Source organism: Vitis riparia, chromosome 16 (assembly GCF_004353265.1).
Source record: "Vitis riparia cultivar Riparia Gloire de Montpellier isolate 1030 chromosome 16, EGFV_Vit.rip_1.0, whole genome shotgun sequence".
NCBI lineage: Eukaryota > Viridiplantae > Streptophyta > Magnoliopsida > Vitales > Vitaceae > Vitis > Vitis riparia.
In genome coordinates this window covers 11,911,547-12,055,725 of record NC_048446.1, presented here as the reverse complement: position 1 = coordinate 12,055,725, position 144,179 = coordinate 11,911,547, and the positions used below count along the sequence as shown (strand labels likewise).

The 144,179-nt window shown below is 32.2% G+C and overlaps 7 protein-coding genes and 3 pseudogenes across 8 annotated transcripts; 4 read left to right on the top strand and 6 right to left on the bottom strand.

Moving 5' to 3' along the window:
• Positions 1 to 1,941: 1,941 nt before the first annotated feature.
• Positions 1,942 to 2,705, bottom strand: LOC117934045. 2 transcript variants are annotated; one of them, XM_034855636.1, is made up of 4 exons: positions 2,617 to 2,705; positions 2,474 to 2,543; positions 2,222 to 2,314; positions 1,942 to 2,120 (listed from the first exon to the last, which is right to left on the bottom strand). In XM_034855636.1, the coding sequence occupies exons 1-4, from the start codon at positions 2,691 to 2,693 to the stop codon at positions 2,025 to 2,027; spliced, it is 336 nt and encodes a 111-aa protein (XP_034711527.1). In that variant the 5' UTR covers positions 2,694 to 2,705; the 3' UTR covers positions 1,942 to 2,024. The 2 variants fall into 2 exon arrangements, 1 of the variants encoding a protein (XP_034711527.1); XR_004654414.1 differs by lacking the exon at positions 2,474 to 2,543 and having other exon boundaries at positions 1,947 to 2,120.
• Positions 2,706 to 2,918: 213 nt separating this feature from the next.
• Positions 2,919 to 4,145, bottom strand: LOC117934044. Its single transcript, XM_034855635.1, has 4 exons — positions 4,032 to 4,145; positions 3,468 to 3,692; positions 3,112 to 3,359; positions 2,919 to 3,000 (listed from the first exon to the last, which is right to left on the bottom strand). Exons 1-4 carry the CDS (start codon positions 4,128 to 4,130, stop codon positions 2,967 to 2,969), a joined length of 606 nt encoding a protein of 201 aa, XP_034711526.1. The 5' UTR covers positions 4,131 to 4,145; the 3' UTR covers positions 2,919 to 2,966.
• A 42,352-nt stretch (positions 4,146 to 46,497) lies between these two features.
• Positions 46,498 to 48,602, top strand: LOC117934068 (structural maintenance of chromosomes protein 2-1-like). Its single transcript, XM_034855666.1, has 2 exons — positions 46,498 to 46,815; positions 48,087 to 48,602. The coding sequence occupies exons 1-2, from the start codon at positions 46,498 to 46,500 to the stop codon at positions 48,408 to 48,410; spliced, it is 642 nt and encodes a 213-aa protein (XP_034711557.1). The 3' UTR covers positions 48,411 to 48,602.
• An 8,333-nt stretch (positions 48,603 to 56,935) lies between these two features.
• On the top strand, positions 56,936 to 58,569 carry LOC117933259 (annotated as a pseudogene).
• An 8,098-nt stretch (positions 58,570 to 66,667) lies between these two features.
• LOC117933134 (receptor-like protein EIX2) lies at positions 66,668 to 68,826 on the bottom strand. The gene is made up of 2 exons (XM_034854528.1): positions 67,039 to 68,826; positions 66,668 to 66,834 (listed from the first exon to the last, which is right to left on the bottom strand). The coding sequence occupies exon 1, from the start codon at positions 68,626 to 68,628 to the stop codon at positions 67,042 to 67,044; it is 1,587 nt and encodes a 528-aa protein (XP_034710419.1). The 5' UTR covers positions 68,629 to 68,826; the 3' UTR covers positions 66,668 to 66,834; positions 67,039 to 67,041.
• LOC117933258 (receptor-like protein EIX1) lies at positions 68,658 to 70,515 on the bottom strand. Its single transcript, XM_034854643.1, has 3 exons — positions 69,746 to 70,515; positions 68,810 to 69,595; positions 68,658 to 68,670 (listed from the first exon to the last, which is right to left on the bottom strand). The coding sequence occupies exons 1-3, from the start codon at positions 70,486 to 70,488 to the stop codon at positions 68,658 to 68,660; spliced, it is 1,542 nt and encodes a 513-aa protein (XP_034710534.1). The 5' UTR covers positions 70,489 to 70,515.
• A 10,325-nt stretch (positions 70,516 to 80,840) lies between these two features.
• LOC117933051 lies at positions 80,841 to 99,464 on the top strand (annotated as a pseudogene).
• Positions 99,465 to 107,547: 8,083 nt separating this feature from the next.
• LOC117933257 (receptor-like protein EIX2) lies at positions 107,548 to 108,417 on the bottom strand. Its single transcript, XM_034854642.1, has 2 exons — positions 107,935 to 108,417; positions 107,548 to 107,784 (listed from the first exon to the last, which is right to left on the bottom strand). Exons 1-2 carry the CDS (start codon positions 108,415 to 108,417, stop codon positions 107,548 to 107,550), a joined length of 720 nt encoding a protein of 239 aa, XP_034710533.1.
• A 640-nt stretch (positions 108,418 to 109,057) lies between these two features.
• On the bottom strand, positions 109,058 to 113,086 carry LOC117933256 (receptor-like protein EIX2). Its single transcript, XM_034854641.1, has 2 exons — positions 109,427 to 113,086; positions 109,058 to 109,222 (listed from the first exon to the last, which is right to left on the bottom strand). Exon 1 carries the CDS (start codon positions 113,084 to 113,086, stop codon positions 109,430 to 109,432), a length of 3,657 nt encoding a protein of 1,218 aa, XP_034710532.1. The 3' UTR covers positions 109,058 to 109,222; positions 109,427 to 109,429.
• Positions 113,087 to 139,297: 26,211 nt separating this feature from the next.
• LOC117933255 lies at positions 139,298 to 140,255 on the top strand (annotated as a pseudogene).
• Positions 140,256 to 144,179: the final 3,924 nt, after the last annotated feature.

Here is a 144,179-nt window from a genome sequence, read left to right as displayed (position 1 = left end):
GAAGCGTCATCTTCTTTGCACGTCAACCATGACGCTCATAGTAAGTGTCATTATTTGAAACATTGACGCTTTATAAGTGTCATCATATGTTAATAATTTCATTCATATCAATATTGACACTCAATGAAGCGTCATTATATAGGTAGAAGCAACATTGACACTCAATATAAGTGTCATCTTATAACTTTTTATTTGTAGGAGCAACGTTGACACTTAATAAAGCGTCATTGTATAAGTAGAAGCAACATTGACACTCAATGTAAGTGTCATCTTATAGCTTTTTTATTTGTAGGAGCAACATTGACACTCATAATAAGTGTCATCGTATAGCATTTTATACCTTGACACTTAAAAAAAATGCCATGTTTTTTTAACATCAACCTTGACGCTTTTGAGAAGTGTCATCTTCTGTTTATTCAAGTAAAGCATGACGCTTTAAAAAAGCGTCATCTTATCTCATATAAAATTTTAATAGCCCAGAAATTAAAATGTCCTAATTATGCCCTGTTTTATAATTTTCTATCAACAATTAAATTAATAATGAAAACTTAATTTAAGAATCTCCATTGACAAAAAGTATCAAATATGGTCTTCCTTTTTCACTATTACAATTTATCCATAAACATCATACATAATCAACAACTAAAACCAACAATTTTACAACTTCTTCTTCAACTTTGAATTGTTCATAACCTTCACTACATCTAGTTTTACATCATTTTTCTTCCAAGTGCAAAAGGATGGTTGTAACTCACTTTCTAGATGCTCAATCTACAAAATAATTGAGAGGGTTACATATTTATTAGTATTAACAAATAGTTAAGAAGCAACTTTGTAAATGAAATGTGTATATGCCAATTTTTAAATTTCCAAAATATCTTTCTTCCATTGCAATAAATTTCAAAATATCAAAAGAACTCAACAAACTCCAATAATTTTATTACACCAAATTTCTAAATATTTTAGAACTCTTATTCTATTTTTTTTTAAAAACAGAAAAAAAAAAAAAAAGTTTTTATCTCATTGACTATTTTGGTATGATTTTTATCTTATTTATGAAACTTCAACCATTAACATCTTCTCATTCTTCTTATAGGTTGTACAAGACATTAGATGTTTTGCATGAGAAGGAACTAAGGAATGAAAAAAAAAAAAAAAAACTAGAAGTCCGAAAAATTATAAAATTGTAAATTAACATATTTATGTAAAATTATAAAATTGTGTTAAAATATCTATGTTCTTCTTATTGTATTAGTATATCAACATTTAATAATATGAGGATATCTATTATCTAAATATGGAACTTGCATGAAATGATCTCTAAACATGGAATTGATTCATAAAACTTACAATAACCACAACATGTTACCTCAAAATTCCATAGGCTTATTTTGTACAACCTGAAGAATATATAATAAACAATTTAACAACCAATTAGTAAGAGGTGCTATTTCCTTCCATAGGCTTATTTGTGAGAAGTCTTAAACTAACTTCCTATTTTTTATGTAAAAGAAAATGGAAGTACAAGATATTATAGACTTTAAGCCCATTAGTATAGTAGGAGACCTTTATAAATTTAGATTAAAGAAGTTTATAAAGCTAGTAATCTTAAAGACCAAAAATGCTTTTGTAGAGAATAGACAAATTCCTAATTCATGCACATGTAATGAAACTAAAGGCTCTATGAAAATGAGCTTGGACATGCAGGAATTTTTGTAGCTATGCTATTGTAGGATTTCTCCAAATCTAACTGATAATAATTTGTAGAGGAAATATACAAAAGTTGTTACACCTACCATGTCTACTTGGCTTCACCTCTCAATATGCCAACTATACATCAATCATAATAGAGCAACCCCCAAAATGATTCATATTGAAAACACTACCAACTAGGAGTACAAAGATATACATTAACAAATTATCATTGTGAATAAATCCATTATAAAATTAACATTAACAAAATATTGACTACATCTTCAAAAGAATATGAAGTTGTATTAGACTATAAGTTATAAGAGGTACCTTCAAACATGAGTAATGATTAACTGAGTCACTAACATAACCCAATCTGATCTAACTTCATTAATTTCCATTTCACTATATGATTTCTTCCCGCAAAACTAAATTGGAGTGACATATACAATTCACTAAGTTCAATTAACCAAAAAAAAAAAATGCTATAGTAAAATGACCAACCATATGAATTGAATTGAGTGCAAACCTTTGATGTTAGTTGGTTTGGATTAGCAATGATTTCCTTCATATATCTCATCACGTAATACCCACATTCCACACTACCTGGTTGTCTTGGGCACTATGGGAAAAGTATCAACAATTGCAATAAACACTAGAATGATGTTCTTACTTCTTTAGCATCTTATTGATGATCATATTAATAACCATCCATTTTCTAATTTTGTCATAAATTAAGTGGTGAAGCAATATATTTTAATCTAAACAAATAAGTACTTACAACCACTTTCACCCAAGTTGGCTCCCTCTTTGATGTTTTCTGTTTTTCCGGTGGGTTGATTCTCATTGCCCTACAAAAAGAATTAAAAAGATGTTATTTAGACACTATCAATTGTATTAAAATAGGAGAAAATATATACTTACATGTTAACTATGTCCTTAAGATCATCACATGGTTGACAGGCCATTGGATCAAGGTAATATGCAATCATTTTCTTCATCTCCAATGCCACTAACACCTAATGGAAACTAAAGAAAAGAAATGAAAATTGTAATATAGTATCCACAAATTCAAACATCACAAACTAACTTACAAACACCATATTGATATTTAGGATAAAAGGTTACTCTGGGTTGTATGGAATAAGCATATATTCAGCATGCTTTGTATTCTTTAGTCGATCTGCAATAACCCTTGACTTGTTTTCCTTGCTTCCCTCTCCTATTCCAGCTTTTGAGACCAATGCTGGATTGACAAAAACATATCGTTCGGCCTACTTTGCATCAATCAACTTTCTATGCAAATGCCTGATTATAACCCACATGACAAGTTATCAACAATCATTATAGGTCATTAGAAAATAACCTTCTATCTCATAATCTTGTGAAAAGTCACTCAAAAATTATAAAATCCCTTACCAGATGTAGTATAAAATACAATTGGATGACACTTCTTTTGATGATATTATCATTTCCATATCTTCTTTCATCATGAAGGTCTTGAAATTCTCACCAAAAACATCATCTGGGAAGTTTATAGGGTGTGTTCTTGATGTACTCAGCATGAGGCCAACCAATGTCTCAAAATTTTTCATATCTTGTGGTTTTTCACCCTTGGATTTGACTTCAACTTCATTTACTTTTTGTTTCTTTGCTTTCTTAGATGCCTGTACAATTAAGAACCATGGTACAAATCAAATTAACTAGTTTATATATATATATATATATATATATATATGAAGTCACTATAAAGTTTGGTAATTAAATTTACTTACTAAGATGGGAGTACGGATGATGACCAAATTAGTTGGCCACAAAACTTGGTAACCAATTGCAGCCCCAACAGTAGTAGTTTGTCCAGGAATAGGAATGGGAAGGGGTGCACTTGAATCATAAGGAGCATCAACAACTACTAAATAGTTGGGACCACATTCAAGTATAATTGTTCCACCTGCCACTATATTTTCCTTGGTGCCTATGGCCAGCTCACATTTTCTAACCTACAAAACTCAAGTCACAATAATCACTTCAATATTAGTGGGTTTATACAAAACTAACATAAATGCATTATCATCATCAATCACCTTATAGCTCCTATTACAATGATAAATGCAATTTCATTTACATTCAATTGCAACAAACTTGCATGATAACATTTCAGTCCATTGCATATAACTCAACCCATAATTTAGACATATTCTATTATATGTTGCCACATCAAAGAAGACCATATATGTTGCCACCAACATTTGAAGTCAATTCAAACAACAAAATTAAATTAAATTATTTCTCGTATTAGAGGAAACTTTGTCATCAAATTAGCTTAACTGAATAAATACCTTCTTCTGTGGTTCTATTCCTTCTGGTAGGGTCACATCTTCAACTTTACGGATTGGCTTATCCACTGCTTCTGGTAGGAGAAGTTGTTTTTGCTTCATGTTTGAACTGTTAACATCAGATTGGGGAGTAACAGCTCCTACTTGAGACAGTTTTGCTAGCACTTCTGCCTAAAATATTCTTTGTTCTTCTTTAGATGCTGCTATGAAATCCCTGACAGCACGATCTGCAGCACTATTGAAATATTGGCGAGGTGTGTAGTGCTTCCCTTTGGCCCTAACTTGACCACTATACTTAGGAGTACCCAATGCTTCCACAAGTATATCATTACTTCCACTAACACTTCTACCATTCTCTTGAGACTCATTCAATAGCTTGTCCTTAAAAAATATTAATTATAAAGTTAAATTGCAAATTTGTTATTGTAAATAACTTATTATAAATATATGTAATTAAAATTGAAAAATATTCACTTACTATTTTCTCAATTACTGGTATGGCCACTTCATCAAAGGTGCCATCCTTTTTTTCCCGTGCTTTCTTCCACAATATGCTTCGATCAATAGTTTCAGTTGATCCACTTACAACCATCTTTTAAAATAGGACAATGTATAATATAATTACCATATAACCCTATTATGTATTATGCATAAAATAAATAAAAAACAATTAATAGGCTTACACTTACCATCTCTTCCTCAAGACCGGCATATCCTTTCCTACTTAGATGGTGATTATAAATGTTTCTCTTTCTTCTTTCTTTTTGAATTTCTCGATATTCCTATAAATTAAAATTTTATAATTAATGAATGTGAATAAGATTGTCAGAGAGATCAAGATGTGAAAGTAAAACCATCTTCCCAACTATATCGAATTGAGCCCTGCAGTTGATTGCCAGAGAGATCAAGATGTGAAAGTAAAACCATCTTCCCAACTGTAAGTGGAATTGAGCCCTGCAGTTGATTGCCAGAGAGATCAAGATGTGAAAGTAAAACCATCTTCTGGCTAAGAAAGCATAAGAAAACTAAGAAGGTGTTGAAAGGACTGTCCTGCCATGGTCTGCAAGTAATAGAAGAGAGGCTTTGCAACTGCTGGCTTTTTCTTATGAATTCCGAGGAGACCAAGCACTCACATATATATAGTATCTGTTTTTGCCTGGAAAGTTTGACTCTACCATATGAACGCAATACCTAGATTCCTTCCACTTTAAAAAATAAGCATAATTTTAATATTTTAAGAATCATGATTAAATAAAAATGGTCTCCTGCATGACATTTTCGGATTCTACTTTTTTCTTAATGTGGGTAAATCATATAGAAAAGTGTGGTGGCGTCTTCCTAGCGAAACCTCCATTGCTGTGTCGCCGAAGCTCTAATATGCGGTTTGGTTATGTACAGTACGAGCAGTTAGGGTTTCTGTATCGAGCGTGAAGCTCGGTACCGAAAAGCTTAGAGCCGCCACACAGGAGGGAAAGGGGAAAAAAAAAAAAGGACGAAAGAGATTATTATTATTAATGTAAGTAATAATAATATGTTTAATAACATATTATATAATAAATGAAGTGATTTTGAAAATAAATAATTATGAGCGTTACCTAATTTTTACCCTTAAAAAAGGGGGCAAAGTGGCTCCAAATTTAAGAGAGATTGATGAAGGCAAAGCTCCCTGCATGTATTCTTTTTAGGGCATTGTTTGGGTAGTTGGTTTATTTATTGAAGAGTCAAATTCATAATTTTTATTTTATTTATTTATTTATTTATGGTTAAGAAGTTGTAGCTTTTATTTATTGAAGAGTCAAATTCATAATTTTTACATAACAGTTTTTGTATTAGAAAAGTATATAACCCAATATTAAACTGTTTTTTCTTTTAAATGTTATAAATTCTTATAAAAATTCTCTTAACCAATTATATAAATTCTTATATTATTAGTATATTTTCAAATCACTTTTGTTAAGTTAATTGAAATTCTAGCAAATCTCCAATTTTATTAATTACAAATGTTTGATTTTCCTATGTATGATGGCTTTAACACATCTTGATCCAAAATCAAATTTAATTATTAATTAATGACAAATGAGGAAGAATTGAAAGATGTTCTATCAATTGACAAATCTTTGACCTCTTATTTTAAGTTATATCAACCTATTGAAACTTCATTACAAAGAAAAACACATTAATCAAGACATCTTCACAAACTTAGGAAAAAAAAGAAGTTGATTACATCATTACTTTAGTTTCCAACTAACTTATGACCTGATTATTAATTTTTTTTCATAGGAAATGAAAGAAATATGGTAAGAAATTGATTCATTCAATGTGGTAAGAAATTGTGAGCTACAACGTCTCATCCACCAAGGCTGCTACTCTTGAAGGGAATAAAGTAAGGCCTCTCCCTAATAACTAAATTCAAGAATAAGTAAGGCCTCTCCCTAATAACCAAAGTCTGCTATTCCGCTAGGAATAGAGTAAGGACCTCACTTATTATTCTTACCCCCATAAAAGTGATAAATAATAACATCGTTGTGTTTAAATGATACCCATCTCAATGGCATAGTTCAAAAGGATTATGGCTTCATTTTGAAAAATAAAAATGAGACTTAGAATTAGTTATGAAATAATATTAGACTTATCTAATTAAAACAAAAACTTCGATTAAGAATATTTATATTTTATTGATTATAAATAATTAATCAATGTATGATATTCTTAATCTTTTTTATGACCTTTTAACTTGGTAAATGGTTATTAAAATTTAGATGAATAAAATAAATTGAATATAAAAATATTATTCATTAATTTAGGTGTTGTTTGGATATATTTTTTATTTTCTGTTTTTTAAAAAATAAAAAATAATAGTAAATTTTACATAAAACTTTTAAAAGTAAACTTTCAGTAGGTTCATTTTTTATATAAAAGTTACTATACTTATCTAAGGTACTATATCTATCCAAGGAATATACTAAAGTACATAAGTACCTATTGGAGTCCACATTGGGTCATTGAATGTGTGTGATAAAATTTACACTGTTGGATAACGGTACAAACAAATGAGACCAAACTACAAAGTATACACAAATGAGACTATGATATAAATAAATATGATTTAAAAGTGCTAGTGGGTGTAAATGTTCAGATAACCAATTAATGAAAATAGGATAATAAAAGAGAACCAACATCATAAATAAATAAATTTATTAATGAATACATCATGTCATGCATACTTTCTAGGGTTCTATCCCAACAACAATGACATAGTAAATTGAGATGCATGATAGATTTAGGATTAATGTCCTATTTTCTTGGAATTGAGGTCCAACAAACAAATGATGATATTTTCATCTCACAAGAGAAGTATGTTATAGACATTCAAAAATTATTCGAGATGAAATAATTATCAACAATTTAGTCTCCTATTACAAAGCAATTAAAGATGAAAAAGGAAGACACTAGAGAATTATTAAATTTCACATATTTCAAGGGCATAGTGGAAAGTTTTTGTTGTTTGATTTATATTGGACAAATATTGTTTGTGGAGTGGGAATTATCAATCAATTTATGGAAAAACCATAGACACATTAGCAAGAAACAAAGGGAATTTTATGTATATCAATGGTACTCTTGATCATGGAATTTTTTACTCTTACTAAGCAATTTTAATTTAGTGGGTTACATTGATAGTGACTAAGGAGGTGATGTAAAGACTAGAAAGAGGACTATTAGATATGTTTTTTTATCTTGGAACAGGAGCATTCTCACGATCATCAAAGAATTAGCAAGTTGTAGCATTATCACTACAAAAGCTAAATACATGGTAGTGAATTTGATAGCATGTCAAGTAGCTTAGCTTCATAGGATTCTTAGTGAGTTAAAGCATAAATTAAAATGTACTACAAAGATTTTGTGTGATAATAAGTTTGCTATACCAATAACAAAGAATCAACTATTTCATTGTAGAAACATATAAGAATCAAGTTTCATCATATTAGAGAACTTGCAAAATGGTAAGATAAAGCTTGGGTTTGGCAAATCACAAGATGAAATTGTAGTTATCTTTTACAAACCCATTAAAGGCGAATATGTCCAAAAGATGAAGATGTTATTTTGTATGATTGACTTTAAAGCTTGACTTAAGGAGGGCTATTGAAATTAGTTATCTAACTTCAATTGAAATTAAAAGTATTTTAAGAGTTTGAAAAATATTAGAAATTTTTTATTTATTTAGGATTATTATGTTAATTAAGACTCTTAGTGTAATTATGAAATAAGGTCATAGTACAATGATGATTTGTTTAGTATAAATATAAGTTTGTTATTATATTGATGCAACGAGAGCAAAATAAAATAAAATACTTATATTAAATTATTATTAATACCAAATCATGTATTCCAACACAAAGCCTTTTAAACCTTAAATTCCAAGATGATGTATCTATAATTTTATTTTTATTTTTTTAATTCCAAGGTGGCTTACAAGTCACAATAAATTGGCTTTCCACCAAGCTACAAGTTAAAGATAAAATAAATAAAAAAAATCTAAGATATAAAAGGTGGAAACTAACAACATGAGAGATAAAAATGAAGAGTCTCTATCCTTGCCAATTAAAGGACATAGAAAAATTTATGGACTAGGACACATCATGTGCGAAAGAGAAAAAAGTAATAATCTAAGGTCATGTTTGTTAGTTTGTGTTTTTCCTCCACCCACTAATCTATTGACTTGACCCAAAAAACTAAAAAAGAAAAGGTGGTGTATACTTTGTAAAGACTTAGAAATATCAATGTATGCCTCTACCATGTGTGAAAGAGAAGAAAAAGAAATAATGGTCCAATATCTATATTTTCAATGTCAATTGACTCAACTTGACAATATCTCTACTTACTAAAGAAAATGGAAAAATTTATGTGTGTTTATCATTACCATGTTTAAAAGAAGAAAATGAGATAATTATCCAAAGTCTATGTTTCCAATGCTTATTAATTAGTCTCTCCCTTCCCACACGTCTATCTAAAGCTTTAAGTCATAAATAATTAATTGAAACATCTCATGAACTCAATGGCATATAAAGCACAAATTATATTAAAGAGGAGACCATTACATATAAAGCAAGACTTATATATTACTTCTTTTCAACTTTTCTTGTTAGTCTTTTCCCTAATTTTACATTTATTTTATCTTGTAAGATAATATGCATGCCACTATAATGAAAAAAAAAATGAAAATTAATATATATATATATATATATATATATTATATATATATAATATTATTTAATTGCTATTTGTCACTTAAAAACACAAGAGACAATCATTTTTCCTTCATTTTCCCATGGTACTTAGTGTTTTATTTGCATTATCAAGTCTAATTATCATATCTCATAAGATTACCACTAATAAAATTTTTTACCAAATTGTTACAACATGTATTGTCAAGTATAAAGTTTTTCATCAAATTTTCACTACTTAAATTGTCAAGCGTAACATATGAAGTGGTAATTCTATCTGATTAATAGAAGTTGCAAGACGATACATTTGTAGATTCTTTTGGTGAAAGTGCTAGCTTCAATGATTTTTTTTACGTGCAAAAATGTTTGTAAATACTTCTTATTTTTATAATAAAAAAAAAAATCAATGTTTGGTTTTACTTTTTTACAAGAAAAGAAAATTTGTGTGATTCCATTAAAAAATCAATAAAGTATAGAGGACACAATCATATAATCATAATCATTAAACTTTTTATTAATTTATGTACATCTTCACCTTCTTTTAAGCTCGTGTCTTCAGTATTTACTTCTTATATACCCTCTTGATTTGTATTATATGATTGCATACATGCAAATGCAATTTTTCTTCAACATTAAAAAAAATACTTTTTAAATTTATTGTGTTATGTTGTAAAGCAACATTATTTATAAAATAAGATATTGAAATTAAAATTTTTTTTTCTTTTAATATAAAAAACAACGCATCATTTGAAAAAATAAATAAATAAATAAATCCTACACATAGATACACTTAATATGAAACTACATTAATTCTTAAGAGTCAATTTTGTATCCTTGCAAGAAGATATATTTTGGAAATAAAATTTTAGAACTACAGTCGTATTGGCTTTTATAGTTACATTCATAATTTTACTTCTTCTTTTTTTTTTTTGTGCAAAATCATTATATTATAAGTTCTTTTGTAATATGGTTCAAAGTTAAGCCAATCAACTAGGACATATCCCCCAAGCAAAGAATAAGTAAGAAATATTACAATATCTTTTGGTTTTTTTTCTTTTTCCTTTTCAACGGTCATAAAACCATATTAGTCTACCTAATTCCTTAATTCATAAGTAATAAATTAAACCATCTTATGATTTCACACACATAAAGCAACATTACATCTTCACTTTTGAAGTCAAGCTAGTGGATTGAGACATCCACAATTCAACTTTACTTTCTAATAAAGCAAGACTTTATTACTTTTTGTTCAACCTTTCTAGTTGTCTTTCCCCTATTTTTATATTTATTTATTTTCATTTAATCGCTATTTATCACTTAGTAACATGAGAGATTCCTTTTTTATTTTTCTTTTTATTTTTTGTTTATTTTCACATACCATACCTAGTCTTTGCATTATTAAGTTTATTATCATAACTTAAAAGATTACCACTCAAGTATAATCATCATAACCCATTACATCTTCACTTCTGAAGTCCGACTAGTGAGTTGAGACATCCACAATTCAACTTTACTTTCTAATAAAGCAAGACTTTATTACTTTTTGTTCAACATTTGTAGTTGTCTTTCCCCTATTTTTATATTTATTTATTTTCATTTAATCGCTATTTATCACTTGGTAACATGAGAGATTCCTTTTTATTTTTCTTTTTCTTTTTATTTTATTTTTTGTTTATTTTCACATACCATACCTAGTCTTTGTATTATTAAGTTTAATTATCATAACTTAAAGGATTACCACTCAAGTATAATCATCATAACCCATTACATCTTCGCTTTGGAAGTCAAGCTAATGGATTGATACATCCACAATTCAACTTTACTTTCTAATAGAGAAAAACTTTATTACTTTTTGTTCAACATTTTTTGTTGTCTTTCCCCCATTTTTATATTTGTTAATTTTCATTTAATCACTATTTATCACTTATTAACATGAGAGTTTCCTTTTTTTATATTTTTTAAATTTTATTTTCACATATCATACATAGTCTTTGTATTATTAAGTTTAATTTCCATAACTTAAAAGATTACTACTCAAGTATAATTATCATAACCCATTACATCCTCCCTTTTGAAGTCAAGCTAGTAGATTGAGACATCCACAATTCAAGTTTACTTTATAATAAAGCAAGACTGTATTACTTTTTGTTCAACCTTTCATGTTGTCTTTCCCTAATTTTATATTTATTTGTTTTCATTTAACCACTATTTATCACCTAGTAACATGAGAGATTCTTTCTTTATTTTAATTTTTTTTGTTTATTTTCACATACCAAACATAGTCTTTGTATTATTAAGTTTAATTATCATAACTTAAAAGATTACCATTCAAGTATAATCTTCATAACCCATTACTTCTTCACTTTTGAAGTCAAGCTAGTGGATTGAGACATCCACAATTCAACTTTACTTTCTAATAAAGCAAGACTTTCTTACTTTTTTTCAACCTTGCTTGTTGTTTTTCCCCTATTTTAATATTTATTTATTTTCATTTAATCACTATTTATCACTTAGTAACATGAGAGATTCCTTATTTCTTTTTATTTTTTTTGTTTATTTTCACATAACATACCTATTCTTTGTATTATTAAGTTTAATTATCATAACTTAAAAGATTACCAAACCAGTATAATCATCATAACCCATTATATCTTTGTTTTTTAAGTCAAGCTAGTGGATTGAGACATCCACAATTCAACTCTACTTTCTAATAAAGCAAGACTTTATTACTTTTTGTTCAACCTTTCTAGTTGACTTTTCCCTATATTTATATTTATTTATTTTCATTGAATCGCAATTTATCACTTAGTAACATGAGAGATTCCTTTTTTATTTCTTTTTTGTTTAATTTCACATACTATACCTAGTCTTTGTATTATTAAGTTTAATTATCATAACTTAAAAGATTACCACTCAAGTATAATCATCATAATCCATTACTTCTTCGCTTTTGAAGTCAAGCTAGTGGATTGAGACATCCACAATTCAACTTTACTTTCTAAGAAAGCAAGACGTTATTATTTTTTGTTCAACATTTCTTCTTGACTTTCCTCTTTTTTTTTTCTTTTTTTTTATTTACTCGCCATTTATCACTTAGTAACATAAGAGATTCTTTTTTTTTTTCTTTTTTTTTGTTTATTTTAAGATACCATACCTAGTCTTTGTATTATTAAGTTTAATTATCATAACTTAAAATATTATCACTCGAGTATAGTCATCATAACCCATTACATCTTCGCTTTTGAAGTCAAGCTAGTGGATTGAGAAATCCACAATTCAACTTTACTTTCTAATAAAACAAGACTTTATTACTTTTTGTTTAACCTTCTTGTTGTCTTTCCCCTAATTTTATATTGATTTGTTTCCATTTAATCACTATTCATCACCAAGTAACATGAGAGATTCTTTTTTTTTTTTTTTTCACATACCATACATAGTCTTTGTATTATTAAGTTTAATTATCATATGTTAAAAGATTACCATCCAAGTATAATCATCATAACCCATTACTTCTTCGCTTTTGAAAACTTTACTTTCTAATAAAGCAAGACTTTATTACTTTTTGTTTAACTTTTCTTACTGTTTTTCCCCTATTTTTATATTTATTTATTTTCATTTGATCACTATTTATCACTTAGTAACATGAAAGATTCTTTTTTTTTTTCTTTTTCTTTTCACATACCATACCTATTCTTTGTATTATTAAGTTTACTTATCATAACTTAAAATATTACCACGCAAGTATAATCATCATAACCCATTATATCTTCGCTTTGGAAGTCAAGCTAGTGGATTGAGACATCCACAATTCAACTTTACTTTCTAATAAAGCAAGACTTTATTAATTTTTGTTCAACCTTTCTTGTTGTCTTTCTCCTATTTTTATATTTATTTATTTTCATTTAATCTCTATTTATCACTTAGTGAGATGAGAGATTCCTTTTTTATTTTTATTTTTTTGTTTATTTTCACATACCATACCTAGTCTTTGTATTATTAAGTTTAATTATCATAACTTAAAAGATTACCACTCAAGTATAATCATTATAACCCATTATATCTCCGCTTTTGAAGTCAAGCTAGTGGATTGAGACATCCACAATTCAACTTTACTTTCTAATAAAGCAAGACTTTATTTCTTTTTGTTCAACATTTTTTGTTGTCTTTCCCCTATTTTTATATTTATTTATTTTCATTTAATCACTATTTATCACTTGGTAACATGAGAGATTCCTTTTTTATTTTTATTTTTATTTTTATTTTTATTTATTTTTTTATTTTCACATACCATACCTAGTCTTTGTATTATTACGTTTAATTATCATAACTTTAAAGATTGCCACTCAAGTGTAATCATCATAAGCCATTACATCTTCGCTTTTGAAGTCAAGCTAGTGGATTGAGACATCCACAATTCAACTTTACTTTCTGATAAAGCAAGACTTTATTACTTTTTGTTCAACATTTTTTGTTGTCTTTCCCCTATTTTTATATTTATTTATTTTTATTTAATCACTATTTATCACTTAGTAACATGAGAGATTTCTTTTTTATTTATTTACTTTTTATTTTCACATACCATACATAGTCTTTGTATTATTAAGTTTAATTATCATAACTTAAAAGATTACCACTCAAGTATAATCATCAGAACCCATTACATCTTTGCTTTTGAAGTCAAGCTAGTGGATTGAGACATCCACAATTCAACTTTACTTTCTAATAAAGCAAGACTTTATTACTTTTGGTCAACCTTTCTTGTTGTCTTTCCCCTATTTTTATATTTATTTGTTTTCATGTAATCACTATTTATCACCTTGTAACATGAGAGATTCCTTTTTTTTTTTTTTTTGTTTATTTTCACATACTATACATATTCTTTGTATTATTAAGTTTAATTATCATAATTTAAAAGATTACCACACAAGTATAATCATCATAACCCATTATATCTTCGCTTTGGAAGTCAAGCTAGTGGATTGAGACATCCACAATTCAACTATATTTTCTAATAAAGCAAGACTTTATTAATTTTTGTTCAACCTTTCTTGTTGTCTTTCTCCTATTTTTATATTTATTTATTTTCATTTAATCTCTATTTATCACTTAGTCATGACATGAGAGATTCCTTTTTTATTTTTATTTTTTTGTTTATTTTCACATACCATACCTAGTCTTTGTTTTATTAAGTTTAATTATCATAACTTAAAAGATTACCACTCAAGTATAATCATCATAACCCATTACATCTTCACTTTTGAAGTCAAGATAGTGGATTGAGACATCCACAATTCAACTTTACTTTCTAATAAAGCAAGACTTTATTACTTTTTGTTCAATCTTTCTTGTTGTCTTTCCCCTATCACTGTATTTATTTTTTTCATTTAATCACTATTTTTCAGTTAGTAACATGATAGATTCCTTCTTCTTTTTTTGTTTATTTTCACATACCATACCTAGTTTTTGTATTATTAAGTTTAATTATCATAACTTAAAAGATTACAGCTTAAGTATAATCCTTTGCAAAAGACATAGAAATATCAATGTACGCCCTTACCTTGTGTGAAAGAGAAGAAAAGGGATAATTGACCAAGGTCTATGTTTTTAATATCAATTAACTTGACTTAAAAATATCTCTACCTACTAAAGAACATGGAAAAATTTATGAGTAAACACCACTACCTTATGTGAAAGAGGAAAAAAGAAAAAAAAAGAAGATAATTGTCTAAAGTACATTTATGTTTCCAATAAGCATATTAGTCTTTCTCTTCCCCCACACTTTAATTCATAAATAATTAATTGAAACATCTCATGAACTCAATGGCATATTAAGCACAAAATATATTAAAGAGAAGACCACTACATGTAAAGCAAGACTTATATATTACTTCATTTCAACTTTGCTTGTTAATCTTTCCCTAATTTTACATTTATTTTATCTGGTAGGATGGTATGCATTCTACTATCATGAAAAGAAAATTTATGAAAATTAAAAAAATATAAATATTTTTGTTTATTTAATAACTATTTATCACCTACAAACACGAGAGACACTCATTTTTCCTTTATTTTCCCATGGTACTTGGTGTTAATATTAGGGAATGTATCATCAAGCATAAATTTTTATTACTTAAATTGTCAAGTCTAACATACAAGTTGGTAATTATCTAATTAATATAAGTTGCAAAAGTGTTAACATCTAGGATTTTTTTTTTTACATGCAAAAATGTTTGCAAATGCTTCTTGAAAAATATTGTTTTACAAAATTCAATGTTTGTTTTTACCTTTATACAAAAAAGAAAAATGGTATGATTCCATTAAAAATTAATAATGTTTAAAGGACACAATCATATAATAATCACCATTAAACATTTTATTAATTTATATACATCTTCACCTTTTCTTATGCTCGTGTCTTTGGTATTTACTTCTTATTTACCCTCTTGATTTATATTATATGATTGTCTACATGCAAATGCAATTTTTCTTCAATATTAAATTAGAGGTTTTTTAAATTTATAGTATTATGTTGTAAAGTAAAATTATTTATAAAATAAGAGATAGACATTAAAAGGTTTTTTTTTCTTTTTAATATAAAAAACAATGCATTATTTAGAAACAAATAAAAATAGATAAATAAATAAAAGAATCTTGGACATAGATACACTTTATATGAAACTACATTAATTCTTAGGAGTCAATTTTGTATCCTCACAAGAAGATATATTTTGGAAATAAAACTTTAGAACTATAGTCGTATTTGCTTTTAAGGTCACTTATATTTTTCTTTTCTTTCTTTCTTTTTCTTTTTTTTTTTTTTTTTTTTTTTTTGCAAAATCATTAGATTTTAAATGATTTAGAGCCCAAGCCAATCAACAAGGGACGTGTCCACCAAGCAAAGAATAAGAAAGAGAGATTATGATATCTTTTTCCTTTTTTTTTTTTTATTTACTTTTTAACAATCATATAACTATGTTAGTCTTTACCTTAATTTTTATAAGTCTACCTAATTCTTTAATTCATAAGTAAGAAATTAAAACATCTCATGATCTCAAGGGCATAAAGCACCATTGCATCTTAGCTTTTGAAGTCAAGCTAGCAGATTGAGACATCCACAATTCAACTTTACTTTTCTAAAAAAGTAAGACTTGCTTTTTGTTCAACTTTTACAAACCTTATTATTCATAAAGTTTTAAATTTCTTTTGCCCAACCACCGACAATTTTTTAAAATTCTCCCTTATCATGAAATTTTGAGTCTTATTATAACCTATATAAAGTGGTAACTTTATCTAATTAATTTAAGTTACAAGATTGTGTATTTATAAATTCTTTTAACAAGAGTATTGAGTTCTTGGAGTTTTTTTTTACACAAGACATTTTGCAAATACTTCTTGAAAAATATTTATATAAAATAAATTTTTTTACCAAATATATAAGACCGTTGTAAAGAAATGCTAGATCTTAAGTGTGTACATGATTGTGTACATGCAAATGCAATTTTTCTTCAATATTAAATTAGAAGTTTTTTAAATTTATAGTATTATGTTGTAAAGTAAAATTATTTATAAAATAAGAGATTGACATTAAAAGGTTTTTTTTTTTTTAATATAAAAAACAATGCATTATTTAGAAAGAAAAAAAAAATCTTGGACATGGATACACTTAATATGAAACTACATTAATTCTTAAGAGTCAAATTTGTATCCTCACAAGAAGATATGTTTTGGAAATAAAATTTTAGAACTATAGTCGTATTTGTTTTTAAGGTCACTTTTTTTTTCTTTTTTCTTTTTTTCTTTTTTTGCAAAATCATTAGATTTTAAATGATTTAGAGCCCAAGCCAATCAACTAGGGACGTGTCCACCAAGCAAAGAAAAAGAAAGAGAGATTATGATATCTTTTTTCTTTTTCTTTTTTATTTACTTTTTAACAATCATATAACTATATTAGTCTTTACCTTTTTATAAGTCCACCTAATTCTTTAATTCATAAGTAATAAATTAAAACATCTCATGATCTCAAGGGCATAAAGCACCATTGCATCTTAGCTTTTGAAGTCAAGCTAGCGGATTGAGACATCCACAATTCAACTTTACTTTTCTAAAAAAGTAAGACTTGCTTTTTGTTCAACTTTTACAAACCTTATTATTCATAAAGTTTTAAATTTCTTTTGCCCAACCACCAACAATTTTTTAAAATTCTCCCTTATCATGAAATGTTGAGTTTTATTATAACCTATATAAAGTGGTAACTTTATCTGATTAATTTAAGTTACAAGATTGTGTATTTATAAATTCTTTTAACAAGAGTATTGAGTTCTTGGAGTATTTTTTACACAAGACATTTTGCAAATACTTCTTGAAAAAGATTTATATAAAATAAAGTTTTTTTTACTGAATATATAAGACCATTGTAAAGAAATGCTTGATCTTAAGTGTGTACATGATTGTGTACATGCAAATGCAATTTTTCTTCAATATTAAATTAGAAGTTTTTAAATTTATAGTATTATGTTGTAAAGTAAAATTATTTATAAAATAAGAGATTGACGTTAAAAGGTATTTTTTTTTTTTTAATATAAAAAACAATGCATTATTTAGAAAGGAAAAAAAAATATTGGACATGGATACACTTAATATGAATCTACATTAATTCTTAAGAGTCAAATTTGTATCCTCACAAGAAGATATATTTTGGAAATAAAATTTTAGAACTATAGTCGTATTTGCTTTTAAGGTCACTTTTTTTTTTCTTTTCTTCTTTTTGTTTTTGTTTTTGTTTTTTTTTTTTTTTTTTTTTTTTTTTTTTTTTTTTTTTGCAAAATCATTAGATTTTAAATGATTTAGAGCCCAAGCCAATCAACTCGAGACGTGTCCCCCAAGCAAAGAATAAGAAAGAGAGATTATGATATCTTTTTTTTTCTTTTTTTTTTATTTATTTACTTTTTAACAATCATATAACTATATTAGTCTTTACCTTTTTATAAGTCTACCTAATTCTTTAATTCATAAGTAATAAATTAAAACATCTCATGATCTCAAGGGCATAAAGCACCATTGCATCTTAGCTTTTGAAGTCAAGCTAGTGGATTGAGACATTGATTTCGTGCCCAACTGGTGTATGTCCTGTTGATTGGTGTTCAATCAACTGGTGTACCTTGATTTCGGTCCTCAGACGGGAGTAATCAACAAAATTTATAAACCTATTTCACCATGTACTAGGATAGTCTCAGCTAGCATAGCATAGTGGCTCTAGGATCGTTCACTGGGATGGGTTTTCAAATTATAATTGATATTAATTCAAAGCTGAATTGGTGCTGTTTCATTTCAAGGTTAGCTTTAAAAGAAAACATAAAGATGTTTGAACATGTTGGTTTTTAAGTGAAACCAATAATAAAGTAATGGAAATTACTTACAAAGAAAAGTGTTTCTTGGAGTTTTTGGATCACTGGGCTCAGGTTCCTATTACAAAAAGAGAGTTCCGGTCACTTGAATATTTTCCTCGCATTAGGGATTTAACATATAGTTATTTCCCGAACTGGTGTGGTACAAATGCTTCCCCTTAATGGATTCAAACACTAATTCCCTGTCACTGAATCATCTTGCAATGGTTCATACCTCACACCTAGTATTGGCCATTCAAGGTGATCCTTAACCTTGGATTACCCGTCAAAAGCTCACAAGAGATAACTGATGGATGTCTCCTTAGAGTCCAAAAGCTTACCAAGTGTTGGCTATTCTAGAAAATCTTACCTTTAAACCACCTCCCAAAGGCTCGCAAGAGATAAACTAGTGTATCTCAATGGACGGAGACCACTTGCTTTACCAAGTGTTGGCCCAAGTGATTTTAAGGTGTTTTAAGTTAACTAAAAACATAGAAACCATTAACGGGTCACACTTTTTCTTCATTAAAAGTTGAAACAACAAAACTTCCAATTTTTGCATTCGGCGCCTTACCTAGCTTCCTTCACTCCAAGAGACAAAAAGCATAGCCACTCATTCTCTAAGGAAACATCCTCAGAGCTTATTTGGCTAGTGAGAAAAATACAATCAAAATGAGTAGGCAAGGCAGAGCAAAGCTCTATGTATTACTTTCTTCAAAACTATACAAAAAGTTGGTCTCTGAGAACAAACTCCCAAGATATCTTTTAAAATAAAATTACAATTGATTATATAGAAAGGTTATTCACCCTTTCTTCTTGCTTCCTAACTAAGGAATCCTATGATTGGTGGATTACAAGGAGAAAATAGGGATTTAAACAACAAATATCTGAAGAAAAAAATCTAAAAGAGTCCGTCGCAAATATCTAGGAGCACACAGGTGGATTTTGCAGCTTGCAACATGACCTGTGAAAATTTCGCAAGCTGAAGGTGTCCATTTGGCAAGAAAAGGTTGATTTCACAACTTGAATTTTGTGATTTCGCAGCTTGCGAAATTGTCTTTCAACTTGGTGCGGTTGTCTTCCAATGGCCATAACTTCTTCATTTTAGCTCTGATTTGTGCACCGTTTAAAGCATTGGATTCCTGAATTCTCGAGCTTCGAAACAACATATAGTATGCATAAAATGGACTCCAGGAAGTGCTCGAAATGTGTCCTACAGTTGCTGTCCTCTTGGATTTCTTCATGTTAGATTCTTCTCCTTGTTTTTCCTCCCTGCATTCTTGATTTTCTTTTGGCAAAGGACTACAAGGCTCCAAAGCTTGGATTCTTCATGTAAATGAGCTTCCATTTGCTTTGCCATGGATTATACAGAACTCTCCCTCATCTTAGATTGCCTTGGTGATCAAAAAGCTATCAAAAACACCAACTTAACACATTTTGATTAGAAACGATTGTAAGGGTCCTTAACATGCCAATTCAGTTAAAAGGTAATAACTACTACTCAAAAGTGTTTTAAAGAGTTAATTACAAGCTATAAAATAGCATTTTTTAAGTAGTAATCAGACATCCACAATTCAACTTTACTTTTCTAAAAAAGTAAGACTTGCTTTTTGTTCAACTTTTACAAAGCTTATCTGATTAATTTAAGTGGTAACTTTATCTGATTAATTTAAGTTACACAATTGTGTATTTATAAATTCTTTTAACAAGAGCATTGAGTTCTTGGAGTCTTTTTTCATGCAAGACATTTTGCAAATACTTCTTGAAAAATATTTATATAAAATAAAATTTTTTACCTAATATATAAGACCATTGTAAAGTAATGCTAGATCTTAAGTGTGTAAAGTATACAAATTTAGTAAAAGTCCCAATAACAAAAAACCTAAATATACATATATGATTATGATGATACTATATTTATCTAGCTATCTCAAATTGAATGGACTAAAAGATTAAAATAAAAAACAAAAGAAAATTTTAGAAGGTAACAAAAAATTGAAAATAAAAAGTAAAATTTGAACTCCGCTTTTTCTTAAACATTCTCCAATTTATTCTCTTTCTTAGTAAAAGATAAAAATTTAAGAAGTTAATAAATAAAAGAATTCCATATTTTACTTTTAAACCCCTTTAGTTCACCTTATATGATTGTGTTCCATGTAAATGCAATTTTTCTTCAATACTATATCAAAAGCTCTTTAAATTTATGAAAGACTATCCTAAAGCAAAATTATTCATACAACAATTAAGAGATTGACATTATAAGGTGAAATACCACTTGCCTATCCATAATTTTCAATATCCATAATTTTGTTAAACCATAAAATCAATGACCATCACTAGGCTATAGAAGAACTTTTGTATCATTTTGTGAAACTATACATAAAAATGAAAATTGCCTTGCAAAAGAAAATCAAATCAAATTACAAGAAAGAGGATGTATTCTCTTGTTGGCATTAGTAAAATGTCATCTAAGAAAAGAAAAAGCAATGCAATCAATGAATTAAATTTTTAGAATCTATAAAATCAAATCTTAGGATGCCAAATAAGGTATCCAAACTCCACCCATAAATATTGGTCTCTTCAGGGACATACAAAGGGATACCTAAAAAAACTCCAAAATCTAGGACAACTTAAAATGTTCTCCAATGAGTTTGACGAAGGATATGACACATGTTAAACTTGTATTGAGCAATATGACAAAGTCAAACATAATCTTGTAAGTGCTAATTTTTTACTTGTCGAGCCAAAATCATCACAACTTCAGAGGAGGTTTAACAATTTTGAGGAAGAATCAAGCATGACTACTTGTAGCCCTTAATCACTCCATTTTAAGGGCATAGGCTTGTAGACCCTCCATTTTGTCCTCTTAGCACATGTCCTATAAGGTATTTATCCTGTCTTTTACAGCAGTTCCATGGTAGCCCATTACTACTCGTGTAGCCTATCTTTTCTAAGCCACCTTGAGAACTTTGGTTGAGGGATTTATTTAACTCCATTGTGACTCTTGGCAGCCCTAGTTTAGACTTAGGCCCATTTAGGCACACTAGGCCCACTTAGGCATCCTAGGCCCATTAGGCACCACCCTAGGCCCACTTAGGCACCTTAGGCAAATTCTTTTCTTTTTTTTGCATGGATGCATGGTTTGCATGGCTTGCATGGTTGTATGGCTTGTACGGCTTGCAAGTGCTTGATTTTGTTTTTTTATTTTTTTATTTCTCCCAATTTATTAGTTTTATTCATTTATTTATTTATTTTTAGGAAATTGCATGAGCTTAATAATCATATTCATTTTGTTTTTCTTTATCTATTTATTAATTTGTTTTGATAGAAAGTTGCTTGAGTTGATAATTCATTTTAGTTTTGCATGTGATCTATATTTTTAATTTCGTTTAAAATTGCATATTTTGGATTTTTAATTCTTAGTTACACGTTTTTTTTATTATTATTCTAATCTTTATTTTCTTTTATTTGTATTTTTATTTTCCTTTTTTTTATTATTATTTTTTTTGCATAGATCCCACATGCCTATAAAAAAAATTAAGAAAGAGAAGAAGAGAGAAAATGAAAGGCAAAGAAAAAAAGGAAAATTAGAAGGGATGGAGGGTAATCGGAAGAGGAGAAGGAAACCTTTTCTACCATTTTTTTTCCCATCATCGTGGCTGTAGAGAAGCTGACTAGATGATGGAGAATGGATTAAGAATGAAAATGAAAGAGAGGCATGATTAAAGGGAGGATGATCTGAAAGGGGGAAGGTGGACTGTTTCTGTTGTTCCTTCCATTACCGTGGTTGTGAAAAACACTAAAAAAGAAAGAAAAATGAGGAGAGAGAGTAGTGAAGGACGACCAGTGTGCTAGAGAGATTTTTTTTTTTTTTAGAACTGCCGCACGAAGTGAAAGAAGTGGATAGAAGAGGGAAGATGGACGATTGAGAAAAGGTAGCCACTTCATCAAGAGATATTCCGGAGGAACCACACCATTGAGAAGAGGAAGGATCTTCATCCTGCTGCACTATTCTTTAGGCAAGGTTAGTGTTCTTCAACTTCATTTTGTTGGATTCAAAATGCACACTTAATGTGAATATATGGTCCGCTATGATTTGAATGATGTCTTTCGCATGTTTTATTTTTTTATTTTTTTATTTTTTCTTATTTATATGATTAAATCAATGTAATGAGATCATAGCCGACTATGATGAGAATTATGTTATCGGTTATGAGGGAATTGAAGCAGCCACGAGATGTTGTGGGTGGCTACGCGCAGCCACAGGGTGAAAATGAATGATTTTGTGATGTTGACAAGAATAAAGATAGGAAAAGGAAGTGGCGAGTTGTGAAGATGATAGTGGTGAATGAGAACATTGGTGCATAACAGGTATGGCAACGATGAGTGACTTTGAACGATGGAGGATGTTGATGACCATCCATGGTGGTGTTGGGATGAGATTATGAGGGTGGTGCAATGGGCCGTTTCGACAGAGTGGAAGAATAATGGTACAGGCTGGCAGTGGAAATGGAGGCGCAATATAGAGCGTTAGTGCATGTAGGGTCCAAAGCGATGGAGTTGCTCAAGAGGAGGATGATGGAGAGGTTAGACCAGGTGGTTTTGCAGAGTATATGGTAAAGGACTTGGGGATGGGTATGGATACCACGGCGAAGAGGATGAAGAGAATGACGATGATGTAGTTTATTCGAAAGTAGGTAGCGTGGGTTCTGGATTTTCTGGAATGCTTCAATAGCGTTAACCGAAATGGAGAGTGACGGGAGTTGGACCATCTCCTTCCATGGCCGGCGTGTGCCAAGGCCTGATCTGAATGGATACTATGGTGAAGAAGATGAAGAGAATGACGATGATGTAGTTTATTCGAAAGTAGGCAACGTAGGTTCTGGGTTTTTTGGAATGCTCCAGTAGCGTTGGCTGAAATGGAGAGTGACCAGAGTTGGACCATCTCCTTCCATGGTCGGCGTGTGCCAAGGCTTAATCTGAATCATTCCCTGGCGAAGAAAGTACACCCTAGGCTTGAGGATGCCGGCGTTCCCGCTGGTATGGTTCCATATGCGGTCATATTCCAATGAGTCGTAGGAAAATACATTGGAAAAAAAAAAATTAAATAGTGGTAACGCATAGTAGCCAATCATTCTCCATGAAATATTTTCCTTTTTTAAAAAAAAAAATTCCTATTACAATACTTTACAATCCTATCTCTTTCTAAATATCGTACACAATTTAAATAAAATTATAAAACATATTTTTTTCACATTTATAAAATAATTTTAAAAATGGTGAGATAATTTTTTTTTATGAGGTTTTATTATTATTATTATTATTGTTATTATTTTTATAGATAAAATTTATCATTATTATTTTTGTTGATTTCTTTCCTATGAAATTTTTTTTTCCTTTGTAAATAAAATAGAATTATGGTATTTTTTGTAAATAAACTTTTAAAAGTATTTTCCTTAAATGAAATTAAAGCCTTTTTTATTTAAATTAATCAAAACTTCCTTTTATAAATAAAATTCATTAAAACTATCGAATTGGAATTTTTTTAATACTCATGAAATATTTCTTTTACAAAAGTAATAACATTTATTTTCATGTAAATAAACTTTTTAAAAGTATTTTCCTTAAATGAAATTAAAGCATTTTTATTCTTATTATTTAAAGTAATCAAAACTTTCTTTTATAAATAAAATTCATTAGAACTATCAAATTAGGAATGAACTGTTTTTTTTTTAAATCAACACTCATGAAATCTTTCGGTCCCCTTAGTGCATAGTTATGAATTCTTTTCTATATTGATCCATGATGTTTCGTTTATTTCCTGAATCCTTAATAGTTAATTTTAAAAACCCATGTTAATTTATATTCGATTCTAAGCAATAAGTTACTGTTTTTTTATGATCTATGTCATTATATGTTGTTCTTTAGATTATTATATGTTGTTTTGGTGATCCCGATGACGTTTACTATTTCTTTGGTTGGTTGCTATAATAATTTTATCTTTAATTTGATTTTCATAGGTCATCAAAAAATAGTAAAGATTGGCCTCCATTCCCACCACTTTGTTTACTCGGATTGTCCAAAAATTCACTTTGTGAATTCGTTTTCTTTTATTTTGCTCGGTATTTCATTTCTTATGTTTTGTTGTTTTCATACTAATTCCCTTTATTTCAAAGTCAAATACTTTTCTCAAAAGATACCTTTGAAAATCTTGTGCTAAAAATCATTCATTTAGAGTCTTTAAAATCAAAATCTCATTTTCTTTAAAAATATGCAACCATGTTTTGATCAGTTTGCATCTTTCTCAGTTTTCAAATAAAAATCCTGGTTTTGAATGGAATACGAATTCAAGCTTGTGATCCCAAAAAAATGGGATGATTATAGGTTGGATTTGTGTATATCAATTGGGGAATTGGTGAAACCCCTACATAAGAAATTTTTTCAAAACTCTTCCTTCCTGTCAGTTTTCTCTAAGCCACTGACCCTTTAGATTTAAAATTTGGTTTAGCAACTTTAGAATGTTTTTAAAAGTTTTCCAAAACTTTTATGACTTTCCTCACTTCTTGAACTTGAATTTAAACTTTCATTTGAGTTAGAAAGCCATTCTGGAATAGAAGATATGAACAAGTCTTTAGGGGGTCTCTGTTTTCATCCAATTCTGGATACCCGAGATCTTTTTTAAAAAATAAAATAACAGACAACTTTTTAAGTTTGATTAAATATTTTTCCTCAATTATAGGCTTTTTTAAATTGATATTAGACACATAAAATATTAGAAAATATGTCTCATTGAGGGAGATATGATTTTTAAAAGTTGTACCTACTGTGCATGATGGAATCTGGACATCTGATTAGCTTGAGTGTTTTAAAAATATTTTTGAGTACTACTTGACCCTGAATTTATTTTCCTTGTGATATAGACACCTTGAATGATGTATGTGATTTTTTTTACGAATTTATTTGATGCCTTATAATTCTTTAAAAAATTCTTTTATGCATGTCACTATTTCTTTTTACCTAATCCGGACCTTCTGGAACTTTAAAGTGTCTTTGCTGCAATTTGTCATTCGAATGAGTGTTTGGATTTTGGTATCTTGTTCTAGATATGTAGGAGTTGCTTTCTGAAATTTTTTTGTGATTAAATTCCACTCCAAGGAGTTTTTTTAGCAATTGTTTTGTGATGCTCCCTTTACTATATGCATGCTGATGACTCAGTACTTGCTTGAATTTGTTATTTGCTTTTGGAGTCATTTGACTTACCTTGGTTCACTTTTGGATTTGTTACTATATATTAGATATAATAGAGATGTTATATAATTTATACTTGTCCTAACCATTCTAACATTTTTGGAGGAATCTTATAAATTATGCATGCTATCTAGGTACACTCTCTATCTTTACTTTTCAGGATTTCATGAACATGCATGTTGCTATGAGCCTTATTTATGCTTAATATGATCCTTAGGTGCTTGGATGTATGCTTGATTTGCTATGATTAAATACATGTCGAGTGTTATATTTCTATACTAACTCTAATATTTTATGATAGCGCTTGAGAAGCGGTTCGGGTACGCATCCTAACTCTCCTTTATTGTGATTTGATCTTGTTTGGCATGTTATTATTTTGAAATCACCTTTGTCTACCTAGGTATCCTCAATTAATAAATTAATTGTCATATTTCCCTTAACTTAGTCAGTAGAGACCTTTGTAGGGCTTAGAGGGGTGCTACCTTTTAGAGGTACCTTCCCAATAGGTAACCTGATCCCCAAATCTAGGCTCGGGTTTTTCGAGACATGCTTTTCCAAAAATGTGGAGTCATTTTTTTTAGGGTTTTATTTATTGTTTTATTTTCCCTTTAAAATAAAATAAAATAAGTGGCGACTCCGACTTTTCCAAAAATAATTTTTCACAAATAAAAGCAAGTCTTGCAGACCGAGTGGGAGCACACATGAAAAATACGGGTCCACAAATTGGCGACTCCACTGGGGATTTTAAGGATCAAGCTTGAACACTAGTTGAGGAAAATGTGGCGTTTAATTGGTCGATTAGAGGGTACCTCCTTTTTTTAGGCAAGGTGATTCAGTTTGCTTGCTTGATTGGTTTGCTATCTTAACATGTCTTTATACTTGTTTATCTTGCATGATCACTTGATTGTTTGCTCACTTCAGCATGATTCACTCTCACATTTTTTAGATAGGACTTTGATTGTTTGATATTTATCTGCTTCGCATGATTGCTTGTCGCATGACAAACCTCTCTCTTGCATGATTGCATGATTGTTTGTCTTTGTTCACTATCTCACTTTAGACCTTAGGTTTTTCGAATGCACCCACATCCTTCACTATGCACCTTAGATTATCCAGGAGTGCTGAGAGATGGGAAAGCCTTAACCATTAAGAAACCCCCTGGGAACGCGAGGAAGTGCATGTGTGGAGGTGATGACCACCTTGCATGGAAGCACCCCGTCTCCTTGGAGGCGTGCAGAGGGTTACGTACCGGCAGAGGGTACAATTGCTTTTGCTAAGGATCTTTTAACCCACCCATTTTTATCTTATAGAACCACCTCAACCTTGTAGGTTAGCCTAGACCCAATTAGGATTTCATTCCTAAACGTGGGTGCATTTGTGGACCTTCAGAGCTGCCTTGGTTACAATTGGGTTTGGTTACCCTCTCCATAGTCTCATTTTAGTATGATCAAATATGAGTATCAGTTTGAGTATATATGGGCTCTATGCTTGATTACCTTTTAGTCGGTTCCTACAAAGCTACCCTTGTACAATGTCTCATCCAATGTTTCCATGTTTATAAGAGTAATTTTGGTGCATAGTCTGGATTCGCCTTCATGGACTAGAGTTAGAGGTAGGTTGACAAGAGTATAAGACCAACCAAACCAGAGAGTAGATCAGAGAGATATGGACTCCCAGGTAATCACTGTTAACCAATTTGTCATAGCCATGGCTTTGATTCAGGAGGCTATAATCGGCCTTGGCCAGAGGATAGATGGGTAGTAGGCCCCGCCTCATGATAGCGCACAGTATGACTTTGCGGAGCCACCACCTCCTCCACTTAGTCAGTCGGTTCCACACCCTGCACCGTATGTTTTACATAGTCAAATTGATGTTACCCTACTTCCTGTCATAGCACCCATTTAAACCTCAAAGGATGCACATGCTCGTATGGATAGACTCGAGCAGAGGATGAGACAAATGAGGGTTTCAGATGGAGATATCAGTTGGGATGACTTTGATGGAGCACTAGTGACCAATTTACCGTCCCATTTCAGGATGCTAGAGATTAAGAGGTATACGGGCATAGGTTGCCCTAAGATTCATTTGAGGCTATACAATAGTGTGATGAGGGCCCATGGGTTGGATGAGGCCCACTTGATTATGCTTTTTCCCATGTCCTTGAGTGGTGTAGCACAGCGTTGGTTTGCTTCTTTAGATGTTTCACGCCGTAGGACTTGGGATAATTTGGCCCAAGAGTTTTTGAGATAGTTTGCTTTTAACACTGTCATTAGTGTCTCAAGGAGAGAGCTAAAGGCATTGAGACAGGGACCGGAGGAGTCAATGACTTCATTTATCTCTCGATGGAGGGAGAATATTACACAGATTATTGATCATCCTTCATAGAATGACCATATTAGTATGATTTTGAGGAGCTTACAACCCAAATTTGCTAGACATTTGATGGGATTTCCTCATACGAATTTTGGATCCCTGGTACAGGCTCTGTACAGTATAGAGGAGGGCATTGCTAGAGAATTGTGGCCCGAGTCTTCCCCTTCTGACTCAAAAGGAAAGAAGCCCTTAGGAGGATAGAGACTTGGAGATATGGGTACTATCAGTTCAGCAGGATCGAGATCTCCCAGGCGCTATCAAACATTTGGGCAGACTTCAGGAGCCTATTACCCATAACGTTATGTTCAGTATAGACCGCCCAAGCTTATGACTCCTACATACCTACTTTCGACCCTAGAGCCTGTTTTGCTACATAGGTCTCAAAGAGACCTCCTACCTTATACCCTCGGCCCCGAGCTCCATAGATTGCTATTTCTCGTGCATAGAGGCCGATACGATAGTTCTCTCAGCTAGGTATGCCCTTGATTCGAGCTTTCCAGAAGCTCATGGAGGGTGGTTTGATGACTCAGTTAGCTCCTAGGCCTGTACCCCAACCCGTGCCACCTCAGTTCAGGATGGACCTTCACCGTGCTTACCATTAGAGTCCAAGACATGACATTGATCACTGCTCAGCTTTGAGACATGCTATACAGGACTTCATAGACCAGGATTTGGTTAACTTGGGGCAACCAAGTGTAACCACGAACCCTCTACTAGCTCACTCTACGCATGCAGTGCCACCACCCCCTGGTGGTATCCATCACATAGATTTTGTAGAAGATGACAGCATACACATGATGAGTTGGGATGATAGATTGCTAGAGCCAATTGTTTTGGATGATGGTTATGAGGTTGACACAATGGGTTCTCAAACTTCTACTCCATTCAATTTGATTTCAGATTGGGTACCATTTGAGTTGACTCCTACTACACCATCAATTACGGCACGTCAGGGCCCATCCATCTCATTTATCCTACAGCCAGATGATTACTACCAAAAAGTGCTATTTTGTAGACCTAATTATAATGGTTTTAAGCACCTTTGTGTAGTAATCATATTCATTTAACCCAATTAATTCATTAAGGTCCTTAGTAATTGGTTTTAACCATTTTGTGGCAAGTTTACATGTTTTTATCAGCTTATGAATCAATTCAAGCATGCCAAATGATGGAGGAGCTAATTAGACAAGTTAAAGCAAGGATTTTGGAAGTTTACAGGCTTGAATTTCAAGTGGAAACACGAGCACAAGCAAAGAGAATGCAAAGAGGAAAAACAAGCAAAGTGAAGAGGAAAACAGAGGACAGCAGCTGCAGTCTTCTTTCGAACTTTTGGAGCACTTCCCGAAGTCCATTTTCTACATGCTATATACCATTTCAAAGCTCAGGAAGTCAAGAATCCAACGCTTCAAACCGTGTACAATTTGGAGCTGAAATGAGGAAGATATGGCCTTCGGAAGACAACTGCATCAAATCTTGTGAAAATTTCGCAAGGTGAATTTCTCCTTGCGAAATTTCGCAAGGAGGATTTAGGCACATTGCGAAAATGCCGAATTTCCTCTGTTTCTCCACGCACGCACCACCGACTTCCCATATTTTTTAGCTTGATATTTTCTCATGTAAATTCCTTTTGTAACCTTTTAATCAACCAATGAAAAGGTTGCTTTTGTATTAGCTTTTGTAATTTAGCTTGTTATTGTCTTTAAATAGAGGTGAAGAGCCTTAGAAAAAAAAAAGCTTGTAACCCGTAACCTTAGAAATTATAAGAGCTCTTTTGTTCAAAAGCTTCTTTTCTCCTTTCTTTCTCATTTTCTTAGTAGCCAAACATCCCCCCAAGGATGAGAGGCTAAAACCATTTAGTTTCTTGAAGTAATGGATGCCATGTGAAGCTCCCGTGTGAGGATGGAGATTTCCAAGCCATAAATGTAAGTAGCCAAGCATCATAAATGTTTTCATTCAAAGTAAAGCTTTTAATCCCTCTGCCTTGCTTTGAATGGCCAATACTTGATAACCTTTTGGTCTCAGTGGATTCTTATTGTTAGATTCATTGACGTTCATTAGTTATCTCCTACGAGCCATTGTATTGCAAGGGGAGGAGATGTCCTATATCAATAAAAGAGCATTTATGAGGTTCAGCTACCCTTTTTGTAAGTTTTCAAGGACTAAAACTTAGTTGTTAAACTCATACCGGTTCGGGAAGTAAGCATCACCTTAGTTGCTTCCCCAACTCGAGGTGAAAAGTCCCAAAATCTCCATTTTTACACCGTGAGTTAAGCATGGCTATCCAAAGCTTTGAGAAACTTCTTTTTCCATCTTTTAACCTATTTTCATGTTAGTTTAGTTTACAACACCTTCATCTTTTTATGTTTTCATCTTAACCTAATTTTTATTAAGAAAAGTTCACTCCATCCTCCGAACTTCACCAGTTAAAGTAAAAACCCATCCCAGTGTTCGATCCTAGAGCCACTATACTATAGTAGCTTTGCTACTTTAGTGTAAGGACGTTAGGTATAAATTTTGTTGATACCCTTACATGCCAAGCTACCAAGAGTCGGGTTATCACCAGATAATGACGATTTAGAGGGGAGAGATGTAAAAATTGTGACCCATAGTGGGAGAGTAGCTCAGCCTCCACCTCTAGTAGCCAGGCCATTTGATGGTGCAGTCTCTCATGATGAGGTCAGGAGAGAGGATGATGAGATACTGAGGCAGTTACAAAGTACACAGGCCCGCATATATGGAGTTTGCTAGCATCTTCTAGTACTCATAGAGATGCATTGATTTGGGCTTTGAGCCAGATCCGCATGGAAACCACCACTACCTTGGAGGGGTTGATTCATATGATGACAGCCGACAGGGCCACATGTATTGTGTTTTCATATGATGACTTGCCACCAGAGGATTCAAACCATACACGCCCTCTATATATTACAGTTGGTTGTTCAGGCCACAGAGTTCCATCCGTCCTGTTGAAAAATGGCTCAGCCTTGAACAGACACCCATTGGCTACTGCTATTGCCCTTGGCTATGCACCTTCAAACTTTGGTCTCTCTACACGAACGGTTAGAGCATATGACAGTACTAAGAGTGAGGTCATGGGTACTTTGATGATAGAGTTGTTGATTGGTCCAACTACATACCCTAAACTATTCCAGGTTTTAAGGATTCCCACATCCTTTAACCTACTTTTGCGCCAACCTTGGATTCAGAGGGTCGGGGCTATTCCATCTTCCCTTCATTAGAAGGTGAAGTTTATACATGACAGACAAGTCATCACAATACAGTCTCCTAAAGATATGTTTGCCTCCTCTGAGTCGATGCTTCAGATCAGTCATAGTGAGGATGACCTATTTTTTACCGAGTTTACATTTGATGAGATGCAGACTCTTGAGGTTGGGGACTTTTGCAGAGATCTCATAGCTATGTCATTTGATCAACATAGTAGTACGGTAGTACTCGACATGATGAGAGGTATGTCTTTTATGCCTAGTTTGGGGTTGGGACGACGTCAACACAGGCCTATGGAGTTTATGGCTACTGTCGATCATGATACACCATTTGGGCTTGGGTTTGTTCCTATAGAAGCTAACTATAGGCATATGGCGCATTTGCACTGCGAGAGAGTGAGAGCCTGTCTAACTTACACACCATTCGATTATCCTGTTCGTCCTTATAGGATGAACTTGGCAGATTACTTCATCAAAGGATCAGAGGTTCATCCTCATATGGGGGATTTTAGCGTTGTGACTAATATAGAGGGAGTGGATGAGCTTCAACACCAGTTTCACCATTTATAGTTAGGAAATGAGACTTTCGGCGCACCAATTTCAATGATGATTGCTCCTTCGTCACCAGATCGAGCCAGTTTCTTATCATTGTGCTTTCCACATGAGACTATTGATTATAGAGTAAACATTGAGCTTATTAGGGTGACTGATGGAGTTGTTCCTCATGACGAGTATCGGGATGAGATGGACATGAGTATGAGTCAGATTGGCGAGATGGTTTAACCTGAGCCTGCTTCATCATTCGACTTGTTTGGGGTGTCTGCTATCGAGATTGCCGAGGAGATCTAGATAGTTCTTTCTCCAGAGCTTATGGAGGATGTTACAATTGGTGATGATGAGTTTGAGGACACTTTTGGGTTTATTGAGGGATCATCCAAATTTGTGAACCTACCTTTTTCATTTGACATTTTATTGGGATTCATTTCCCACTTGGATGATGTTTATGATTCCGTATCTATGGGTTTGAGTATTTTCGAGTATTTGCCTGTCTCTTGTGATAGTATTTGTTTATCTGCACTCCACTCACCCACTCCACAAATACTTTATATAGATGATGAGATCGTGCAACCTAATTCAGATAGAGACTCTTCTGATCATGACTCAAATCTCATAGATGAGAGAGTCTCACCTGCTACAAGGGATGTTGAGATTGTTGATTTTGGCACAGAGGATCAGCCTAGAGAGTTAAAGATTGGTTCACCCCTGTCTACATATGAAAGGGATAGACTTATTCATTTACTCAGGTCATACTTGGATGTTTTTGCATGGTCTTGTGAGGACATGCCAGGTCTGGATCCCTCTATAGTCTAGCACCATTTGCCTATCTTACCACATGTCAGACCCATTAAGTAGAAACTGAGGCGATTGCACCCACGTTGGAGTCTATAGGTGAAAGAGAAAATTTAGAAACAACTCAATGTTGGATTTATATCAATGGTTGAGTATCCAGAGTAGTTAGCTAATGTCGTCCCAATTCCCAAAAAGGATGGCAAGGTTAGAGTTTGTGTCGATTTCAAAGACCTTAATAAAGCCAGCCTAAGGATGATTTTCCTCTCCCACATATCGATTTGTTGGTCGATATCACTATAGGTCATTCAATGTTGTCTTTCATGGATGGATTTTCGGGGTATAATCAAATTTTGATAGCTCTAGAGGATATGGAGAAGACAGCCTTCATTACCGAGTGGGGTACCTACTATTATAGAGTTATGTCATTTGGGTTGAAGAAAGTAGGAGCTACTTATCAGAGAGCCGCTACCACTTTGTTTCATGACATGATGCATAGGAATGTGGAAGTTTATGTGGATGATATGATTGTGAAATCCCGAGGTAGAGCATATCACCTAACGACTTTAGAGAGATTCTTTGAGAGGATTCAAAAATTCAGGTTGAGGATAAACCCCAAAAAATGCACCTTTGGAGTGACTTCTAGGAAATTGTTGGGGCATATGGTCAGTGAGTGGGGTATAGAGGTTGACCCAGATAAGATCAAAGCCATACTTGACATGCCTATGCCGAGGATTAAGAAAGAGACCAGGGGTTTTTTGGGCAGGTACAGTACATCAGTCATTTCATAGCCAGATTGACAGACATATGTGAGCCCATTTTTCATCTTTTGATAAAGAATCAGCCAACAGTTTGGAATGATGATTACCAGATTGCATTTGAGAAGATCAAGGAGTACTTTCTTTCTCCTCCTATTTTAGTGCCTCCTATGTCGGGACGCCCACTTCTTTTGTATTTGTCAGTTTCAGACATGGTCGTGGGATGTATGCTAGCTCAGCTTGATGATTCAAGGAGGGAGTGAGCTATTTACTATCTGAGTAAGAGGACGCTGGAGTATGAGATGAGATATGTTATGATTGAGCGCCTCTGGTTAGCTTTAGTTTGGGCCACTAAGAGATTGAGGTATTACCTAACTGAGTATTCAGTGTATTTGATTTCTCGACTAGATCCATTGAGGTATTTGTTTGACCGACCCGCATTGACTGGTAGATTGATGAGATGGCTCGTACTTTTGACAAATTTTGACATTTAGTATGTTTCTCAAAAGTCTATCAAGGAAAGCATTGTCGCCGATCACTTAGCCTCATTACCGATATCTAAGGGTAGACCACTTGATGATGTTTTCCCAGATGAGGAGTTCATTGCTATGACTAGCTTATCAGGTTGGCACATGGACTTTGATGGTGCAACCAACCAATCAAGGTTTGGGATAGGCGTTTCGTTGATATCCCCCCAAGGTGATCATATTCCGAGGTTAGTTCGCTTGGCATTTTCAAATCAACATCCCGCCGCGAACAACATAGTTGAGTATGAAGCTTGTATCCTTGGTCTAGAGACTGCATTAGACCTTGGCATTAGATAGATGGAGGTATTCAATGACTCTAATATGGTACTTAGATAGATTCAAGGTGATTAAAAGACTAGGGACGTAAAGCTTAGATTGTATCATGCTTATTTAGAGTTACTGGTTAAGAGATTTGATGATTTAAGATACACTCGTCTACCTAGAGCACAAAACCGATTTGCTAATGCCTTAGCTTCTTTCGTGGACATTCCGACTGATGTGGTTATATGTCCATTGTTGATTGAGTCAAGGTTTGTACCCACTTACTATTGTCTGATTGGAGAGACAGAGGTCCAAGATGATCTACCTTGGTATCATGACATATATCGATTTCTTAGATCTGGCACATACCCAGAGGCCGTCATAGCCAAGGACCGAAGGGCATTGAGGTAGTTGGCCACTAGATTTGTGATTTGTGGAAAGAGTCTATAAAGGCGATCAGCTGATGGTATGCTTTTATTATGTTTAGATCGAGCCTCTGCAGATCGAGTGATGAGAAAGGTTCATGTGGGAGTTTGTGGTCCACACATGGAAGGACACATGCTAGCCCGTAAGATTATGAGGACATGTTACTTTTGGATGACTATGGAGACAGATTGTTATTAGTTTGTTCAGAGATTCCAAAGTGTCAGATTCATGGTGATCTCATTCATGCACCACCATCAGAGTTACATGTTTTGACCTCGCCATGGTCGTTTTCAGTACGGCGTATTGATATTATTGGGAAGATTTCACTAAAATCTTCCAGTGCTCATGGTTTATCCTAGTTGTCATAGATTATTTCACCAAGTGGGTGGAAATTGCATCATATGTGAGGTTGACATCTGCTAGAGTCGCCAGTTTCATCAAATCACACATCATATGTTGCTATGGGGTGCCACATGAGTTGATTTCGTATAGAAGGGTACACTTTCAAGCTGAGGTTGACACTTTGTTTTAGAAATATGGCATCCGACATCATAGATCTTTTGCATTTAGGCCACAAACTAATGTGGCAATAGAGGCCGCAAATAAAAACATTTAGAAGATTTTGAGGAAGATGGTTGAAACCTCTCGAGATTGGTCAAAGAAACTCCATTTTGCATTGTGGGCATATCGTACCTCTTTCCGCACCTCTACAGGAGCTACGCCTTATTCTCTAGTGTATGGTATGGAGGCTATTTTGCCAGTTGAGATAGAAATGAGTTCATTGAAAGTAGCTCTTGAGCAGTAGATTTCTGAGACAGAGTGGGCTCAAGCTAGATTTGATCAGCTTAACCTTTTAGATGAGAAGAGATTGAGAGTAGCAGATCATGTTCAGGCTTATCAGAGAAAGATGGCTTGTGCTTTTAGGAAACAGGTTAAGCCTAGACCATTATAGAAAAGAGATTTGGTTTTGAGGATTCTCATAGGCTTAGTTAGAGACCCCAGAGGGAAGTTCAGACCTAGTTGGAGTAGGCCTTATGTTATTCGAGAGTTGACTTCAGAAGGGGTTGCATGGTTGACCGATTTAAATGGAAACCAGTTTTCAAAGCCCACCAATGTGGATAAGCTAAAGAAGTATTACGTTTGAGATTATGGTCGTAGGATGGGTGGCCATCAATTCGGTTAGCCTTACACCTTATCACCTTTATTAGTATATTAAACCGTTGCTAGCCCATTGAGCCTCACGTGGTATGCTATAGCCTTTTCTTTTCTATAACCTTGCTTATCATTTCTACACCTGGGTTGGGGCCCTTTGATGTATAGTTATGCTTTGATAGGAGAGTCTCATGAGCTTTTGACTTTTAGGCTTATCTTTCTCATCTTTTCTATTATCACCTCACCACCCCATCTGTTACGTTCCACTATTTTCACATTTTCATCTCTATCTTGGATTTCATTACTGGTCGTTACACTTCATACTTTCTTCACTTGGAATGTTGATTCTTCACATATTAATGTATAGAGAGTAGTCATATCACCCCTTTCATTCCATTATTTGACATTGACTTAGAGATTTTAGCTTGAGGGTTTATCTCATGGGATGTGGTTTCATGTGTTCGTTAGTAATTTAAGGGAGTTTATTCATTCCTTTTAGTTTCTCATTGGAGTAAGATTTATTGATGACCAGGGTATGCGCACACACAAAAAATAAAAAAAAATAAAAATGCAGTGATATGTTTGTACTTGCCATCCTACTCCATTGAGCATGTGTTGTTATTTAAGGGTTTGTCGAGTTTATCATTAAGGGTTTGCGCAAGTTTTGCATGAGGACATTTCTCTCCTTGAGTCACTTTCATTATGCATTCGGAGTGTTGAAGGCTCATGTGAGAGTTCTATGAGATCCTATGCTTCGTAGATCAAGGTTGATATGTATTAGGTATGAGAGATGAGTAACATATGAGAGATGAGTAACCTTTTACTAGGGTCTCCGGATCATTGTCTCACCCACCATTCCATCATTGGTGACATGACTTTCCTTTATTGTACTGATATGGGTTGATCATCATTCATTCCACTTTCTCATTGCTTTATTTTGTATCCCATCACCTCCTTCCAGATCTGCCTTACACCTTTTATCCATTTCCTACATATTGACACATTTCTGGTTCGATACCTTCTACACATCATTCACACATTTCATTGATAGTTTGAATACTTATCCTTTTTTCTTGTTCCACCATAGACATTTCCCTTGGTTACCTCGGGTCCATGGCTCATGAGTTCTTCTATACATGTCGCATTTTATACACAAGGGCATGGGTTTTTTATTATTGGGTATTTGGGTCTAGTTTCCCTTCATTTCTATTACCATATCGCCCTAGCCTACGTTACGTCCTGTGTTTTAAAACCACCCTGAGGCCACGAGATCAGATGTCATCTTCGACAGCCCCTACTTGGATAAGTGTTTGAGATTTGGTTGATATTTAGATATCATCATGCTTCTTCTTCCGAGAAACATCTCTATGATGTATGGACCCAATTCAGTTGTGGATATGGATGATTGAGATTGCACATTCGATGATGGATGATTCGATGTCGTCTGATTTTTTTGATCTACCATACATCTGATGCCATACTGGGGCATATTTCCCTTTCAGTTGAGATTTATAGATCTTCGTGGAGTTGCATGATAATCTCCACTTACAAGATACACACCAAGATGATGACCTGTTTGTTAACTTATCATGATCCCCTAGTAGGGTCTCTTTTAGGCCATTCAGTCATACCCACACTTTTTTATATTTAGATGTTCTCATGCTTCTTATTCTGAGAGACACCTTTTGATATGTGGATATGATTCACCTATGGACATGGATGACTAGGATTACACACTTGGTGATGGATGATTGGGTGTCATCTATTTTTTTTTTTCAACCTACTATACATTTGATGCCATATTGGGGCATATTTTCGTTTTGATTGAGATTTGTAAATCTACATTGATTTGCATGATTATCCCCATTTATGAGATACATGTCGAGTTGATGATTTTATTTTATTTTATGATGATTCCCTAGTGAAGTCTTTCTTGAGTCATTCAGTCAGGCTCATACTTTCTGATATTTTCGTGATTCTTTGATGGAGTTGTCTCAAGTGAATAGACTCCCATATCATCATTTCAGTGGAGCACATGTCAAATCTCTTATACATCCCCATTGAGTTATTCTCGAGTCATCAAGACGGACCAAATGTACTAGTTGCTATACTGGGGCATATTTTCCTCGGTTACCCACATGGCAAGATGCATCAGTTGCTATATTGGGGCATATCCCCATTTTCTGTTGTGGAGATGATCGTCTTCTCGCGGAGCTATTACCGTTTTCTTTATTCAGATGAGGGATATTTATTCGCATTACTCGTTACAATATCGATGATTTATGCCGAGATGAGCCTTCAGAGGAGCCCGACCTTTGGGTTTTGACTGTCTCATTACCTATGACTTTTCAATTGATCATTATGTCGGGGCAATGACAATTGCCCTAGTGGACCATTTTTCTTAAGACCCGCCAGTGGGTCGTTCCTTTGATATGACGACAAATTCATCCAGCAGGGTATCTTGAGTTAGAGATATCCAGATTATTAGGACACTTTGTCAAGCCTCGATTTAGTCAGACGGATTGTGAGACGTTATTTTATAGTTGATTTGACCATTCTGACTCATTGACAAAGCATCTTTTGAGACTCATGGAGTCTCTTTTAAACCCTTTAAGTGGATCGAGATTTGTGATGACACACCACACTGAGGCATTTTTCCCCTCATCATTTACTTGCAGCTAGGCATTCAGAGCCACCATTTTCATAGGCGTTCAGAGCCACCATTTTCATAAGCGTTCAGAGGCATCATTTTCATAGGCGCTCAGAGCCACCATTTTCATAGGCATTCAGAGCCACCATTTTCATAGGCATTCAAAGCCACAATTTTCATAGGCGTTCAGAGCCACCATTTTCATAGGCGTTCAAAGCCATCATTTTCATAGGCGTTCAAAACCGCCATTTTCATGGGCGTTCAAAGTCACCATTTTCATAGGCGTTTAAAGCCACCATTTTCATAGGCGTTTAGAGCCACCACCATTTCCATAGGTGTTTAGAGCCATCATTTCCATAGGCATTCGGAGCCATCATTTTCATAGGCGTTTAGAGCCACCATTATTTTTATTTATGACCTAAAGTCATATCTTTTCCATTTAGAGCCTAGAGCTTTCGACCCAAAGTCATTTATTTTCCATTTAGTAGAGCCCTAAGCTCATGACCCAAAGTCATTTCTCTCTGCATAGAGCCTTGCGTTCACGGCCTAAAGTTGTTCCATTTTTGTGATCGCAACCTCATGTTCCAAGCTTTCTCTCGTCATGTGCTATGACAAAATCTTTGGTCCTTTTCTTTTAGATCTTCGGTATAGTTTACTTTGTTTCGCTCATTATTCATATTTTTACTCACATTCCCTACACTCGTGATCTCTACCGAAAAGGAGCATATTTGTAGACCCTCCATTTTGTCATCTTAACAAATGTCCTATAATGTATTTGTCTAGTATTTTACAGCAGTTCCTTGGTGGCCCATTACTACTCGTGTAGCCTATCTTTTCTAAGCCACCTTGGGGACTTTGGTTGAGGGATTTATTTAACTCCATTGTGACTCTTAGTAGTCCTAGTTTAGACTTAGGCCCACTTAGGCACACTAGGCCCACTTAGGCACCTTAGGCCCACTTAGGCAACCTTATGATCACTTAAACACCTCAGACCCACTTAGGCACCTTAGGCATATTCAAATTATTTTTTGCATGGATGCATAGTTTGCATGGCTTGCATGGTTAGATGGCTCATACGGCTTGCAGGTGCTTGATTTTGCTTTTTTGTTTCTTTTATCTCTCCCAATTTATTAGTTTTATTCATTTATTTATTTACTTTTAGGAAATTGCATGAGCTTAATAATCATATTCATTTTGTTTTTATTTATCCATTTATTAATTTGTTTTGATAGAAAGTTGTTTGAGTTGATAATTCATTTTAGTTTTGCATGTGATCTATATTTTTAATTTCGTTTAAAATTGCATATTTTGGATCTTTAATTCTTAGTTACACGTTTTTTTTTATTATTCTAATCTTTATTTTCTTTTATTGGTATTTTTATTTTCATATCTCTTTTTTTATTTATTTATTATTTGTTTTGCATGGATCCCACGTGCCCCATAAAAAGAAAAAATTAAGAAAAAGAAGAAGAGAGAAAAGGAAAGGCAAAGAAAAAAGGAAAATTGGAGGGGATGGAGAGTAATTAGAAGAGGAGAAGGAAACCTTTTCTACCATTTTTTTTTCCATCACCGTGGTTGCAGAGAAGCTGACAAGATGATGGAGAATGGATTAAGAAAGAAAATGAAATAGAGGCACGATTAAAGGGATGGTGATCCGAAATGGGAAAGATGGATTGTTTATGTTGTTGCTTCCATTACCATGGCTGTGAAAAGCACTAAAAAAGAAAGAAAAACGAGCAGAGAGAGTAGCAAAGGACTGCCAGTGTGCTAGAGAGATTTTTTTTTAGAACAGTCGCATAAAGTGAAAGAAGTGGATAGAAGAGAGAAGAGGGACGATTGAGAAGAGGCAGCCTCATCATCAAGAGATTTTCTAGAGGAACCGCACCATTGAGAAGAGGAAGGATCTTCATCCTGCCGCACCATTCTTCAGGCAAGGTTAGTGTTCTTCGACATCGTTTTGTTGGATTCAAAATGCAAACGAATGTGAATATATGGTCATCTATGATTTGAATGATGTCCTTCGCATGTTTTATTTATTTTTTTTTTCTTATTTATATGAGTATATCAATGGAATGAGATCATGGCCGACTATGATGGGAATTATGTTATCGATTATGAGGGAATTGAAGCGGGCATGAGATGTTGTGGGTGGCTGCACGCAGCCAAAGGGTGAAAATGAATGATTTTGTGATGTTGATGAGAATAAAGATAGGAAAATGAAGTGGCGAGTTGTGAAGATGAGAGTGGTGAAGCAGAACATTGGCGCACAATAGGTATGGCAGCGATGAGTGACTTTGAACGATGGAGAATGGTGATGACCATCCATAGTGGTGTCGGGATGAGATTATGAGGGTGGTGCATAGCCCGTTTCAATAGAGTGGAAGAATAATGGTGCAAGTTGGTAGTGAAGATAGAGGCACAATATAAAGCGTTAGTGCATGCAGGATCGAAAGCGATGGAGTTGTTCGGGATGAGGATGATGGAAAGGTTAGACCAGGTGGTTATGCGGAGTATATGGTGAAGGACTTGGTGATGGGTATGGATACCACGGCGAAGAGGATGAAGAGAATGACGATGATGTAGTTTATCCGAAAGTAAGCAACGTGGGTTCCGAATTTTTTGGAATGCTTCAGTATCGTTAGCTGGAATGGAGAGTGATCAGAGTTGGACCATCTCCTTCCATGGATGGCGTGTGCCAAGGCCTAATTTGAATGGATACCGCGACGAAGAAGATGAAGAAAATGACGATGATGTAGTTTATTCGAAAGTAAGCAACGTGGGTTCTGGGTTTTCTGGAATGCTCCAGCAGCGTTGGTCGGAATGGATAGTGACCGGAGTTGGACCATCTCCTTCCATGGCCGGCGTGTGCCAAGGCTTAATCTAAATCGCTCCCTGGCGAAGGAAGTACACCCTAGGCTTAAGGATGTTGGCGTTCCCGCTGGTATGGTTCCATATGTGGTCATATTCCAATGAGTCGTCGGAAATTACATCGGAAAAAAAAAAATGAAAACAATGGTGACGCACAATAGCCAATCATCCTCCACGAAAGATTTTCCTATTTAAAAAAAAAATCCTATTCCAATACTTTACAATCCTATCTCTTTCTAAATATCGTACACAATTTAAATAAAATTATAAAATATATTTTTTCACATTTATAAAATATTTTTAAAAATGGTGAGATAATTTTCTTTTCTTTTTTATGAGGTTTTATTATTATTGTTATTATTATTATTATTATTATTATTATTATTATTATAGATAAAATTTATCATTATTATTATTTTTGTTCATTTCTTTCCTATGAATTTTTTTTTCCTTTGTAAATAAAATAGAATTATGGTATTTTTTGTAAATAAACTTTTAAAAGTATTTTCCTTAAATGAAATTAAAGCCTTTTTATTTAAATTAATCCAAACTTCCTTTTATAAATAAAATTCATTAAAACTATCGAATAGGAAATCAATTATTTTTTTAATACTCATGAAATATTTCTTTTACAAAAGTAATAACATTTATTTTCGTGTAAATAAACTTTTTAAAAGTATTTTCCTTAAATGAAATTAAAGCATTTTTATTCTTATTATTTAAACTAATCAAAACTTTCTTTTATAAATAAAATTCATTAGAACTATCGAATTAGGAATCAACTTTTTTTTTTAAATCAACACTCATGAAATCTTTCGGCCCCCTTAGTGCATACTTATGAATTCTTTTCTATATTGATCCATGATGTTTTGTTTATTCCCTTAATCCTTAGTAGTTAATTTTAAAAACCCGTGTTAATTTATATTCGATTCTAAGCAATAAGTTACTGTTTTTTGATGGTCTCTGTCATTATATGTTGTTCTTTAGATTATTAAATGTTGTTTTGGTGATCCCGATGACGTTTACTATTTCTTTAAAACTAAGTTGATAATTATGAATATCCCGTATTATTAGTTTCATTTTAAAACTCATTTCTAAGCGCTTGATTGATTTATCTTAAGTTTAGATGCATTTAAAATTCCAACAATTAGTTCTTGATTATCTATGCTAGTTTAAGATTTTCTTGAAGTCTTTATTTTTTTTATTTATTCTTGGTGATCATTTAAAAGATAGAATTTCTTTAGACACTTGTTTTCCATAGTCCTTAGTAATAGAATGAAAGTTAGATTTTTTTAAACGTTAGCATGTAATTTTTGGTGGCAGATTAAAAGTTGGATTTGTTAAAATGTTAGTTTACTTAATCTAAACATCTCTGGTAGGTTGCTATAATAATTTTATCTTTAATTTTATTTTCATAGGTCATCAAAAAATAATGAAGATTGGCCTCCATTCTCACCACTTTGGTTTACTCAGATTGTAAAAAATTTCACTTTGTGAATTCGTTTTCTTCTGTTTTGCTCAGTATTTCATTTCTTATGTTTTGTTGTTTTCATACTAATTCCCTTTATTTAAAGTCAAATGCTTTTCTCAAAAGATACCTTTGAAAATTTTGTGCTAAAAATAATTCATTTAGAGTCTTTAGAATCAAAATCCCATTTTCTTTAAAAATATGCAACCTTGTTTTGATCAGTTTGCATCTTTCTCAGTTTTCAAATAAAAATCCTGGTTTTGGATGGAATAAGAATTCAAGCTTGTGGTCTCAAACAAATGGGATGATTTTAGGTTGGATTTGTGTATATCAAATAGGGAATTGGTGAAACCCCTACATAAGAAAATTTTTCAAAACTCTTCCTTGCTACAAATTTTCACTCAGCCACTAACCCTTTAGATTTAAAATTCATTTTAGAAACTTTAGAATGTTTTTAAAAGTTTTCCTAAAATTGTATGACTTTCCTCACTTCTTGAACTTGAATTTAAACTTTCATTTGAGTTAGAAAGTCATTCTGGAATAGAAGATATGAACGAGTCTTTAGGGGGGCTCTGTTTTCTCCCAGTTCTGGACACCCGAGAACTTTTTGAAAAAATAAAACACCAGATGACTTTTTAAATTTGATTCAATATTTTTTTTTTATCAATTCTAGGCTTCTTGAAATTGATCTTAGACACATAAAATATTAAAACATATGCCTCGTTGAGGGAGATATGATTTTTCAAAGTTGTACCTACTGTGCATGATGGAATCAGGACATCTGATTAGCTTGAGTGTTTTAAAAATATTTTTTAGTACTACCCAACCCTAGATTTATTTTCTTTATGATATAGACACCTTGAATGATGTATGTGATTTTTTGTACGAATTTATGTAATGTCTTATAATTCTTTAAAAAATTCATTTATGCATGTCACTATTTTCTTTTTACCTGATTTGGACCTTCTAGAACTTTTAGGTGTCTTTGCTGTAATTTGTCATTCGAATGAGTGTTTGGATTTTGGTATCTTATTCTAGATATGTAGGAGTTGCTTCCTGAAATTTTTTGTGATTAAATTCCACTCCAAGACATTTTTTTTAACAATTGTTTTGTGATGCTCCCTTTACTATATGCATGCTGATGACTCAGTACTTGCTTGAGTTTGGTATCTGCTTTTGGAGTCATTTGACTTACCTTGGTTCACTTTTGGATTTGGTACTATATATTAGATATAATAGAGATGTTATATAATTTATACTTGTCCTAACCATTCTAACATTTTTGGAGGAATCTTATAAATTATGCATGCTATCAAGGTGCGCTCTCTATCTTTACTTTTCGGAATTTCATGAACATGCATGTTGTTATGAGCCTTATTTATGCTTGATATGATCCTTAGCTGTTTGGATGTATGCTTGATTTGCTATGATTAAATACATGTATTGCGATTTGATCTTGTTTGGCATGCTATTTTTTTGAAATCACCTTAGCCTACCTAGGTATCCTCAATTAATCAATTAATTGTCACATTTCCCTTAACTTAGTCAGTAGAGACCTTTATAGGGCTTAGAGGGGTGCTACCTTTTAGAGGTACCTTCCCAATAGGTAACCTACTCCTCGGACCTAGACTTTTAGGGTTTTATTTCTTGTTTTATTTTCCCTTTAAAATAAAATAAAATAAGTGGTTACTCCGACTTTTCAAAAAATAATTTTTCTCAAATAAAAGCGAGTCTTGCCAATCGAGTGGGAGTGCACATGAAAAATGTGGATCCACAAATTGGTTACTCCAACTTTTCCAAAAATAATTTTTCACAAATAAAAGTGAGTTTCGCTGATCGAGTGGGGGCGCACGTGAAAAAATGCGGGTCCACAATGCTTCACTTCTTGGATCTACATCAAAACAACCAAATCAAATATTCAAGTTATTATTTTGTCAAAAATAAAGCAAGATTGTATCCACATATTATTTCATGACACCAATATGCTGGTTTTTTTTTTTTTTTTTTTTTGCTAACTTTTATTTTCATTTCATTTGTAGAAAATGAAGTTTGTGGACTTTGTGATTGAGTGATAAGAAATAATTTGAAAATAAAAGTATTGGGAACTACTCAGCTAAAATACTATGCTAGGAAAGTTAAAATTTCAAAATACTCTACTAAACATAGTAAGTTCTTTTCCTCCTATGAAATAAAATTTTCAATAAGACTAAGGAGAGCCAAATGCTATTTTGGATTTTCTTTTTTGAAACTAGAAGCTCCTCTTTAATCTCTAATGGAGGCATTTTTCTCTTAAATTAAAAGTTGTCATGTTTAATGAAACTATTATAATTCCAAATATCAGCCCATTAAAATATGACTTTTATAAATTTGACAATCAATTCCTTGTTAAATGTATATCAACTACAAGAGGTAGTAAGCTGATTTAATGTGATTTTATTTTGAAAGGAAATTCCTTATTAAATTGATGTAAAATGTAATTATAACTTGTTGGCTAGCTAAATCTGATTTGACTTAACTTGATTCAATGACCCACCAACCTATCAAATCGACATGTATATTAACTGACATTAGTAAATCCTTACTCGAATGTAAATATAATTTTTATTTTATTTTCTAGTAAAAAAATGGAGAATAAGGATAGAATTTCCAAAACCATTATAGACTTTTATAACACAAATATGGTGAGCAATAGTTTCCAGGTGGGGATAGATGCCCATGTCCAAGATGTTGCAACAGTCAATCTCAAGCCCCAAGCTTTTGAACCAAGCTTGGACTTTGGCTTATGAGTTTTGATGTGGAATGGGCTAATATAATGTCCCATCTTCAACCTTAAGTGATGTAAATGGTTGCACCAGACCAAGCAAAGCTTGCCTTGGCTTGGGCTCAATTGGCCATAACAAGGCCCAACAAGTCATATATCCAATTAGAAATTTAATTTTTAGCTCAAGTTTAATCCTAAGCCCAACTTGGCTTATGCTTTGAGCCCACATTGGGTCTAGAATTGTAATTAATTATTTTGAGAAAAGCTCATATTTATATTGAGTGAAATTTGGCTAAAAATTTGTTCATATTTTCTTAAACTTATTTTTAAAAATTATTTTTTATTTTATAACTTAAAAACAGTTTTTAAAAATAAGTTTGAAAAATATGACCAAATGGGCTCATATTTTCCTTTTATTTTTAAAAATCAATGAAAACCACTTCTATTTGTTCTCTAAAAATTATTTTCAAAAAACAATAATAAAATAGTGTTAGGAATTGTTAATACATATATATATATACACGACTAAATAGGTTTGTAGATTACTCTACAAACGGTAGTACATGAGAAATTTGTAACAAATGATAGTAAATTAATTTAAAAGTACAATTGCAATGTATATATATCTTGACTTAATTGTTTTCTAGCATTATGGCGTAAATCATTTTTATTTTACAAAAGAAAAATCACATCCAGGTTTTCTTTGAATTATAAAAAAATAGAAGGGAAAGTAAAGAGAAAAAAAAAAAGAGGAAAAAGTGGAGACGCAATAAAAAGGAAAAGGAGAACAAAAACAAAATGAACATAAAAGGGATCTGCTTGGAGGGCTTCAAATCCTACGCCACTCGCACGGTCGTCCCTGGCTTCGATTCCTACTTCAATGCCATCACCGGCCTTAATGGTTCCTGCAAGTCCAACATTCTTGACTCCATCTGCTTTGTGTTGGGCATTATCAATTTGCGGCAGGTTCTGGCTTCCAATCTCCAGGAGCTGGTCTATAAGCAAGGCCAAGCTGGGATTACTAAGGCCACCGTGTCGGTGGTGTTCGATAATTCTGATAGGAGTCGGAGTCCGCTCGGCTATCAGGATTGTCCAGAAATTACGGTAACACGGCAGGTGTGTTTTAGTGTATTTTATAGCCATTTTGTAAATTTTAGGTTTTCTGACTGTTGTGAATGTATTATCCATGCGAGTTTTTGACAACTGCATTAAAATGAAAAAGAAAGATGTTCTGTTTGGTTGCTGGGAAACTGTTGAGAAGTATTGTAATAATATTATGTAATGTTATGTTATGTTTTGTTATTTTTTGGTATGTATGTTTTAGATTGTTCAAATTTGAAAGAAGAAAGCTTAATATGGGTGAAATTGTGAAACATGTTTGCTTGCATTCAGAAATTGCATGATCCTTTGGATATGATTTAAGCCTGTTTTCAGTGTAATTAGTTTTTTATTTTTTGTATTTCTTTCTTTCTTTCTTTCTTTCTTTGGTTACCCATGATGTGAAATAGGCCAATCTTAGAACGATTGCACTTGAGAAATTGGTAAAAATGTTAGATCTAGGGGGATTTTTGTGCATTTTTCAGGCACAGCGATTTTTTGTGGTGCTTAAACTCACAATAAATGAAATTATGTCATTTTTCTTTTTAGTTTTTGGTAATTACAAGAACTTCCTGTTTCCTTGCTGAGACAAGAGGCAAATAACTAGAATAGAAATTTGACTTCTCTGTTTATGTGGTTTTTGTATCCGCAACTGAAAAATATCCTAATTAAGCTGAACAGTGGTAGTACATTGAGTTGGGTGAGGTTTGCAGATCCTACGGTCCTTAGTACTGGAACATGAAGATTCAAAATTTTATCTGATGTTTTGTTTTCCTACCTTTCTCAGCAACTAAATGGAGGACAAAGTCTTATCTTTTTTTTCCTTTTTTTTAAAATTTTAATAACACAAGAACTTAGTCTAGTTTTTTCTCTTCACTCTGGTATAAACATTGTTATCTAAGGGTGTTAAAAACTGACCAATTCTTATGACTTTTTAAAACTATTTTGGTTCTTCTGTTGATGGCTCTATTCTAGATGGTAAAAAACATAAAAAATGGAAAAAAAGAAGATAAAATTATAATTTTGGGATTTACTAAATGACAAGAATTCTATTCTATTACTGTTTGGATCATCACTTTACTTTCCATGGCAAATTTTTACCAAAATTAATCAGCATTAGGTCATTTCACATATTTTTTCCAAAAGTTAATTGTCACTTTTATGTGATAGCATATGTAATACACCCAATAATCGGTTTGTTCCAACTAGTGCTATGCTAATGTCCTTTTGGACCTTCAATGCATTGCTTTTATTCCAACTTAGTCTAGATTTGTTTGCTTACTTGGCAGATTATGGTTGGTGGAAGGAACAAATACTTGATAAATGGACACCTTGCCCAACCTAGTCGAGTTCAAAACCTTTTCCACTCTGTACAGCTCAATGTTAACAACCCACATTTTCTCATGATGCAAGGGCACATCACCAAGGTCTTAAACATGAAACTTCCTGAGATTTTATCTATCCTTGAAGAGGCTTCTGGGACAAGAATGTATGACACAAAGAAAGAGGTTCCTCTGAAAATACTTGAGAAGAAGCAGAGCAAAGTTGATGAGATTGATAAGCTTCTAGACCAGGGCATATTGCCTGCTTTGCTTCTGAGTTTTCTTAATTAACATATTCTTTGAAAACAATCTTCTTGTTGTGGTTTATTAACCTATTGTAATGTTAGTATTGTATTAAGTGTTAATCATGGCATAAAAATTTTTAAGCACTTGCTTTGCTTTTGAGTTTTCTTTCAAAGGATATACCCAACAAACTTGAGTGTGATCATCAATAAATGTGATAAACCATTATTTTTCATTAAATGTTTAACTTGTGAAGGACCTCAAATATCACTATGGAATAATGAAAAAGGTGATGATGCTTTGTATTTTAGACGAGGATAAGTGGAACACACATGCTTGGCTAAGTGACAAATTCCACATCGAAAAAAATCTCCATTATGAAATAGTGATGGAAACAAAGTTTGCAAATATGAAAAACTTGGGGGCCTAGTCTACAATGTCACAATATTATTTCTTGTTACAACTTGCAATTTAAGTTTGTTTATTCAATTCATCTTCTCAAAATAATATAACCCCTCATATTCTTTGGCATTGCCAATCTTCTTCTCCAAAGTCAAGTCCTGAAACACATAAGAAGACTCAAAGAAATGAGCACTGCACGTTAAATCTCTAATCAACTTACCGATAGAGGGAAGATTGCAAGATAAATTTAGAATATGCAAAACAAAGTGTAGTTCAATATTAGGGTTAATTCCAATATTTCTAGTTCTTGTCACTATTGAAAGAGATCCATATGCTATTTTAACCTTGAAACTTCCTAAACTAGGATTGTATTACGAGAATAATTTTTCACAGCCCTTCATGTGATTTGTGGCTCCAAAGTCAATCATCATGGTTCTGGATTATTGCTGTAACTACCAAGGGCTGAGGAAAAAATTACCTCTCTGTGCTAATAATGAAGTATTAGTGTCTTTTGATTGTTTTGTCATCAATCAAGAGAAAAAAGCAACGTTCACCAAATTCTTATTAAAAATAAATTAGAGGTACAAGCTCTAATTTATACGAAGCAGAACGTGAAACAAACCTTAATTCTAGGAATAATAATATCATATCTCCTAAGATTTTATTGCTATTAATCAACAACATTTATTCAAAATGAAAAAAGTCAAATAACATTCAATTAATAGTTGATTATTCAACTACTAGTTTAAAACAAAATTTGCCCATAATTAGAATGATTTTATTTTATTTGAATTATCTTCCAACACTCCCCCTCAAGTTGGGTGATACAAATTGAACATGCCCAGCTTGACTACTAGTTGCTTGAATGATCTTCTTGATAGTAATTTGGTGGGTACATTTGCTAGTTATTTATTTTGTTGGTACATAAACCATGCAAATTGTACTATCTTCAACCTTTTCCTTTATAAAATGTTTGCCAACTTTCACATGTTTAGTTCAATCATGATGAATTGGGTTGTGTGATATGTTGATGGTCACCTTATTGTCACAGGACATCTTCATTGACATCTCCTCCTTCACATTAATTTCTCGTAGAAGTTGTTTAAGCCATGGTAGTTCACACATATCATGAGCAATAGCATGAAATTCCGCCTCTGCACTACTTCTAGTTACTATTGTTTGCTTCTTATTCCTCCAAGTCGCTAACTTCCCCACACAAAGGTGCAATAGCCTGAAGTTGATCTTTGATCATCTATGGTACTTGCCCAGTTAGCATCCATGAACCCTTCAATACTTTTTGTTTCATTTTTTCTAAAGAATAATCCTTTCCCTATAGATCCTTTAAGATACTTTAGAATTCTATACATGGCTTCCATATGTTCTTTGTAAAGAGCATGCATGTATTGACTCACAATTCTTATTGCAAAAGTGATGTCTGGTCTAGTGTGGGAAAGATAAATTAGCATCCCTACTAGACATTGATATCTTTCAGTGTTGACAGGTGTGCTTTCTTTTTGTTCTTCAATCTTCTTTACCGAATCCATTGTAGCATCCAAAGGTTTAGATCCTAGCATCTCGGTTTCCTTCAAGAGATCTAGAATATATTTTCTTTAGGAAACTGATATTTCACTCTTTTTCCTCGCCATTTCCATCCCTAGAAAGTAACGTAGAGGTCTTAGATCTTTGGTTTCAAACTCAGCAGCCAGCTTCCCTTTTAATTGTTCATTCTCCATTAAATCATTTCCCAATCACTATAATGTTATCCACATAGACCATGAGAATAGTGACCTTATCATCATTGTGATGATAAAATAAGGTATGATTAGATTGATCCTATGTATATCCATGCCTCATGATGGCATTGGTAAATCTCTTGAACCATGCATAAAAGGACTGTTTCAGCCCATAGAGAGATTTTCTAATCTTCTAGACTTTCCTTACCTTCCTTCCTTGATTGAATCCATGAGACAATTCCATGTACACTTCTTCTAGGTCTCCATTCATAAAAACATTTTTGATGTATAGTTATTGAAGTCACCAGTCCAGATTTGCAGCAAGGGATAAAAGAACTGTTATGATATTAAGTTTGGCAATTGGGGTAAATGTTTCTTGATAGTCAATACCATAAGTTTGTGCAAATCCCTTAGGTACCAACCTTGCCTTGTACTTTTCAATGAACCCATCTGACTTTTATTTAATAGCAAACACCATTTGCATCCAACAAATATATTTCCTCTGGGCTTGTCCACTAAATCCTAAGTTCGGTTTTTTTCCAAAGCTTTCATTTCCTCCATCAAAGCTTCTCTCCATCGAGGATCTTGTAGAGCCTCATAAATATGTTCCAGAACTTCTTCTCCTAAAAGTTTGGAAATAAAAGCTTGAAATTGAGGTGAGAGGGTGTTGAGTACATGGTCAAACACCTTTTCTCATGGCTATAGGCAAATTAAGGTCACTTACCTCTGGAAGGACAGTTTGTTCTGATTCTTGACAGCACTATTGGTCCATTTTGGTTTCTACTATTCTTGAGTTACTCCTCCTTGAATAGACATGAAGTTTTGGTTATTGTAGTGAATATCTCCTGGCCTTGAATCTGTTTTTGTTGTTGACACCCCAAGTCCGGTTGGGTTCGGTTGTTTTTGGTTTGTTAGTTTCAAACACTAGTTGGTTAAGGAGGTGATCTGGCTGTTCAGGTGGGTAAGAAGGCTAGTTTAATAGTTGTTTTGGTGATATAGTTGGGTTAGGCAACAGGTTTGATGGTTGTTCTGGTAGTAGGCTTAGCAATGATAATTCCCAAAAATTCTCTTTATCTATATTCTGCCCCTGAAGTGAATTTTTGGAGAAAAAGGTTGGTTCTAAAAAAAATCTAACATCCAAAGTGACAGTATTTTTGTTTTTTAGGAGAGCAATGGCGATACCCCTTTTGTGTGGCTGAATAACCAAGGAAGACATAGGCTAATGCTGTAGGATCTAGTTTGGTTTGATTTTGGTCAAGAACATGAACAAAGGCTTTACAACCAAAAACCTTAAGGGAAAGTTGGTTAATGGACTGAGTTTGTGTATATAATTGAAGGAATGTTTTTAATGGTGTTTGGTAATTGAAAACTCGGGTAGACATATGATTTATAAGATAATAAGTTGTAAGAATGGAATCTCTCCAAAATTGTTTTGGTACATTTATGGTAAGCATAATGGATCAGGCAACTTCCAATAATGTCTATTCTTTCACTTGATCACTCCATTTTGTCAAGGTGTATCTATACACGAACTTTGATACATAATCCTTTTTTCTAACAAATAATTCCTCAAAATGGTGTTAAAATACTCTTTCTTGTTATTCATTTATAAGACTTGGATTTTAACATTAGCTTGGTTTTGAATCATTTGATAAAAAATTTTGAATGTTGGTTTTGCCTCATTTTTTTCTTCCAAGGACATAGCCATGTAGTTCGTGTGATCATCAATAAAAGTGATAAACCACCTTTTCCCAATTAGACTTTGTAGACGTGAGGGGCATATGCAGTGTGTATCATTGCATAAGGTTTGGATGCTTTATAGGGTTGAGAAGGATAATTGGACCTTTGATGTTTAGCAAATTGATAAATATCACACTAAAAAACATCTTTATTATTGAAAAAAGAAGGAAACAAATGCTTCAAATATTGAAAATTAGGATGACCTAACCTAAAGTGCCACAACACTATTTCTTGTTGCTTAGTCCTCTAGGAAGATTCACAACCAACTGATAGAACTTGTCCATCCTTGGTATTGTCTTCCTTGAAGTTGTGGAGCCCTCCATATTCCTTAGCACTGCCAATGCTCTTCCTTAGACAACAAATTACATGATAATTTTGGGACATGGAGAACATTGAAAAGGGTTATATGAGGCCCTAAAATTATAGTACCAGCCCCTGCAACAGTAGCGAGAGATCCATATGCAATTTTGACTTTAATGTGTCCAGAACCTGGAGTATAAGTAGAAAAAAGACTTGCACAACCTGTCATATGGTCTGTTGCCCCTAAATCTATGATCCAAGGGTTGAATTTTTCTGTTGTTCCACTCAAAGCAGTCCAAAATGTGGGCTAGGAAGGATGAGTTAATGAGGTTTTGGGATGTATTAGTGCCTGATTATGCTGGTACCAAGGCTGAGAATGGTGTTAACAATTTGTAGAGCTGCTCTAATTGCTCCTTGTTTAAGGAAATATTGACAGAGCTCTCTCCTCTCTGCTATTTAGTATCTGAAGTGGTCTGATATCCCTGGGTTCCCTCTTAGTGTCTTGGTTATCTCTGAAATTCGGTGGTCTGCCATTCAGCTTCTAGCAGTTTTCATGGCTGTGATTGGATCTCTGACAGTGATCACACCAAAGGTTGTCATTTATTCTGTTACAAGTACCTCCATAGGAACTGTCATCTTTATAGGCTGTCAGGGCTGAGTAATCAGCAGTAGTATTGCCAGGAACAATAGGAGTTTTTACCCCACCAACCATCACACGTTTACATGTTTGTAATTTTCGATATTTTAATCCTTGTTCATCAACAACAACAGCTTGTGGTGCAGCAGTAAAGTTTGATTTTGGATCAAACTTCTTGTGCTGCCACTCATTCGCCTTAACATTGTAACTCAACTTTTGTGTTGCCCTGTTCATTATGAATTCCTAGTCAAACTTTTTTTTTACTGTTGTTTTATCATCATGAGAATAAGGTTCTCATTTTGTGGAGCTTGTAGGAATTCTTTTCCTTCCAGAACTGCTGCCTAACTAGCATCTTTTAGGATAAGGATCGGTAATGATCTCAAGCCTGTTGCTCATGCATGTATCACTTGCAGAATGGGGTGAAGATCCTGATGCCTTTCAGATATATTGCTTATCAGATCATGAGCCCTTCATTGGCACTGCCACCTTCGCTGTTCCTGAAATGTAGGAAATATGCCAACAAGTTGACCAATCAGTACACCATCAACCTCGAAACCTTTAGTTTCCTTAAAAGCCTTTAAGAATCATGGAGCACCATCTGAGTTATGATTCCAAGATGGTCAATGTGCTCCTTGGTTATTCAATACCAATATCTGTTACGATTTGGTTCCAAATGTTAACAGCAAAAGAGTTGTTGTCTCAAATTTCTAGCTTCATGGATCTTTGGAAGCATCCTATTAGAATAATGTTTTGAAAGCTGAACTGCAATTTCGACTAGCTCCACATCTCCATAGACATAAGTCCTAATATTAATTTCGTCCTTATTTGCTGGAATATACATAGGGAAATGCCTTAGAAGGCCCTGAGCTGCTTACATTGAGGAGGCTTCTCTCATCATTTGTTATCATATGCAGACTAAAATTGGTCATCCCCAAAGGAACTCTCAGTTTCGTCGATATCAAAATCATGAAAATCAGAATCTGGAATATTGATTATATGCCTTAGAAACATGTCTTCTTGTTAGATATGCATCCAACCAATTTCTCCTACACTTCATGGTCTGAACTCTGCCCCCCCCATTTGGGAAAACTTTAAGCAATGAATTGGAAATTGTTAACTTGATGCTTTCGAGACTATCTTTTCTGATTCATCTTGAACTGTTACATCATTTTCTGTTTGTTCCCATGTTAAAGCAAGAAAACGCAAATGGCGGTAGCATCTTGACATGCCCTGTGTTTCCTAATTGACTCGTGAATTTCTCAGCCTTGAAATATGCTTTCGAGATGCCCATAATGAATTTCATCCTTTCCAGAAGATATGGATTGCAGTTGAGAGCAAACTAAATTTCTCTTTGTTTCATCTTTTTCATGATAAGAATAAGCTCAAGTGCTTTAAAGTCATTTGAATGGGATTGCTCAACTATTGATTTCTCAAAAGTTCCAAGTGTGGAATGGTTCAATGCAGAGCCTAGACTACTTGAAGAGGCACATGCCAGCCGTTGGTTTATTTGTCTATGGACGGTAAATTCCTTGTTTACTGCAAACTGAGATAATGTACTTGTGAACTCAGATTGTCGGGAGGCCTGATTGAGAGAGGTTTTGAGCAATGTCGAACTCCCTGATTGGTGTTGAGGGAGATATTCAAGCGGTTCACTTGCCACACATTCGTTTTTCTTTTAAAAATCTTAAACAGAAAATGAATAAAAATTTTGAAACATATGTTGTACACACTCAATGCCTTTTGAAACATCTTTGCCATCATTCCCAAATTCCTAATAGAGTGGAGTCGAGTGGTGCCGAGCAAGGCGTTTTGAAGACCATGGTGTTGTGCAAAGGGACAAAGATCCCATCAGAAGACAGCGCACCATTAAACTATGGCAATAGCTTGAGCAGAGCTTCAGACCCTAATTTATCCGCAAATAATCAGCAAGTTTCAGAACACCTTCCGACTGTGTAGGAAACGGAGGTGAGATTCCTGGTTGGATTCATGGGAACGTAATCCTCCAGTGATGCAGTGATTTCCAGGTATTTTTGGCTAATTTTAAAAGCATTCTGTTGTTCTTTGATGGCAACGGTCTGACTGATAAAAACTTCAACACTGATCGAACCATCCCATGTCCGCATAAGCAATTCACCAGAACAGGGTTATGAGAATCTGAACATATTACAACATGGAGAATATTAGGATCTCTACTTTTCATCTTCCTTTTTACTAACGACTCTAGCGGTCGGGTTGTACTCAGCTAAATATTCTATTTGAGAAAGAATCCCCTCTGGGCTGCCAGTAGTTTCAAAGCCTTCACACTCATGTGTACATACCATTCCTGATGCCATGAATAAATACCCTAAACTGCTTTCAGGATGAACAAAATGATCGGAGCCAGACCGAGAACCATTCCCAGGTTTTTGGAATTGGATCTCATAAAAAAAATGAAGCCACTTCTCTGATCTGTCTCAAGGATTTCAACTGTATGACGATGAGATGCATTTGATTCCCAGCTGAAGAAAAGAATAGAATCTGCATGTGATTCTATTTGTTTATCAAGAACAAGCCAATGATTCCCTTGGGACCCAATGGGATAGTGTTTGATGCTCTTGTGACAGATGAAGTGTACTTGCTTCCCTTGGAAAAAACAACCTCTTTCATGCAAAAATTTTAGGACGAAATGCATATCTAGGTATAAAAACATCCACATTTTCCAGTGCAGATAAGCTTGGCCAATATTTTGTAAAGCTGAGGAATTATTAATAATAGTATCTAACGTCTCTCGACACTCCACCCCATTATCAGACAATTTGGTTATCTTGGCTCTCATTACTAACCATTTCCAATAGTATCAATCGATAACTTGGAATGCAGAATATCCTGAGTGTATATTTCTGAACCAACATTAGTAGGTTTATAACTAGAGAGTTCGCTTGTTTTTTCTTTGTATTTTCTTATATTTGATTACTTGTAGTTTTGTTTTTCTCTCTGGTGGGAGGATTCCTCATCCTTCTCTTGTACTTCCTTTTTATCAATATATTCCTTTGTCGTTTCTTATAAAAAAAAATGCATACAACAAGAAAAGAGTAGTCCCACTCCAACCTCCTACTTCTGGAGAATTTTTCTTTTTCACATAAATCAGATGTTCAATGGTTCTACCTTTGTACCCCCTTCTACAGAACTGTTTAGAACTGTTACTGAAGTTGAATGACTCAGGCCACATCTAGCTTCTAGTCTTTAGAACCACAACAACAATACCAACAGGAAATTATTTTTGAAAATTATTTTTGGAGTTTTTATTTATTTTTGTTTTATTTTTTAAGGGAAAAACAAAATAAGAAAGAAAAACCCAAAGTGTGACTCTTAAAGGAAATACAAGTTTTTGGAAAAACCGAGTTAGGTCAAGTTACTTATATGGAAGGTATGATGATAAGTCGTAACACTCCTTTTAAACCCCTAAAAATGGGTCTCTACTAATTAAGTTAAGGCAAGTGGGGCAATTAACTGATTAATCGTGGGTACCAAACAGTGATCAAAGACGTACTATGACCAAAGTACTCGATGGATAGTGATCAAACAGATGGGAGAAGATAGGATGTGTACCTGAGCAGGAATCAATAATGTGCTATCATGGAAACATGCTTAGTACATAGGTATAGAAATAATCACATGAATGTGTAGACCCCCTTTGAGGTTGATACCGAGCAGCACTTGAGATAAGTGGGGGCCCTCTTTTCTCCACACCCGGAAAATCAGCTGCATAAACATGGGCGGCCATGCTGGTGGTTGGCAGACGACATGCTGCTGATGCGAGGAACAGTAGGGCAAGTAGTGGCTTGCCAAAGAAGATAGGAACAGGGGAGAAGAAGGCGGTGGGGGGCAAGAGAAGGACTTCTTCGGATAGTTTTTGGAGAGCAAGGACTTTGAAAAGGGATTTCCAGCTGATTTTGTGGTAACTTCTTAGACTATTCACGCTCACTCATCTTCGTTTCTCTTTTTCTTTTATCCTTCATTCTCTCTAGTTATTTTCGGTTTTTCTGGACATTGATTGATTGTTGGGGTATAGGTGAGATGCTGTATTATTTTTCTCTTAGTATTTTTTTTTCTTTTATCTGAATATGGCTTACTCTAACAGTAGAAGTTTGTTAATGGTCTCATCTTGATATTTGCCTTGACCGCTCTTGTTGCACCGCTGGTTTGTGATCCATTTGATTTCAACATGAAAAGGGATCTTACTTAATGCTTTGCTTATTCTATTTAATTTGTTCTGGGTACAATATATCTTGTTTTGTTCCTTCCTATGTTCCCGGTATCTCCATCCATATCCCTGTTTCCGGCTCACATTTCCGAATTTGCTCTGGACTATGTGTTTCGCGTCCTGATCTACGTTTGAGGGGAGAGGGTTATGCTCCGGCTTACTATCACAAATTCATGACTCCCAGTGGGCGAGGCATCTACTCAAGCGTACCCAGAACTAGAGCCTACTGTACTTATTTGAGCGTTCTTATTGAAATATATTTCGCTGATGTTCATGCTGAGGCACACAAAACCCTAACTTCTTTGATGGCGTTACTGGCATTGGGTATGACTTGGTTCACGAGACAAAAATTTTGATTTAATCCATATTGAACTTCCTTCTGGAAAATGACCTTTTTGCTAGAGTGGCAGATGGAAAAGGCAATCTTGTTGTGTCTACATCCTGTTCTCTTCTCCACACTGCTGTTGATTTTGTGGATGAAGCTAAGCTTGACAAAGAGATCAATTTATGGCTTGTATTTGCATAACAGAAAGTGCATGAAATGAGCATCTTGGTTAAGGCATTATCTGATCAGAGAGATCAGGACCTTTTGTTACAATGCTGTGGCTCATTCTTCCAGAAAGTTCTACCCGAAGGTGACAAGCGAGAACGTCCAAAAGTCTGTTGCTCCTTTGAAGGATTCTGATCGCCGCCGAGCCACAGATGTCAGTGCATGGTTAGATGCACAGCAGAAGCCGTGCCTCCCAGTCCTTCCCACTACAACTATTGGGTCTTTCCCTCAGACCATGGATCTTAGAAGAGTTCACTGTGAGTTCAAGGCTATGAAGGTGTCTAAAGATGACCACGATAAGGCCATCAAGGAGGAAATCAATGAAGCTGTCATTATCCAGGAAGAGTTTGATATTGATGTTTTGGAACATGGAGAGCCAAAGAGAAAGGATTGGGTACTTTGGGGAGCAATTATCAGGTTTTGCTTTCACTTTCAATGGGCGGGCTTAATCTTATGGACCCCATTACGCCTAGCCACTTATCATATATGATGATGCGTGTAGACCCGAAGCTTTGACTGTTTTCTGGTCCTCAATGGCTCAGAGAATGACCAAGTGTCCAATAAAAAGAATGCTAATTGAGCCCGGTCATCACCATACCTAAACCTCTCTTCACTACCCACGTCCTCAATGCCTACCCCATCTTTAATTTCATGACTCTCACACTGTTACCATTCCAACCCATTCAACACCATGCATGCACCATTCATCCTCACTCTCGTGCAAGTGCTCACCACTCCACGTACCCACTACACCGAACCCATTTTCCCTCACTTTCTTTCTCACTCCTCACTTCTCTCTCTAACATCTCAATACCTATCCATCCAACTCACTAACCCATTTCGTCTTTCCTCTACCATGCTTTCTCTCTCTACACCACACCACTCACCCACTCTCTTTCAAGTGTCCCTCAAGTCCATTATTCTCACCTATGCATGGCCGTTTCTATTCCTTCACCTTCGCATGGCTGCACATGGCCATGCATGGCCGTATCATATTCCTCATGCCATGCATGAAATCCATGTGTACACTCATCACCCGTCTTCTATACCCTCATGCGCACCACCACTTCTCATCTCTCTACCTCATGTGCCATTTTATAACCACCCATCATTGGACCCGTCCCCTCTACCCTTGCATGGCCACCTCAACCATTATGCCCACTTTCCCTCACTACCCAGCTTTCATCCTCTCCCAAACTCGTTACTCATAGCCAATATCTATCTCGCCCATTTTCCCACTGCCTTCCTTTGCAAACTCCATTTCTTATTTCTATCTCAAATGCATGTGTGGCCACCCTCTCACACATGTGCAATTCATGCACACAGCTCCTTCATCACCCTCCTCAAATCATAAACTCCGTATCATCATGCATGGAAGTGGTCAGCCCGGTCATACCCATTTGCTATCCTCTGCAGTGCCCATCTTCCATCTATACCCGTATTCCCACACCATGTACCCCTCATGAGGAACCCATAAAAAAACTTCGGTTGAGGGCGCTGATGTAATTGTTGTGAGACCGTTTTGCATGCTGCTTTAGTTGCTAAAAGAATAAACCGAACCAGCCGTATGTGGCACTTATAGAAGCTATGATGAGATCAGAGAAAATGCTCACCCCTTTCCTGAACAAGCCCGCTTCGGATGCCATCATTGAGACCTTCGATAATGAAGCATTTGAGTTCCAACCCGTAAATCCTTGTATCTCTAAGCTGTGGTCTGGTATCAGTGACGCTAAGGCCCTGGGGATGTGATTTTTGGTCCGCATGTGGCTGAACCTCATTGTTCTCCGTCAAGGGCAAGGGTTTGGCTTTCTCTTCACCAGCAGCAGCCATGCTTTGACTTTCTCATATTGTCAGTGACCTATACACGAACCCTATCTCTGTTAGGGGCACGTCTCATTCTCAGCAGGGTGGAGAATGTCAGTTTCTTTCGATGGTTCGTTCCGGTGAAAGGTTAAACCACCGGGGTTGACATGGATTTATAGGCATGTGGGGTGGAAGAACCAGTCGTCACCTGCAGGCACTAAATTATGGTTCTGGAGTTTCTGCCAACGCGTCAAGAATATTTTCCCAGGATCTTGAGGCTGCCCGGGATATCTACTGTACTCATGTTTGACATGGGCATCATCTCATGTCTAAGGTTCTTGGAAGTTGTTCCATGGTCCAAGGACGAAGAGGAAAAGATTGTATTTCATCTCGGTCAACTCCCGCTTCATGACTCGGTGGCTGAAATTCTCCAGAGGGTGCCAGCTGATCTATAAGGCCAGATGACATCAATTTGAGGCTATTGACAGCTGCATGCATGAATGAAAGCTGACGTGATCCAGGGGTCATAAATGAGTGAAATAGCTGGTGAAGCTGACAACATGCATGGTATTGTCAAATATTCTAATCGATAAAAACGGATGGATGAGGATTTTGCAAAACTATGGGCAGATCAGAGGGAGCTGGTTGTTCTTCATTTCAAGATTCCTACCCGGTTCAGGCTCAAAATCAGTGAAATTACCGCAATTATGTATTGTCATTGGAAGAAGACATCTGGGGTGCCCCAAGGACACCCGTTTCTCTTTGTGGCCCACGTGGTAATTGTTACTCGCATTCCGAGCCCCACCCCGCCTTTGCATGGTCTGCTTGGGGCAGCCTCATGCCACGCGTTCTCTCCTCATATGTCTTCATCCCTCAGCTCACTGTTGCGTTAATTGTGAAAATAACCTTCCAAGCCCTTTTTCTTTAAATAAGTTTTCGGACTTTGTTTTCTTAAGTGATCCCAATTTCCCCATTTTGCATCCCTAGTTTTTTTTTTGGGGTCTTAGAAGTCTTATTATCAAAGTGTTGATGTCATTTTCCTTTTTGACATCCGATTCTCATAATTTTTCCCTTTTTTTAATGTTTTAAAATAAGAAAAAATCCAATTCCATAATTGCGAGTGATGAAATTCATGGAATTGGTTCCTGCAAGAACAAATGGGCTTTGGTGGGAGCCCAATATTGTTGGATGTTTTCTTTGAAAATCAATTTTGATTGAATTGTGATATATGCTGATTCCATATTTAGTGGCATGTGAGCTATGTTTTATGTCCATTATTTGTACACTAACCTCATTTCTTGATAACACACAATGGCTCGCGGCCCAGGTACGTGTCCACTCCCATTCTGTTCATTCTCTATGCATGTTTTGTTTCCCATGTGTGCATGATCGAGTTGAGTACCCATCGTTTTTCCTATTGACCGTCACGTCTGCTTCGTTCTATTAGTAGAGACCCGACTTAAGGGACTTAGAGGAGTGCTACAGTCTTTACCGTACCTTTCCGATAAGTAACCTGACCCCCGAACCTAATCCGGTTTTTCACAGACCACCTTTTCCAAAATAAGGAGTCGCACTTAGGATTTTCTTTCTTATTTTGTTTACCCTTTTAAAAATAAAACAAAAATAAGTGGCGACTCCAAGTCATTTACTCAATCTAATAAAATCATTTTTCAAATAAAAAAATCGAGTTCGCCATGGAGTGGGAAACGCATGAGCCGAAATGCGGGGTTCATAGTATGTCATAGAATAAGACAAAGTCAGTCAATATTCAATGAGCATATCAATTAGAATTAATCCACAAAAGAGAATAACATGTATGTTGAGCCCCACCACTACCCGAATTTTTTTCGCAGGAATTAATTCTATAAGTTCCATTTTCTAGAATTAGAGAATTTAATCGTGCTTATTAAAAATCAAGAAGATTATTAAAAAAGACAAGGGAGACAATAAGTGCCTGTCGGAGTGAAATACGGCAGCAAGCTTTTATGAAAGCTAAAATTTATTACCGAGAAACTCCTAAGGATGAAATTAGAAAAGAGGAGTTATTTTAATGGAAAAGTTTTGAAAACTCAATTTAAAGCAGCATGTAAATCCTTACAAAGATAAAAGAGTTAAAAGATGAGCTCCAGGAAAGAAATGAGTAGATCAAAGATTCAATAATAGTAACTGGAGGGGAGTGGATATCATTCTGCTCAATTGGAAATTCTTGCAAAAGTTTAATGCTGCTTGGAGAACCCAGATATTCTAATGTTTCCTTTCAATATGACCTCTAGCTTGTCTTTCTACTACAACATTCATCAGCATGGTCTTTCCAGCCTTACTGATTCTCATCAAGACAGTAGGGAATCTTTGCTTAAATGCCCCAATCACTCCCCGAAGCAATCACAACCATGCTTGGATACTGCTTCTCATCTAGCAATCTTCAGCGTGCCTAAGCTATGTCTGATTCTGATCCTTAAGCACCACCATGGATTTGTGTCAACTTGTGGGGATGCTTGATGGGGCCATATAGGCAATTGAGGAGCTTCTGCCTTCTCAAGCTTATTATCCTTAACCACTAAGAAGAAAACGAAGTTAACTTGAGATAAGCAAAAAATGGATGAAAACAAAATATTCCACAAAAATTATCTGCATGTGAGACAACTTCAAGTGAAAAAGCTTTGACAACAAGAAAGAAAGAGTTTCCCATTTATTAGAGTAATTTAGTTTTTTTAGAATGAGGGAAACAGATCATTAATAACTTGCGATTAAAATTTCTTTTTTCTCTAGTGTTGAAATTATGATTTGATTATTAATCATTGGTTGAAAACTTATGTCATACATAACCAAATGGCATTATCCTTTTTTTTTAATTTTAATGAATAAAAATTAGTTTTAGAGCTAAAGAAATATTTTTAAAATTAGAAAGTTGGACTCTAATATACCTTTCATATCCTTCTATAATATTGTTTGGATGAATCATAAAGTATCCAAATAGCAAATAAAAGCATTGTGTAAGGAAGAAAAGAGATAATACATCACACAAATTTCTGAATAAATGACAAAATAGACATCTAAAGAACATAGATAATCATCAAAATAAAACAAGAAACCTATTACATCCCAAAATCAATCATAGAATGAAGGACACGGCGATTTGCATTCAACCATGCTAATATGGCAAGAACAAGAGTTGAAGTCCTGCAATTAACACAAAGTAAAATCAGTGTTCATCAATTTGAAAAAATCTCTTTAGTAAGTTGCATGGAAAGAAAATTTGCATTAGCATTCGTGATTTACAAAGTATATCCCAAGGCTATGTAAAGGCCTACTTTTCTTTGACAATTGTTAGCCTTCAAAAACAAGTACAAATGAAAGGGAGGGAGAGGGAGAGAATTGTACCATTTAGCTTTGAAGACTCCTTTGTAATCTAGCCATATTTATTACTATAATCACGTAGAGCCAATCTTTTATTTTATTCAAGAATTGGAAATAGGCATATCTCCATGAGTTGTTGAGTAGTAAAGTTCCACACACTCCCCAAAATCCAACAATGAATCCAAGAGCAACGCTAACATAAAACCACGTGTCATTTCCATATTGCTGAATTTTGTCTTCAATGTTATGAGTGGGAGAATCTTGCTTTATTTTATCTTCAAAACACTTTTTCGAAAGAGTTAATCCATAGAGTGCAAGATTTCCCTTGTAGGAATCAATATTGAAGCTTTGAAGTTGAGTACCTTGTGGAATTTTACTAAACAAGTTGTTGTCAGAGAGATCTAAGACACTTAGACCACTTATTAAAATCATGAATTTACTTATTAAAATCCATAAGTTTATACTAAGTATATATATATATATATATAAAGAGAGAGAAAAAAATAAAGACCATTGTATAACATTATTTTACATCACCTTAGAAACAATTTTTAGAAATTTGCATTTTTATAAAACTTACACTACATTTTTCATTGAATTCTTTTAAATCTTTTATTGATTAAAGAGATTGCATAATGCGCATGATTTTCTAAAGAGTTCAAACACTTTGGTTATTCATGCCTAAATTTTAAGAACTAATCATGACTCCATGTCATATTACTTTTCCTTGCATCTATATCTAGATATAAATGAAGTTCTAAAGGACTATCCTTACTTATAGAAAGCATATGGCAGAAGTATTTTGGCTATGCATATGCATCATCTCACTCAATATTTTAGTTGTGAGTAATATTTCAGCCCTCAGTTGGGATCATTCTTTGTCATGACTTTTGTTAAAGATTACTATTTCAATGTTGTGGTTTGCATTGTAGGACCAATTGGGTCCCAAATTTAGCAAATGTCACTTATGATCTAGTAAAAGCAAACTGGGTTTAGACCTTGATGGGGTGCTTCTTAATGTTGGTTCACCTCCAAGGGAGAGCAGGGATTTTCTTCTCAATCTATACAAGCAAAATCAAAACTATAGATAGGCAAGGGATGCAAATAGTTTGATGAAAATTGAGATTTTTCAGTTAAACCAACTTCCTATCCCTTGGGAAAAGAACTACAAATAGGCAAAGATTTTTTTCCTAAATTGCTAAAAAAACTAGACACCCAATTGGCAAAGACTACAATGATCTCCAATTCTGTCATTAATAGAAAAGAATAACTATTCATGTATATCATATTCCATTACTTAAAAGTTAAGCAACACAAAAGGAGAATAATTGACATGAATCATAGAAGAAGTATTGTTTTCACTTTATGATAGAAGCCAAAACTACTCTAAAAGAAGGGTTTTGAATTTTGGAAAAGAAATCGAAACCATTCTTCCAACACTGCTTATGAAAAAAGACTTCAACAACACCTTCAATGTCTCCACTTGGGGGGTTTAAGGAAACAAATTCATTTTCCTATGGGACGAATGAAATGTTTCTTCTAATCACTACGAAGGAGATATCAAAATGGAAGGAGATATCAAAATGGGGGAAAATACTATTTCTCTTATTATGATTCAACTCTTTAGAAGACCAAATTGGTAAACACATTTGTCACTTTTCTACACTACAGAAACAAAGCATTTGCCACAACATCATGCTTCAAAATCTTAACAACTAGAGCAAAACATCAAAATAAAATAGCCAAGAAATCTAATTAAAGACTTTTTTTTTTCAATTCAACTAGATATCTTCTTTGGTAGACCAATGTGTTTTAAGAGTTCAAGATCAAAGAGGAATAAGCTAACAAATTTAAGAAAAACCCTTATATTTTTGCTTAACAAAAAGTGAACGTATAAACCATTACTTTCTCCCACATTTTTTCTGAAACCATGCAGAAAGAAAACACACACCTCAAGCGAATGTGTGAAATCAACAAGAGAAAAATCTAAAAAAAAAAGCTATTTCAAAGTAATAAACTTACTTTTCAAGATCCTTTTTTATTCTCTTCCACTTCATTTCATTCTCTTCCTTTCTCGCGTTTTTTCAAAAACCGGAGAAAAAAAATTCACACTTTAATCAAATGAATAACATTTTAGAATCCTTTTAGACAGATAATCAACAATAATATGAAAATTTGCAAAAAAAAAATATTAGAAGACCAAAGAGTGCGTTGTAGTCTACCATTCAAAAGAAAACCCTTGGTTAGTTCTCTTTCTCTTTCTTTCTGCACTTTTGAATTTCAAAGGTTTCTCTTTAATTTTTTTCAGGGGTAATTTAGTCTAAAAAGGGTCATTCTTCAGGTTTTAAAAAGACAGAGGTCATTTTTCCAAATACCAACTTGTTTTGGCACCTTTAACCAAATAACCCAAAATATATCCCCTCTAATACGTGTCATTCCTGCAAAGGACATTTTCTACTACCCTCTAACAACCCCCCGGCTCTTCCTACTACCAAGACACTCCACTACTCTCTCTAAAACGACTAGTAGAAAAACCAGAACCTCACTGCCACATGTCTTACCCTCATAGTCTGCCACCAGAATATCCTCTTTTGCCACCTGTCTTTTACAGCTCACCTTCTAAAAGGTGAAAACCGAACGAAAGGTGACCAGAAAGAATTAAGTCTCCTCTAGAACCAAAATGAGGGGTCTACATAGTCACTACTTGTTCCGATAGAAAGAGCTTAGAAGAAAATATTAATATAAATAATATTTTTAATAAGAATTGAAGTCTTTTCTAATTTTAAATTTAAAAAATCATAGTAAAGAATTATTGAAAAATATTTTAGATAAAAGATTTTATCATAAAGAAATAAATAAAAACTAATAAATACAAAAACTTATAAAAGAATGGTAATATAAAAGTTTTCATTTTTACGACTTTAAAAACTTGATAGGACATGATTCTTAATGGCCTTTATAGAATATAATTATTCTCTCTTATTTTATATTTTTCAATTATATTTTAGTCATCCTAGAGTTGAATTATGTTAAAATAGAGAAAAGAACAAGAGATTTTTTTAATTGCTTAGAAAAAACCTTTTATTAAGAAAAGAAGTTAGACTTAATATTCTATAAAATTGATGAAAACAAAATATTCCACAAAAATTATCTGCATGTGAGACAACTTCAAGTGAAAAAACTTTGATGACAAAAAAGAAAGAGTTTCCCATTTATTAGAGTAATTTAGTTTTTTTAGAAAGAGAGAAACAGATCATTAATAACTTGTGAAAAAAAATTCTTTTTTCTTTAGTGTTGAAATTATGATTTGATTATTGATAATTGGTTGAAAACTTATGTCATACATAACCAAATGGCATTATCCTTTATTTTGTTTTAATTTTAATGAATACAAATTAGTTTTAGAGCTAAAGAAATATTTTTAAAATTAGAAAGTCGGACTCTAATATACCTTTGATATCCTTCTATAATATTGTTTGGATGAATCATAAAGTATCCAAATACCAAATAAAAGCATTATGTAAGGAAGAAAAGAGATAATACGTCACACAAATTTCTGAATAAAATATAAAATACGCATTTAAAGAACATAAGTAATCCTCAAAATAAAACAAGAAACCTATTACATCCCAAGATCAATCATAGAAGGAAGGACACAACGATTTGCATTCAACCATGCTAATATGGCAAGAACAAGAGTTGAAGTCCTGCAATTAACACAAAGTAAAAATCAGTGTTCATTAATTTGAAAAAATCCCTTCAATTAGTTGCATGCAAAGAAACTTTGCATTAGCATTCGTGATTTATAAAATATATCCCAAGGATATGTAAAGGCCTACTTTTCTTTGACAATTGTTAGCCTTCAAAAACAAGTACAAATGAAAGAGAGGGAGAGAGGGAGAGAATTGTACCATTTAGCTTTGAAGACTCCTTTGTAATCTAGCCATATTTATTGCTATAATCACGTAGAACCAATCTTTTCTTTTATTCAAGAATTGGAAATAGGCATATCTCCAGGAGTTGTTGAGTAGCAAAGTTCCACACACTCCCCAAAATCCAACAATGAATCCAAGAGCAACGCTAACATAAAACCACATGTCATTTCCATCTTGCTGAATTTTGTCTTCAATGTTATGAGTGGGAGAATCTTGCTTTATTTTATCTTCAGAACACTTTTTCAGAAGAGGCAATCCACAGAGTGCAAGATTTCCCTTGTAGGAATCAATATTGAAGCTTTGAAGTTGAGTACCTTGTGGAATTTTACCGGACAAGTTGTTGTCAGAGAGATCTAAGACACTTAGATCACTTATTTCAACAAGGCTAGCTGGAATTTCACCAAAGAGTTGATTTTGAGACAAATCAAGAACCTCCAATGATTTCAATTGACCAATTCTTGCAGGGATCAGTCTAGTCAAATTGTTCCTTGATAAGTTTAATGAAACTAATTCTACAAGATCAATTATTTCTTCTGGAATTTCCCCCGATAGTTTGTTGCTTGAAAGGTCAATACTCTTTACAAGCCCAAGGGTACTTTTAAAATCAAATTCTCTTGCTTTCCATTTAACCAATTCCCTATCAACATAAGAGGCATTTATACTCAAGCATCTGTCATCATAGCTACGCGCATCTTCCTGTGCAAATGAATAATTATGAGCAATGACCAAGCTCCCTTTCTTAGTCATGGCAGTGAAACCACCAACACATCTCGGTACAACACCTAATATATTGTTGCTGGAGAGGTCCAATATTTGAATATTTTTCAATTGGCATAGCTCTGGACATATAACTCCACTGAATCTATTAGATCCTAGGTTTAGAACAATCAGATTTGGAAGGCTTCCTCCAATCCATTCTGGTATTTTTCCTGATAACCTATTTTTTGCCAAATCAATGAACCTCAAACTTGTACAATTCTTAAAAGACAAAGGCAATTCTCCGGTTAAATTGTTGTTGCGCAAATGTAGTGTTTGAATTGATCGCAAGGAGCCAAATGAATTTGGAATTTGCCCAGAAAATCTGTTATTTTCCAAATTAAGAACTACCAAATGTTCCCACCGCACCCAACAATTGGGCAGCCCTCCCGACAACGAGTTGTTTGAGAGGTCAAGTAGAAGTAACTGATAACCAACTGTACATAATAAAGAAATGGACCCCGATAACTTGTTATTGGAGAGATCCAACCATCGCACCTCATAAGGAAGTTGTGCTATTGAACCCTCAAAACAGTTTGAGCTCATATCTATGTTAGAAAAAGAACCAAATATTGATGATAAATTCGGTAAGTTCCCATTGATCCGATTGTTGGAAATACTCAAGGTATTGACAGTTGAGGTTACATTACAAAACCAGTCTGGGAGGACATCTGAAATTTCAGAATTGGAGATATCAAGCTCACTCAACCGGTTTTGAGTACGAAGCCAACTAGGAAAACGAGGTCCCAATTTGCAGGAGGCTAATCGTAGAGAATACAGTTGAAATGGAGGAACCCACTCCAAGCTCATGTTGAAAGTGAGAGAGTTGGAAGATAAGTCTAAATACAGCAACTGGGATAGATTAAAGAGATGAGCTTCAGAGATAGTGGCTTGCAATGAATTCGAGGCAATATCCAAGGATTGAAGGTTGGCCAATTGTCCAACACTTTCAGGTAAAGTTCCATTTAGTTGATTAAAATCAAGATCTAACTTTCTCAAGGATGAAAATCCAATGAGAGTAGGAATTGATCCACTGAATTGGTTATCCGATAAAGACAGAGTCTCTAATGTGTCATTTGCACAGGCCACAAAGTCTGGTGCAAGTTGTCCAGAGAGATTGTTTCTATCCAACTCTAATGCTTGTAAGTTACATAAATTACTCAAGGATTTTGGAATCTCACCTTGAAGACGATTCTCTGAGAGAAAGAGTTTTTCAAGAGAAACCATGTTCCCGACTGTATCTGGAATTAAGCCCCGCAATTGATTGCGTGTGAGATCAAGATGTGAAATTAAAACCATCCTCCCAACTGTATTTGGAATTGAGCCCTGCAGTTGATTGCGAGAGAGATCAAGATGTGAAAGTAAAACCATATTCCCAACTGTATCTGGAATTGAGCCCCGCAGTTGATTGTCAGAGAGATCAAGATGTGAAATTAAAACCATTTTCCCAACTGTATCTGGAATTGAGCTCTGCAGTTGATTGTAAGAGAGATCAAGATGTGAAAGTAAAACCATCTTCCCAACTGTATCTGGAATTGAGCCCCACAGTTGATTGTCAGAGAGATCAAGATGTGAAAGTAAAACCATCTTCCCAACTGTATCTGGAATTGAGCCCCACATTTGATTGCGAGAGAGATCAAGATATTCAAGGGAACTCATGTTCCCAAAAGCATATTCCAGAATCGAACCATTTAAATCATTGAAACAGAGATCAAGATGAAGGAGGGTGGTATTAAAGTTGAGCAGCCATGGGTATATTGAAGAAGTGAGATAATTCCTAGAGAGATCAAGATATTCAAGGGAATTCATGTTTCCAAAAGCATATTCCAGAATTGAATCGTTTAAATGACATAAAGAGAGATCAAGATGAAGGAGGGTGGTACTAAAGTTGAGCAGCCATGGGTATATTGAAGAAGTGAGATAATTCCCAGAGAGATCAAGGAAAACAAGAGGGACAGAGGAATTCGCATGGGAAAGAGATGGAATGGTGAGTGGAGGGATGGGAGGGAGACCACAACTTTGTAAATCCAAGTGAATGAGAGAAGGGAGTTTATTAATTGCTTGTGACCAGTGGATGGCTTCACTAAGGTCGACAAAACTCAGGTCAAGGTGTCGTAAAGAAGAAAGACGAGAAAGCCACTCAAGGTTCCCAAAATTCAAATAATTATCGTTGAGATCAAGGGAAAGCAAGTTGGAAAGATTTCCCAGTTGAGTGGGAACAGTATGAGCGAAATATGCATGAGAGAGATTGAGGTACTGCATTCTGCTGAGGGAACCAAGGAATGGAGGTATATGCCTCCCTTCAAAATCATTACAGCTGAGATCCAAATGAGTTAAGTGCTCCAATTCAAGCAGCGAAGGACTTATCTCACCTCTTAGAGACTGGTACACATAAGCATATTCAGAAGGAGGGGCTTGAAGATGAAGCATGATGACGTGACCTGACTGGTTACTACACTGGACTCCTCTCCAGTTGCAACAATTTCTGTTGTCATGTTCATCTCCCCAAGAAGAAAGAAGGCCATAGTCATCGACAAGGCGACGTTTGAAGTGAAGGAGAGCTTGTCTCTCCCTCTCTATGCACCCAGTAACATTCCCCAAGCCAGGTTCGGCACATAGCAGCAAAAGCATAAGAAAGCTAAGAAGGTGTTGAAAGGACCGTCCTGCCATGGTCTGCAGGTAATAGAAGAGAGGCTTTGCAACTGCTATTTTTTTCTTATGAATTCCGAGGAGACCAAGCACTCACATATATATAGTATCTGTTTGACTCTACCACATGAACGCAATACCAAGATTCCTTCCACTTTTATTTATTGAAGAGTGAAATTCATAATTTTTACATAACAATTTTTGTATTAAAAGTTACATAACAATTTTTGAATTAGAAAAGTATACTGTTTTTTCTTTCATATCACTTTTGTTTAAGTTAATTGAGATTCTAGCAAATCTCTAATTTTATTAATTAATAATTAATGACAAATCATGATTCCTTAAGCTCAACTTTAATTAATAATTAATGACAAATGAGGAAGAAAGATGTTCTATGAATTGACAAGTCAATAAAGGTTTGTGAACGGGGACTTTTTAGCTTTGACCAAAAATAATAACAATTCTTTGATGTCTTATTTGGAGAAATGGTCTACAAGTAGCTTTCCGGTGACTTGGCTGACACTAATCCTAATTTTATTTTTTTTCTATCTTTTCTCCTTGTAAAAAGCCTCTCCCAACATCATGGTCCATGTCAGTTTTCAAAATTCAATTAAATAAAAATTATACTTTCCACATTTTATAAAAAGCAAGATATCAGTAAATAAACTTTTTACAACTTGTTTTGAAAAATTGTTTTTTATTTTTTAGTTTGAAAACAAGTTTTAAAAAACATGGCCAAACCGACCCATATTTTTCTTTTGTTTTTAAAAACCAATAAAAACACCTTTTACTTATTTTCTAATAATTATTATTTATTTCACTTTATTTTTAAAAAGTGTTTTTAGAGAACAACAGTTAAAGAGCGTTAAAAAATTTTAAAAACAATTTTTTATTTTTAAAAATAAAAAACTATTTTTAAATCACATGACCAAAAAGACTCTTAAATATTTTCTTACATCTTTAAATATTGCATCTAACTTTCCAACAATATTCCTCTTAACTCAAAAAGTTATAAAAATAAAAATGTTCTGGAATTAAAACATAAAATGCAAAATATTTTGTTCTCAACAGCATTCATCGTTGGCATTGAATTGAAAGGTAAATGCATAAATCAAATAGCATTGTTTTTTGAATTTATGAATATCTGGAAAGCTCTTGATTGTACCATTTCCTCTAACTTCCGAGAAAGAGAAGTGAGAATTTTGAAATTTTATTGAAACTCCATTACAAATTTATGTTTACCATAAAGAAAATAATAATTACACCTACTTTTCTTTTGTTTCTTTTCAAATGAGGCTGAGTGTGCAAATAGAAAAGACGGGTACGATTAGCATCACCCTTGTTATAATAAAAATAAAATGAAATGAAATATACTACCCCCGTAAAAGTGATAAATAATAACATCATTGTGTTTAAAGGATACCCATCTCAATGGCATAGTTCAAAAGGATTATGGCTTCATTTTGAAAAAATAAAAATAAAAATGAGACTTAGAATTAGTTATGAATAAATTTTAGACTTTTCTAATTAAAACGAAAACTTTGATCAAGAATATTTATATTTCATTGACTATAAATAATTAATAAAAGTATGATATTCTTAATCTTTTTTTTATGACCTTTTAACTTGGTAAATGGTTATTAAAATTTAGATGAATAAAATAAATTGAATATAAAAATATTATTGATTAATTTAGGTGTTGTTTGGATACATTTTTTATTTTCTGTTTTAAAAAAATAAAAAATAATAGTAAATTTCACATAAAACTTTTAAAAGTAAACTTTAATAAGGTAAGTTCATTTTTTATATAAAAGTTACTATATTTATCTAAGGAATATAGTAAAGTACATAAGTACCGATTGGAGTCCACATCGGGCCATTGAATATGTGTGATAAAATTTACACCATTGGATAAAAGTACAAACAAATGAGAGGCTCCTTTTTTTTTTCACATACCATACCTAGTCTTTGTATTATTAAGTTTAATCATCATAAATTAAAAAATTATCACTCAAGTATAATCATCATAACCCACAAGTTATAGTTATCTAACTTCAATTCAAATTAGAAGTATATCGGGAATTTAAAAAATATTAGAATTTTATATTTATTTAGGATTATTATATTATTTGGGACTCTTAGTGTAATTATGAAATAGAGTCATATGCAATGATTTGTCTATTATAAATATAAGTCTGTTATTATGTTGATGCAAAGAGAGTAAAATGAAATAAAATATTTCTAGTAAATTACTATTAATACCAAATCATGTGATTCCAACACACAAGGCCTTAACTTACTACCTTAAATCCCATGATGATGAATCATTCTTTTTTTTTTTTTTTTCTTTTGGTGGGGGGGCTTGGATTTATGAAACTATTTTAGCAACGTTGTAGACATTTAAGAATTTTTTTTCTCTTAGTCTAATATATAAAAAAGAAATTTGAAGAAATAGAAGATTTTAAATATAAAATATAAAATATAAAATTTGATAAGAATACCAATTATAGGGCATTCCAACCATTATGTTATAAAATAACATATCACTTCAATAAAATCTGGTTGGATCCTTGTTATTTATCTTAATATAAGATTTTACTATTTCTTTAGGTTCCGAAAAACATAATTATTTAAAACTCTACTAAGATCACCAAAAGAAAAATGACAATAAACAAATAAACAAATAAACAAATAAACAAATAGACTTATGAAAACCCCTAAAATATATCTTTAAAGTGGCTATATTTTAGTGGACCTCAATGCATCTTTAAAGTGGCTATTATTCTTGTGGACTTGAATACTATCTTTCAAATAATTACACCCTAAAATTGGGACAACATGTGTTCAACAATATGTTTTGTTAGTGCTCAACAAGCAAAGAAGATGGGAAAAAATTAAAATTATATTTTGAAGTATGTGCAAAATTAAGATATTTTAGATATCACTCAAATCATGGAAACTATTATAAAAATAATAATAAAGTTAAAAAAGTCTAAATTCTCTAGTTGGATGTATGATAGAAAGAGAAATAAATATAATAAAAATTATATAAATATTTAAACATCTTCAAATCTTTATTAGTTGTATAAAAAGAAAAGTAGAAACATAAATTTGAAAGTTTTTTTTAAAAAAATTGTTTAACTCATTTTTTTTCTTTGTTTTTCTTTCTTTTCCTTTCCTTATTTTTCCTTCTTTTTTTTTCCTTTGTACTTTCCTTTCTATTTTTCATGATTTCATAGAGCTTTAATTTTTCTACATCTATCATGCTTTGAAAACAAGCTTTATTTAAAGCCATTAATTGTGACATTCTTAAAAATAAGGGATAAGAAAATAAGATCAGAATATCTCTCTTTTCCTTTTTTCCACAAATATGTTGTTATATGTATTCAAAATATTTCATTTCTTTAAACTTTTGTCATATGTTATAAATTTTTTACTTAAATTTTGTAGAGAATTTTTATGAAAGAATAAATTCAAGACTTAATAGTCTTTCTAAAAAGAGTCTCAAATTTTCGAAATACTTGACTTTCAAGTCACAATAAATAGACTTGCCACCAAACTACAAGTTAAAGATGGAATAAGATAACCTGTAAGATATTAAAGATGGAAACTAACAACATAAGAGATAAGAATGAAGAGTCACTACCCTTGCTAAAGGACATAGAAAAATTTATGAACTAAGACTATCATGTGTGAAAGAGAAAAAAGCAATGGTCTAAGGTCCATGTTTGTTAGTTGTTTTTTTCTCCTCCACCCATGCATCTATTGACTTGACCCGAAAAAACTCAAAAAAGAAAAAGGTAATGTATCCTTGGCAAAAGACATAGAAATATCAATGTACACCTTTACCTTGTGTGAAAGAGAAGAAAATGAATAATTGACCAAGGTCTATGTTTTCAATATCAATTGACTTGACTTAACAATATCTCTACCTACTAAAGAACATGGAAAAATTTATGAGTAAACACCACTACCATGTGTGAAAGAGGAAAAAGAATAAGATATTTGTCTAAAGTCCATGTTTCCAATAAGCATGTTACTCTTTCTCTTCCCACACACTTTAATTCATAAATAATTAATTGAAACATCTCATGAACTTAATGGCACATAAAGCACAAAATATGTCAAAGAGAAGACCACTACACGTAAAGGACTTACATATTACTTCATTTTAACTTTGCTTATTAATCTTTCCCTAATTTTACATTTATTTTATCTTGTAGGATGGTATGCATTCTACTATAATGAAAAGAAAATTTATGAAAATTAAAAAAATATAAATATTGTTCTTAATTTAATAACTATTTATCACCTACAAACACGAGAGACACTCATTTTTCCTTTATTTTGGCATGGTGCTTGGTGTTAATTTGCATTATCAAGTCTAATTATCATATCTTACAAGATTACCACCACTAATAATGTTAGGGAATGTATTATCAAGCATAAAGTTTTCATCAAATTTTCATTACTTAAGTCGTCAAGTCTAAAATACAAGGTGATAATTATCTAATTTATATAAGTTGCAAAAGTGTTAACATCTAGGACTTTTTTTACATGCAAAAATGTTTGCAAATGCTTCTTGAAAAAGATTTTTTTTACAAAATTCAATGTTTGATTTTACCTTTATACAAAAAAGAAAATTTGTATGATTCCATTAAAAAATTAATAATGTTTAAAGGACACAATCGTATAATAATAACCATTAAACATTTAATTAATTTATATACATCTTCACCTTTTCTTATGCTCATGTCGTTGGTATTTACTTCTTATTTACCCTCTTGATTTATATTATATGATTGTGTATACATGCAAATGCAATTTTTATTCAATATTAAATTAGAGGTTTTTAAAATTTATAGTATTATGTTGTAAAATAAAATTATTTATAAAATAAGAGATAGACATTAAAAGGTTTTTTTTTTCTTTTTAATATAAAAAACCAATGCAATATTTAGAAAATAAAATAAAAATAAATAAATAAAAGAATCTTGGACATAGATACACTTTATATGAAACTACATTAATTCTTAAGAGTCAATTTTGTATCCTCACAAGAAGATATATTTTGAAAATAAAATTTTAGTACTATAGTCGTATTTGCTTTTAAGGTCACTTTTTTTTTTTTTGCAAAATCATTAGATTTTAAATGATTTAGAGTCCAAGTCAATCAACTAGGGACGTGTCCCCCAAGCAAAGAATAAGAAAGAGAGAGAATGATATCTTTTCTTTTTTTTTTAAACAATCATATAACTATATTAGTCTTTACCTTTTTATAAGTCTTCCTAATTCTTTAATTCATAAGTAATAAATTAAAACATCTCATGATCTTAAGGGCATAAAGCACCATTGCATCTTAGCATTTGAAGTCAAGCTAGTGGACAATTCAACTTTACTTTTCTAAAAAAGAAAGACTTGCTTTTTGTTCAACTTTTACAAAGCTTTTTATTCATAAAGTTTTTAATTTCTTTTGCCTAACCACCGACAATTTTTTTAAATTCTCCCTTATCATGAAATGCTAAGTCTTATTATAACCAATATAAAGTGGTAACTTTATCTAATTAATTTAAGTTACAAGATTGTGTATTTATAAATTCTTTTAACAAGAGTATTGAGTTCTTGGAGTTTTTTTCATGCAAGACATTTTGCAAATACTTTTTGAAAAAGATTTATATAAAATAATTTTTTTTACCTAATATATAAGACCATTGTAAAGAAATGCTAGATTTTAAGTGTAAAGTATATGAATAAAGTAAAAGTCCTAATAACAAACAACCTAAATATACATATATGATTATGATGATACTATATTTATCCAGGTATCTCAAATTGAATTGGCTAAAAAATTAAAAGAAAATTTTACAAGGTGACAGAAAATTGAAAATAAAAAGTAAAATTTGAACTCCGTTTTTTCTTAAACATTCTCCAACTTATTATCTTTCTTAGTAAAAGATAAAAATTTAATAAGTTAATAAATAAAAGAATTCCATATTTTACTTTTAAACCCCTTTAATTCACCTTATATGATTGTGTTCCATGTAAATGAAAATTTTCTTCGATACTATATCAAAAGCTCTTTAAATTTATGAAAGACTATCCTAAAGCAAAATTATTCATACAATAGTTAAGAGATTGACTCTTTGAGGTGAAATACCACTTGCCTATCCATAATTTTCAATATCCATAATTTTGTTAAACCATAAAATCAATAACCATCACTAGACTATAGAAGCATTTTTGTATCATTTTGTGAAACTATACATAAAAATGAAAATTGCCTTGCAAAAGAAAATCAAATCAAATTGCAAGAAAGAGGATGTATTCTCTTGTTGGCATTAGTAAAATGTCATCTAAGAAAAGACAAAGTAATGCAATCAATGAATTAAAATTTTAGAGTCTATAAAATGAAATCTTAGGATGCCAAATAAGGTATCCAAACTCCACCCATAAATATTGGTCTCTTCAGGGACATACAAAAAGATACCTAAAAAAACTCCAAAATCTAGGACAACTTAAAATGTTCTTCAATGAGTTTGATGAAGGATATGACACATGTTAAACTTGAATTGAGCAATATGACAAAGTCAAACATAATCTTGTAAGTGCTAATTTTTGACTTGTGAGGCCAAAATCATCACAACTTCAAAGGTTGTTTAACAACTTTGAGGAAGAATCAAGCATGACTACTTCTAGCCCTTAATCACTCCATTTTAAGGGCATATGCTTCACTTCTTGGATCTACATCAAAACAACCAAATCAAATATTCAAGTTATTATTTTCTCAAAAATAAAGCAAGATTGTATCCACATATTATTTTATGAAACCGATATGCTAGTTTTTTTTTTTTTTTTTTTGCTAATTTTGATTTTCATTTCATTTGTAGGAAATGAAGTTTGTGGACTTTGTGATTGAGTGATAAGAAAATATTTGAAAATAAAAAGTATTGGGAACTACTCAGCTAAAATACTATGTTAGGAAAGTTAAAATTTCAAAATACTCTACTAACTTATAAACCGTAACTTTTTATTTTTTATTTTTTCCAAATTTTGAAACATAGTAAGTTCTTTTCCTCCTATGAAATAAAATTTTCCATAAGACTAAGGAGGGACAAATGCTATTTTGGATTTTCTTTTTTGAAACTAAAAGCTCCTCTTTAATCTCTAATGGAGGCCTTTTTCTCTTAAATTAAAAGTTGTCATGTTTAATGAAATTATTATAATTCCAAATATTACCCCATTAAAATATGAATTTTATAAATTTGACAATCAATTCCTTGTTAAATGTATATCAACTACAAGAGGTAGTAAGCTGATTTAATGTGATTTTATTTTGAAAGGATATTCCTTATTAAATTGATGTAAAATATAATTATAACTTGTTGGCTAGCGAAATCGCATTTGACTTAACTTGATTCAATGACCCACCAACCTATCAAATTGACATGTATATTTATTGACATTAGTAAATCTTTACTCGAATGTAAATATAATTTTTATTTTATTTGCTAGTAAAAAAATGGAGGAATAAGGATAGAATTTCCAAAACCATTATTGACTTTTATAACACAAATATGGGGAGCAATAATTTCCAGGTGGGGATAGATGCCCATGTCCAAGATGTTGCAACACCCAATCTCAAGCCCCAATATTTTGAACCATCCTTGGACTTCGGCTTATGAGTTTTGATGTGGAATGGACTAATATAACGTCCCATCTTCAACCTCAAGTAATGTTAATGGTTGCATCGAACCAAGCAAAGCTTGCCCTGGCTTGGGCTCAGTTGGCTATAACAAGGCCCAACAAGTCATATATCCCATTAGAAATTTAATTTTTAGCTCAAGTTTAATCCTAAGCCCAACTTGGCTTACGCTTTGAGCCCACCTTGGGTTTGGAATTGTAATTAATTATTTTGAGAAAAGCTCATATTTATATTGAGTGAAATTTGGCTAAAAATTTGGTCATATTTTCTTAAACTAATTTTTTAAAATTATTTTTTGTTTTATAACTTAAAAATAATTTTTAAAAATAAGTTTAAAAAATATGACAAAACGGGCTCACGTTTTCCTTTTAGTTTTAAAATTCGATGAAAACAACGTACTCCTACTTGTTCTTTAAAAATTATTTTGTATTTTACTTTGTTTTTAAAAATTGTTTTCAATAAACATAGGTTAAATAGTATTAGAAATTTTAAAAAATATTTTTTTTGAAAAAATAAAAAACTATTTTTAAATCACATAACCAAATAAGCTTTGAGATTATTCTACAAGTAGTAGCACTCGAAATTTGTAATAAATGGTAGTAAGTTAATTTAAAATTACAATTGTCATGTATATATATCTTGACTTGATTGTTTTATGGCCCTATAGCATAAATCATTTTTTATTTTATAAAAGAAAAATCACATCTAAGTTTTCTTTGAATTATAAAAAATAGAAGGGAAAGTAAAGAGAAAACAATGCATACCCAATAAATTGGAAAAGGAGAACAAAAAGAAAATGAAAATTTGATTTAAACTCAATCATTTGTTTTTATCACTTGTTTTTCTTAGACTTTAAAAATTACGGTGTTAACACTAAAACAAAACATTCTTTTGACATTTGTGTAATGACAAATGCTATATCTATCAAAATTTCGCATTATTATTATGGGAGACGCTTTAAATAATTTTCATTTTATTTTATTTTTCTTTATATTTTTATGAAAAAATAAAGAAGAGAACTAAGAATATGCACCGATAACTATTTGTATATTGAATATTTCAATTTGTGGAATTATGTCACTCAAATGACAATAAATAAACATTTCATTATATAAAAATTCAATGTGACTCTTATAACTTGTTAATGTAAAAATTAATAGTTTTTTAAAACAAACATCATAAGACATGATCAAATGAGCTTGTAGTTTAACAATTTTTTTTTAAAATAGTTGTAGAAAAAAAATTTAGAACAATTTTATTTTTAAAAATTCTTACTTAATTTTTTAGAACAAAATTTTTATTTAAAAACTCAAATATGAAAAATAAAATAAAATTCTCTATTGATCTTTATGAAAGTAATATGTTCATTTCTATATAATATAAAAGTTTTAAAAGCATCATCTATAATTTACTTCTTTTATAATACTTTATAAATAAAAATTGAAAAAAAAATTTAATTTATTTTAAAAAACATATTTAGTTAGCAAAATTGTTATTTAAAAACTCAAATATGAAAAATAAAATAAAATTCTCTATTGATCTTTATGAAAGTAATATGTTCATTTATATATAATATAAAAGTTTTAAAAGCATTATCTATAATTTACTTCTTTTATAATACTTTATAAATAAAAATTGAAAAAAAAAATTAATTTATTTTAAAAACCATATTTAGTTAGCAAAATTTTTATTTAAAAACTCAAATATGAAAAATAAAATAAAATTCTCTATTGATCTTTATGAAAGTAATATGTTCATTTATATATAATATAAAAGTTTTAAAACCATTATCTATAATTTACTTCTTTTATAATACTTTATAAATAAAAATTGAAAAAAAAAATTATTTAAAAAAACATATTTAGTTAGCAAAAAATTATTAATTTGTTAATGTACAAATTAATAATTTTTAAAAACAAGCATCAGAAACAACCAAATAAACCCGTAGTTTAATAATTTTTTTTTAAAACAGTTGTAGGAAAAACAATTTAGAACAATATAAAACAATTTAACAATGTTAGCTTGTTAATGTACAAATTAAAACAATTTAGAACAATTTAACATTAACAATGTTAGCTTGTTAATGTACAAATGAATAGTTTTAGAAAACAAGCATCATAAAACACGGCCAAATAAATCACAATTTTTTTGAAAATAGTTTCAGGAAAAAAAATTAAAACAATTTTATTTTTAAAAACATAATTTAAAAATCATATTTAGTTAGCAAAATTGTCAAACATGTTTTTAATGTTATAAAACTTTTTTCTATTTTAGAAAACCAAAAACTATTTTCAACAATAGTTTCTAAATCGGTACTAAGATTTCTTTCATGTTTTTCTTTTTCTTTTCTTGATGTTTTTTATTGTTAGATGGAACATTAATCTTATTAAGTGTACCAAATATTTAGGTTAAAAAAAAAACATTTCCATCATTTCAAAAGAGTTCAAAAAAAAAAAAAAAGAAATTGGTGATGGATGGGCCTCATAGAAAATAGAGAAGTAAAAGGATAAATAATGTAAGACGCTCTCCCAACTGACCTATCCCCGCTGACGTGTTAACAGTTATACTTTGTTTATATAATATTTTAATTAAAAATAACAATCCAGTCATTTCCCGCCTTTGAAATAGACATTCATTTCAAAACCCCTCCAAAATCCCCACTCCCTCTCTCGAACTATAGGGTTTCCATCTCCGAAACCTCCCTCTTCAGCTCTCCCCCTTAGGGTTTCAATTTCATCCCAATAATGTACATAAAGGACATCTGCTTGGAGGGCTTCAAATCCTACGCCACTCGCACGGTCGTCCCTGGCTTCGATCCCTACTTCAATGCCATCACGGGCCTTAATGGTTCCGGAAGTCCAACATTCTTGAATCCATTTGCTTTGTGTTGGGCATTACCAATTTGCAGCAGGTCCGCTTCCAATCTCCAGGAGCTGGTCCATAAGCAAGGCCAAGCTGGGGTTACTAAGGCCACCGTGTCGGTGGTGTTCGATAATTCTGATAGGAGTCGGAGTCCGCTCGGCTACCAGGATTGTCCAGATATTACGGTAACACGGCAGGTGCGTGGGGTTTGCACTGATTTTTAGTTTTTTAGTCTATTTTTTTAGCCATTTTGTAAATTTTAGGTTTTCTGACTATTGTGAATGTATTCTCCATGCGAGTTTTTGACAACTGCATTAAAATGAAAAAGAAAGATGTCCTGTTTGGTTGCTGAGGAACTGTTGAGAAGTATTGTAATACTATTATGTAATGTTATGTTTTGTTATTTTTTGGTATGTATGTTTTAGATCGTTCAAATTTGAAAGAAGAAAGCTTCATATGGGTGAAATTGTGAAACATGTTTGCTTGTATTAAGAAATTTCATGATCCTTTGGATATGATTTAAGCCTGTTTTCAGTGTAATTAGTTTTTTATTTTTTGGATTTCTTTCTTTCTTTCTTTCAGTGAAATAGGCCAATCTTAGAACGATTGCACTTGAGAAATTGGTAAAAATGTTAGATCTGGGGGGATTTTTGTGCATTTTTCGGGCACAGCCATTTTTTTTGTGGTGCTTAAACTCGCAACAAATGAAATTATGTCATTTTTCTTTTTAGTTTTTGGTAATTTCAAGAACTTCCTGTTTGCTTGCTGAGACAAGAGGCAAATAACTAGAATAGAAATTTGACTTCTCTGTTTATGTGGTTTTTTGTATCCGCAACTGAAAAGGATCCTAATTAAGCTGAACAGTTGTAGTACATTGAGTTGGGTGAGGTTTGCAGATCCTATGGTCCTTAGTAATGGAACATGAAGATTCAAAATTTTATCTGATGTTTTGTTTTCCTACCTTTCTCAGCAACTAAATGGAGGACAAAGTCTTATCTTTTTTTCCTTTTTTTCTTTTCTTTTGTTTTAAAATTTTAATAACATAAGAACTTAGTCTAGTTTTTTCTCTTCACTCTGGTATAAACATTGTTATCTAAGGGTGCTAAAAACTGACCAATTCTTATGACTTTTTAAAACTATTTTGGTTCTTCTGTTGATGGCTCTATTCTAGATGGTAAAAAACATAAAAAAATGGAAAAAAGAAGAAGATAAAATTATAATTTTGGGATTTACTAAATGACAAGAATTCTATTCTATTACTGTTTGGATCATCACTTTACTTTCCATGGAAAATTTGTACCAAAATTAATCAGCATTAAGTCATTTCACATATTTTTCCAAAAGTTAATTGTCACTTTTATGTGATAACATATGTAATACACCCAATAATCGGTTTGTTCCAACTAGTGCTATGCTAATGTCCTTTTGGGCCTTCAATGCATTGCTTTTATTCCAACTTAGTCTAGAATTGTTTGCTTACTTGGCAGATTGTGGTTGGTGGAAGGAACAAATACCTGATAAATGGACACCTTGCCCAGCCTAGTTGAGTTCAAAACCTTTTCCACTCTGTACACCTCAATGTTAACAACCCACATTTTCTCATAATGCAAGGGTGCATCACCAAGGTTTTAAACATGAAACCTCCTGAGATTTTATCTATTCTTGAAGAGGCTGCTGGGACAAGAATGTATGACACAAAGAAAGAGGCTGCTCTGAAAACACTTGAGAAGAAGCAGAGCAAAGTTGATGAGATTGATAAGCTTCTTGACCAGGAGATATTGTCTGCTTTGGAGAAGTTGAGGAAAGAACGGATGCAGTATATGCTATGGGCTAATGGCAATGTAGAATTAGATCGACATAAAAGGTTCTGCATTGCCTATGAATGTGTTCAAGCAGAGAAGATTAGGGACAGTGCAGTCTCTGGGGTTGAACAAGTAAAGACGAAGCTTGCTGATATTGAAGACAGTCACAAAAGGATGCAGGTGGAAATACAGGAAATGGAGACACAAGTTTCAAACTTGACTGCTGAAAAGGAGGCAAGTATGGGTGGAGAGGTAAAAGTTTTATCAGAGAATGTAGATGCTCTTTCTCGTGAGCTTGTGAAGCAAGCATCAGTACTGAAAAATCAAGAAGACACTCTCAGGAGTGAAAAAGAGAATGCTGAAAAGGTAACTGGAGCCTGGCACCAAACAAATGAAGATATGTTTTCTCTTGGTTGCAAGCATTGCATGCTTACCACTAGCTTTTGTTTTTTGACAGTTTGCTTTTTGTGTTTTCTTTTCCTGTTTGGTAGTAATATTTTTCTGCTGTTATTGTGAGTTGTATGGAATATCACATTTAGTTGTGTTGATGTTACCAGATTGTTAGAGGTATTGAAGATTTAAAAGTCTGTTGAAGAGAGGGCCTCTGCTGTCAAAAGGGGTGAAGATGGGGCAGCTGATCTAAAACAAAGAGTTGAGGGACTTTCTAAGAATTTGGAAGAGTGTGAAAAAGTGTACCAGGTAAAAAGAGTGCTAATATATCTCATTCTGCTATTGAACTTGATGGGCATTGTTATTGCTCTCATTTATAGGCAAGCTGAGCTGTATTTAAAAGAGATGTTGTACATACCATGATACTAGCTGGTAAGAGCAGTGAAAGTGAGGAAAAATGCCTTAAAGATCAACTAACTGATGCACAAGTGACAGTTGGGAGTGCAGAAACAGAATTGAAACAGCTCAACACAAAAATAACTCATTGTGAAAAAGAGCTGCAAGAGAAAACAAATGAGTTAATATCTAAGTGTGAAGAAGCTGTTTCTGTTGAGAATGAGCTTAATGTGAGGAGAAAGGATGTGGAAAATGTCAAAATGGCATTGGAATCTCTTACATACAAAGAAGGTCAGATGGAAGCATTACAAAAGGTTAGTGTGCTCTTCCCCAAATGGCTCCCAGCACTACATAAATGATGTGAAATAGGCCAATCTTAGAACGATTGAACTTGAGAAATTGGTAAAAATGTTAGATCTGGGGGGATTTTTGTGCATTTTTTGGGAACAGTGATTTTTTGTGGTGCTTAAACTCGCAACAAATGAAATTATGTCATTTTTCTTTTAAGTTTTTGGTAATTACAAGAACTTCCTGTTTGCATGCTGAGGCGAGGGGCAAATAACCAGAATAGAAATTTGACTTCTCTGTTTATGTGGTGTTTGTATCTGCAACTGAAAAATATCGTAAGTAAGCTGAACAGTTGTAGTACATTGAGTTGGGTGAGGTTTGCAGATCCCATGGTCCTTAGTAATGGAACATGAAGATTCAAAATTTTATCCGATTTTTTGTTTTCCTACCTTTCTCAGCAACTAAATGGAGGACAAAGTCTTATCTTTTTTTTTTTTTTAATTTTAATAACATAAGAACTTAGTCTAGTTTTTTCTCTTCACTCTAGTATAAACATTGTTATTTAAGGGTGTTAAAAACTGACCAAATTCTTATGACTTTTTAAAACTATTTTGGTTCTTCTGTTGATGGCTCTATTCTAGATGGTAAAAAAAACATGAACTATGGAAGAAAAAATAAGATAAAATTATAATTTCGAGATTTACTAAATGACAAGAAGTCTATTTCCATGGCAAATTGGTACCAAAATTAATCAGCATTAAGTCATTTCACATATTTTTCCAAAATTTAATTGTCACTTTAATGTGGTAGCATATGTAATACACCCAATAATCGGTTTGCTCCAACTAGTGCTATGCTAATGTCCTTTTGGACCTTCAATGCATTGCTTTTATTCCAACTTAGTCTAGAATTGTTTGCTTACTTGGCAGATTGTGGTTGGTGGAAGGAACAAATACCTGATAAATGGACACCTTGCCCAGCCTAGTCGAGTTCAAAACCTTTTCTACTCTGTACACCTCAATGTTAACAACCCACATTTTCTCATAATTCAAGGGCGCATCACCAAGGTCTTAAACATGAAACCTCCTGAGATATTATCTATCCTTGAAGAGGTTGCTGGGACAATAATGTATGACACAAAGAAAGAGGCTGCTCTGAAAACACTTGAGAAGAAGCAGAGCAAAGTTGATGAGATTGATAAGCTTCTTGACCAGGAGATATTGCCTGCTTTGGAGAAGTTGAGGAAAGAATGGATGCAGTATATGCAATGGGCTAATGGCAATGCAGAATTACATCAACTTAAAAGGTTCTGCATTGCCTATGAATTTGTTCAAGCAGAGAAGATTAGGGACAGTGCAGTCTCTGGGGTTGAACAAGTAAAGACGAAGCTTGCTTATATTGAAGACAGTCACAAAAGGATGCAGGTGGAAATACAGGAAATGGAGACACAAGTTTCAAACTTGACTGCTGAAAAGGAGGCAAGTATGGGTGGAGAGGTAAAAGTTTTATCAGAGAATGTAGATGCTCTTTCTCATGAGCTTGTGAAGCAAGCATCAGTACTGAAAAATCAAGAAGACACTCTCAGGAGCGAAAAAGAGAATGCTGAAAAGGTAACTGGAGCCTGGCACCAAACAAATGAAGATATGTTTTCTCTTGGTTTGAAGCATTGCATGCTTATCACTAGCTTTTGTTTTTTGACGGTTTGCTTTTTGTGTTTTCTTTTCCTGTTTTGTACTAATATTTTTCTGTTGTTATTGTGAGTTGTATGGAATATCACATTTAGTCGTGTTGATGTTGCCAGATTGTTAGAGGTATTGAAGATTTAAAAGTCTGTTGAAGAGAGGGCCTCTGCTGTCAAAAGGGCTGAAAATGGGGCAGCTGATCTAAAACAAAGAGTTGAGGGACTTTCTAAGAATTTGGAAGAATGTGAAAAAGAGAACCAGGTAAAAAGAGTGCTAATATATCTCATTCTGCTATTGAACTTGATGGGCATTGTTATTGCTCTCATTTATAGGCAAGCTGAGTTGTATTTAAAAGATATGTTGTACATACCATGATACTAGCTGGTAAAAGCAGTGGAAGTGAGGAAAAATGCCTTGAAAATCAACTAGCTGATGCACAAGTAACAGTTAGGAGTGCAGAAACAGAATTGAAACAGCTCAACACAAAAATAACTCATTGTGAAAAAGAGCTGAAAGAGAAAACAAATGAGTTAATATCTAAGTGTGAAGAAGCTGTTTCTGTTGAGAACGAGCTTAATGTGAGGAGAAAGGATGTGGAAAATATCAAAATGGCATTGGAATCTCTTACATACAAAGAAGGTCAGATGGAAGCATCACAAAAGGTTAGTGTGCTCTTTCCCAAATGGCTCCTAGCACTACATAAATGATATATAAATCCCAATTTGATCACACTTCTACATATTAGATTGCAAAATGCTTTTCAGGAACATGCTCTTAAGCTGGACGTGGTGCAGAAGTTAAAAGATGAGACAAGGATTCTTTCTGCTCAACTGAGAAATGTTCAGTTTACATACCGTGACCCAGTGAAGAATTTTGATAGGTCAAGGGTGAAAGGTGTGGTGCAAAACTAATCAAAGTGAAGGATAGCTCCACAATGACTGCCTTATAGGTTGGGAATGCATGATAGGATATAATTGGTTTGCTTTCAAGGGCTTAATTCATTTGCCAATATTTATGACTACAAAATAACATATGCATTCTTATGCTGAGTTCACTTACAGGTTGCTGGTGGGAAGTTGTTTAATGTTGTTGTAGACACAGAAAATACTGGAAAACTACTGCTTCAAAATGGTGATCTCCGGAGAAGAGTAATGATCATACTGTTGAACAAAATTCAATCCCATACTATTCCTTTAAGAGTTCAAAATGCAGCTTCCAGACTGGTTAGTCAATGCACTTAGTTTTCTCCATAATTTAATGGTTTCGGTCTGTCAGCCATGGTTCAAATATTATTATTTGGCATCTTCAGGTTGGTAAGGAGAATGCAGAACTTGCTCTTTCTTTGGTTGGATATGATGAGGAACTAAAGGTATGCTTCCATGATGTTGAACCTCATTATTGAATGTTGCGCTTTGTGAAATGTTTGTATATTGCCATGTTACTAGAAATTTTAGTGCTTGGGCATAATTCCATCACTTATTTGTTGTGAAAATGGGCAAGCCTTATTTATCTTATTGCATAGCATATGCAGTGGGAATTGAGCATTGACCTCTCTTGCATTTTTAACCAAATTCTGCTGGATAATAGCTTTACTAAAAGTTGGTATAAATGTCTCAGAGTGCAATGGAATATGTGTTTGGTTCAATGCAAAGGAGGTGAACTCATTTTGGCAAAGCAGTTATCTGTGCAGTTATTTGAGTAGTATGATTCTATTTGAATGTTTTGTTGATGCCATATTTCAGATACTTGTTTTTCTACTCCATTTCTAGAAAAATTATTTTCTTGGAATTTACATCAAAGCACAAAGTTTGACATATTTTTGCTGCATTGCACTGAATAATTCTGCAAAAAGTGAAACAATGAAGCACGCGATGATTTTACCAGAAATGCAGCTGAAAAGCAGAAGTATATTTCTGCTCTTTTGGAATTTACTTCAAAGCACAAAGTTTCATATATTTTTGCTGCATTGCCCTGAATAATTCTATAAAAAATGAAATGATGAAACATGTGATATATATATATATATATATGTGTGTGTGTGTGTGTGTGTGTTACCTATTATTTGATCTAATTTGAAAATATTCTATCCTTTGATTTTTCCTATTCCTTGTCCATCCAGTCATTTAAGTAGAATATTTAGTGTGTGTGTGTGTGTGTGTGTGTGTTACCTATTATTTGATTTGCTTTGAGAATATTCTATTTGATTTTTCCTATTCCTTGTCCATCCAGTCATTTAAGTTGAATATTTAGTTTGTGTGTGTGTGTGCTACCTATCATTTGATCTACTTTGAGACTATTCTATCCTTTGATTTTTCCTATTCCTTGTCCATCTAATCATTTAAGTAGAATATTTGGTGTGTGTGTGTTACCTATTATTTGATCTACTTTGAGAATATTATATCATTTGATTTTTCCTATTCCTTGTCCATCCAGTCATTTGAGTTGAATATTTAGGAAACAAGGACAATACCATCTTAAGATTTCAAGTGCGTGCCATCATCTGAAGGACAATCTTGTTAAAAAGTTTTCCTTGCCTTGTAGGCAATTTTCTTTATGGAAATATGTTTAAGGCTTCAGCACCTTTGTTTTTCATTTTGTTTTGAGGTTTCTATGTCAGTTGCCTTCAAGAGATTCTTCTTTGTTTAGTAGATTTTTTCTATTAGTTCTCTTTTGAGGATGATTAGTCCTACTAGTGACATATAGGTTAATAGAATTAGATAGATTGTATCAATCAATTGGTTCCATCCTTTAAATTTAAAATGGCTATAAATATAGCTTCATAACCAAATTTGGGACTGCCATACTGCCCTGCACCTTATGAGCTATTCTGAGGTTTCCTCAACTATTATACTCAAGCAATGCCATCAGCAATAAAAAATTGAAATCACCATCTAATGAGCACGATTTAGTACCCTATGTATGAGATACCTTGATTTGATCATTTTGTCCCTTGGATTTTCATTGATTTATATAAAAAAGTTTGAACAGTTGGATCATGTTAATGTTATTTAGAAGGAAAATAGTATGTGAAAAATTGTATAGTTAAAATCATGTGGTTAAATTGGTTTTTGTACATTGGGGGTAGTGTATGTGGGACCTATTAGATAGTAGATTTTGATTGTTTTTTGCTTATGCAAAATGATTTCAATGAATTTTTTTTAAAGATTATGGAAATTGAAGTGAGCCAAACCCATTTCATACATTGCAATCTATCATGATAGAAATGGGTTTGAAATGAAATGACTAATATACTTATTATGTATTAATGGAATAAGACAATTTTAAACTAAGCCAACAAATAGAAGTTTCATTTTGATCAATGCTTTTCTTTTAATCGTTGTTTGGATGATGATTTTGATTTAACATTAAGGATTTTGTGATCAAGTATTTGAATGAATGGAATGCCAATAGTCTTTTGAAGATTCTGCTTATGTTTGATGTTAATAAATTTGAAGGTTGATAGAATGGTGATGGTGGCATTGTAACAATGAGAGTCGTTTTGTGTACTCACACCTTGGTTGCTTTGTATACTTTTTCTTTTAATACAATTGCCTTTACTTATTAAAAACAATGAGAGTTGTTGTAGTTGTACTGGTGATGGAATGGTAGTAGCAATGGGGATGATGCTATCATTAACATTTTCTATACCACCTCTTTTACCATTGCTAAATATTGCTGTGGACCCGCATTTTTCACGTGCGTCCCCACTTAATGGTGAGACTCATTTTTATTGGTGAAAAATTAGTTTTGGAAAAGTTGGAGTCGCCACTCATTTTATTTTATTTAAAAGGGAAAATAAAACAAGAAAGAAAAACTCTAAAGAAGTGACTCTATAGTTTTGGAAAAGCAAGTCTTGAAAAACTTGAGTCTTGGTTCGGGGATCAGGTTACCTATCGGGAAGGTACCTCTAAGAGATAACACCCTTCTAAGCCTTAAAGAGGTCTCTAGTGACTAAGTTGAGGGAAATATGACAATTAATTAATTGATTAAAGGTACCTAGGTAGATTAAGGTGATTTTAGAATTAACATGCCAAGCTAGAAAGTCAAATCATGATCATAAAAGAGAGTCAAAGTGTGTACCTGGACTGCTTCTCAAGCGCTATCATAAAACATCAAGACAATCAAACATGACACCAAGCAAGAGCATAGTACACAAAGAAATGGATATTCGTGGAATTTTGAAAATGGGGTGTGGAGAGCGTACCTGGACAACAAATTGAGCGCTAAAATGAGGAACAAGGTTAGCTCAATAATGTGTAAAATCATCTCATGTATTCACAAAGAGGAAACGCAATCAATTAAATATCAAACAAACAATATTGAAGAAAATATCATGAATGTTGGGCCCCCACCAAAGCCCTAATTAATTTTGCATGAGTTGATTCTATGAATTCCATTGTTTGGAATTATGAAGTTTGTTCATGCTTGTTGAAAATTAAGAAAATCAAGAAAATGGTTGAAAGTAAAAGAAAATAGTGAAAATGCATGTCGAATAAAAATGGCAGCAAAAGATTATTGAAACCTGGATTTTACTGCCTAAAAAAGGTCCGAAGATGATTCTTTAAAATTAGAGTTATTAGGATGAAGATGATTTTGAAAACATAATTCAAAACAGGTAAAATCACAAGGAAAATAAGAGGGGTGCAAAAAGAAGAGGATAGTGTGCACCAGAGTGGCCATGTCGGAGCGAGGCTTGGGGGTTTGGCTGTAGCTGGATTGCTGATGGTTGTATGAAGAGGCCTTTGTACATTGCTGGCATGTCTGGAGAAGAATTGGCCATATTCATTTCAGAGCATGTGCTCACTTGCTGCCACTCATTCTCGAGTTTCAAGTCTTCGCTCAGGAGTTCATTTGATTCATCAGTTTTTTCACAATTTTCTTTTGGATTATTTTGTAGCTCATATTCTTTGTTTTCCTGCTTATCATGAACTTCATCCTTTACCTTTTCAGTTATCCTAACCAATCATCTGTAGCCTGTATGAGGGAGTTCACTGATGGCCCACTTCCATCATTCGAAGATGTAGCTATGGCAAGGGTGTCAGTTTCTGATTCAAGATATTGTTACGCTCGAAGAGGGCTCTCAACTTCGTTTAGCATTGTTGGTTTTGCCATTTTAACCTACTTGATGATAACAATAGACTACTTTCTTGACATCGCTAGCTCTGCGAGATGTCTCAAGTTGTAGCTCAAAAGACTCATGTTCGGAGATCTTACTACCAGTGGTTGTTACTTGACTTGCTTCCTTTAACTGTTTGCATGGGCAAAACTGAAACCTGATGCAGTTTTCCAATCTACAGATGGCTGTTTCATCTCCAACTTCTCACTTGCTGATGCCAATAATAACAATAGTGTCATGACTTCAATCATTTCCAGTTCTAGCAAAGACTTTATTCTGAAATCTCTAATATGAAATTCTGAAGTATTGATGCTTTGGAACCCATGACTAACAAACACAGCTTCAACTTGTGTTGCCTGTCACTTCCCCTTTTTCCTCTGTTTTCTTAATACTTTTGTCTTTCTATTTTCTTTTCCACTTTATAGAATTGAAGATAATAGTTTTGCATGTATCGACTTAAGAGGAACATCAATCTCAATTAATGCGATTTTAAGAATTGATTCCTGTTTAGAGCTTTGCAATCTGTTGGTTTTCGAAAAGGTGTCCGACAGACCACTCTGCTTCATTCTCTAAATCAAGCTTAGATATCACCACCTGTTTCAATCTTTAAGGTCCAATTTCAAATTCGAAGGCGGAACTTTCTGTTCCTACTGCAATTGAGAGTGCAAATTCTGCAAGTTATGGGTAATCATCTTAGTTTGATTAAATTGCAGGTGTTCATTCTGCGCATGAGTCTGAAGTTGCTCCAATTTCTTCTACATCTTAGCAAGCTTGGCAGTGTTGAAGGAATTCTTGAAAATTTGAAATACATCTATGAGCAATCTTGGAAACATTTAGCAATCTGCAGGTTCTTCACATGCTCTCTTCTTTACACTTGGAACCGTCATCATCACCTTTAAGGTTGTTGCAATCATCATCTCTTTCTATAGAGTCCCATCTTTTCTATATGGATGAAATATAGAAGTGCCAATAACAGGAATGGAAGTGTCACATTCGGTGCTTGCCTCAACTTTAGTGACGTGGATGGTATCATATCTAAGAACATTCAGTGTCGTTATAACTGGCAAAGCTTTCTTGAGAATGGAAATAGAGTCCTTTGTTGTGCCTTATTTCAGTGATTAGTTTACCCTTGCAGATTACCTCAGAAGTTGTGACTCTACATGGCCATTGAATCCTGTAAAGTTAGGAAAACCCAATCTGATGCCATTGGAACACTACCTCCAGTTCAGAGAGCAATGGGTGGAATGTTTTTTTTTAAAAGAAAACTTTTTTATCACCAACTACCCATCATATAACTCACGTACAAAAGTATAAAGTCTTTGAACTCCTCACTAATTTTTGCAACGAGAAAGTCACCCAACCAGGTGCACTAATTGTGCTAATAGGAAATTCTATCTGAGCGAAGAAGAGAACGTAAAGTGGCTTATGAGAGCTTTGATTTCACGCCAACACTTTGACCTGAATTTCACTCAATGCCATCTAAAAATTGGTGAGTTTTGGTTGGTTGTATCATATGGGTGAGCCCTTGGTCTGAATGAGAGAATAAACTTGTTACTGGATCGACTTTCTTCTTAATCTTTTCCTAAAACACATTTAGCCATTCACTGTTTGGATATTTAATCAAGGTGGCAGAAATTGATCTTTTCAGTATATCTCCAATGCCTTCCAAGATCTCCATTACTAGCAATTTTGTCACATCCCCTGATGCTTTGAGTTTGAGTGTTATCAGAACTGTGATTGCAACCTGGAGTATAAAAATTTTAATTCCATCCTTTAAACTGCTTTGCATCATGTTTAAGCAAGTTAAATAGGTTAACTTAGAGACTTCTTCTGGAACTTTCCTGATTAGTTGACAACTTTAGACATCAAATATCTGTAGTTTTCTCACTTACAGAGATGAGAAGAGTGGCTTTTATTGGGCTTTTGTTGAAGAATATCAACTATAACTCCCATGAGATTATGTTCCAATAAGCTTCCTTCTTGATGTTTCTCTAGTAATTTTGTGACAATAGGTTTGAAAGGCAAGGAAGAGTTTCCATACTTTGTAATGCATTGAATCCAAGTATCATTCCCAGTAGCAACATTAGAGTCAAGGACCCAATCATGTTCCACCTTGATCATTGGTATCTTCCTTTCAAGGCTCAACTCTATAAACTCTAGGAGTCATAAGAATCAATATATGTATGTGATTTTTCATGAACAAGTCTGTGACTATTTGCAAATATCATAAGAGATTGCCATTGATTTCTGATTCCCAGTCGGATCCATCTGAAATATTTGCTTTGGTATCACAGATGAAATACAAAATTTCCATGGCAACTCCTCATTCTGGCGAGATATTGTGGTAACCATTTTAAGAGATAAACTTCTTCCATAGGCATGGATAGTAGAAAATACCAAACTAAAAGCATCATTGCCCCTTAATGCATTCTGAAATCGACTCTGAACTTTCAAAGCTATGACACTTGTTGCAAACAGGGTCATTGAACGAACTGATTGTGGGAGGGTCAATATCAAAAAATGTTATTGAACTTGAAGTTGGGCTCATGGGATTTTTGTTGCATGTTGTACAACATTCTACAGAATTGGACATCTCAAAGACAACCAGGATGCTCTATGCTTCAACACAAACTACATCTTTCCAGGTCTTTGTAAAACAATCTTAATCACCACTGATAATGAGTCTAGAAGCAAGTGAATTAACAAAAGCAAACAAAAAGGAAGGATGGCTCACCAAAAACAAGATTTCGATGTTTCAAAAGCAGTGGTAATAAACTGCTGCAAATCAACCATGACAACATTGTTTCCACAAGACAACCTTTGCAATTTCCTATTTCTTTCCTATCCAAAGTTCTCCACATTTTCATCCCATGTTGAAGCAATTCTATCAACAATTTTGATAGTTATGTCAATGCTAGTACTCCTTAATGAAAATACAGTAGAAGCTTTTACACAACATTAGCCAAGGGAGCAAAAATCTCATTCATTTTTCACAAGGGAACACGATACTGAAGCTTCTTTCACTTCCTTTAAGCCCTTGAGACAAATGGCATCGAGACCATTAAGAACAAATGCGAGGGCCTTTGAAGAAGGGGGTATTCTAGCCACTCCAATCTTTCCTGCATTACCAAATACCAGGGACAAGGTAGTAAGTAAAGGATCATCGTAAGGATTCGATGTCTAATATCCATATCATAGACCTCAACTCTTGTCATTCCGATCTCAATATGATATATTTGTTTATCCAGTGAGTATGAGATGCCATGAGAGGTGTGGCATTAAAGAGGATTATGGTAGTCTTTGTTGAAAATCAAGACTAACATATGCTGTAAGACTCCATGAGCCTGGATCAATGAAAGATGTACAACAACCCTGACTTAATAAGAAAACAAACGACAGCTTGGCTTTTGGAAATTGCGGTAGACCCTTTAAACCATTATTAGCTATCAGACCCAGTAGACCCTCCTGTCATTTTGTTTACTTGGAGGTTCTTCAAGATCACGAACCATGCTTACGATTTGCAGTCAATATGCTTTTTTAAGATCACTAGGAGCAACAATCTAAACTTAGAATCAGACCATCCATAACTGTGTGGTCATTGGACGAGAAAACCTTTAGGTCTTTTTTAAGGAACATGTATTAAGGACCCTCCCATAGCTTTCTTTATCCATTCCCTTGCCAAGAGATATGTTCTCTTCTATCTTGCCACTCTGAATTCAAGGAAAATGAGTACCAAATTAAACGTCATAACCAACTTGTTCACCGTGACGACCTTTAGTTTGAGCTTTACAATTTTAGAAAACCCGTGATGGATCAAATTCCCATGCTGCATTCCTAGACGCACCAAAACTCATGCTAATGTCTCTCCTATGTTCTTCCACCCCTGCTTTGTTTCATTCGTTCTTTAGTAATAAATACTTTGACCGGTGCCAAACAATCTTCCTCCTGGAACAGTAGTTGTACGAGAAACCCCTGAACCTGCTTTCTTCTTCCAAATTTAGATATCGAGTTTTGACAGCATCAAGAAGCCATTCTCTAACGCCATCGATCAAGGACGCATACATGACTGGAAATACTCGAAATATCCACATAAAACAGAGGACGACTAGAAATGGAGCATGGAAAAAAAAAAAATTCCAACGGAAGCCACATTTCGCATTTTATTCCATGGGCTTAGGTTGGTGAGGGGAGTATGAGCAGATTCTAGCAAACAAATACAGCCACAATTCTCATGTAATGCACAGTAAATAAATAAAGGTAGAACCTTTCAGCCCTAAATCAAAACTAGAGAACTCCTAAGGGAGAAATCAATGACATCTATAGAAGCAATCAAGTACCAATGCAAACAAACATATAACCTCTGTCATTGTACACCTAAGCATCCAGACAAAACCCAAAATCCCTCAAAGATCAATACATAACAAGAAGATAACGAGAATGAAGGAAGGGTCTATAGAAAGCGTACCTAGAAATGCTCCTCCCTGGTAAGAAAATCCCCACTGGTATATCGTCTCAGATCTCTTACTTAGCTTTGTCATGCTTCCTTTCTTTCCCTACAAAGACAATCTCAGAATCCCCCCATTCAAACCACCCGCGTGTGCTTTTTATAGCAATTGGTAACCGTTCCACCTGAGGACTCCTCTTTTCGAATTCTACGTCTCATTCACCAGAGAAATCCTTTTTGAATTTCCAAAAATCAATCCATGCATATCACCTAAAGAGTCCCACATTTTCCAAAAACTTCTCCATTGGTAGATTTTCCTTTGAAAGCATCAAATTATTAAATCAGATAAATGAATAAAGATTTTCTAGAAGAATGATAAGATGATAATAATAAATAAATGAATAAATAGCAAGATAATAAACAAATAAATAAGTAATAGTAAATAAATAAGTAAATAAAAATGGGTGATTGATAATAATAAAAAATAAATAAACAAACAAATAAATAGATAAATGAGATAAATGAGCCATGCAAGGCATGTTAGGCATACAAGCCATGCAACCATACAAGTCACGCTAAGAATGCCTAATAGGCCAAGTGTACCTAAATGGACCTAAGTGAACCTAGATAGGCCTAAGGTGGTGCCTAATTGGCCAAATGTACCTAAATGGGCCTAAGGTGGTGCCTAACTGAGTCTAACCTAAAGTGCACCTAAATGAAGTCTAATCTAAACTCGAAGAACAACTAAGGTCATAATGAGGAGCCAGATAAAGCTCTCAACCAAAGTCTCCAAGGTGGCTCAGAAAAGATAAGCTATATGAGTAGTAATGGGCCATCAGGGAATTGTTGTAAAGTATCGAACGAAAACCTAATAGGACATGTGATAAGAGAGTAAAATGGAGGGTCTACAATAGCAGGTGGTTATTGGATGTAAAAAAGATACTAATGAATAAAATAAGTAAAAATGTCTTTTTATTTGGTTTTTTTCTTTTCACATCCAACAATCCCTTACCATATGAGTAGGTTGTAATAAAGATGATAATAAATATGGTATGAAAGTCATTTTCATGGGAGTGGTATTATTGATCTGTTGTCATGGCAATGACACAATGGGTCCCCATGGAGAGTCCTAAGGGCTTGGTCATGGAAGGTTCCTTGGTTATCAAACAAAATAAAAATGACACAGTGGGGTGGCATGATTTGGTAATAAAGCTAATGTGTTAGTGGTGGTGGTTACATAAGTAGTGGTGAAGATGGCATAGTGATAGGAGTGTTGGTGGCTATAGTGATGGTTTAGCAAAAATGGTGGGTGGGGTAATCGTCTATGGCTCTATATCTTTGTTTTAAATACTAAGATCTATGGATTTCGAAGAAGATAATGCCAAATTCTATTTATCTTGAAATCCCTTCTTTTGCACCTCTCATCTAAATGGCCCCTTAGGGAAAAGCTAGGACCATGATGGTAGTGTCAATCAAAACCATTAATGATCCAAATAGATACTTACAATGGAATTGCTCTTTAATAGTAATCGGATAAACCAAACTCTAAATCTCTGCATGGCCAAGTTTAGTTGCTTTTTGCTTAAGAAAATAGATGGTTATGCCAATTAAAGTTAAGTCTTTGGGTTTTCTATACCAATTGACTTCAAAGAATTTGGAAAATTTTAGTTCTTTTGAAAGTTGAACTTCTATTACACATTTCCTTTAGTGTATAGTCTTCAAAATCATTGGTAAAAGATATTATGTTTTTGTATCATCAAATTAGTATTGTTGGTTTATTTGTATCATCAATGATTTACTAAATTATTGTTTGACTGAAATAAGAATTGGGAATATCTTTTCAGTCCATTTTGTTTGTTTTCTGCAGTGATTTTCAAGTGTATGATATGTAACAAACGCATAATGATTTGGATTTATATCTAGAGTTGGTAATTGATAGAGTAGTGGTCTAAAACTACTTCTTTGGACAACCAATTCTCCTAATGGTTGTGGGTGTGTGTGGCCCTATAAGTATATGCTTTCTAAGACCTTTCTCATGTGTGACCTCATATTTGTATGAAGAGAGATAGACAAACCATGGGGGATGTGCAGCCCCATTCCACTATGTTCTCCAATACCTTACTTCATGTGTAGCCTCATACCCACGCATGGAGAGACGAATAGGCCCGCAGGCCACATGAGAGGCCCCATACCTGTATGTGTTCTAGCATCCTCTTTCATGTGTGGCCCTATTCCTATACATGGAGAAATAGACGAGTCCATAGGCAAACAAATTGTGAACAACCTCCTTTGAGCTCAATAAATTGGGTAAATAAACATGCTCTCTTACACCCTCTCTCATTCATGGATGTGCAGCCCCATATCTGCATGTTCTCTAACACTATCTGACCAAAGCATGTCCTGTTTATAACCTAGTCGAAGAACTTCAGCTTGGGTATGAATTTATCTGGTGTTAGAGGCTAACCTCTAACCGGACATGTCTATAATTAGTTAACCTGTTTTACTCAAAGGGATGGACGTAAACCTGATCGAATCAGGTGGTCCCAAGTCCAGGGTATTATTTTCAGCTCTAAAACATTCATTGCTTTCTTATTGCTTTTTATTTATATGCAAACTGGTCATAGTGTGAATTATATGATAAATTTTATTTTTGATTTAGCCAAAGCTAATTTGTATTGAAATGAATGGTCGACAGGTTGCTTTTGACAGGGATATTTCCACTCCAAGTGTTACTCTTGATGGTGATATATTTCAACCAAGTGGTCTTCTGACTGGTGGTAGTCGCAAGTAAACCACCTGCCTGCTTATTTTCTATCTAGTTAACATTCTTTCAGGGGGTGTAGTTACCTGTCATTTCAATTGCTTATTGTTTGTAAGAACATATAAATACAAAATTGAGTAATTTTGCAGTTCTTTTGGTTATTCTTTTTATTTAATTTTTGTATGCATACATATGTTTCAAGTATGTTGGAAAAAGGCCATTTGTACTACCATACCTACATTAGAAGATGCTCTCAAGGTTCAAATCAACTTTAGTAAAATAACCTTTTAAATTAACAATTTATTGTTTTAGAGGTGGTGGTAATCTATTAAGGCAACTTCATGCTTTGGCAGAGGCTAAATCAAAACTTTGAATTCATCAACAAAAGTTATCAGAAATTGAAGCAAAGGTCAACTTTGAACAGCCTTTATTTCCTGAAAAATGAAGTATTTGGGATTAAAAAAAAATAGAAAGTAAAAATCTTCATGCGTTTTATTCAAATAAAACTTCTTTTCAATATGCTAATGGTGTATGTATGTGCTTGCATCTTCTTTTAATAAGAAGTATTTATTTGAGTTAACCTAATAGTCCTTCACATGATTTGTGACTTTAACATTGTCCACCATACATATGTTTTCAAAATATTAATATCTTATAAGTTTTCTTCAGCAGGGTCGTTGTGTTCATGTTCATAAAGTGAAAAAAACTTTTAGTAAAATGATGATTACTTTGCAAAGTTTTGATTTTTATCTCAATTCAACATGACAATGGGAAGATGTTTTCTGTTTTCTTTTAAAAATGCTATCTTTATATGAACCTTATTTTATTTTTGCACTTTATGGTTACTGATAAATAAACATTCAGGTTATCTGATAGGGTTGCTAGCTTCTGAAGTTCATAAACAGTTAGGGGCACTGTTCCCTATTGTTTGTCTCTAATAGGTTATGATCAAGTCCAATGTTATATAAAGTTTCTTATTGAAAGTAGATTGTATTGTGGTTGCATGACTATTATCAGCTTTGGAGATTTTATTCAATGTTGTACTTCATTTTATTTTTACTTATTCAGTGCATATTTGGAACTTTGAGAACAAACTTGACATCTATCTTTTAATTATTTGTCAATCATTTGAAGATAAATGGTTTTTATTATTGCAAGTGTATGTTTTCTCTTTAGATGTATTCATTGAGATTTGAATAAAATCAGTCTTCTCCAATACTAGTTTTATGTTTTTGTCTATTTCTTGGTTGACATTGCAGATCTCCGACCTCGTGCCTCTTCAGAAAAGGTTCATGGACCTTAAAGCGCAGTTGGAACTTAAGTCATATGACCTTTCATTATTTCAGAACAAGGCTGAGCAAAATGAGCATCTAAGGTTTATGGCCTTTCCTTTCTCACATAAAATGTCTAGGAGGAAGCTTTGGTGTTACCATCAGGCTGCCTCTTCTCATGTAATATGATTCTATCCTCTCTAATTTTATTTTTGCTTGCAATGTAGCTCAGTGAACTGGTTAAAAGGATTGAGCAGGAGCTTGGGGAATCAAAGTCAGCTGCTAAGAAAGCAACTTCTGCTTGAAAACTGTGTAAATAGAGTCACTGCTTGAGAAGTCAATCAAAGAGCATGCTAATAATCGGGCTGGTAGGCTTAAAGATTTAGAGAAACAGGCAAAGGCTTTAAAGTCTCAAATGACCTCAAGGTATTTTGTAATTGCTGAAGTAGATCATATTCAAACTTATTAAATAAAGACTTAAGTCTCTTATAAAATAAATACCAAAAACCCTTTGGGTATTTGAGGATTAGGTCCCAGCAGCCTTGAGGCTATATCCTCAAAGCTATAAGCCTTGATAGGGTGAGGCTTAAGCCTCAATCACCTCAATTGCCTTGAGGTGAGCCTGAGTGCATAACCCTCAATACCTTTTAAAACATGGTCCACAAATCTAAAATTCATGCTATAAATGGAATCAAACCATAAATTTAGAAAATAAAAGAGAGACATAGACACAGTGATATAATATGGAAAATTTCCAAAGAGAAAAAAAAAACATGGGTTAATCATAATTGCAATATTCACTATGAAGTAATGTTGTCAAAAGCGAAAGGTGAAAAACAAAGCGAAATCCTAATTATAATAAAACAATAAAAAATATACATATATTTACCTATTTGATACTTAATCAATATAAGCGTTGTTTTCAACAATCAATATTATTTATTTTTCATTGCTCATAATGTCTTATAAAATTGACAAAATAGAAATAATTATTCAAAGTGTTAAATATTATACCCCACATCATAAGAAACATCATATTAGAGATATTCATCTTGTCTAAATGGATATTCTATTTTTTCAAACATCTAAAATCATAATAAAAAAGAAAACAAGAGAATGAACATCTTAAAAAAGTTTTGGGCATCATCATCATAATCATCATTGAAATTAAATTGTTATCATTTCTATCAAGACTAGATTGATGACCCTCCATCTCATTATCTCTATGATTGATAATATAATATTTCATCTTAATCTAATGTTAAATTGAATGAAAATAATGTAAGTATGTTTAATTGTGGACCTACATTTTTCACTTGTCCCCACTCAATGGCAAGACTTGTTTTTTAATGGTGAAAAATTAGTTGTAGAAAAGTTGGAGTTGCTATTTATTTTATTTTATTTTAAAAGGGAAAATAAAACAAGAAAGAAAACTCTAAAGAAGTGACTCTATAGTTTTGGAAAAGTGTCTTTGAAAAAACTCGAGTCTAGGTCTGGGGATCAGGTTACTTATTGAGAATGTATCTCAAATAGGTAGTACCCCTTTAAACCCTAAAAATGTCTCTATTAGCTAGGTTGAGGGAAGTATGACAATTAGTCAATTGATTAAGGATACTTAGGTAGGTTAAAGTGATTTCAAAGACTTTATCATTACTAGCATGCCGAATAAGAATTCAAAACAACATCATAAAGAAATGAAAGTTTGCGTACTTGAACCGCAACTTAGGCACTATCATAAGAAATCAAAATTAGTTTAAGCAACAAGATATATAACATACAACATGCATTTTAATATATTCAAAGAACTAGGCACTGGTCAAAGCAATCCGAAACACAATCAAGTATGAAGGCACTTCACATACAAAGCATATCTACTTACATAACTTTAAAAGATAAGAAAGGGAGAGACACACCTGAATAGCATGCATGATTTATAAGATTCTTAAAAAAAATGCTAGAGTGATTAGGACAATATAAATCACACAACATCCTCATTATGTCTAATATACAATACCAAAGCCAAAGTCCAGCCAAGGTAAGTCAAATGTCTCTAAAATAAATAACCAATTCAAGCAAAGTACAAGATTATCAATATGTAGTTAGAAAAGGAAGCATCACAAAACAATTTCTATAAAAAAAATACCTTGGAGCGGAATTTAATTACAAAAAATTTCGAGAAAGAACTCTTACATGTCTAGAATAACATACAAAAAGTCAAACACTCATTCAAGTGATAGATTGTAGTAAAGACATCCAAAAGTTCTAGAAAGTCCAGATTAGGTAAACATGAATAAATCGAATTTTTTTACAAATCATAAGAGATCACATAAAATCATACAAAACTCACACACATTGTTCAAAGTGTCTATATCATAGAAAAAAATGAATCCAGGGTCAAGTAGTACTCAAAAGTATTTTTAAAACACTCAAACTAATCAAATGTCCAGAATCCAACAAGTGCAGTAGGTATGACTTTGAAAAATCATCTCCCTCGAGAAAGCATATTTTTTAGTATTTTATGTGTCAAAATTCAATTTCAAGAAGTCAAGAATCTGGGAAGAATATTCATTTAAATTAAAAAGACCAGAAAACCATTTAATTTTGAAAAGTTCTCTCAAGTGTGCAGAAGTACGCCTAAACAGAGAATGTTGAAAGAGATGATCATAACTTGACTTTAAGAAAAGATTTCTGACTCAAATAGCATTTTAGAATTGAGTTCAAGAAGTAAGGAAAATCATAAAAGTTTTGGAAATTTTTTAAAAATATTCGAAGTTGCTAAAACAAATTTTAAAACTAAAGGATCAATAGTTGAATGAAAACAGACAGTAAGGAAGAGTTGAAAAATTTTCTTATGTAGGGGTTCTATCAAGTCCCCATTCAATTTTCATAAGTTTTACCTGTGTATCTCCATTAGTTTGGGAGCACAAGTCCAAACCTATGTAAAAAAAAAAAAAAAGCAAAATTTTTGAAAAAAACCAACAAAGGAGAAATGCAACTTAGAAGAAATGAGTTGCATAATTTTAATAGAAAATGTGTTCTTTTCCTAAAGCTAGAATGAATGTTTTTCTAAAACCTTTTATTAGTGATTTAAATGATTTTAAGGGAAGCAAAGAAAAAAAAAACCACCTAATGATTTGTTAAATCCCAATCAATAGACAAAAAAAAAGGGTTTTTGATTTCTAACTTAAAAGGGTTTTGAAAATAAGACAAAAACTAAATTGGATTTCCTTTTTTGGCTAACTTTGATTAAGGAGCCAAACTTATGATGGAAAAAATTCATCTTTGAAAACAAGAAAATTTGACTCAACTCAAAATATCAATTTAATAAAAAACCTTTTATAAAAGATAGTTCAAACTCAAGAATTATCATCACTAAAATAAAAAGAACCTTAAATAAGTATCCAAATCACATAATTTACCAAATCAAAATAATTTTAGAACTAGGAATTTACACCATTAAAAACAAGAACTTTCTAAATAACAACCTAATCATTTAATCTACCAAAACAATATAATTTTAAAACTAAAAAATAACTCCATAAAAAAAAAAGGAACAGTTAAAAACAACAACTTTATTATCTAACTTTCCAAATCAATATAAATGCAACATTAAGAATTAATACCACATAAAATAAGAACTTTTTGAAACAAACAATAACCTAATATTCCAACATCAAAGTTTCAATAAAATTTTAAAATTGAAAATTAGCATCATTAGAAATAACATCTTTTTTTTATAAAGAAAAACAATAATCTAATCATCTATCATATCAAAGTTTCAATAAGATTTTAAAATTGAAAATTAACATCATTAGAAATAAGAACGTTTTAAAACAAGCAATAACCCAATATTTTTACATATAAAAATGCAATAAGATTTTAGTACTAGGAATCAACATCATAAAAAGAAAGAAAGAAATCTAATCAATTAACAAAACTAATTTGTAAAACTCTAACTGAAAATCAAACCGAACTCTTCCAAATGAATTTAGAGAATAGAAAATAAACTAAATTAAATATTCTAATTTGCTAAACTAAATGCAATGAATTAAAATTAAAATAACAAAGCTATAGCTTTGTAAACTAACATAATGACTCACAATCAAGAAGATTAAACAAAATTATAATTTTTTGAACTAAAACAATGAATCAATAATAGATCAAAACAAAGATTATCACTTTTCAAACTTTCATTAAAATTCAAGCTAATATGAAGAATCATATGAAATTAAACAAAAATTCAGGCATTTCTAATCATGGTGAGCCAAAGTTAAATCAAAATTAAAATTCAAACTCCTTAAAGTTAAAAAAGTAAAAATGAATAGAAAGTAAATAAAACAAAAAAAGTCAATTTTTTTTATAACTAAAGTAATGAAAGAAATCTAAATTAAGCCAAACCAACTTTTCAATCTAAAACAATAAACAAAAAATTCCTTAAACTTACCTTTTTCTTAAATTCTTTTGTGTGGTGTGTGCTGTGGATACTCAAAGGACTGTGTGTGTTTTCCATGCCCATGCAGACTGTTTTCGTAGTTCCATATATCCCTGGCGAGATGCAGACTGGTGGGTGCCCCCTCGAATTGTGGTGCGATTAATCCTTATATATGCAATGGCGCATGGCTTGGGAGACTCCTTTCGACGAATACAAACTTCTATGTACGTGTTTTCCAAATGATGTAGCCGTGAAGATCAAATAGTGGCCTGCATGTATGGCATAATAGGCTATGCACCAAGATTTTTTCTCTAACCCCGCAGTTGCTTGGTGGTCCTTTCAAAAGTGCGTGTAGTCTGTACAATGGAATTTGTGGAGGCACATAAAAAAAATTCCAAAAGTGGTTGCTGCCCCCTCTCTCATATGACTGCGTGCTGTAGATTTTTAAGTGGTAGATCCACTTTCCAATGGTGGTTCTATCTCCTCCAAGGGGGCTGGGAGTTCTTTTTGGCTCCTCTGTTTCTTTTTCCTTTTCTTTAAAGACGTCAGTGATTTTTTTTTTTTTTTTTTTAAAAAAACCTCGCCCTTATCCAAAAACACCAACCCCATTTTCATTGGCCTTTGGCAGTCGTTCCAATGCGTGGAGGACTCCTCCTTTCCCCAAATTCTATGTTTCCTCCACTAGAAAAAATCCTTTTTTTTTAAAAAAAAAAAAAACAATCCGTGCATATCACCAAGGAGTCCGCATTTTTCAAAAACTTCTCCACCCCTATTTTAAGTCTCAATGATCTTCAATAACGCCCAAAAGAGTTTCCTTCATTCTTAAAGTCTTACAAGAATCAATTCTTCTTATTTGTGGGTAGATTTCCCCAAAAAAAAGGATTGCTGTAAAGTATCAAATGAAAACCTAATAGGACATGTGCTAGGATGGCAAAATGGAGGGTCTACATTAACCTTAACTTATGGTCAAAGGCGACAACCTCTATGCCTTGCGCCTTATCCCAAGGCAATTGCCTCTTTGAAGTTGCTTTGCCTGGTCTTTAAGAAGTGACTTTCATCTGTCCCACTTGGCTTGATGGCCTAGGCAACCTGGGCAATCGCCTTTAATAACATTGCTATGAAGAAAATAATCAGCACAAGGTTTTACCAAGTACAAGGTTTTACCTAGCTCAAGATTGTCAATCCTCTCCCAGTTTGCTTGTTTATTACCTTAGGAAACTTAACCTCCCACCATCTTCATATGGAACCAAACAAGATTTTAGCCTCTTCTTGATATTTATACAAGAAGGTATTTGCTTTTTACACAAGAAGGTATTTGCTTTTATCCCAATGGATGAAGAACAAGACTAGGCATGAAAACAAAAAAATGAATCAACATATTTTGTTGGAAAATTTCTCAATCAAATCTAATTTTCAACTCAAAATACCTAAAAAAATTTCTAGAAAAAAACACTCCCTAATATGGAATAGATTTGAAGCTTAAGGAGACACTCATCTCTCTATACTATAATCAGCTAGTTAATGAGGAATCCAATCTCTTTAAAGTCTGTGGTGGCCCTATTGAAGCCATTCTTCAAGTGTACAATGCTCAGAGCCCTAGACTCCTTCAAGTGTAACTATTTGATTGATCTGAAATAAAATAATCTTGTGATGAAAAATGCATGTGTAAAGGTGTGATTTTCCATCATCTCATATTCGCTACAGTGGTCCGAGCGATGTTTGCCTTTTAAATTGACCCACAACTGTTGGGACGTCATATGTTTTTTATTCGGGCAGGGCCGCGGAGTATATTTGGCTCTGTGCCAGTCAGAGGCATCATAGAGTGGCCTCCCCAAGATTCGAACTTGGGTCCTGTAGGCCTTAAGGCTTAGGACGTTGCCCTACTGGTACGATCTGGGCTAGTAGCTCCTGTAGGCCTTAAGGTGGAATCAAAAGAAAGCTGGGGCATGATCTTTAACAATCAGATTTAGTGATAGATCCATATTCAAGTTATTCAAAAAAAGTGAAATGCACAAGTTGTTCATAAACAGAGCCAAAGGAGCCAAAGTAGAACCAGATATAAAGTACATAAAAAAAAATGGTCTCAGATTCCACAAGCATGCATAGTATCATACCTGGTGTGAAATGGGAAAATATGAAGCATATTGTAATCATACCTGGACAAAACTGGTGAGCTCCTAATCTGCTTCCCTTCTCTTGCTGATCTCTTTTTTTCTCAAAAATAGCCTGCTTACTCTCTCAACAATGGCTCTCTCACAGCCTACTCACTCTCTCTGTTTCACAGCTTTTCCTCAGCTCTTCTCGAGATCCAGCCTATCACCTCCCTATAAAATCCTCTTCCCCCTTTTCTTTTTCCTTTTCTCAAGATACCCCAAAAGGAAAATATACCCTCTGATACGTGCCATCCCTGCAGAGGACATTTTCTACTGCCCTCTAACAACCCCCGACTCTTTCTACCACCAAGACACTCCACTACTCTCTCTAAAACAGCCAACAGAAAAACCAAAACCTCATTGCCACGTGTCTTACCCTCATAGTCTGCCATCAGAATATCCTCTTTTACCACCTGTCTTTTACAGTTCACCTTTCAAAAGGTGAAAATAGAACGAAAGATGACTAGAAAGAATTAAGTCTCATCTAGAACCAAAATGAGGGATCTACACAGTCACTACTTGTTCTGATAGAAAGAGCTCAGAAGAAAATATTAATATAAATAATATTTTTAATAAGAATTGAAGTCTTTTATAATTTTAAATTTAAAAAATCATAGTAAAGAATTATTGTTTCATGAAAAATATTTTAGATAAAAGATTTTATGTAAAGTGTGATTAAAGGGTCAAAAGCTTAACCCTAATTGATATTCATCCACGTCAATATATAGTACATCAAGCAAACCTAATTAAGGGAAAACCGTGAGTTTAGGAAACAATCCTAAACAATGCCGTGAGTTTAGGAAACAATCCTAAACAATAGCAACTACTTTCCTAGAATATATCATAATATCTCAACATTTTATCATAAAGAAATAAATAAAAATTAATAAATACAAAAACTTATAAAAGAATGGTAATATAAAAGTTTTCATTTTTACAATTTTAAAAACTTGATAGGACTTGATTCTTAATGACTTTTTGAGTAAATTCTCACAAAGTGTAATCCAAGCTATGGAGGACCTTAAAAAAGACTGGAAATGAAGAAAAAAAACTAAAACAAAACAACATGAGATCATTGGGCTAAAGTGTTTAAGGAATTTTGTAATGTACCTTGAAAGATAAGAATTTTTAACAAATAAAAAAAAAATCATTGGGATGTTAATCTCATGATGTTGGAGATCAATACTACTTTCTAATAAGTGAATCAAATATTTGATATTACTTATCGAGTATTATTAAAATATAATTATTCTCTCTTATTTTATATTTTTCAATCATATTTTAGTTATCCTATAGTTGGATTATGTTAAAATAGAGAAAATAACAATAGTTTTTTTTTAATTGCTTAGAAAAAGCCTTTTATTAAGAAAAGAAGTTAGACTTAATATCCTATAAAATCAACCACTAAGAAGAAAACGAAGTTAACTTGAGATGAGCAAAAAATGGATGAAAACAAAATATTCCACAAAAATTATCTGCATATGAGACAACTTCAAGTGAAAAGCTTTGACGACAAGAAAGAAAGAGTTTCCCATTTATTAGAGTAATTTAGTTTTTTTAGAAAGAGAGAAACAGATCATTAATAACTTGCGATTAAAATTTCTTTTTTCTTTAATGTTGAAATTATGATTTGATTATTAATAATTGGTTGAAACAGATCCAAATGCTTGTAAGTTACATAAATTACTCAAGGATTTTGGAATCTCACCTTGAAGATGATTCTGAGAGAGATAGAGTTTTTCAAGAGAAACCATGTTTCCAACTGCATCTGGAATGGAGCCCTACAGTTGATTGCAAGAGAGATCAAGATGTGAAAGTAAGACCATCTTCCCAACTGTGTCTGGAATTGAGCCCTGCAGTTGATTGTAAGAGAGATCAAGATGTGAAAGTAAAACCATCTTCCCAACTGTATCTGGAATTGAGCCCCACAGTTGATTGTCAGAGAGATCAAGATGTGAAAGTAAAACCATCTTCCCAACTGTATCTGGAATTGAGCCCCACATTTGATTGCGAGAGAGATCAAGATATTCAAGGGAACTCATGTTCCCAAAAGCATATTCCGGGATCGAACCGTTTAAATCATTGAAAGAGAGATCAAGATGAAGGAGGGCGGTACTAAAGTTGAGCGGCCATGGGTATATTGAAGAAGTGAGATAATTCCTAGAGAGATCAAGATATTCAAGGGAACTCATGTTCCCAAAAGCATATTCCGGAATCGAACCGTTTAAATCATTGAAAGAGAGATCAAGATGAAGGAGGGTGGTACTAAAGTTGAGCAGCCATGGGTATATTGAAGAAGTGAGATCATTCCAAGAGAGATCAAGGAAAACAAGAGGGACAGAGGAATTCACATGGGAAAGAGACGGAATGGTGAGTGGAGGGATGAGAGGGAGACCACAATTTTGTAAATCCAAGTGAATGAGAGAAGGGAGTTTATTAATTGCTTGTGACCAGTGGATGGCTTCACTAAGGTCGACAGAACTCAGGTCAAGGAGTCTTAAAGAAGAAAGACGAGAAAGCCACTCCAGGTTCCCAGAATTCAACTCATAATAACTACCGCTGAGGTCAAGGGAAAGCAAGTTGGAAAGATTTCCCAGTTGAGTGGGAACAGTTTGAGAGAAATTGGCCTTGGAGAGATTGAGATATTGCATTCTGCTGAGGGAACCAAGGAATGGAGGTATGTGCCTCCCTTCAAAATCATTATAGCTGAGATCCAAATAATTATTCTCTCTTATTTTATATTTTTCAATCATATTTTAGTCATCCTAGAGTTGAATTATGTTAAAATAGAGAAAAGAACAAGAGTTTTTTTTAATTGCTTAGAAAAAACCTTTTATTAAGAAAAGAAGTTAGACTTAATATTTTATAAAATTGATGAAAACAAAATATTCCACAAAAATTATCTACATGTGAGACAACTTCAAGTGAAAAAGCTTTAACGAACAGAAAGAAAGAGTTTCCCATTTATTAGAGTAATTTAGTTTTTTTAGAAAGAGAGAAACATATCATTAATAACTTGTGAAAAAAAAAATTCTTTAGTGTTGAAATTATGATTTAATTATTAATAATTGGTTGAAAACTTATGTCATACATAACCAAATGACATTATCCTTTATTTTGTTTTAATTTTAATGAAAAAAAATTTTAGTTTTAGAGCTAAAGAAATATTTTTAAAATTTGAAAGTTGGACTCTAATATACCTTTGATATCCTTGTATAATACTGTTTGGATGAATCATAAAGTATCCAAATACCAAATAAAAGCATTGTGTAAAGAAGAAAAGAGATAATATGTCACACAAATTTCTGAATAAAATATAAAATACACATCTAAAGAACATAAGTAATCCTCAAAATAAAACAAGAAACCTATTACATCCCAAGATCAATCATAGAAGGAAGGACACAACGATTTGCATTCAACCATGCTAATATGGCAAGAACAAGAGTTGCAATCCTGCAATTAACACAAAGTAAAAATCAATGTTCATCAATTTGAAAAAATCCCTTCAATTAGTTGCTTGGAAAGAAAATTTGCATTAGCATTCGTGATTTATAAAGTATATCCCAAGGATATGTAAAGCCCTACTTTTCTTTGACAATTGTTAGCCTGAAAAAACAAGTACAAATGAAAGAGAGTGAGAGAGGGAGAGAATTGTACCATTTAGCTTTGAAGACTCCTTTGTAATCTAGCCATATTTATTGCTATAATCACGTAGAGCCAATCTTTTATTTTATTCAAGAATTGGAAATAGGCATATCTCCATGAGTTGTTGAGTAGTAAAGTTCCACACACTCCCCAAAATCCAACAATGAATCCAAGAGCAACGCTAACATAAAACCACATGTCATTTCCATCTTGCTGAATTTTGTCTTCAATGTTATGAGTAGGAGAATCTTGCTTTATTTTATCTTCAAAACACTTTTTCAGAAGAGGCAATCCACAGAGTGCAGGATTTCCCTTGTAGGAATCAATATTGAAGCTTTGAAGTTGAGTACCTTGTGGAATTTTACCAAACAAGTTGTTGTCAGAGAGATCTAAGACACTTAGATCACTTATTTCAACAAGGCTAGCTGGAATTTCACCAAAGAGTTTATTTTGAGACAAATCAAGAACCTCCAATGATTTCAATTGACCAATTCTTGCAGGGATCAGTCTCGTCAAATTGTTCCTTGATAAGTTTAATGAAACTAATTCTACAAGATCAATTACTTCTTCTGGAATTTCCCCCGATAGTTTGTTGCTTGAAAAATCAATACTCTTTACAAGCCCAAGGGTACTTTTATATTCAAATTCTCTTCCTTTCCATTTAACCAATGCCCTATCAACATAAAAGGCATTCCAAATAAGTGAAGGCAGCAACATATCAACGAAGACTGCAAATGAATAATTATGAACAATGACCAAGCTCCCTTTCTTAGTCATGGCAGTGAAACCACCAACACATCTCGGTACAACACCTAACATATTGTTGCTAGAGAGGTCCAATATTTGAATATTTTTCAATTGGCATAGCTCTGGACATATACCTCCACTGAATCTATTAGATCCTAGGTTTAGAACAGTCAGATTTGGGAGGCTTCCTCCAATCCATTCTGGTATTTTTCCTGATAACCTATTTTTTGCCAAATCAATGAACCTCAAACTTGTACAATTCTTAAAAGATAAAGGCAATTCTCCAGTTAAATTGTTGTTGCGCAAATGTAGTGTTTGAATTGATCGCAAGGAACCAAATGAATTTGGAATTTGCCCAGAAAATCTGTTATTTTCCAAATTAAGAACTACCAATCTTTCCCACCGCGCCCAACAATTGGGCAGCCCTCCCGACAACGAGTTGTTTGAGAGGTCAAGTAGAAGTAACTCAGTACCAACTGTACATAATAAAGAAATGGACCCCGATAACTTGTTATTGGAGAGATCCAACCATCGCACATCATAAGGAAGTTGTGGTATTGAACCCTCAAAACAGTTTGAGCTCATATCTATGTTAGAAAAAGAACCAAATTTTGATGATAAATTCGGTAAGGTCCCATTGATCCGATTATTGGAAATACTTAAGGTATCGATGCTTGAGGTTACATCCCAAAACCAGTCTGGGAGGACATCTGAAATTTCAGAATTGGAGATATCAAGCTCACTCAACCGGTTTTGAGTACGAAGCCAACTAGGAAAACGAGGTCCCAATTTGCAGGAGGCTAATTGTAGAGAAAGCAGTTGAAATGGAGGAACCCAATCCAAGCTCATGTTGAAAGTGAGAGAGTTGGAAGATAAGTCTAAATAGGACAACTGGGATAGATTAAAGAGATGGGCTTCAGAGATAGTACCTAGCAATGAATTTGAGGCAATATCCAAGGATAGAAGGTTGGCCAGCTGTCCAACACTTTCAGGTAAAGTTCCATTTAGTTGATTAAAATCAAGATATAACCCTGTCAAGGATGAAAATCCAATGAGAGCAGGAACTGATCCACTGAATTGGTTATCCGATAAAGACAGAGTCTCTAATGTGTCATTTGCATAGGCCACAAAGTCTGGTGCAAGCCGTCCAGAGAGATTGTTTCTATCCAACTCTAATGCTTGTAAGTTGCATAAATTACTCAAGGATTTTGGAATCTCACCTTGAAGATGATTCTCAGAGAGAGAGAGTTTTTCAAGAGAAACCATGTTCCCAACAATATCTGGAATTGAGCCCTGCAGTTGATTGTGAGAGAGATCAAGATGTGAAAATAAAACCATCTTCCCAATTGTATATGGAATTGAGCCCTGCAGTTGATTGCTAGAGAGATCAAGATGTGAAAGTAAAACCATCTTCCCAATTGTATATGGAATTGAGCCCTGCAGTTGATTGCTAGAGAGATCAAGATGTGAAAGTAAAACCATCTTCCCAATTGTATCTGGAATTGAGCCCTGCAGTTGATTGCGAGAGAGATCAAGATGTGAAAGTAAAACCATCTTCCCAATTGTATCTGGAATTGAGCCCTGCAGTTGATTGTCAGAGAGATCAAGATGTGAAAGTAAAACCATCTTCCCAACTGTATCTGGAATTGAGCCCTGCAGTTGATTGTCAGAGAGATCAAGATATGCAAGTGAACTCATGTCTCTAATTGCATTCAGAATCTCACCATCAAGTTGACTCCAAGAGAGATCAAGATATTCAAGGGAACTCATGTTCCCAAAAGCATATTCCGAAATCGAACCGTTTAAATCATTCGAAGAGAGATCAAGATATGCAAGTGAACTCATGTCTCTAATTGCATTCAGAATCTCACCATCAAGTTGACTCCCAGAGAGATCAAGATATTCAAGGGAACTCATGTTCCCAAAAGCATATTCCGGAATCGAACCGTTTAAATCATTCGAAGAGAGATCAAGATATGCAAGTGAACTCATGTCTCTAATTGAATTCAGAATCTCACCATCAAGTTGACTCCCAGAGAGATCAAGATATTCAAGGGAACTCATGTTCCCAAAAGCATATTCCGGAATCGAACCGTTTAAATCATTCGAAGAGAGATCAAGATGAAGGAGGGTGGTACTAAAGTTGAGCAGCCATGGGTATATTGAAGAAGTGAGATGATTCCAAGAGAGATCAAGGAAAACAAGAGGGACAGAGGAATTCCCATGGGAAAGAGACGGAATGGTGAGTGGAGGGATGGGAGGGAGACCACAATTTTGTAAATCCAAGTGAATGAGAGAAGGGAGTTTATTAATTGCTTGGGACCAGTGGATGGCTTCACTAAGGTCGAAAGAACTCAGGTCAAGGTGTCTTAAAGAAGAAAGACGAGAAAGCCACTCCAGGTTCCTAGAATTCAAGTCATTATAATTATCGCTGAGGTCAAGGGAAAGCAAGTTGGAAAGATTTCCCAGTTGAGTGGGAACAGTTTGAGCGAGATTGGCCAGAGAGAGATTGAGGTACTGCATTCTGCTGAGGGAACCAAGGAATGGAGGTATATGCCTCCCTTCAAAATCATTACAGCTGAGATCCAAATGAGTCAAGTGCTCCAATTCAAGCAGCGAAGGACTTATCTCACCTCTCAGAGACTGGTACTCGTAAGGATTTTCAGAAGGAGGGGCTTGAAGATGAAGCATGATGATGTGCCCTGATTGGTTACTACACTGGACTCCTTTCCATTGGCAACAATCTCTGTTGTCGTCTCCCCAAGAGGAAAGAAGGCCAAATTTATCGACAAGGCCACGTTTGAAGTGAAGGAGAGCTTGTCTCTCCCTCTCTATGCACCCAGTAACACTCCCCAGGCCAGGTTTGGCACATAGCAGCAAAAGCATAAGAAAGCTAAGAAGGTGTTGAAAGGACCGTCCTGCCATGGTCTGCAAGTAATAGAAGAGAGGCTTTGCAACTGCTGTTTTTTTCTTATGAATTCCGAGGAGACCAAGCACTCACATATATATAGTATCTGTTTGAGTCTACCATATGAACGCAATACCAAGATTCCTTCCACTTTTATTTATTGAAGAGTGAAATTCATAATTTTTGTATTAAAAACTGTTTTTTGAAATCACTTTTGTTTAAGTTAATTGAAATTCTTATACCACTCAGTCCGTGAAGCTTTGTCGTTTCCGGCAACTGGAAAAAGCGGCAAATAATGAAAGACTGAGAAACGACTGTGAATTCAATCTTATTTCACTGCGTCTTGACCCAAAACGGCTTCGTCCCAGTATGAGAAAACGACGTCGTTTTTACCTTGGGTTTTTACCTTGGGTTTTCCCTTGATTTCTTTTCAGCACTATTAAAAGTTACATAACAATTTTTGAATAAGAAAAGTATATAAGCCAATATTAAACCGTTTTTTCTTTTAAATGTTATAAATTCTTATAAAAACTGTTTTTTCAAATCACTTTTGTTTAAGTTAATTGAGATTCTAGAAAATCTCTAATTTTATTAATTAATACTTAATAACAACTCTCCAATGTTTGATATGATTCCTTAAGCTCAACTTTAATTAATAATTAATGACAAATGAGGAAGAAAGATGTTCTATGAATTGACAAGTCAATAAAGGTGTGTGAACGGGGACTTTTTAGCTTTCCGGTGACTTGGCCGACACTAATCCCAATTTTATTTTTTTTCTATCTTTTCTCCTTGTAAAAAGCCTCTCCCAACACCATGGTCCATGTCAGTTTTCAAAATTCAATTAAATAAAAATTATACTTTCCACATTTTATAAAAAGCAAGATATCAGTAAATAAACTTTTTACAACTTGTTTTGAAAAATTGTTTTTTATTTTTTAATTTGAAAACAAGTTTTAGAAAACATGGTCAAACGAGCCCATATTTTTCTTTTGTTTTTAAAAACCAATGAAAACAAATTTTACTTATTTTCTAAAAATTATTTTTTATTTTACTTTATTTTTAAAAAGTGTTTTTAAAGAACAACGGCTAAAGAGTGTTAAAAAATTTTAAAAACAGTTTTTTATTTTTAAAGACAAAAAACTATTTTTAAATCACATGGCCAAAAAGACTCTTAAATATTTTCTCACATCTTTAAATATTGCATCTAACTTTCCAACAATCCTCTTAACTCAAAAAGTTATAAAAATAAAAATAAAAATAAAAATATTCTGGAATTAAAACATAAAATGCAAAATATTTTGTTCTCAACAGCATTCATCGTTGGCATTGAATTGAAAGGTGAATGCATAAATCAAATAGCATTGTTTTTTGAATTTATGAATATCTGGAAAGCTCTTGATTGTACCATTTCCTCTAACTTCCGAGAAAGAGAAGTAAGAATTTTGAAATTTTATTGAAACTCCATTACAAATTTATGTTTACCATAAAGAAAATAATAATTACACCTACTTTTCTTTTGTTTCTTTTCAAATGAGGCTGAGTGTGCAAATAGAAAAGACGGGTACGATTAGCATCACCCTTGTTATAATAAAAATAAAATGAAATGAAATATACTACCCCCGTAAAAGTGATAAATAATAACATCATTGTGTTTAAATGATACCCATCTCAATGGCATAGTTCAAAAGGATTATGGCTTCATTTTGAAAAAATAAAAATAAAAATGAGACTTAGAATTAGTTATGAATAAATTTTAGACTTTTCTAATTAAAACGAAAACTTTGATCAAGAATATTTATATTTTATTGACTATAAATAATTAATAAAAGTATGATATTCTTAATCTTTTTTATGACCTTTTAACTTGGTAAATGGTTATTAAAATTTAGATGAATAAAATAAATTGAATATAAAAATATTATTGATTAATTTAGGTGTTGTTTGGATACATTTTTTATTTTCTATTTTAAAAAAATAAAAAATAATAGTAAATTTCACATAAAACTTTTAAAAGTAAACTTTGGGCTGTTGAATATGTGTGATAAAATTTACACCATTGGATGAAAGTACAAACAAATGAGAGGCTCCTTTCTTTTTTCACATACCATACCTAGTCTTTGTATTATTAAGTTTAATCATCATAACTTAAAAACTTATCACTCAAGTATAATCATCATAACCCACAAGTTATAGTTATCTAACTCCAATTCAAATTAGAAGTATATCAGGAATTTAAAAAATATCAGAAATTTATATTTATTTAGGATTATTATATTATTTGGGACTCTTAGTGTAATTATGAATTAGAGTCATACGCAATGATTTGTCTATTATAAATATAAGTCTGTTATTATGTTGATGCAAAGAGAGTAAAATGAAATAAAATATTTCTAGTAAATTACTATTAATACCAAATCATGTGATTCCAACACAAAAGGCCTTAACTTACTACCTTAAATCCCCTAATGATGAATCATTCTTTTTTTTTTTTGGGGGGGGGGGGGGGGGGAGGGGGATGAAACTATTTTAATAACGTCGTAGACATTTAAGAATTTTTTTTCATATGAAACTTTCAGTAAGTACTTCTTAAAATTTTTAGTCTAATATATAAAAAAGAAATTTGAAGAAATAGAAGATTTTAAATATAAAATATAAAATTTGATAAGAATACCAATTATAGGGCATTCCAACCATTATGTTATAAAATAACATATCACTTCAATAAAATTTGGTTGGATCCCTGTTATTTATCTTAATATAAGATTTTACTATTTCTTTAGGTTCGGAAAAACATACTTATTTAAAACACTACTAAGATCGCCAAAAGAAAAATGACAATAAACAAATAGACTTATGAAAACCCCTAAAATATATCTTTAAAGTGGCTATATTTTAGTGGACCTCAATGCATCTTTAAAGTGGCTATATTTTAGTGGACCTCAATGCATCTTTAAAGTGGCTATTATTCTTGTGGATTTAAATACCATCTTTCAAACAATTACACCCTAAGATTGGGACAACATGTGTTCAATAGTATGTTTTGTTAGTGCTCAACAAGCAAAGAAGATGGGAAAAAATTAAAATTATATTTTGAAGTATGTGCAAAATTAAGATATTTAAGATACCACTCAAATCATGGAAACTATTATAAATAAAAAATTAATGAAGTTAAAAAAAGTCTAAATTCTCTAGTTGGATGTATGATAGAAAGATAAATAAATATAATAAAAATTATATAAATATTTGAACATCTTCAAATCTTTATTAGTTGTATAAAAAGAAAAGTAGAAACATAAATTTGAAAGTATGTCAGAAAAAATTGTTTAACTCATTTTTTTTTTCTTTGTTTTTCTTTCTTTTCCTTTCCTTATTTTTCCTTCTTTTTTTTCCTTTGTACTTTCCTTCCTATTTTTCATGATTTCACAGAGCTTTAATTTTTCTACATCTATCATGATTTGAAAACAAACTTTATTTAAAGCCATTAATTGGGACATTCTTAAAAATAAGGGATAAGAAAATAAGATTAGAATATCTCTCTTTTCCTTTTTTCCACAAATATGTTGTTATATGTATTCAAAATATTTCATTTCTTTAAACTTTTGTTATATGTTATAAATTTTTTACTTAAATTTGTAGAGAATTTTTATGAAAGAATAAATTCAAGACTTAATAGTCTTTCTAAAAAGAGTCTCAAATTTTCGAAATACTTGACTTACAAGTCACAATAAACAAACTTGTCACCAAACTACAAGTTAAAGATGGAATAAGATAGCCTATAAGATATTAAAGATGGAAACTAACAACATGAGAGATAAGAATGAAGAGTCACTACCCTTGCTAAAGGACATAGAAAAATTTATGAACTAAGACCACTATCATGTGTGAAAGAGAAAAAAGTAATGGTCTAAGGTCCATGTTTGTTAGTTTGTTTTTTCTCCTCCACCCATGCATTTATTGACTTGACCCGAAAAAACTCCAAAAAGAAAAATGTAATGTATCCTTTACAAAACACATAGAAATATCAATGTATGCCTTTACCTTGTGTGAAAGAAAAGAAAATGGATAACTGACCAAGGTCTATGTCAACGGTATCTCTACCTACTAAAAAATATCAATGTATGTCTTTGCCTTGTGTGAAAGAGAAGAAAATGGATAATTGACCAAGGTCTATGTTTTCAATATCAATTGAATTGCCTTGACAACATCTCTACCTACTAAAGAACATGGAAAAATTTATGAGTGTTTACCACTACCATGTGTGAAAGAAGAAAAAAAAAAGGATAATTGTCTAAAGTCTATGGTTCCAATAAGCATATTAGTCTTTCGCTTCCCACACACTTTAATTCATAAATAATTAATTGAAACATCTCATGAACTCAATGGCATATAAAGCATAAATTATATTAAAGAGAAGACCATTACACGTAAAGCAAGACTTATATATTACTTTGTTTCAACTTTTCTTGTTAATCTTTCCCTAATTTTACATTTATTTTATCTTATAGGATGGTATGCATGCCACTATAATCAAAACAAAATTTTTGAAAATTAAAAAATAAATAAATATTGTTCTTTGTTTAATCACCATTTATCACCTAGAAACACGAGAGACAATCATTTTTCCTTTATTTTCTCATGTTACTAGGTGTTAATTTGCATTATGAAGTCTAATTATCATATCTTACAAGACTACTATTAATAAAAAAATTTACCAAATTGTTAAAGCATATATTATCAAGTATAAAGTATAAAGTCTAACATACAAAGTAGTAATTTTATCTAATTAATATGTTACAAGATGATGTATTTGTAGATTCTTTTGGTAAAAGTGTAAACTTCTACGATTTTTCTTACATGCAAAAATATTTGCAAATACTTCTTGTTATAAAAATCCAATGTTTACTTTTTTACAAGAAAAGAAAATTTGTGTGATTCCATTAAAAATATCAATAAAGTTTAAATGACACAATCATATAATTATATTCATTAAATTTTTTGTTAATTTATGTACATCTTCACCTTCTCTTGAGCACATGTCTTCGGTATTTACTTCTTATATACCCTCTTAATTTATATTATATGATTGGGTACATGCAAATGCAATTTTTCTTCAATATTAAATTAGAGGCTTTTGAAATTTACAGTGTTATGTTGTATAGAAAAATTATTTATAAAATAAGAGATTGACATTAAATTTTTTTTTTTTTTATATATGAAAAACAATGCATCATTTGAGAAAAAAAAAAAAATCCTGGACATAGATATGCTTTACATGAAACTACATTGATTCTTAAGAGTCAATTTTGTATCCTCACAAGAAGGGATATTTTGGAAATAAAATTTTAGAACTATAGTTGTATTTGCTTTTACAGCTACATTTCTTATTTTGCTTCTTTTTTTTTTTTTTTCTTTTTTGGAAGTTCTTTTGTATAATAGTTCAAATCAACTAGAAAATGTCTCCAAAGCAAAGGGTTTTTTTTTTCTTTTTTAACTTTTTAACAGCCATATAACCATATTAGTCTTTACCTTCTTCTAGATCTACCCATATTAGTCTTTACCTTCTTCTAGATCTACCTAATTCTTTAATTTGTAAGTAATGAATTAAAACATCTCATGATCTCAAGGGCATAAAGCATCATTGTATCTTAGCTTTTGAAGTCAAGCTAGTGAATTGAGACATGCACAATTCAACTTTACTTTTCTAAAAAAGCAAGACTTGTATATTACTTCTTGTTCAACTTTTCTTATTGTTTTTCCCCTATTTTTATATTTATTTATTTTCATTTAATCACTATTTATCACTTAGTAACATTAGAGACTCCCATTTTTCTTTTTCTTTTTTGGTTTATTTTCGCATACCATACCTTGTCTTTGTATTATTAAGTTTAATCATCATAACTTAAAAGATTACCACTCAAGTATAATCACCATAACCCACAAGTCAGTCATCTAACTTTAATTCAAATTAGAAGTATATTAGGGATTTGAAAAATATTAGAAATTCAAATTTATTTAAGATTATTATGTTAATTGGGACTCTTAGTGTAATTATGAAATAGAGTCATATTCAACTAATTGATTATTATAAATATAAATTTGTTATTATGTTGCTGCAAAGAGAGCAAAATGAAAGAAAATATTTCTAGTAAATTACTATTAACACTAAATCATGTGGTTCCAACACACAAAGCCTTAACTTATTACCTTAAATTCCATGATGATGTATCTTTTTTTTTTTTTTTTTGAATTTATGAAACTATTTTAGCAACTTTATAGACATTTAAGAATTTTTTTTCATACGAAACTTTCAATAATTACTTTTTAAAATTTTTGGTCTAATATATAAAAAAAAAATTAAAGAAATAGAAAATTTTAAGTATAAAATATAAAATTTGATAAGAATATCAATTAGAGGGCATTTCAGCTACTATGTTATAAAATAACATATCACTTCAATAAAATTTGATTGGATCCTTGTTATTTATCTTAATATAAGATTTTACTATTTCTTTAGGTTTGGGAAAACATACTTATTTAAAACTATACTTAAATCACAAAAAAAAAGGACAATAAACAAATAAACAAATAGACTTACAGAGAACCTTAAAATAAATCTTTAAAGTAGCTATTATTTTAGTGGACCTCAATGCATCTTTAAAGTGGCTATTATTCTAGTGGAATCTTTCAAATAATGACACCCTAAGATTGGGACAACATGTGTTCCACAATATGTTTTGTTAGTGCTCAACAAGCAAAGAAGATGGGAAAAAATTAAAACAATTTTTTGAAGTATGTGCAATATATGATATTTTAGATACTTTATATTTTAAAAATTAAAGTATTAATGTAAATTTCACAAAAATTAATGATGTTATGATTAATTTGGTTGTCAAAAACGTATTAGCAAGGAAAACTAATTTTGAAGAGCATATTGGGTTCACCGGTGGCTTATCTTGACTAGACGTCAACTGAGAAGTGGTTGGGTTGGCGGGTTGGAAGAAACCATCTACCAGTTGGGAGCAGGCGGGCCAGGAGACGACGGGGGAGGTGCGGTGTGGGCTGGGAGGTCAAAAAGGAAATACAGACTCCAAGGAAGTGTAAACACGTCGCCCAACATTATATGATATAAAGTGATGAACCCTCTCTTTCTCACACACACACTTTGAAAACCTTTGTCCTCTACGCCCACGTCCTACTCATCTTTTTCAGCATCTAGTCATTTTTGTGTGGAAAATAATGACTTCCTAGTTACATTCGGTCCTGCCGCTCTCTAGTCATCATGGGCTTCAACTTATTAAACACACTTACATTAGTGAATTTATCATAGGCTGAAAGAGAAATAAATATAATAAAAATTATATAAATATTTAAGCATCTTCAAATCTTTATTAGTTCTATAAAAAAAAAGTAGAAACATAAATTTGAAAGTATGTGAGAAACAATTGTTCAACTCATTTTTTTCCTTTGTTTTTCTTTCTTTTCCTTTCCTTCTTTTTCATTTTTTTTTCTTTTGTACTTTCCTTCCTATTTTTCATGATTTTCACATAGCTTTAATTTTTCCACGTCCATCATGCTTTGAAAACATGTTTTATTTAAAGCGATTAATTGGGACATTCTTAAAAATAAGGGACAAGAAATATTAGAATATCTGTCTTTTCCTTTTTCCCACAAATATATTGTTATATGTATTCAAAATATTTCATTTCTTTAAATTTTTGTTATATGTTACATAAATTTTTTACTTAAATTTTGTAGAGAATTTTTATGAAAGAATAAATTCAAGATTTAATAGTCTTGCTAAAAAGAGTCTCAAATTTTCCAAATACTTGACTTACAAGTCATAATAAATAGGCTTGCCACCAAACTACAAGTTAAAGATGGGATAAGATAGCATGTAAGATATTAAAGATGGAAACTAACAACATGAGAGATAATAATGAAGAGTCCCTATCCTTACTAAAGGACATAGAAAAATTTATGAACAAAGACCACTATCATGTGTGAAAGAGAAAAAAGTAATGGTCTAAGGTCCATGTTTGTTTGTTTTTTCTCTTCCACCCATGCATCTATTGACTTGACCCGAAAAAACTCAAAAAAGAAAAAGGTAATGTATCCTTGGCAAAAGACATAGAAATATCAATGTGCACCTTTACCTTGTGTGAAAGAGAAGAAAATGAATAATTGACCAAGGTCTATGTTTTTAATATCAATTGACTTGACTTAACAATATCTCTACCTACTAAAGAACATGGAAAAATTTATGAGTAAACACCACTACCATGTGTGAAAGAGGAAAAAGAATAAGATAATTGTCTAAAGTCTATGTTTCCAATAAGCATGTTAGTCTTTCTCTTCCCACACACTTTAATTCCTAAATAATTAATTGAAACATCTCATGAACTTAATGGCACATAAAGCACAAAATATGTCAGAGAAGACCACTACACGTAAAGGACTTATATATTACTTCATTTTAACTTTGCTTATTAATCTTTCCCTAATTTTACATTTATTTTATCTTGTAGGATGGTATGCATTCTACTATAATGAAAAGAAAATTTATGAAAATTAAAAAAATATAAATATTTTCTTAATTTAATAACTATTTATCACCTACAAACACGAGAGACACTCATTTTTCCTTTATTTTTGCATGGTACTTGGTGTTAATTTGCATTATCAAGTCTAATTATCATATCTTACAAGATTACCACCACTAATAATGTTAGGGAATGTATTATCAAGCATAAAGTTTTCATCAAATTTTCATTACTTAAGTCGTTAAGTCTAAAATACAAGGTGATAATTATCTAATTTATATAAGTTGCAAAAGTGTTAACATCTAGGACTTTTTTTACATGCAAAAATGTTTGCAATGCTTCTTGAAAAAGATTTTTTTTACAAAATTCAATGTTTGATTTTACCTTTATACAAAAAAGAAAATTTGTATGATTCCATTAAAAAATTAATAATGTTTAAAGGACACAATAGTATAATAATAACCATTAAACATTTAATTAATTTATATACATCTTCACCTTTTCTTATGCTCATGTCTTTGGTATTTACTTCTTATTTACCCTCTTGATTTATATTATATGATTGTGTATACATGCAAATGCAATTTTTATTCAATATTAAATTAGAGGTTTTTAAAATTTATAGTATTATGTTGTAAAGTAAAATTATTTATAAAATAAGAGATAGACATTAAAAGGTTTTTTTTTCTTTTTAATATAAAAAACCAATGCAATATTTAGAAAATAAAATAAAAATAAATAAATAAAAGAATCTTGGACATAGATACACTTTATATGAAACTACATTAATTCTTAAGAGTCAATTTTGTATCCTCACAAGAAGATATATTTTGGAAATAAAATTTTAGAACTATAGTCGTATTTGCTTTTAAGGTCACTTTTTTTTTTTTGCAAAATCATTAGATTTTAAATGATTTAGAGTCCAAGTCAATCAACTAGGGACGTGTCCCCCAAGCAAAGAATAAGAAAGAGAGAGAATGATATCTTTTCTTTTCTTTTTTAAACAATCATATAACTATATTAGTCTTTACCTTTTTATAAGTCTTCCTAATACTTTAATTCATAACTAATAAATTAAAACATTTCATGATCTTAAGGGCATAAAGCACCATTGCATCTTAGCTTTTAAAGTCAAGCTAGTGGACAATTCAACTTTACTTTTCTAAAAATGTAAGACTTGCTTTTTGTTCAACTTTTACAAAGCTTATTATTCATAAAGTTTTTAATTTCTTTTGCTCAACCACCGACAATTTTTTTAAATTCTCCCTTATCATGAAATGCTAAGTCTTATTATAACCAATATAAAGTGGTAACTTTATCTAATTAATTTAAGTTACAAGATTGTGTATTTATAAATTCTTTTAACAAGAGTATTGAGTTCTTCGAGTTTTTTTCATGCAAGACATTTTGCAAATATTTTTTTGAAAAAGATTTATATAAAATAATTTTTTTTACCTAATATATAAGACCATTGTAAAGAAATGCTAGATCTTAAGTGTAAAGTATATGAATATAGTAAAAGTCCTAATAACAAACAACCTAAATATACATATATGATTATGATGATACTATATTTATCTAGCTATCTCAAATTGAATTGGCTAAAAAATTAAAATAAAAATTAAAAGAAAATTTTAGAAGGTGACAGAAAATTGAAAATAAAAAGTAAAATTTGAACTCAGTTTTTTCTTGAACATTCTCCAATTTATTCTCTTTCTTAGTAAAAGATGAAAATTTAATAAGTTAATAAACAAAAGAATTCCATATTTTACTTTTAAACCCCTTTAATTCACCTTATATGATTGTGTTCCATGTAAATGCAATTTTTCTTCAATACTATATCAAAAGCTCTTTAAATTTATGAAAGACTATCCTAAAGCAAAATTATTCATACAATAATTAAGAGATTGACATTTTAAGGTGAAATACCACTTGCCTATCCATAATTTTCAATATCCATAATTTTGTTAAACCATAAAATCAATAACCATCACTAGACTATAGAAGCACTTTTGTATCATTTTGTGAAACTATACATAAAAATGAAAATTGCCTTGCAAAAGAAAATCAAATCAAATTACAAGAAAGAGGATGTATTCTCTTGTTGGCATTAGTAAAATGTCATCTAAGAAAAGACAAAGTAATGAAATCAATGAATTAAAATTTTAGAGTCTATAAAATCAAATCTTAGGATGCCAAATAAGGTATCCAAACTCCACCCATAAATATTGGTCTCTTCGGGGACATACAAAAAGATACCTAAAAAAACTCCAAAATCTAGGACAACTTAAAATGTTCTTCAATGAGTTTGATGAAGGATATGACACATGTTAAACTTGTATTGAGCAATATGACAAAGTCAAACATAATCTTGTAAGTGCTAATTTTTGACTTGTGAGGCCAAAATCATCACAACTTCAAAGGTTATTTAACAACTTTGAGGAAGAATCAAGCATGACTACTTGTAGCCCTTAATCACTCCATTTTAAGGGCATATGCTTCACTTCTTGGATCTACATCAAAACAACCAAATCAAATATTCAAGTTATTATTTTGTCAAAAATAAAGCAAGATTGTATCCACATATTATTTTATGAAACCAATATGCTAGTTTTTTTTTTTTTTTTTTGCTAATTTTGATTTTCATTTCATTTGTAGGAAATGAAGTTTGTGGACTTTGTGATTGAGTGATAAGAAAAGATTTGAAAATAAAAAGTATTGGGAACTACTCAGCTAAAATACTATGTTAGGAAAGTTAAAATTTCAAAATATTCTACTAACTTATAAACCGTAACCTTTTATTTTTTATTTTTTCCAAATTTTGAAACATAGTAAGTTCTTTTCCTCCTATGAAATAAAATTTTCCATAAGACTAAGGTGAGACAATTTTGTATGAAACTACCTTAATTCTTAAAAGTCAATTTTGTATCCTCACAAGAAGATGTATTTTGGAAAACTTAATAGTCTTGCTAAAAAGAGTCTCAAATTTTCCAAATACTTGACTTACAAGTCACAATAAATAGACTTGCCACCAAACTACAAGTTAAAGATGGAATAAGATAGCGTGCAAGATATTAAAGATGGAAACTAATGACATGAGAGATAAGAATGAAGAGTCCCTACCCTTGCTAAAGGACATAGAAAAATTTATGAACTAAGACCACTATCATGTGTGAAAGAGAAAAAAGTAATGGTCTAAGGTCCATGTTTGTTAGTTTGTTTTTTCTCCTCCACCCATGCATCTATTGACTTGACCCGAAAAAACTCCAAAAAGAAAAATGTAATGTATCATTTGCAAAAGACAGAGAAATATCAATGTATGTCTTTACCTTGTGTGAAAGAGATCAAAGAAAATGGATAATTGACAAGGTCTATGTTTTCAATATCAATTGACTTGACTTAACAATATCTCTACCTACTAAAAAATATCAATGTATGCTTTTGCCTTGTGTGAAAGAGAAGAAAAGGGACAATTGATCAAGGTCTATGTTTTCAATATCAATTGACTTGACTTGACAATATCTCTACCTACTAAAGAACATGGAAAAATTTATGAGTGTTTACCACTCCCATGTGTGAAAGAAAAAAAAAATAGGATAATTGTCTAAAGTCTATGTTTCCAACAAACATATTAGTCTTTCTCTTCCCACACACTTTAATTCATAAATAATTAATTGAAACATCTCATGAACTCAATGGCATATAAAGCATAAATTATATTAAAGAGAATACCATTACACGTAAAGCAAGACTTATATATTACTTTGTTTCAACTTTGCTTGTTAATCTTTCCCTAATTTTACATTTATTTTATCTTGTAGGATGTATGCATTCTACTATAATGAAAAGAAAATTTATGAAAATTAAAAAAATATAAATTTTGTTTCTTTATAACTATTTATCACCTACAAACACGAGAGACACTCATTTTTCCTTTATTTTCTCATGGTACTTGGTGTTAATTTGCATTATCAAGTCTAACATACAAGGTGGTAATTATCTAATTAATATAAGTTGCAAACATGTTAACATCTAGGATTTTTTTACATGCAAAAATGTTTCCAAATGCTTCTTGAAAAAATATTTTTTTGCAAAACTCAATGTTTGTTTTTACCTTTATACGAAAAAGAAAATTTGTATGATTCCATTAAAAAATTAATAATGTTTAAAGGACACAATCATATAATTATAATCATTAAACCTTTTATTAATTTATATACATCTTCACCTTCTCTTGAGCTCGTGTCTTTGGTATTTACTACTTATGTACCCTCTTGATTTATATTATTTGATTGTGTACATGCAAATGCAATTTTTCGTCAATATTAAATTAGAGGTTTTTTAAATTTATAGTATTATGTTGTAAAGTAAAATTATTTATAAAATAAGAGATTGACATTAAAAGGTTTATTTTTTCTTTTAAATATAAAAACAATGCATTGTTTAGAAAGAAGAAAAAATAAAGAATCTTGGACATAGATACACTTAATATGAAACTATATTAATTCTTAAGAGTCAATTTTGTATCCTCGCAAGAAGATATATTTTGGAAATAAAATTTTAGAACCATAGTAGTATTTGCTTTTAAGGTCACTTTTTTTTTTTTTTTTTGCAAAATCATTAGATTTTAAATGATTTAGAGTCAAGTCAATCAACTAGGGACGTGTCCCCCAAGCAAAGAATAAGAAAGAGAGATTATGATATCATTTTTTTTTTACTTTTTAACAATCATATAACTATATTAGTCTTTACCTTTCTATAAGTCTACCTAATTCTTTAATTCATAAGTAATAAATTAAAACATCTCATGATCTCAATGGCATAAAGCATTCTTGCATCTTAGTCAAGCTAGTGGATTAAGACATCCACAATTCAACTTTACTTTTTTGAAAAAGTAAGACTTGCTTTTTGTTTAACTTTTACAAAACTTATTATTCATAAAGTTTTTAAGTTCTTTTGCCCAACCACCGACAATTTTTTTAAATTCTCCCTCCTCAGGAAATGCTAGGTCTTATTATAACCTATAAAGTGGTAACTTTATTTGATTAATTTAAGTTATAAGATTGTGTATTTATAAATTCTTTTAACAAGAGTATTGAGTTCTTGGAGTTTTTTTCACGCAAGACATTTTGCAAATACTTTTTGAAAAAAAATTTATATAAAATAAATTTTTTTACCTAATACATAAGACCATTGTAAAGAAATATTTAGTAAAAGTCCCAATAACAATCAACCTAAATATACATATATGATTATGATGATACTATATTTATCTTGCTATCTCAAATTGAATGGGCTAAAAAATTAAAATAAAAAATAAAAGAAAATTTTAGAAGGTAAAAGAAAATAGAAAATAAAAAGTAAAATTTGAACTCTGTTTATTCTTAACCATTCTCTAATTTATTCTCTTTCTTAGTAAAAGATAAATATTTAATAAGTTAATAAATAAAAAAATTTCATATTTTACTTTTAAACCCCTTTAATTCACCTTATATGATTGCGTTCCATGTAAGTGTGATTTTTCTTCAATACTATATCAAAAGCTCTTTAAATTTATGAAAGATTATCCTAAAGCAAAATTATTCATACAATAATTAAGAGATTGACATTATAAGGTGAAATACCACTTGCCTATCCATAATTTTCAATATTCATCATTTTGTTAAACCATAAAATCAATAACTATCACTAGATTATAGAAGCACTTTTGTATCATTTTGTGAAACTATACATAAAAATGCCTTGTGGAAGAAAATTACCTTGCAAAAGAAAATCAAATCAAATTATAGGAAATTAAGAGGATTTATTCTCTTGTTGGCATTAGTGAAATGTCATCTAAGAAAAGACAACGTAATGCAATCAATGAATTAAATTTTTAGAATCAATAAAATCAAATCTTAGGATGTCAAATAAGGCATCCACCACCCATAAATATTGGTCTCTTGGGGGAAATACAACAAGAGACCTAAAAAAAACTCCAAAATCTAAGACAACTTAAAATGTTCTTCAATGAGTTGGGCCAAGCATATGGCACATGTTAAACTTGTATAGAGCAATATGACAAAGTCAAACATAATCGTAAGTGCTAATTTTTGACTTGTCAGGCCGAAATCATCACAACTTTTGAGGTGGTTTAAGAACTTTGAGGAAGAATCAAGCATGACTACCTATACCCCCTTAATCACTCCATTTGAAGGCCATATGCTTAACTTCTTGGATCTACATCAAAACAACCAAATAAGATATTCAAGTTATTATTTTCTCAAAAATAAAGCAAGTTTGTATCCACATATTATTTTATAAAACCAATATGCTGATCTTTTTTTTTTTCTTTTTTGCTAATTTTGATGTTCATTTCATTTGTAGGAAATGAAGTTTGTGGACTTTGTGTTTGAGTGATAAGAAATAATTTGAAAATAAAAGTATTGAGCACTACTCAGTACTAATATACTATGTTAGAAAGGTTAAAATTTCAAAATACTCTACTAACTTATAAATGGTACCTTTTTATTTATTTATTTTTCCAAATTTTAAAACATAGTAACTTCTTTTCTATTTGCCATAAGATTGAGGAGAGCCAAATGTTACTTTGGATTTTCTTTTTTGAAACTAAAAGCTCCTCCTTAATTGTAGTAAGAGTTTTCATATGTATGAGCAAGAATAATGACACTACTTCTAATGGAGGCCCTTTTCTCTTACATTAAAAGTTGTCATGTTTAATGAAATTATTATAATTTCAAATATTAGCCCATTAAAATATGACTTTTATAAATTTGACAATCAATTCCTTATTAAATGTACATCAACTACAAGAGGTAGTAAGTTGATTTAATGTGATTTTATTTTGATACAAAATTCCTTATTAAATTGATGTAAAATGTAATTATAACTTGTTGACTAGCTAAATCCGATTTGACTTAACTTGATTCAATGACCCACCAACCTATCAAATCGACATGTATATTTGCTAACATTATTAAATCCTTACTCGAATGTAAATATAATTTTTATTTTGTTTGCTAGTAAAAAAAATGGAGGAATAAGGATAGAATTTCCAAAACCATTATAGACTTTTATAACATAAATGTGGTGAGCAATAATTTCCAGGTGGGGATAGATGCCCATGTCCAAGATGTTTAATAATTTAATGTGATTTTATAGACTCAAAATGCTCAAATTAATGATCTTTTACAAAGGGTCATAGTTCTTTAATAATTTATGTGTGGTCCATTTTACATACAATTCATTGTTAATTTCTATTGATTAAATTGATTTTGACAATAAAAACCCATTGTGTCAATTTCCTTTGGCACTAAATGGAAATTTGTCCTCTCCTTACAAATGTTGTAAAGTGAAGACGGACAAAAAATGAAACTGACTTGCTTCTCACCTTCTCCCATCTATCACATATAGCTCATCCACTTTCAAACAAAAAATCCACCGTTAATAAGTTCTCACCTTCTTCCATCTATCACATCTAGCCCATCTACTTTTCCATGAAAAATCCACCATTAGGAAGTTCTCACCTTCCATCTATCACATCTAGTTCATCTACTTTTCTACAAAAAAAATAAAAATAAAAAAAAATCCACCATTAAGAAGTTTTCACCATTTCCCATCTAGCTCATTACACATATCTAAAGGCAAAGGAATCAAATACTCCAAATGTAAGGACAAACCTCAATTTAATGCCAAGATTGACTAAGGGGTCTTCTTTTCAAAAGTCATATATGTATAGATTCCATCACTATAAATTAATAGTGGGCCATATGTAAGAACATTGTACCACACAATAATGTGAATTGCAATGAGTTCACATGTATATGATTGACCATATGGAAACAAAAACAGTGATTGGAATTACCAAAGATGTATAATACAACAAATTTGTTATTGGTTAATAAAAATTTACTATAATACCCATATAGAAAGCAAAATTCACTCTTTTATTTTTTGTTTATGATCTTGTTGTTTGTTTATTTTTTTATATGTAGAGAAACAAAGGGTCTAATGCGGATTGGAGCTATATTAATCTTGCTTTTGAGATGAAACTCAACCAAGGAACAAGTTGAAAAAATCATAACATGAAGAAGAGCCAAGCATATACGTCTGTAAGTGTAAAAACTTAAGGTGACATAGAGTCACTTATCCCTAGTCTCATATGGTCACCTAAAGTATAATTTATGTATTTATTTTATATTTGTTGTGATCATTATCTATGTACATGAAGAGGTTTCATAGATGAAAACCTAGTAAAAAAATGTTTTACTGTTTTTCTAAGGAATAGAGAAACAATAAACAACACTATTTTACTGGGAATATGAAGAGATGTTGATGTTAATATTTTTGCTTTTGGAGAGCCTATGAAAAATTTCCCATTTTATATGCAATTTTACTAGGGGAACTCTTTGTTTACAGCTTCAAGATATTGAATATTTTGATTATGTGCTTTTGGAAATATTCATAATGAATCCATTCACTGTGATGGTGACTTTGAAGAAATTTTTTTTATTAAAATGATTAAAAAATGGTAGGCTCTTCACTAAGATTGTATTGGCAATAGGTTGTACAAGCCTCAAGGATTTTAATAATTTATATTATAGCATTTCCTTAAGACAATTTACATTTTTTTGTGTGGTTCATTTGATTTCAATCAATGTTGAAATAGGGTCCACGATGATCGATGGGATGATCAACCAGGCTATAGTGAGTGATAATTCCATACAGTGCTTTTGTAGCCCACCATGCTATGTAGTCAGTCAAGTAAAAAGCATGATAATTAAGAAGCCATGGTCTTGTTGCTTCTTGATCAAGTAGACATGTTAAAAATGTTACATAGAGTATCACTATAGGTAAAAATTGGCATGTGTCATTCTATGAAAAATATATAAAAAAATTAAAATAATTACTACACACAAAGCTTTGATCAATTATATGGCCATTGAAGAGTAGGCTTTTGCAAGTTTCTAGGCCATGAAATTACTAAACCATTCATGTTCCGGTAAAATATTAAGTTGGTAATTGTTAGATGCTAGATAGCCTGTGAAATATTCCAAGGATTAGAAATAGTTAGAAAACAACCATCAAATAAAGTGAGTTTCAATAATAATTTGTTACTATTAGATTCTAAAGTAGTCTATCTTTGGATAAAAATAATATGGTACTATTATTTCCAGAAATTTAAACATTATCTCCATTTAAAGTTAGTACATTAACTTTTCGTGGCTTATAAATGAGTTCATAAACAATATTCTAGGCTATTTCATTGGGTTCCAAAATGCCTTCTAGGGAGACAAGCCCAAAAACTAGTCCATGATCTTAACTCGGCCTAAGTCGTGTATGGATATGGACTGGCCGAAGTTGTGGCTTACCACTAGGCTTGACCCATGAGCCTATTGTTGGGGTTGATGCTCTGAAAGGCATTTTGGAATCGAATGAAATAGCCTAGTTGTGTATGGGCTGATCACTAAGCTTACCCCATGAGCCTATTGTTGGGCTTGCTCCTCTGGAAGGCATTTTGGAACTAAATGAAATAGCCAAGAGTTGATAAACTCATTTACAAGCCTTTTATGTTAATGTTCTGGCTGAAATGGACTAATGTTTAAAACAACATCATATTATTAAATTTTCCATTTTCACAACTCAAATCATACAAATAATTAAATAAATTACTTTTATGAAGAGATGACCTACTCAACTGATTTTATTTGATTGTTGTCTTTTTATCACCAACCCTCAGCAAATTGCACAGGCTAGCACCTAAACAAAAACATGCTGGTCTAGTGAATGTCTTTCAATTGATAGTTTAAGAGTTCAAGCCACCTTATAGTATATGTCTATGATTATTATTCATTTTTAGTGTAAAATTGAAGGAGTAAATATAAATTCCATAAAAAATCTTAGCTGATCCCTTTCAAGCATCATAGTCCTTCAATAATTCCAATGAGACAATTGACATTGACTATTATAGTGTCATCAATTGTATAGTCCATTATACATGTGCCAATTTCAAACAATAGCCTACCAATGAATTTTCTTACCAATAAATGGATATTTGTCCTCACCTTGGAAGACTTTCACATCTTTGTAGGAAGACATGTGATTGTAGAATAATTTGCGACAAATAATCTTTTTTGTTTTGTCTTGCTTGACTAACCAAATAAAATATTGATTGATCTTTATTATGAAGGTGCCTTGATAGCTCCTTCAAGTAGCCAGGAAAGTTCGGTCTTTAAAATTGCTTAGTTTGTACTATCATTGCAAGAAAAAGGTAAATGTTATTTATCATCTTCTTCTAAATATTAAGTAGATGCAAATTATGAAATTACATAAAATAATGTCATATTTAATTGATGGTCTAGACTAGGATAAAATACTAATGAAATCTATATGTGTGTGTGATATTTTAATTTATATTATCATATAAATATACATTTTTTTCTTTTTGAAACCAAAATTTTATTTTTCTAAAATTAGATTTAAATTTTTTTTTTTATTCAAAGTGATTGACATGAAATGTTTCGAAAAGAAATATTTTAGAGATCCAATGAATATGAGAAATAAATTTACTATCCAAAATATAAGTATATTCCATTTTTCTTCATGAGATTGTTAAATTCAATATTGTCATAAATCATAGCCCTCCAATAAGACTTTGACTACTATATTGTCATAAATCATATATCATATGGTCCATTATACATGTGCCAACTTCAAACAATGGCCTACCGAGTGAATTTCTCAACAATAAATGGATATTAGCCCTTGCCTTGGAAGACTTTGACTGTAAGACATGTGATAGAGGAAGAATCTTTGAAATTTTCAAATATGGATTCTTGTGGAAAAGTGGGTGATATATTTCAAAAAGTCGACAATTAATTTTTTGGGTTTTGTCTTGCTTGACTAACCAAATAATTTTTTGAGTTTTGTCTTGCTTGACTAACCAAATAAGATATTGATTAATCTTTACTATGAAGGTGTCTTGGCAACTTCCTCAAGTAGTAAGAAAAAGCCAAATATCATGTACCTCTATCTTATGAATGTTAACCAAATACAAAGTGGTGAAATTATATAAATTAAGATTATATTCAATTGAGGGTTTAAACTAGGATAAAATATTAATTTGTATTTCATATATATATATAGAATTTAAATTTGTATTATAATATAAAGATGCTTTTATTTTTCTTCTTTTTGTAATAAAAATTTTATTTTTCTTTATTTGAGATTTTTCTTCTTTTTATAAAAGACATCTATATTGCATGTTTTTTGTGAGATTATTAAATCTCATATAAAGGGATATGATAAATAAATGAATAATCATTTTTCTTATCTATTTTTCAACCAAACATAAAATAAAGTTGATATGATCTTAAGAGTTTAGCATCTATCTTAGATAAAGCAAATAAAAAAATAAAAAATAAAAAGGTTATTATGATTTGCAAATAAAACTAAAATATAAATCAATTATTTTGAAGAATATAAATGCTCATTACTACATCAACAACCCTTGTACATGGATCAAAATTCTTAGCTGGTCCCTTTCAAGCATCATATTCCTTCAATAATTCAAATAAGGGCAGCTTTGTTAATATTGGCCACCACACTGTCATAAATCATATAGTCCATTATGCATGTGCCAATTTCAAACAATGGCCTACCAATGAATTTTCTTAGCAATAAATGGATAGCAGCATATTCCTTCAACTACTCCAACAAGACTGGTTTTGTTAACAATGACCACTATATTGTCATAAGTCATATGGTCCATTATACATGTCTCAATTTCAACAAAAAAAAAAAAAAAAGTCTACCAATGAATTTTCTTAGCAATAAATGGATCTATGAACCTTGACTTGGAAGACTTTGACTCCTTTGCCTTAAGAAATATGACCGAGGGAAGGATCTATGAACTTTTCAAATATGGATTTTAGTGGAAAAGTGGGTAGTATATTTCAAGAAGGTGATGAATAATGTTTTTGGTTTTGTCTTGCTTGACTAACCAAATAAGACATTAATTAATCTTGATTGCAAAGGTTCCTTGGCAGCTTCTTTAAGTAGCTAGGAGAATTCAATATTTAAATTTGTTTGGTTTGCACTATCATTGTCAAAAAACACAAAATGTTATCTATAATCTTCTTATGAATGTTAAACACATGTAAATGTAAATGATGAAATTATGTAAATTAAAGTCATATTTAATTTACGGTCTAGACTAGGACAAAATATTAATGAAATATGATAATTAATTAATATATATATATGCTTTTATTTCTTTTATTTCTTTTTTGGAACCAAAATTTTATCATTTTAAAATTAGATTTTATTTTTTATTTTGGTTATTCAAAGTGATTAACATGAAATTTTTTTGAAAGAAATATCTAAGAGATCTAATAAATATAAGAAATAATTTTATTGTCCAAAATATATGTAGATTCCATTTTTTTCATGAGATTGTTAAATTCCGATATGATAAAGAGAATTAATAAAGCTAATATGACCTTAACAGCATAACATGCACCCTTAGATAAAGTAAACAGAAAATAAGAAGGCTATCATGATTTGCTTGTAAAACTAAAGTTTGAATCAATTATTTTGAAAAATATGGTGCCCATGAGTATTTCCAAAGCCTTGTAAGTTGGATGAAAGGTTAATAGACAAAAGCGTGGTATTGGATTAGAAAATGCAAGATATAGAAAGAAAACATACAAAGTATAAGTCAAATTAAGTTTGAAAATATTTTTTTTTTCTTAAAAATAATAAAGAACTATTATTATGACTATTCTAAAAATTCATTTTTGAAAAATGCTACTAAAAGTAGACATGCCACATTCATACTCGTTATTCAAAAAAAAAAAAAAAAAACAAACAAACATAGAAAGAAGGAAAAATCTATTAAAAAAGAGTCTATAAAAGGGAAAATACATTAAACAAGTGTCAAGGTTCTATCAAAAGCCTTATTCTATGAAGTCATGAATAAGTTATGATTCAATTGAAACATGAAGTACACATTTCCACTTCTTGCCTAGAAACTTGTTATTCCATAAAAAGTATAGGTCATGGAAGTTGATTAAGGTGAGGATTGAAATTACTAAAAATATTTTTTGGTAAAATAAATTTTGTCATAATTTTATGGTTATCCTATATCCTACTTCAAATCAACCTAGATGAAATTATAGTATGTAATTAATGAGTGTATGGTCCTTCATTGAAACCTCTAACCAATTAAGACAATAGTTAAAGCAAAATTTAAACCCAAACCTCTTAATCCACTATTTTTCTATATCGATTTTCTCTCCAAAAAGTTTACCCTCCTTTCCTTTGTTTTGTTTAGTCATGGTGTCACCCCCTTGTAAGCAAATAATTTCAATGAAATCTTAAAACTAATAACCTATGCACAATAATCATTAATGTTTCAACCGTAAAAAATAAGTTAGGCTAACATTCACCTATTTACAAGTTAATTTTACAATCATCTTATAATTAGAGTGAAAAAATAAATTTCTTTTTTATTATTATTTATGAATGTATGGTTAGCAAATATTGTAATTAATGGTTCATGATCAATGAGATATTTTTACAATCAACTACTTTTAGGCTCAATTTTGAATTAAAGTCGTGTTAATTATCTTTTAACTTAAGTCTTATAAAATATTTAACAAAATTAAGTTCTATTTAAACTTCAGTCAAACTACAACGTTTATTTAGTTTTAAGATAAATTAAACAAATCTCATTTGAGAAATTGAGGCTTACAACTTCAGTTTTCCTTTTTTACTATTAGTTTTCCTATTAAGTAATGAAATGCTCTAGAGAGCTCACTGTTTCCTTATTATTAAGAGTAAATTCATAAGAAAAACTTATCATATGATTCATGAAAAAATTAATAAAAATAAGATTTTGGACAACTTTACATTAGTTAATTAAAGATATTTTTTTTTTTTAAATTGGAAAATGCAAGAGATACCATTTTAGGTTTCACCAGAAATGTAAAAACAAATTCCACAAGGATAGAATCCCAATTGAAACTCTTAGAAAAAGAAAATTGTTTAAAAGTCACTTGATATGAATTATTTTAGTTACTCCAAAGGGGGGTATATAGAGAAAGATATAAAATTGCAAACAAAAAATGATCTCTCATAAGTCCAAGTTGCAATCCCTCACCAATATGGTCTAACTCAAGGATCAACTTAATTTAGTTATTACATAATTAATTAGTCTTACTTCTCATTCCAATAAAAAGTGGTATAGAAAAAAAGAAAAAGAAAAAAGAAACAAAAGAAACTCTATATGTGTATAATGGATGAGACTCTTATTTTCAAGCTTCATAGATTTGATTCTATTACTATTTCATGCAATACCCTCTATCATAAATGTGATGGACATTAGTTACTCTTACTTGATTGAAAGGTGGATCTATAGAGTCATGTGTAGTTGAACTATAAATTGGGTTGTGAGAATATTCTTAGACATATTCATTAAAATATCGTACATGAGAAATACATTACATGGGAACAAGAACTTTTGGAATCTAACATTGATTTTGGTATAATCATTTTGTACAATCATTTGTTCAATTAACAGAAATATAAATAAAAATGCTATGATGATAAACAACTACAATATGAATTTTTATTAAATTATACATTCATAATAATTTGAACATGTAGACAATTATTTTTACTCTAGTTCTGAAATTATCGTCAACTCTTGTTGAAAAACTCTTCTTAGCTTGCTCAAGTTTGTCTTTGTTGGAACTGTTGAAGCAAAAGGGTTAGGAGGCATGGTTAACTTGTCTCCTTCTTCCAACATCTGAACCACAATTTTCATGGAAGCATGATCCACTGGACACCATTGAATACATGAAAGTCTAACAATTGCTAATTTCTTTGCAATCTCAACATCTCCTTCTTCTTCAATTCGAATATGCAATTCTTCTCCTATATCCAAATGATTATAAATCCATTCTAGGAAGTATACTTGGCTACTACTCTCCACACTAACATCAATGTTTTTCCTTCCTCCAACCATTTCAAGTAACAACATTCCAAAACTATAAACATCTGACTTATAAGACACATTCCCAAAATTCCTAGATAACACTTCTGGAGTAGCCCATTGTTCCCCTTATAACTGTCATAGAGACTGCACTTTGTTCCTTGGAGCACAATTTGGCTAAACCAAAGTAAAAAATCTTTGGATTAAAGTTGTGATCAAGTAATATATTATGAGGTTTGATATCAAAATGAAGGATTCTTTGATCACAACCTTGATGAAGATACTCAATTCCTTTCACTATACCTATAGCAATTTCTTGAAGTTTCTTCCAACTAAGTAAATAGTTCTTAACAGCTCTTGAAAATATGAACTTCTCTAATGACTCATTTGGTAAGTACTCCTAAATTAAAGCTCGTTTAAATCTATCAGCACAAAATCCAACTAAGCGAACTATATTAACATGGTGGATTGTACCCATTGTTGCCACTTCATTAATGAACTCTTCCCCATTTCCCTGAGAATTGTTGAGGATTTTTACTGCAACAAAAACTTCATCTGAAATTTTTCCTTTGTACACAGTTCCATATCCTCCTTGGCCTAATTTATCTTTGAATTGACTTGTAATCCTTTTAACATCAGCATAGGAGTATCTTGAGGGTTTTAGAGCTTCATAGTCTTCTAGAAACTTTTTAACCTTTACTCTATTCTCTCTTTCTACTTTATCTGAGCTATAGACACGATAAAGCATAACAATCACTAACATGAGAAAAAAAAAACCCAAAGATTGCACCTGCTACATAAAAAGAAGAAAACTTCAACTTTTTTTATATAAATAAATAGATAAAATAACCAAATAAGAATCTTTATCTCTATAATAAAATATGTATGAATAGAATATTACTTGTCACAATTATTTTCTTCGATACACCTATAAAAAATTAAGAAAAAAAGTAATTAGCTTGTTATGCTCTTGGAATTTAAAAAAAAAAAAATGCTAAATTACATGTTCATGTGGTATGATTTTAATCTAATTTATTTTAGGCTAGGCCTCAACCTTATCTTTTGGTTTCTTTCTTGTACTCTACGCTTTTACTTTTAAGGTAGTACCAATTCTACTGCTAACTCTATCCTAACTTGTAGTGGAAATTCAAACATACCCTTGTAATCCCTATTATGTATCATAGTTTGGATTTATTTTTATCCATTCATGTATTTATTTTGCTTGCAAGCATAAGTCCCTTCAACATTTTATAACTAATAATATTTGCTTAATTGGTTTGATCTTGCAGGTCGAAACTTTCTCTATATCAGTGAGACTTTGGGAGTTTACTTTTATTATCTTTCATGTTCATTTTTACTTCTATTATCTTTCTCATGTTAAATTCAATTTATGTTGTTTTTCTGTTAACAGGATATACATTACACGTGGACTACTTTATCCAAAGTAAGGCTTATTAGTTCCATTTGTTACAGAAGAAAGATAGTGAATTTATTTTATTTTATTTTATTTTCATTCCATTAATTTCAAGATGGTACCTATGGGCTGCTTAATATCATTGTAGCAAAGTGCAATAGTCAATATGTGGTATGTGCTTAATTTTAATTTTAATTTAAATATATATAATAAATTTCTAAAAATTTTAAAAATATTATAAGACATTTGAGACTGAGGTCATAGCTGAATAAAGAAAATATATTTAAATTAATCAATAGTATAATGATTGGATTTTTCGTCCACTTAACTAATAATAACTATGATTATTAATATAATTAATATTACCCTTTCTCTTCTATCCTATCCATCTCTTCCTAATTTTTAATCAAAACCAATAGTAGTAATAATATTTCTCTTATATTTGTTTCTTGCTCATTTTAAATCTATCATATGTGTGAACCTTTCTTTTCTTTAACTTAATAATTTTTGTTCCTCTCATATTTGCAGATGGGGCAACCTTGATATTACAACTCATGGGTAAGGCTTCCAAATCTCAATAAGTATATCATTGCACATGTCTTATACCTCTTTTTGCCTGGCACTTTTGGAATCCTTTCATTCAAGATAAGAGCCGACAAACAAGTTTTGAAATGCATTTGGTTGTATAAAATGAATCATAAGTTCAAATTCCAATTTGTGAAATTCAGAATTTTTCTTTCAAATAAAATTATTATTATTATTTTTAAAATTTGTGATGTATTTGATTTCAAATTATTCCCTGGTTTGTTAGAGTACAAAGAAATTGAAGAATAGAGTTGGAATTTGGAATCTAATTTCATTCCTTAATTTTGTGCAACAAAACAAATTTTCTCAAATGATTATTCCATCCTTTATGTATATTATGCTGTCACCCAAAAGAAAAAGAGTCACATGACTATGTTTGAGTGGAAATCCAAAACCTAAGATATAGGTGAAATGACCTTTTCAAAACTAATTCTATTTGTTGGATTTGATGATTGAATGTGGATAAATGATTATAAATCTTCCTCTAACGTTTCTCATATCTTTAACATGTGATTTTTATGTAGCCATGATCATCATCGGACGAGCTGTGCTTGGTATTTTGTGCCTCTTTGCCTATTTAATTTACAAGTTTCGATGGAGACACTTATCATTAGATGATGATATTGAAGAATTCCTACATAACTACCAAAATCTTTGACCAATCAAATACACATATTCGGACATAAAGAAGATGACTTATAATTTTAAGCATAAATTAGGTCAAGGAGGTTTTGGCTCTATGTACAAAGGAAAACTCCGAAGTGGCCACATTATAGCTATAAAAATGTTGGTTATGTCAAAGGCTAATGGGCAAGATTTTATCAATGAAGTTGCTACAATTGGAAGAATTCATCATGTTAATGTGGTGAGACTTGTTGGATTTTGCATACAGAGATCAAAAGGGGCCCTTATATATGACTACATGCCCAATGGATCTCTTGATAAGTTTGTTTTTCTTGATCAAGGAAACAACATTCCTTTGAGTTGGGAAAGATTATACAAGATTGCACTTGGAGTAGGACGTGGGATCAAATACTTACATCAAGGGTGTGATATGCAAATTCTTCATTTTGATATCAAGCCACACAACATTCTTCTTAATGAAGACTTCGCACCAAAAGTTTCAGATTTCAGTCTTGCAAAATTATACTCAACAAATGAAAGTATTGTATCAGTCACTGCTGTTAGAGGAACCTTGGGGCTACATTGCTCCTGAATTGTTCTACAAAAACATTGGAGGTGTATCATTTAAGGCTGATGTTTATAGTTTTGGAATGTTGTTATTGGAAATGGTGGGAAAAAGGAAGAATGTGAATGCATTTGCAGAGCATTCAAGTCAAATATATTTCCCATCATGGATTTATGATAGATATGATCAAGGAGAGGACATGGAAATGGGAGATGCCACTAAGGATGAAAAAAAGCATGTAAGGAAAATGGTGATAGTTGCACTATGGTGTGTACAAATGAAGCCTATGGATCATCCTTCAATGAGCAAAACATTGGAGATGCTTGAAGGAGAGATTGAACTATTGAAAATGCCTCCTAAGCCAACTCTATGGTCTATCGAGAATCATGAGCAATCCATGGTAGAGGTACCAATTTCATCATCTAATTCCATGGGTACAATCAGCTTAAATGGAAGGTAGTCCTATTCCATCTAGTTGCTTATTTTGTAATCCAATAATAATGTGTGATTGTGTCTTATGTGTAAGGTTTCTATGAGATCAGTGTATGTAGTAAAATAAAGTTTCTTCTTCAAACAATAGTTTGGTTCCTTGTAAGTAAGGTTATGTACAAGTAATAAAATATCATTTTAGATATTTGAATAGTGTTCTTTCTTGCCCTTAAAATAATCAAAGAAAATCTTCCATTTTCTTTGAAGTTCTATTTTTTTTTCAAGTATTCTACAAAAATAATTATTGGGGTTGTAGATGTTTGGCTAAGTTATTTTGTTATAACTTGTTGCTAGTAGTAATCTGGGCTTTCAAGGATCAATAGTGCCAATTACAACATTTCTTTGGTAAGTAATTCCATAGAGCTTTTGTTAAAGAAGTGTCCTTGGGCCCTCTAAAGGTTACAATTACATTCTTGGACATTGGATTGCACCATTCCATATATGGTTCTTCAAATTAATGGACACTTTGACTTCTCCATTCATAGACTTCTACGCCTTGTTGAAATTTAATTAGGACTTTGCCCCTTCGCACTTTAAATCAGGCTCTGAAATCAAAAGTTGCATTTTAATAGAGAGAGAATTAACAAAGAAGTAACAATTTGAGAGTTGAAACCTTTCCTTGGTATATGTCTATTACTATAATTCATTATGAGCATAAAATTGTAGGAGTAAATAAATATTCAAAATTTTAAAATGGTCTCCTACAACCATCACACTCCTTCAATAATTTCTGTGGACCATTGTACATGTGGTTAATTTTGATGCTTTATTTATTGAATATGACTTTTCAAATAAAACCATCGAGTCAATTTTCTTGACACTAACAGTAAGTTGGTCCTTATATTTATAGGACTCTATTTCTTTTATCTTTAGAAATGTGAAATGTGCTAGATGTGATAGGACCATAATACTACATGAATTATGATGATAATACCATACATTGTATTCCAGTACGTATCTATGAGCAATGTCTATTTTAATTTATTTATGAATATATTTTGCTTGCTAGATTCCCGAAGCTTCACTCTCATTAAATATAGAATATGGGGAATCTAGATTTTCCATGAATTGGTCAAAACTTGTGTGTGGAAATTGTGAAGCAGAAGGTGAGAAATGCAGGCTGAAGATGAGTAATGGCATGTAATCTGAAATTGAGTGCATAAAGAAGCCGGAAAAAGGTACGGGCTACACAATATTCTATATCATTTTGCAAGGAGAAATTACGATAGAGCATATTAGCCCATGCCATATTCCTTTGCACCCTGATATGGAAACGAAAATTTTGACATAATTTCATCCCCCCCTCACCCCAAAAAAAAAAAAAAAAAAAGGGCCCTGTGGGAACCATGGGAAGGAACACAAAGTCCTAGGCTTCAGTCCAAGAACACCTAAAATTAATCTGTATGGCATCATCACGTGATAGATTATGATTTATTAATTTCAAAAGTATAACAAGCTACTAAGTTTATTATTATCTCTTACAGGAGCATAAAAGAAAAACTAACAATTACAGGTGATTTTCTATTCACACATATATATGGATTTGCATTTGAGATCAACTTTAGTTGTTTCAGTTCTTTGAAGAAAAAAAAAACTTTCATCATGCCTTGAAGTGAAATTTCCATCCTCAATTCCCATTAAACAACATATAATTGTCTTATGTGGAGAGTGTAAAAGCCTACTAAATTGGTTCAATATATTTAGTAGCACCAAAATATCAAAGCAAAACCCTATAATATGCCTCTTCCAACAATTTAACAATTTGCAGTAATTATCATCTATAAAAGGGATTTTATTTATTTATTTTGCTAAAATGAGAAAGAATGGAATTCAAGTTCAAGAGTAGTCATTTTTGGAAGATTACATAGCTCTCAAGCCTACAAGATACTCTTATGCTGATATTAAGAAGATCACATATCAATTCCAAGATAAATTGGGTGAAGGAGGTTATGGAACAGTGTATAAGGAAAGTTGTCTGATGAAGTTCATGTTGCAGTCAAGATCCTGAACAACACCAATGGAAATGGGGAGGAGTTTCTTAATGAAGTGGGTACCATGGGTAGAATCCACCATGTCAATGTTATTCGCTTAGCCGGCTTTTGTGCTGATGGGTTTAGACAAGCTCTTATTTATGAGTTCTTGCCAAATGAGTCACTAGAGAAGTTCATATTTTCAAGAACAATTAAAAACCCTTCCCTAGGTTGGAAAAAGCTTCAAGATATTGCTTTAGGTATTGCCAAAGGAATTGAATATCTTCACCAAGGTTGTGATCAACGAATCCTCCATTTTGATATCAAACCTCATAATATTTTACTTGATCACAATTTTAATCCAAAAATAGCTGATTTTGGCCTCACCAAATTATGTTCCAAGGAACAAAGTGTAGTTTCTATTACTACAGCTAGGGAGACCATGGGCTATATTGCTCTAGAGATGTTATCCAGGAATTTAGGGAATGTGTCTTACAAGTCAGATGTTTTTAGCTATGGAATGCTATTACTTGAAATGGTAGGAGGAAGGAAGAATATTGATGTTACTGTGGATAATACTAGTCAAGTTTACTTCCTAGAACAGATTTATAATCATCTAGATCAAGGTGAAGAGCTACAAATTCGAATTGATGAAGAAGGAGATACTCAAATAGTAAAAAAATTGACAATTTTTGGACTTTGGTGTATTCAATGGTTCCCAGCAGATCGTCCTTCTATGAAGCTTGTAGTTCAGATGTTAGAAGGAGAACATAATTTATTCACACCTCCCAATCCTTTCACTTGCATTGGTCCAACAAATACGAATGCAAGCACATCTAAAAGATACCTTCAACAAGAGTTAATAGTTACCTCAGAAATTGAATGAAAGATGTCATCCTGTCTTTTTCAATTTTTAGAAGTGTGTAATTTAAATATGATGTAGTAATCCTCCATCAATGCAGGTTCACAATTTTATTGTTATCATGTACTAGTATTTTTACTACAATATTCATTTTGAGGCTCAACTTACAATATGTTTCAAAAGTTCTCTCCCACATAATTGATTTCTTCTTCATAATGTTTTTTGTAGTACAAGCAAAAATATATGATTAGTCTCAAAGCTTTGACTAGCAAAAGGGCAGCTTATTTTACCAAATTTCAGTAAGAAGTCTAGCATTCTATCTTTGGGAAAAAAAAATTGTTCTGTTTTTAACAAGATTTTCTGTTATAGATTCAATATCATGTCATAATTTATTGGATAAATTTCAAAATTTCAAATCTAGTGTATATAAAGTGGCTGGGAAACAGTGGAAAAACACTGAGATGAGCAGTGTTGCTTAAGAATTGTGGCTTTTAATTATTGACAATAGGATATATAAGCCTTAAGGCTTTTAATTATTTATATTATAGAAGTTTAAGAGAAAATGTGACCAAAAAAATAATGTGAAAGGATGAAAGAAAAAAACAGTGAAAAATAATATAAATATATTTCTTTTCTTTTCTCTTTTACATAAAGATTAAAAATTTTGAAAATTGTATAAATTGTATTATTATTACTATTATTATATATGATTTCCTTTGTACTTTACATGATAAACTAAAGAAGAAAATTTTGATTTGTCTTTACTTTATTTGTGTTCTTTTTTAGAGAAATAAAGATACTTTCTTTTAAAGAAGTATGTTGGTGTAGCTTAAGTTTCTTCAATGGTTGCAATAACATCCGTGGGCAGTTTGATTGCATCATTCCAATGTCTTGAGATTAATGGATGCTTTGGTTTCTTAAATATTAGTTTTCCACTCCATATAAGAATGGTCCAACGTTAATTTCTATTGATTAAATTGACTTTGAAAATAAGAACCCAATTGAATCAATTTCCTTGGTAATAAGTGGAAATTTGTCCTTACATTTGGAGGACTTCATTTCT

Bases quoted from the DNA above. Each gene is read 5' to 3' on its own strand.
- LOC117933256 (XM_034854641.1), bottom strand. From the start codon at position 113,086: ATGGCAGGACGGTCCTTTCAACACCTTCTTAGCTTTCTTATGCTTTTG.
- LOC117934068 (XM_034855666.1), top strand. From the start codon at position 46,498: ATGAACATAAAAGGGATCTGCTTGGAGGGCTTCAAATCCTACGCCACT. The intron at 46,816-48,086 runs GTGTGTTTTAGT...CTTACTTGGCAG, and splicing joins AAATTACGGTAACACGGCAG to ATTATGGTTGGTGGAAGGAA.
- LOC117933257 (XM_034854642.1), bottom strand. From the start codon at position 108,417: ATGCAATATCTCAATCTCTCCAAGGCCAATTTCTCTCAAACTGTTCCC. The intron at 107,785-107,934 runs CTCTCTAGGAAT...GAATATCTTGAT, and splicing joins GTTCCCTTGAATATCTTGAT to CTCTCTCGCAATCAAATGTG.
- LOC117933134 (XM_034854528.1), bottom strand. From the start codon at position 68,628: ATGAGCTTGGAGTGGGTTCCTCCATTTCAACTGTATTCTCTACGATTA.
- LOC117934044 (XM_034855635.1), bottom strand. From the start codon at position 4,130: ATGAAGCAAAAACAACTTCTCCTACCAGAAGCAGTGGATAAGCCAATC. The intron at 3,693-4,031 runs GTATTTATTCAG...TGAGTTTTGTAG, and splicing joins GAATAGAACCACAGAAGAAG to GTTAGAAAATGTGAGCTGGC. The intron at 3,001-3,111 runs GTAAGGGATTTT...GGTTATAATCAG, and splicing joins TGTATTTTATACTACATCTG to GCATTTGCATAGAAAGTTGA.
- LOC117933258 (XM_034854643.1), bottom strand. From the start codon at position 70,488: ATGGCAGGACGGTCCTTTCAACACCTTCTTAGCTTTCTTATGCTTTTG. The intron at 69,596-69,745 runs GAATTATCTCAC...TGATCTCTCTAG, and splicing joins GTTTTCCTTGATCTCTCTGG to GAATTATCTCACTTCTTCAA.
- LOC117934045 (XM_034855636.1), bottom strand. From the start codon at position 2,693: ATGAAGAAAATGATTGCATATTACCTTGATCCAATGGCCTGTCAACCA. The intron at 2,315-2,473 runs GTAAGTACTTAT...CTTTTCCCATAG, and splicing joins CAACTTGGGTGAAAGTGGTT to TGCCCAAGACAACCAGGTAG. The intron at 2,121-2,221 runs GTTTGCACTCAA...ACTCCAATTTAG, and splicing joins CAAACCAACTAACATCAAAG to TTTTGCGGGAAGAAATCATA.